This window comes from Camelina sativa, chromosome 15 (assembly GCF_030686135.1).
Source record: "Camelina sativa cultivar CO46 ecotype springtype chromosome 15, ASM3068613v1".
In the NCBI taxonomy this organism is placed as follows: Eukaryota; Viridiplantae; Streptophyta; class Magnoliopsida; order Brassicales; family Brassicaceae; genus Camelina; species Camelina sativa.
The window spans coordinates 30427157-30554698 of record NC_141894.1 but is presented as its reverse complement, the minus strand read 5'-3'; the positions used below and the strand labels follow the sequence as shown (position 1 = coordinate 30554698).

The following is a 127542-nucleotide window of genomic DNA, read 5'->3' as shown; positions in this document are numbered from 1 at the left end:
GATATCCAAAGTCGTCCATCCTGGCGTGTTCGAGCTTTTGACAATGAGCGGCGAACCTGTGCCAAGGTCTTGGAACTCCATGCATTTAAAGCGTTACTACTACTAACAAAAAAAACAAAAAAACACAAGCTTGGCTATGTTCAGCTCGCTCTTTCTAATTCAGACAACTATATAATGTGAACTAAGAGCGGCTTGATCCCTCCTGATCGGAGGGTACGTAGGCAGTCCCGTTTAACGGGACACAACTGCCAGTAAAATAAATTTTCTTTTCTCATAAGATTGAGTCGTCGTTATTCGCAAACTATTTTAGTTATTATCCTGGCCCGGTAATGACTCGACGTTCCGAGGTACTATTTAAAGCCGAGTTGCAACTCGCAAAAGGGATAAGCCGATCATCAAGATTCGCACTTGATTATATGGCATTAGCCGAGTCACAATTCGCACAAAAGGGATAAGCCGACCATCAGGAGTCGCACCTAATTATATGGCATCAGCCGAGTCGCAACTCGCACGACAGGAGTAAGCCAATCAGCCGAGTCGCAACTCGCACGAGCACCTAGAAAAACCGAGTCGCTACTCATAACTTAAATAGATGATGGAATAAAGTAATAAAAGACGAAAATTTATTAGAACAACAACAATAGTCCGATGTGAGAGACGACCCCATTACGACACACCAAAAAAAGAAAAGAGGGGGGAAGAGTAAAAGTAAAAATAAAACTCGACGAACGAACACTACACACAAACCAATCAATCAATTCCTAGATCGGCGTTGGAAGGTTCGTTGAACTCCAACCCGCCGATCGTTGTCTGCCAGTAACAGCACGACTCCTTCAAACCTTCAGCACGTTCATCGGAACGTCATCACCTCTCGCAACCATCTCCTCTAGGTACGTGCAGATCCCTTCAGCACGACTGCTCTCACAGAAGTAATGACTAGTGCTCTCCAGCTGAGTAATATAACGACGCAGAACGTCGATACGAGCTCGACAAACATCAATATCCGCACGTTCTTCAAATGACCTTCGACCAATAACCTCAAGGTCGCCCTGCTCAAGGTTAGGTATCACTACTTCTGCAAACAATAACTCACGACGAGAGCGCTCATCCAGCAATCGGTCCTTCGCAGCCACATCGACCTCGTTGTCACCGGCATCAGAGCAATTTCTCTTTCCTACAAAACACGGGATGAATCGAGAAGTGTGTTCTATGCAAAAGAGATTTAGTGGGGGAGATTATTTATACAAGTGCAAGGCACAATTTTTGAAAAATAAGCGACCGATAAGAAATACCTCGGAACTCACAACCATTAAATGACAAGGCAATTCAATGCAAACACGCGTTGAAAGTTCATAGGGCACCAACCCCCAAAATACAGCAAAAAAAAAAAGGGAAAACAACAAGGGGGAGCCGACCCTCCAAACACGGCTAAAAGATAGAAAGGAAGAGCCGACCTCTGAACACGGCAGTAAGATAAATACGGAGAGCCGACCCCCGAACACGGCAGCAAAGATAATTTCGGGAGATTCTTCAAATCAACCCGTCGACGGGAGAGCCTTCAGTTTGTTCTTGGGCGGAGGTTTGCTGGTCCTGCTGTCCTCCTCGAACGACAATCGGCCTATCTTCATCCTCAGCTCGATCGTCGACCAGCACGTTTTGTTCCCCATCCTGGCCGGTGACACCTTGATCCTGCATCTCCACTTGATCAGTACCGGTGGTTTCTGCCGCTAAGACATTCTCCCCATTGTCCGCATTTTCCTCCTCGCCGCTGGACGCCCCGTCCTCGCACTCATGACGAGTCTCCTCAAAACCCGGCGACTTGACCCATTCCACTTCTGGGAAGGGAGACTCGAAACACGAGGACATATTGAAGTCAGCGTCCGCAATGTCGGGAACGAAAACCTGTTCGACCTCCTCTCTAAGCTGAGCAGCAACACCCTCGGCCCTCTCGAAAACCCCGTCAGTCAAGAGAGAAATCTGACCGTCTGCAATGAGTGTCTCCAGCATACGTACATTCCCGACGGCCTGATTATACTCTAAAAACTTCGGACGGACAGACTCGAAGGCATCAGCGTACCTCTTATGCTTTGACAGAAGCCTCTGAGCACAACCAGCGAGATGACGATAAGCGGTGACTTTCACATAATGACCATAGTCATCTCGACGATCCCGCAACCTTTTCGTCTCGGACTCCAACGCCACCGTTAGCTCATCACGCGCCTCTTCGGCAGTTCTCAGCTTAAAAAGAAGTTCGCCCCTCTCGGTTATCAACCCGCTATACCCACGTTCGAGCTTCTCATTTTGCTCCTTCAGTTTTCTGTTCGAGCCCAAGGCCGCCGCTAGCTAATCTGAGAGCCACTTGACCTTCTCGGCGGATGGATCAGGATGTTCGGCAGCAGCAGCTTCTAACTCGAGAATGTCGCGCTCATAGCGGGAAACCGCCTGATTAATCGTCGCAATCAGCTGCAGAATGAGGGAAGTTAAAACGATTCGCAAGGACGACCAAGACTACAGACAACACCAAAAAAAAAAAAAAAAAAAGAAAGAACGAACCTCAAACGATGTCTTTGCGACATCTGCAACCGAGTCCCTCTCCCTTAGCCGATCGACCGACATAAGGCGCCCAGAACCAAAGTGAGTTTTACGAAACAACTCGGCACAAGACTGAGAGTCGTTCGGAAGAGAGCGAGTTCCCGTCGTATAGCGGAAATCCCATTCATAGTCCGCCACCTTTTTCCTTTTGGACGAGTCAGGACCAGACGATCCCACATCATCCTTCCTCTTTTGCAGGATACTCACCCCAGCACGGCCATCAGCATCTGAACGAGCAGAGGTATCTTTTCCTTTCTCCAAAGAAAGTGCTCCAGCTGAGCCAACCTGACGCTTCGGGGCGAGGCAGGAACGACGGCCTTCTTTTCCGCACGCGCCTCAGCAAGATGAACTTCCTGCGACGAGGCAGTCTTCTTTCCCATCGACGAAGCCGAGTTGACATGTCGGGAATATCCATGTTCAGACGTCCCATTCCTGCCAATTAACGTGAATATTTAAAAAAAAAAAAAAAAAAATAGCTCAGTCACCCGTAACTCGCTTAAGACACTTACTCGTTGACTTAGAACTTTTTGCTTTTGACGGCGAGGTTTTCCTCACTGATGTCTTCTTCCTCGCTCGAGTCGTACCCGGCCAAACGTAAGGACCTGTCGACTTGATCTTGTCAACCTCAGCACCAAAAGCAGCGGGATAAGGAAGTGGATACCTTGGCACAGAAACTACAAAATAGAAGAAAGAGAGTTAGTCCTAATAATTAAAGAAAACAGCACAAGAAGTTACAAAGAAGTTACAAAGCAAGATTCCACCTAGAGTATAAGGGAATTGAAGGATCTTCGAAAATCCCCGGAATCACTCTCATATAGAAGTACGACCCGCTCCAGTTGTAGGTCTTTCCCTTTGTCCCCTCAACAAGTACCGGCCTCCTCGAACCAACGTAGTAGGTCCCAGGAGTTTTGTTTCAATTTATAGAAATAAACCGGGTAAGTTCCTCAAAGTGTTCGACCGAAAGCTTGATCCCCACCGAATCGGCTAAGATAGAGATGCCAACCGCATTTCGAAATTGAGATATCGCCATTTTACGGTTGGCAAAGTACGACATGAGAAAAGCAGGGAGAGGAAACTTGATCGCACACTCGGTAAACAGTTTCTCTGAGAGACAGATATAACCATCCGGAGCATCCCAAGGACGTTGATTCGGAGATGGAATAATAAAAGGAGGAAGAGGAGAAGAAATTCCACCGAGCCTTAATGCATCTTGAGCCAAGTTAAGCTTGAGGTTTGTCTTGGGAATATATGATAAAACGTGTCTCCTAACCCTAGCGACGCGAGGGATAACTGGCAATGACCCACGAACGACGATGCAATCCTCGGGAATGCAAGACTCGTCCAAATCCTCGTCGATTAAGGTGGGGATCTCGCAAGGAAGTTGGGACGGACTCGTCGTCGCCGCGTGAGAGAAAGCCCGGCGTTGAAGCTTGGCAATAAGAGCAGAATCGGACGACGAATCAGAGTGAGGATTCGGCGACGATCCCCGCGTATCGCGACCCGGCCTATCACCACCATCTGAATCCGAAGAGGTCGCTCGGCGAAGGTGACTCTCAGCAGAGTCGGAAGAAACGGATCCGGGAGACGCCATCGAAGCTGAATAAACAAAAAGAGAAAATAGACGACTTAAAAAAAGAGGAGGAGGAATACCTGAAGAATCTAGAGCAGAAGATGACTCGTAGACAGGATAAGGGGAATGAAGAGGAGAAAGCAGTATTTATAGGAGGGGATGGAAGATTCTAGGGGCACAATCATTACAGCACGCGTTTAAGCGACGGTACGACTTCCGGAACTCATGCGCGTCAAGAACCGCATAGCGTGATTCGACCTCAAACATCGAGAACTGAGAAAACTCACGCGTGACCTTTCGCTTCCTCTAGTCTTGTCCTGAGTTTAATAGCTCGGCGATCAAAGCCACGACCCAAGACCACCCGAACAAGTTGAATTATCAAACGACGAGGCCGTTTGAGAAGACGAGCCCTCCAAATACCGTAAGCGGTCCTTCGCCTGAAGACTACGAACTAGGGATAAAGGGGAGGGACTACTGTTGGGGGTAGATCCTCACCCCAACAAGGGGGCCTGGCCCAAGGAAAAGCCCAAAATAAACCTCCTAGGAAGGAGGGGTATTTTGGTCTTTTTGGAGGACGAACCGACACAGTTCCCTATAAGTACAGGCGTACCATCTTTGAGAAACAGGATCGAAAGAGGAAGAAGAACACGGATAGCAAGTACAAAGCTCTCACTCGTCCAGAACTAGAATAGGCGAACCCGTAGCTCGTCCATTGTATTCGTCCATTGTTTATAACTCGTCTAAGTTGTGTTGTAACCCGTCTTTTGTGCCCCGGCACCAATTAATAGAAGAGGACTTGGACCTCCGTTTTACCAAACTAAACATTCTAATTGTGACCGATCTAGATATCAACAAGTATTCTCTACCTAAATCCTATACTACCATTAGGGAGTCATTTAAAATATTAATAGAATGTCAAAAATGAAAAATCAAATTAAAATGAAATACTATGGCATCGAACTCGTGTTAGGGAGGTCAATTAAGAGCTTACAATATTCTTTTTTTACTATTTAAGCAGGTCATCTGACCCCATTTCTCCTCACGTGGGTCTGTCATTGACCCCAAATTGGGGTCCCCAATAGTGCTTCACAAAAAAATTCTCATTGTACCTTTTTAGTTTCTAGGTTGTCTAATCCAAAAGCAAATGCAATTGATTGCGTCCATCAAGATTTTCTTTTGTTTGCGCCCAATGTAATGAAGCAAATGGATATTGATATCACATGCGTTCAGTAGACTAGTTTCAATGGAAAAGCTGAACGATCTTTCCACCAACATGTCTAAAAGGACTATCGTATATATGTTTCGAAGTGCAGGGAATGTGAGGTTTACAAATGTTCCGCTGTATGATTTGAGGAATGGCTCATTTCCATTTCCAACAGCTACAGACCTGAAAACACATCCACAACCACAAGGCAAGCTTTTATAACTAGGTTTTGTCATGCTGTTCTTTTAAGGTTGTTTTTGATGGAATGACATTGCTAAATGAATGGCTAAACCGACTAGTAGTATTACTAGGACAACACAATCGACCACAGAGAGAGGAAAAACAAAAAAAACATTTACCCCATATCGTTTTTTTAATTACATGTACTACAATAGTGTTAGCTAGTATGTTTACTTAGCTCCAGGCTTATTACAGCATTACACATAATGAAAATGAATTTTAATTGCTAAAAAAATTGCTAAACAAGAATCACATGAAATATCATTTACTAAGAAGTAGAAGCTGTCATTTATCGCTAGCTTAATCGAATAATGCCATCCGAGTCTCAAGTTTCCATGTGCACGACGCTCTCAGTTGGATCCATAAAAGCCATGTCAAAATATTTGGTCGGATCAAAGTCAAGATTACTAAACCAGTAATCTGGTATCCTTTGATCTCAACCTTTTTAAAATCATTGATTTGAGGATCATAGCAGAGAAAGTAAAATGGAGAAACCACGGTATGAGGATAATCTTGCCTTTGGTAACTTTTTCCATAAGTTCATTGTCCGTGACTAGATGCATCTGAGAAGGCTGCAAAAACATACTCTTTCTCGACCACTCCTTCTTCCTCCAATCTTCCACAACCCATAGATCCACCGTACCAGTCTCTTTAAGACAGGTGATGTCAAAAACTGCTACTTTTCCACCATACACTCCATTTAAATTCAGTTCGAGTGGTGAAGCAAGATGAGGAGAAAAATCCTTTGCAACCCGTTCCCACGAACCACCAGCTTCTAGTACAAAGACCCAATGCTCTGAGCTAACCTTTCCACCATGTGGTGATGCAGTGATCATGTAGAGTAGTTTGTACTGATCGTTAAAAGGGTCGTGGGCGAGAAAGTACTGGAAGAAATAATGTTGATGTCAGATTCTATGGAGGGTAAGATCACAAGTTTTCTGGTGCTTGGGTTATAAATATGCAACTTGAAGTAACGTCGATATCACATGAAGCCACGAAGAACGTGCAAGAAATAGCCTCCACTCTCGCGAATAGTGAGAGATTTGTCGAATTTTAAACAAGAGGGAGAAGTGGCTGGAGCGGATGATAGGAGCAGAGACTTAGGGGTCCACTAAACACATGTAAAGACGAGGTTGACGATGTTGAGATGAGACCATAAGGAAACTGTTGCAAACATATCTGGAACACAACAGAGATGACCAAAACTTTGACATGCACTTGAATCTCATTACGGATTTGGCAGGCAATCTCCGGTGCGACCTAATCCTGTCTTTTCTTCATTCTCTCATATTTTACATCGGCGGCTGCAAGAAGAAAAGAAACACCCACATAGCCTCAAACAACAACTGTGTCCAATTCACCACTTCCGAAGCGCCCATGTCTTAAGTTTTGGGCAATTCTCTCTGTTTGAGAACTGGTAGTTCCACACACTCTCAACCGATCGATGATAACACGTACCAATTTCTTTTAAGCCGTGCTGTATATAATTCTAACATATCAGGTGATTTTAAAACCCTTACACACACTATATATAGAAATCAAATAGGCCATGGAAAAATCCAGGCTTTCCTTTTTTAGTTGTTATCTCTAGCTAAAAGACACACACCGTTACACAAGAGAAGTCTGTGTTTTGATTTATCAAGGTTCAAGTCTCAGTGAGTGGATGCTTCAAGAAAGCTTACTTGAGACTGTTCGGTAAAAAATTGAGGATCATCTGGTAAGTTTGCAAGCGACGCCCAGTAATATGCAATGCAGCAAATGGATCTTGATACTCGGATACGTTCAGTAGACTAGTTTCAATGGAAGAGCTGAACAATCTTTCGATCAACATGTCTAAAGGGACTACCGGATGTTTTGAAGTGCAGGGAATGTGAGGTTTAAAATTGATTCGTTGTATGATTTGAGGAATGGCCATTCCCAACAGCTACAGACCTGAAACACACATCTACAAGAGATAAGCTTCACTGAGACATATGCATACAATTTCTCTAAGCATGCGTTGCATTTGACAGTGTTCTTACAAGAGTAACATTTTGTGGTATAACACATCCACAAGAGATAAGCTTCACCACTTTGTAAAGATTGCAGCTGCTAATATTAATCTTAGAGAAGCTAGTAATGAATATTGCTTTCAGAAAAAAATAATTTACTATTAGCTTCTCTAAAATTGTCACAGTTCATAACTTACCATGAAGTCCTTTTCATCACTTTTGGACGTCAACAAATGAAATTCTTTACAAAAGAGTTTACATATCATTACTGAGTCTGCAACTAGTTTCAAAAGAAATCATCAAATCTGACTACAATCAGGAGGGGTATTCTCAAGGAAAAATATACTGAAATCACAGATATAACAGAAAAGTCTAAACGAAAAGCTTACGGGATATCTGCGATATGGTTTTGATTCCATTCTAGTAAAGCTGCTTTCCCTTTCCTATCTATAGCTATCATCAACTCTAGCTTCCTCCGTTTCTGCTCCAACAACCTCACTGTTTCTATTTTTTCCAGCTGCTCTCGTTGAGCTTCCAAGGTATCGAATTGTGTTTGCATATTAGAAGAAGGGAAACAAAGTGGGAGAGTTAAATATGATGCTGCATAATGTGATCTGTTATCATCCTCCAGATATCAGACACCATTTGCAACAACCATTTCTTCAAGTAGCATGGATGCATGCTTTTCTGAGTTCACAAATCTCTTCCCCTCAAGCCCCAGAACAAGTGTATGATGGGTACTCTCATTTGGAAGCTTTCCCCTTTGAACAATCAAACCAATCAACTCACATGCTTTCTCAATATCTCCTACACTGCAATATCCATGGATGAGCGTATTATACAAATCCACATCTGGCTTTAGCCCCGCATCAAGCACCTTATTAAACAAAACAATAGCTTTTTCCATTCTTTGCGCTCTGCAATAGCCATGAAGTAATGCACTGCATGTTACAACATCAGGTTGCGCTCTAAGATCAGCCATGTAGAACCACAAAAGAAACGCTTCCTGAAAATCCCCCTTCTTTGAGAACCCATCTGATGTGATCGCAGGACGCGACCTCGGCCAAGAAGACCAAGACACGCTAGACGCGACTGAGACACCTGACCAAGGCGCATCGGACGCGACCAGGACAACCTCTTCAGACACGGCCAAGGCTCCAACAATCCTTCCCGGAGCCACCAGACGTTCCAAGAGCTCAGCAAAGGTGGCCAAGCAGCGGCTCAACCTATTTGTCTGATCATTCGTCCAACGCTAGCCATCCCATGAAGACTCTGAAGGCTCAGTCTGCTTAGTCTTCACTCTTACCCAAGAGTGAAGACGATCAAGTCGTTAAGCAAGGAAGTGTACTCTCCTTACTCCGGGTTTTTCCCAATGGGTTTACCGGAGAAGGTTTTAACGAGGCATGGAGCTAAACGCACAACGCCTTAAGCCAAGTTGCTTCCCGCGCAAGGCCAGGGCGGTTATCTCTTTTATTTCTTGTCTTTGGTTTGAATTTGAACTTTGAGGAATATTCCTCTCTTGATGCTTTTACTTATGAACGTTGGGAGAGTTTGTGGCTAGCGTGTTAGTCAAAAGGTGGCGACGTGTTCTCATTGCAAACAGAACACGTCGAAGGATGATGTGCGGATCAAGATGAATCCGCGTGTCCTTAATCCCCTACCTAAACCTAACTATTTAGACTCCTCTTATGCTTTGTTCCTCCTTTAGACTTGTATGAAAATAAAACCTTTTATTCAAGAGAGATTCTTGAAACTTGTCTCACTCTTCTCTTTCTTCAATCCGGGATTGAACCTTGAGAAAACCCTAACAAGCCTCGAACCGGGTTCGACCGTGTTAGAGACCATATCAAGAGGAGAGCCAAATCTCTTGTGTCATCTCTCGATCCATTCTCATATCCCCCTCGCTTCACTTCCATCTTTCCACCTTCGTAACCTCTAGTTCTCCTTCATAAGTCCTTGAGTCTTCATCGTTCCATCTCGACTTCTTCCCACCATCGCATCAACCACTTTCACCCGATAGTCGCATCCGGCCGCATTTGTACGATACAAAGAGACCTCACGACCGCCATCCTAAACGACTCGTTTCAAACTCTGTTTCCCTCGTTTGTTTCTCTTATAAATCCGAAGCCGAGAATCTTTGCCGAGGAAAGTTTCACCGTTCGTGAGTTGGTCGAGAGCTCAAGACGCGTTCGTACCGCAACCGCGTCTCCGGGTCACATCAGCTTGGTATCATAGCTTCAGAGCTCCTACGAGGTTGTTTCTTTCCAAAACTTTTCCATTTCGTTTAAAGTTTGAATCTTTGGTTATTTGGTAGTAAAGCTTGTATCTTTTAGTTCCATAGGTTTCGTTTGCTCATTTGGTTTAATTTGGTGCATGTTTGCGGTTGTTCATTGCGTTCCTAGGTTGTTAGCTTTCGATTTTGATCATCGTGTTCATATTATTGTTCGTTTGTGTTCTTATGAGTCCACTTTTAGATCGATAAAGCTAGGAGTGTGTTTTTGCTTACGCGTTTTTGATTTTGGTCATAAAGTAGTCTTTGTCGTTTTGCACTTTCACTTTTGCTTTATTTGTTTTAGTCATAGGTTTGAATGTGGCATAGCTGTCTTCAATCATTGTGGTGAAACAAGATTTTGTGTGGTCCTCTTGAACGAGTGAAACTCACGCGTGTTTACTTTTTTGTAATTAATCTTTTGCGAGGTTTAAATTCAAGTCTCACCGCAAACCGCACAACGTCACCAACGGCCAGTCCGTACGATGGCCAAAGAAGTTCCACCAGTGCCACCAGAGATTGGCGTCACCCTCGCCGCATTACGTACCGGTCTAGAGCAGCTTGACGATCGTCTCACAAGGATTGAGCTTATGAACCCTCCCCGCAAGGATCCTTTACCCGCGAGGCGACCACGATGAGAGCCGGCGAGTGATCAGTCCGATGAGGACTTTGAAACGCGGCCTAGATGACGGCACCGATATGATGATCAGTACGACAAAGGTCCAAGACATCACGAGCCGAACCACAAGATGATCGCACCCACATTCACGGGAAAATCAGACTCGAGGCCTATCTTGAATGGGAAAGCCGTATGGAACACTTATACTCGTGTCATGCCTATCCAGAGCTGCGAAAGGTCCAATATGCGGTGGCTCAATTCACCGATCATGCCCTCACCTGGTGGGATCGACTCAAAGCTGAGCAAAGACGCAACCGTGACCGACCTATCACCGTTTGGGAGGTCTTGAAAGTAGAAATGCGAAGGCGCTACGTGCCTCCATACTACCACCGCGAGCTCCAAAAGAAGTTCCGGTGACTTATGCAAGGGGCGCGAACTGTGGAGGAGTATTATGAGGAGTTTGAACACTTGCGCAACCGGTTGCAAGTCGATGACTCCGAAGAGTCTCTTATGGCTCAGTTCTTGGACGGATTGCAAGAACGCATTGCGCGCAAGGTCGAGCGCAAACCCTATCAAACCATTGTAGAGTTGTTGCACCTCTCGGTGCAAATTGAGACTCAAATCAAGAAGAAGAGTGCCTCTGCGCCTCGTGGCCGAACTCAAGGAGTTTCGAATTGGACTCCTAACGCGTTTTAAACCGATTGCCAGAGAAGTCAAAGGCGGCCAGTGCGGACTCGAGTTTTAAACCAAGGGAGCCGGCCTCCAATGAGTGCCAAGATCCGCGACGCAACACCACCGACGTCTGGAGCCGAGACATTATGTGTTTCAAGTGTCAAGGGAGAGGCCACTACGCTCGTGATTGTCCGAACGCACGGACAATGATACTGACCAAGGCTGGCGAGATCGAGTCCTACGATGAGGCCACCGAGGAGAATGTTCGAGGAGAAGCTGAGCTGGAAGAAGCTGTTGCGGAGCCCGAGGTTGGAGAACTGCTAATGATACGCCGCATCTTAAACGCCGGCGTAGCCACTAACGACGCCAACCAACGCGACAACATCTTCCACACGAGGTGCACTGTAAGTGGTCGAGTTTGTGGCTTGATAATAGATGGAGGTTCTTGCCCTAATGTGGCAAGTTCCAGTCTTGTCAAGAAACTTTCTCTCGAAACCAAAAACCACCTCCGTCCTTACCGCTTGAGATGGTTAAATGATAAGACCGTGATCCATGTAAAGGAACAGGTCACGGTCCCATTCAGTGTCGGCCCGTATAAGGATCAAGTCCTATGTGATGTAGTGCCTATGCAAGCTAGCCACCTCTTATTGGGGCGTCCATGGCAGTTTGATAAGCGCACCACACATTGCGGCCACACTAACCAATACTTTTTCGTTCATGACAACAAACATATTTGCTTGAAACCCTTTAGCCCCATGCAAGTTCATGAAATGCAAGACAAGTTGTCCAAAGACTCGAACGATAAAAAGAATTTCTTGATTCAGTATGGCGATGTTAGAAAGTCCCTTAAGGACTCAGCCCAAGTGTTTTTGATGGTGTTTCGAGATGCGTTGCTTTCAGGTCTTGATGGTTCACTAGAAGCCTTACCGGAGGTCATACGCGGCGTCCTTAAGCGTTTTGCCGATGTGTTCCCCGAAGAACTTCCCAAAGGCCTACCACCAATCAGAGGCATTGAGCATCAGATCGATCTCGTACCAGGTGCGCAGCTTCCCAACCGGCCAGCCTACCGTGCCAACCCCGAAGAGGCGAAGGAGCTTGAGCGACAAGTCAAAGAACTTATGGTGCAAGGCTACGTTCGAGAGAGCTTGAGTTCGTGTGCCGTGCCAGTGCTCTTAGTCCCAAAGAAAGATGGATCCTGGAGGATGTGCGTCGATTGTAGGGCCGTCAACAACATCACCATCAAATATCGACACCCGATCCCACGCCTTGATGATATGCTCGACGAACTAAGTGGCGCCAGCGTCTTCTCAAAGATCGACCTGAAGAGTGGCTACCATCAAGTTCGTATGAAGGAGGGCGATGAGTGGAAGATGGCCTTCAAAACAAAACAGGGTTTGTACGAATGGTTGGTAATGCCATTCGGTCTTTCTAACGCCCCCTCTACTTTTATGCGTCTTATGAACCATGTTTTAAGATCGTTTATCAACGAATTCGTAGTGGTTTATTTTGATGATATATTAGTGTATAGTTCTAGCCTGACCGATCATGTTAAACACCTAGAGGCTGTCTTGTTTACTCTCCACGAAGAGCAACTCTACGCAAACATGAAAAAGTGCGTGCTTGCTGCTGATGAATTGGTCTTTTTAGGCTTTGTTGTGAGTTCGCAGGGCCTCAAAGTCGATGGAGAGAAGATACGTGCAATAGAGGAGTGGCCCACGCCAACAAGTATCACTCAAGTCCGGTCGTTCCACGGCCTAGCAAGTTTTTACCGGAGGTTCGTGCGAGAGTTCAGTACGGTCGCCGCGCCTCTCACCTCCGTGATCAAGAAGAACAGCGAGTTTCAATGGGGAGAAGAACAAGACAAGGCGTTTACCGAACTCAAGAAACGCCTCACACAAGCCCCCTTGCTCACATTGCCTGACTTCAACAAAACTTTTGAGGTTCAGTGCGATGCTTCGGGAGTCGGGGTCGGAGCTGTCTTGACTTAAGGAGGCAAATCGGTGGCGTATTTTAGTGAGAAGCTTAGTGGAGCCACGCTTAACTACCCTACGTATGACAAGGAGTTATCGCCCTCGTTCGTGCCATGGAGGTTTGGCAACACTACCTATTGGCGAGAGAGTTTGTGATTATACCGATCATGAAACTTTGAAGCATCTCCGCGGCCAAACTAACCTCAAGAGACCTCATGCGAAGTGGCTGGAGTTCATAGAATATTTTCCCTACGTCATCAAGTATAAGAAGGGCAAAGAAAATGTGGTGGCCGACGCTTTGTCAAGGAGACACGCTCTCATCACTACTATGGACGCGCGAGTGTTGGGTTTTGAAAGCATCAAGGATGCTTATGCTGGAGATGCTAAATTTGGAGATTGCTTTCAGAACCATGGGAAGGGAATCTACACCGAGTTCTACCTTCACGAGGGTTTCCTGTTCAGAGGACGACGGCTGTGCATCCCAAATGGATCAATTCGGGAGTTGCTTGTTCGCGAAGCGCATAGTGGTGGGTTATCAGGTCATTTCGGTATCACCAAGACCTTGGCCGTGCTCAAGGAGCACTTCTACTGGCCAAAGATGCGAAGTATGGTGGAGAAACACGTTGGTCGTTGCATCATTTGTCGCACTTCCAAGTTGACAACTCACCCGCATGGCCTCTACATGCCCTTGCCCGTGTCAACCGCACCATGGATCGATCTCTCCATGGATTTCATCCTAGGCCTACCCCTTTTGGCGCATAAAGATAGTATCATGGTGGTTGTTGATAGGTTCTCGAAGATGGCTCACTTCATCCCGTGCCACAAGAACAACGATACTGTGCAATTGGCAAATTTGTTCTTTAGTCAGGTCATAAGGCTTCATGGTGTCCCGCGCACCATCATATCTGATCGGGATCTCAAGTTTCTTGGCCACTTCTGGCGCACTATTTGGCGAAAGCTCGGGACAAAGCTCCTCTATTCCACCGCGGCTCACCCTCAGACCGACGGCCAAAGGGAGGTTGTCAACAGATCAACAGGCGCCTTACTCCGCATAGCTATCGCAAGCAACAAAGGTTCCTGGCTCGAGTGCATTCCGATCATCGAGTTCGCGTACAACCAAGCGGTGCATTCGTCCACGAAAAAGTCACCGTTCGAGGTCGCATACGGATTCAAGCCATTGACGCCACTGGATCTCCTCCCTATTCCACCAAATGAAGCCGAGAATCAAGACGGAGCCGCAAGAGCAGAAATGGTCAAGGCACTACACGAGGAGGTTCGAGCCAATATAGAACAAAGGAACGAGCAGTACGCACGCTTTCTCAACCGAGGACATAAACCGATGCTGTTCAAGCCTGGCGATTGGGTCTGGTTTCACTTAAGGCCGGAGAGGTTCCAGCAAAAACGCAAGGATAAGCTCAGCCCGCGAGGAGATGGCACATTCTGAGTCATTGAGAAGATCAACGACAACACCTACCGACTCAAGCTTCCAGGTGAGTTTGGTACGTCTACATCTTTCAATGTCACTGACCTCGTTCCGTTTGATGTAGGTGAAGACGAAGATGTTTTGGGGACAAAACCTTTTCAAGGGGGAGGGAATGATGTGATCGCAGGACGCGACCTCGGCCAAGAAGACCAAGACACGCCAGACGCGACCGAGACGCCTGACCAAGACGCATCAGATGCGACCAGGACAACCTCTTCAGACACGGCCAAGGCTCCAACAATCCTTCCCGGAGCCACCACACGTTCCAAGAGCTCAGCAAAGGCGGCTAAGCAGCGGCTCAACCTATTTGTCTGATCATTCGTCCAACGCCAGCCATCCCATGAAGACTCTGAAGGCTCAGTCCGCTTAGTCTTCACTCTTACCCAAGAGTGAAGACGATCAAGTCGTTAAGCAAGGAAGTGTACTCTTTTTCCTTACTCCGGGTTTTTCCCAATGGGTTTACCGGAGAAGGTTTTAATGAGGCATGGAGCTAAACGCACAACGCCTTAAGCCAAGTTGCTTACCGCGCAAGGCCAGGGCGGTTATCTCTTTTATTTCTTGTCTTTGATTTAAATTTGAACTTTGAGGAATATTCCTCTCTTGATGCTTTTACTTATGAACGTTGGGAGAGTTTGTGGCTAGCGTGTTAGTCAAAAGGTGGCGACGTGTTCTCATTGCAAAGAGAACACGTCGAAGGACGATGTGCGGATCAAGATGAATCCGCGTGTCCTTAAGCCCCTACCTAAACCTAACTATTTAAACTCCTCTTATGCTTTGTTCCTCCTTTAGACTTGTATGAAAATATAACCTTTTCTTCAAGAGAGATTCTTGAAACTTGTCTCACTCTTCTCTTCCTTCAATCCGGGATTGAACCTTGAGAAAACCCTAACAAGCCTCGAACCGGGTTCGACCTTGTTAGAGACCGTATCAAGAGGAGAGCCAAACCTCTTGTGTCGTCTCTCGATCCATTCTCATATCCCCCTCGCTTCACTTCCATCTTTCCACCTTCGTAACCTCGAGTTCTCCTTCATAAGTCATCGAGTCTTCATCGTTCCATCTCGACTTCTTCCCACCATCGCATCCACCACTTTCACCCGATAGTCGCATCCGGCCGCATCCGTACGATACAAAGAGACCTCACGACCGCCATTCTAAACGACTCGTTTGAATCGTTTCAAACTCCGTTTCCCTCGTTTGTTTCTCTTATAAATCCGAAGCCGAGGAAAGTTTCACCATTCGTGAGTTGGTCGAGAGCTCAAGAAGCGTCCGTACCGCAACCGCGTCTCCAGGTCACATCAGCATCAATCTCATCAGTGAATGCAAATGCACTAGGAACGAAGCCCCGTCGGATAAGCTCACTGATAATTTCATTTGCTTCATCTACATATCCTCTAATTACCATGCTATGTATCACAATATTGTAGGTTGCAACATCTGGAGAAATACCAGCAGATCTCATTCCATCAATAAGCTCAAAAACTTTATTCAGCTGATGTGTCTTCCCATAACCATACATCAGATTGTTATACGTTACAACATCCGGTTTCAAACCTTCAAGTTTCTCATTCCAAAACACAGACTCTGCATCAACTATGCTTCCAAATTTGCTGCAAGCACCAATAAGTAGTGTATATGTTTTCAAGGATGGCCGGTTCCCACTTTTCAACAGCGCCCCGAAATATTGAAAAGCTTTATCTGTTCTGTCTAGATTTCAATACCCATCAATCATATTTGTATAACAATCACAATCAGGAAGAAGTCCCAACTCGAAAATCTCCTGAAATATGGTAGATGCTCTTTGCATGTCTCCCGTGGAACATATATTTGACAGAAAGCTATACTGTACACACAAATGTTTGGCCTAAGACGAAAACAATGAATGAGCTTAATGGCTTCCTCTGGTTTTCCTACCTTACAGAACCCATCAATAACAGAACTGACGGATACAGAATCCTAAGAGATACCAAAGAGTTTGAGTTTAAACAATACTGCAGTTGCTTCTTTTAGAAAACCTGCCGTACATAATTTATTAACGAAAACTGTAAATGCCACAATATCAGGTCTGATGCCATAGTAGTGTTTCATCCCCATAAGTAATTCCCAACCTTTATTCAAAATAGCCATCAGAGCAATATCTGCTTATGAATAGGCTAAGCACAGCAGCATCAGAGCAATATCTGCTCAACAAATTCCCGAGCTGTCACCAAGCCATGAACTCTTAGAATTCCCTCAAGAACTCTTAGAACACTATATCTTTCAACCCATCCAAAAGCATAAAAACAAATACGAGATCTGATTGATGGTGAAAAAACATGAGAGAATGATTATTATATGATCAAAACTACATGAAATATAAATAAATAAATATGAAATTTACAATTTTGATAAAAGAGAAGTACTTAAGTTATAGAATGAAAATTTAATAACTTTTATATAGTTCTAAAATGCTGAATTTATAAAATATAATTAATTTTAAGTATATATAATATATATATATATATATATATATATATATATATATATTTCTTATTAGAAGTAAACTATTTTATTTTTGAACAAAAATTATGAATTAAAAATCAGATATTTTTCTAAAACTAATCAAAACATATATTTTTTTGTTCTAAAGATATTGTTATAAAAAATTGGTATTCCACTTCCTCTCATGTTAGAGTGCAGACTTCAATGATGTTTCACAATAAAAACAAAAAAAATAAAAGCAAATAATATATCAAATTATCTTAACATAAATGAAAAAGAGATATACAGTCAAACCTCTATAAATTAATACTCGGTAAATTAATACTTTCTCTAAATTAATAAATTTCTCCGGTCCCAAGTTGGGACCAGTGTAATTTTGTAATTCGATAATATAATAAAATAATATTTTTTTGAAAATTCTTTGTAAATATATGGTCCTAACAATAGTATAAATTAATAATTATATAAAATTATCAAAATATATGTATATATATGAACATTAATTTTTGTTAGACCTCATTTCTAATATTTCTACTTTATCAAAAGCTTTTAGTTTTCTCTCCAAAATGAGAATTGTTATTTTCCTTGTAATTGAATATATAAAATATTATCTATAACAATTAAATCTTAGTTTTAAAAACTTTTTTTTTAATTACTAAATATGGAAAATCTCTCTATAAATTATTAATTATTAATTTATCGATAAAATAAAACCTCTATAAATTAATAAATTTTTGCAGTCCCAACATTATTAATTTATAGAGGTTTTACTGTAGTTTTAAGCTCAAACTGAAATTCATATTAAATATGATATGAAATATTCAAATCATGGGACAAAAGAGGTTAGTCAACAATAATTTTACTTGCATAATAATTATGAAATAATACCAATATAATAAGGTAAATATATTTGTGTAATTAATTTTTCTTATAAACAATAATGATTTTACTTTAAATACGTTTTACTGTTTGCAATATATATCAAAACTCCAAAAAAATATATTATTAATAAGACGTGTGTAGTTTGACAAGAACCATTTTATTTTCATTATAATATGCAATCATTTCTAAAATAAACAGTAAAAGGGGGAAAAAATCCTGAAATAATATCAATCATATACATTTTTAACATAGATTTGTCATTAAATCAATAAAATATGAACAATAGTGTATTGTATTTGGTTTGATTTTTCTGAATTTAACTAAAATTAATGAAAATAAATAATTATAAGATTTAGGTTAAAAATTGACACATGTCAAAAAGATAAGTGTCTATGTGTTAACTTCTGAGAGCATGCGAAAAGGAGAAAGACCATGAAATTGCTTTGATCAGACCTAGGTTGATGACATGGTAAAAGTTTCATACACCATAGGTAAGATATCAAATCTAATATGTTCATTTTGATTGGTTATTTATTTTTTAGAAATTTATATGCATTTTCATTTTTATTAGTGATTAAATTGCATAACTAGTATTTGACATTTTACTTTTAATGACTATTACTAATTTGTTTTTTTAACATGTATTGGTAATAGGCTAATAGCATTGAATGTGATTATTAACCCTTATTAAGGTTATATTCAAAATGTATTTCCCTAAGACCATTTACAATGGACATGTTGAATTATTTATTCAACAGTTTAATAGAAGCAATGAGGGTGTTGAAAGTAAAAAAAACATGACGTTGATTAAACATAGTTGAATTTTTTCAACATGTTAAGAAAACAAAATCTGGGACCCCTGATGCCACGTGTCATCGTGCAAATAGAGTAAGCAATGTGTGGGGTGTACTCACGGTAAAACACATTAAATAAAAAATAAACTATCTCATTTATTTAGAATTTTAAAGATTCTTTACCCCTTCTAACTATTTTACATCAACTAAATTATAATAAATTATTTTATTTTTTAGTATAGTTTATATCAAAATTTATCATTTTTTGTGCTTTATAAATAGAGACTTGTTTTATTTAATTTGGACAATAAAAAAAATCCATCTTTTTACTAGAATTCTTCTAATTATCCTTTAATAAACTATTGTTTAATTTTAATCAGTAAATGTTATTAATTAATCAAAAACAAAAACATAAAAGAAGATAAAATATAAAATAAAAAAAGTAGGGTAAGGTGTTGAATTTAGTTAAACAGAACTATTGTAGAAGAAAAAAAATTGAGAGGGTGTTGAATTATTATGTGGAAGAAAGAGAAAATGAGGTGGAAGAAAAAATGATGATGTGGAGTAAAAAGTAAGGTGTTGAATACTTAAACCAATGTACATAGTCTAATAATATATAGCTCATAATTACCTTCCTCTAATACACCAAAAGGTTGAATGTTTGTACAAATGACGAACATGCCGAAGATTCCTTACCAACATTTTTATCATAGTCTTGTAACTTGTGAGGATCTTATATATATAATAAAATTAAAAGGAAATTCTCTTGTTTTTTAAATGAGAAATGACAAAATTAGATGAAGCACTTAGGAAAAATCTTCCAGCGACTTTATGGATATGCCCATGTGAATGATGCTTTTGGTTCTAAACCGGTCAATGTTCTACGAATATTGAATATGTGGTGGGGTGGATATATGATTATGATGTTACAATTTTATTACCTATCATTTTTTTTGTTTTTCTTTACAAAATCTTACAGCCAATGAGGATATTTCACAAGATCTTATAAAAATGGAAAATGTAATAAAATTTAGAATAATTTCTGATCTTTTAAATGTATAATTCTAGTTTTGACATTATCTAACATATAATTCAATTTTTGTAATTTTTCTGGTCCCTAGAAAGAAATATTTTGTTTAGCAATTAGGGCATATCATTGAGTATGCATTAGATTACATGAACTTACCGGAATGCTTTCAGCGATTGAACAATATTGCATTTATATCACAGTTAAAATTGAGTATAACCAAATCTAACTAAATAACACATTCAAAATGAACAATTGGTTAGAAATGACTGTATTATATAAAAAATCTAACTAAATAATACATTGAAAGTAATTTAAATGGAGATTAATAATATCATACTATTATCAATCTTAGTTGAAAAGCATTTGTTTTTTAGAATAAGTATGTTTGTTAAAATGAAATTGATGTTAATCCAATTTTTGCTAAACGAATTTGATAAATGATACATAGTAATGGATGTCTATGGGACAAAAAAAAAAAAATCATCATTCGCTTTGGGTTGCACAACCAAAAAAGTATTCTGAAGGTTAAGAAAAAGATAAAAAAAATACAAAACTTGATGTAAACACTACTTTTTTTGGAATAAATTTTACATTTTATTCAAAAAAGAAAATACAAGACTGTATTAAAAATTATGTCCAAAATCTAACAAAAGAATATGTTCAAATTCAACAATTAGTTAAAATTGATTGTATTTATATTAAAAAAATCTATCTAAACAATACATTTAAAATGAAATTAATCGATATTATAATAGTTATTTTCTTTTAAATATATTTTTTTGTTAAAATGAAAAGTGATTTCAGTCCAATTTTTGCTAAGAAATTTTTTCTATAAAGTACTCAAAACTAAACTAAACAAAACAAAAATATCATACCAAAATGTTACTTCATATAGGTGTCTAAGCCAAAAGCATATGCATTTGATTGCGTCCATCAAGATTTTCCTTTGTTATCTGATTTATTTCGATCCTTTGGTTCTAGCTTTCACTTCTTGGCGTCTGAACGAGGTCTAAGCCTCAGAGAGAAGTGACCATTCAGTTTTAGATCCTTGATGAGAACAGAAGGCTATGGTAAGGATAGATCAAACAACTAACGAGAAAGGTAACAAACCATCTTGATGTACTTGAGTTGCTTAAGAGGATCTCATTTCTCTCAATTTCTTAAAGAAATGAAACACAAGTTGGATTGTGTAAACTTAGATGATTTTTTTGGGAGTATGTAGAAATCTGTTCAAGAATCCAAATCACATGTTCATGAAGAAAGATGATGCAAGACTGTCACTGCTTTTACTAAGTAGTAGACTCTTATGGCTGGCTGCTACCTTTTCAACTTAGGAAGGTTTTTTCTTTTAGGAAAAGAGGACATTTGTAAACAGAGTTTCTGACCTGAGGGACAGCACAGTCAACGTGATGGATCCCAAAAGCCGCAGCAGAAGAGAAGCATTCCCAGTCTCTTGAGTCATTCTTTTTACACCAGTGGTTGAGTTATAGATATGAGACAAGGAAGAATGTATTGGTAAGAAGCCCGGTGAAAAGGCAATAGATAGAAAGGCACATTCAAAACGAGAGCATGAGCCGGTTCCACGCCACTTTCCGCACTTTCCGCAGATATATTCATTAGTATCTTCCTCCCTGCACCGAAGCCAATTGAGTGCAGAACATTGTTTCTTACTATTCTTGGACTTCTTGAGATCCTGCAAATAGAGAAGAATGGCAGCTATCTGAAATCCAGCCAACTCTTTGGCTATGATGACTTAATTTTCAAACAGGATGGGCAAAGCCAGTCATCTATCTCTGCAGCTTCTTTCATTTTCAAACACATTGTTTTATACTTATTCCAGTCATCTACCAGGTTGATCTCCTGATTCTTATTCTAAGCCCACACATCGCCAATGTCATTTAGAAAAACAAGTTAGGATCTAAAATTTCTCAGCGAAGTCGAAGAAAGGGAAATACAGCCTAGAAAACAACCATAGAGGTAGAAGGATTGTTTCGAAGAACGGTAAAGTGTTTGTGAACGGAATACATAAATGACATAACCAGGAAAGGAATTTGTAACTGAACCAAATTTTATAATTGAAAGTGTGACTCTTGTATCTGTATGTAACAAGATAAGTAGGGAACTTACTATTAGCTTCTCTAAAATTTTCACAGTTCATAACTTACCATGAAGTCCTTTTCATCACTTTTGGACGTCAAAAAAATGAAATTATTTACAAAAGAGTTTACATATTCATTACTGAGTCTGCAACTAGTTTCAAAAGAAATCATCAAATCTGACTACAATCAGGAGGGGTATTCTCAAGGAAAAATATACTACTGCATATGATGAAATCACATATATAACAGAAAAGCCTAAACGAAAAGCTTACGGGATATCTGCGATATGGTTTTGATTCCATTCTAGTAAAGCTGCTTTCCCTTTCCTATCTATAGCTATCATCAACTCTAGCTTCCTCCGTTTCTGCTCCAACAACCTCACTGATTCTATTTTCTCCAGCTGCTCTCGTTGAGCTTCCAAGGTATCGAATTGTGTTTGCATATTAAAAGGCGGGAAACGAAGTGCGAGAGTTAGATATGATGCTGCAGAATGTGATCTGTTATCATCCTCCAGATATCAGACACCATTTGCAACAACAATTTCTTCAAGTAGCATGGATGCATGCTTTTCTGAGTTCACAAATCTCTTTCCCTCAAGCCCCACAACAAGTGCATGATGTGTACTCTCATTTGGAAGCATTCCCCTTTGAACCATCAAACCAATCAACTCACATGCTTTCTCAATATCTCCTACACTGCAATATCCATGGATGAGCGTATTATACAAAACCACATCTGGCTTTAGCCCCGCATCAAGCAACTTATTAAACAAAACAATAGCTTTTTCCATTCTCTGTGCTCTGCAATAGCCATGAAGTAATGCACTGCATGTTACAACATCAGGTTGGGCTCTAAGATCAGCCATGTAGAACCACAAAAGAAACGCTTCCTGAAAATCCCCCCTCTTTGAGAACCCATCAATCACATCAGTGAATGCAAATGCACTAGGAACGAAGCCCCTTCGGATAAGCTCACTGATAATTTCATTTGCTTCATCTACATATCCTCTAATTACCATGCTATGTATCACAATATTGTAGGTTGCAACATCTGGAGAGATACCAGCAGATCTCATTCCATCAATAAGCTCAAAAACTTTATTCAGCTGATGTGTCTTCCCATAACCATACATCAGATTGTTATACGTTACAACATCCGGTTTCAAACCCTCAAGTTTCACATTCCGAAACACAGACTCTGCATCAACTATGCTTCCAAATTTGCTGCAAGCACCAATAAGTAGTGTATACGTTTTCAAGGATGGCCGGTTCCCACTTTTCAACAGCGCCCCGAAATATTGAAAAGCTTTATCTGTTCTGCCTAGATTACAATACCCATCAATCATATTTGTATAACAGACACAATCAGGAAGAAGTCCCAACTCGAAAATCTCCTGAAATATGGTAGATGCTCTTAGCATGTCTCCCTTGGTACATATATTTGACAGAAAGCTACTGTACACAAAAATGTTTGGTCTAAGACGAAAATAGTGAATGAGCTTAATGGCTTCCTCTGGTTTTCCTACCTTACAGAACCCATCAATAACAGAACTGACGGATACATAATCCTGAGAGATACCAAAGAGTTTGAGTTTAAACAATACTGCAGTTGCTTCTTTTAGAAAACCTGCCTTACATAATTTATTAACGAAAATTGTAAATGCCACAACATCAGGTCTGATGTCATAGTGTTTCATCCCCATAAGTAATTCCCAACCTTTATCAAAATAGCCATCAGAGCAATATCTGCTTATGAATAGGCTAAGCACAGCAGCATTTAGATGCCTCCCTCGACTAACCATGTGCTCAACAAATTCCCGAGCTAACTCCAAGCCATGAACTCTTAGAATTCCGTCAAGCAACGAAATACAAACCCCTCGTGAAGGAAAGATACCAAAGTGGTCCATTTTGTAAGTTAGTTTCAGGGCCATGTCTACTTGTCTCTCTCTAACGCAACAATCAATCAGTATGCAAAACACAGTCTCCAAAACCCGACGATCAATACGAGTTTCGAATAGATCATTCATAACTAAACACAAGGACCTCTCTTCTCCACTACATTTCTTCACCAGACACAGAAGCATATCTACAGCTCTGTAATTCATATTTCCAGAAACCAAAATATGAACCATTCGGCTGATAGACCTGCTCGAGTGCTCAACGCCAATCCACAACTCTGACCACCTAAAGAAGTATAAAGCAATAGACGCATCCAAAGTCTCCTCAAACAAATCATCCAAAATTCTAACGACACTATACTGATCAAGCTCAGTACTAAACCCAGTCTCATGTTTCTGTATCCAACTGTGTTTCATAAGCACATTTCTAATAGTTTCAACACAGTCGTCACTAGGGACATCAACGTTCCTCAGAATCGTAGCAAAACCTCCACCAAAATAAAAATGCTTACTTGAACTAATTCTTGCATCGGAGATACCTGAATCACTCTGAAACCTTGGGGGGTTATTATCAGCCAATGAAGTAAGAGAAAAGCTCCTAAAACAGATATATCGAAAGGGCTTAGCTCTCGTAAACCAATGAGACTTCAGGTTAAGTATTGAGCTTGAAACCCACATAAACAGAGACTGGTCACAAGTAAAATCTGAACAAGAAACAAAAGCAAAAGTGTTAATTTAGTGGGGAAAACAATAATAAAGAAACTAACTGCGAAAACTTACAATAGGGCTTGTCTTAATTTTGATCGTCCGGCCAAATTTATAACGGCGACGAGGAGGAATAGGCGTAGGCGAGTCAGAGAGGTTGGGGGAGAGGCGAAACGAAGAGAGTGAGTATGATATAAAAATTCCGGTTTTTTCTCTTCCAGAAATCAAACCGGTTTTCTAATCAAATAACCAAAACCGGTTTTCTAATCTAAAGCCCATTTCACAACAGAAGTGTGTGATGTGGCGATTCGTGATTCCGGTTTTCTTTCTTCCAGGAATCGAACCGGTAGAAACCAATTACAATAAGGCCTTGGTTTTGAGAGTAGTTTTTGGATTCAGTTTTTTGATTATCTATTTTGTAACCATTCATGATTTTGGAAAAACAAATTTTCTTAAGAAAAATAGACAATCTAGGCCTCGAATGATTACAAGTTTTTAAGTGGTTTTTGAATTCTATTTTTGGTTTTTAGATTCTAGATTTCTGTTTATGGATTTTAGATTTTGTGTTAATAATTTATGTATAAAAAAAATTCAAGTCAGGATTAAAGATGAAAAACTAGTAAAACAAAGATTTTGGTTTTTTTTTTGAAAATTCACAAAAACCAACAAAATCTGAATTTTTTAATTTTTTAGGAAAACCAGTTTTTGCATAATCTTGATTGGTTTTAAAGTAGATTTTTGAAAAAACTAAAACCAAAAGCAGCTTTAAAATCCACAGCGAGGCCCTAATTTCTAAGTGTCTCATATGCTAATGATATTGGACATAAACGGTAAGAGAAACAAATTGTCGATAGAATGATTTTCGTTTAATACGGATTGATCAATCGAGTTGAAAAGAAAAATCAATGAAATTGAAATCAGATTGACAATTGATAAGTGAAAATTTTCTTTTGAGGAGAATATGAAGCTGTGATTTTGTGTGACCATTGTTCTTCGTGAATCTGGTTTTGAATTTATATCCAAATCCAACCTTAAATGCTCAGACTTTCTTCTTCACAATTAACACTAACTTTTTTTTTCTTTTCAAATCATGTTTGGATACAAAACGGTATAACAATGAATAACACTTGCATTTAATAGAACTGAAAAACTTTTAAGTTGAATAACATAAGAATCTACTTCCATTTTTTCTCCGATGAGAGAGTTTGAGAAAGTGTTGATCGATGAAGAAAACCGAGCTTACCTTTCTGATTGATTTTGATCACATCTTTTTGGATTCGTAGGGTTTCCCTCTTCCTTTTTTTTTTATTGATAAGGCAGCCAACTTCGGATAAAATGAAAGAGATCAGCTACACTAGATACAGTCCATCCACGGGTTTATCTAGAATTCGGAAGATTCTCTTAGACAATATTATTAATATGATAATTCAATATAGGTTAAATTTTCATTTTTACTATTTTAACAACATCAATATAAAATATATCGAATCATACTGGTTTAATTAAAATTTTATTAAACAAAAATTGTTGTATGGTATACCGCGGGATATATATACTAAATCACTATAATTAACAAAATAGTACATTAGCAAAATTAGTATTTATATAGTACATTAACAAAAAAAATTAAATAAATTTTTGTCCCGCTGTATCCTGCAAGTCGTAATCTAGTTTATCATATTTTGAAAGAATATAAATACCTAATTCAATAACACGTGAATTTAAAAGAATGTGTAAAAATGTCAATTTAAATAACAATAGGTTACAAGACTTTTGACCCAAATGTATTACACAATATTGGATTTGTTAATATTTTTCATTAATTATTTCTCAGCAACTGAAAAAAACATAAGCAAAAATCATGTAAACAAAAACAAAAATCATGTAATCGTTGTGTGAGCAGTGAGCTAATACAATTTGGAAACTAATCTACTCGTAAGTCATATTATATAATACTAGGTCGGATCCGCGCTACAGCGCGGGAGAATATTCATCTACATAAATATGATTTGAAGTAGAAATTGGAATATACGTAAAATATTATCAAAGATTGCATTTGTAAAAATACACACTCATAACGTATGTTTTGACGGACCAACCCATAAAAGATTGTATTTGTATAAAAATATACAATTATAGTAATACACATTTACAATGTATATTTAATGAACTAATCCGTAAAAGTGTATTTGTAACAAAAATACACAATCATAATGTACTTGCAACCCGTAAAATATTGCGTTTGTAAAAATATATATATATATATTTGTAATTAAGAAATATACACTCATAGTGTTAAAGGTTTGCATTTATAAAAATATCACTCATAACCTGCTCTACCATATAATTATGAGTTTTGGAAACCAACATTGCATTTTTATAAAAATACTATTTTCTTAAATGTATATATTAGATTTGTTTTTTTAACAAAATATGTTGTTGAGAAGTAAATTTTTAGGATATTATAGATGTTGTAAATCCTTATAATATAGAATTAAATCCAAAAAATATATCGACTTATATTTTTGGATCATTTTTTAATAATGTAGTGTTATTACATATATTTTACATATATTATAGAAAATGTATAATATCGTTGGAATTCATGCTTGCCAAACGTTTTGATACATGTTCCATTTTACGTATTGATTATCTTGTCTTGGTTGTGTATCTTGTATATGATGTTCAGTCGAACAAATCCATGTCATCTGGAGTTCATGCTTGCCAAAAAAATCTACGTAAATTTTCTTTTTATCCAAATTATAAGATTTAGATAAGTAATAAAATGGTGGGCACAAAGTTATAAAATGCGAAACAAAGAAATATTTAATATTCCATTTCTAAGAATATATAAACATGATGATGAATCTCATGCATCTTACCAAGAGAAAATTATATACATTGATAAGAAGACAAAAAGATTCATCTTATATATTTGTTATCATATTAAACTTAACTTAGTTAGAAAAAAGTATGAGAATACTACTAACCATACGAAAAAATTATCAGGCAAAAAATTAAAGCATAATATCTTGAACATGACAATAATTATTGAGGACGATGGCGACTCTAGGGTTTTGACCCTGCGATGAGCGTTACTTTTAGATTGATCAATGTTCCGGGTTGGTTTTTTCTGGATGGTAAGCAAGGGACTCCGGCTAGAAAGATCGTGTTTGGCGGAGACTTTTTAGGGATTGGGTCGCTATTGAAGTTTTGGTATCAAGGGGATTTCAGGGGATTTCGATCTAGGGTTTTGGGTATCTTGGATTTAATTGAGTTGGGATCTGCGGGATGGCCTCTATACGAATCTTGGATTCGAGGAGAAGCTTTCGGGATCTACGATTTGGAGATGATTTTCTTTCCCTTCGTTTTATTGAGCGATGTGGGTTTGGTGTTTTCCCGAGATTCTCTGAGCTATGATTGGGGGATTCTCGTTGGGGCGGTGGTGGTTATTTTGGGCGAAGGTCTGTATGCGGGATACATAGAATCGTTTTGGGATTTTCCTGAGATTTTGCGGGATGCGATGGGAAGATCAATCGAGTTCATTTGTTTGAATGCTTCTTCAGTTTGGAGACTACTATGGAAAGGATTTATTGGATTGCTGTTGGGTGTTCACTCTGTGATACGATGGGATCAGGTCACGGTTTATGGGGATAGTGTGGTTAATAATGTCAGGGTTCTTGTCATCGCAGAGATTTGGTGTTTTCTCCTGGTGATACGATTCGCGTGGATTCTGTTACTTTTAAGGATCAGGTTTCATTGTGCTACTTGGTTGTTATTTGGTTTTAAAGATGGGGGATTCTTCTGTCTGATGGCTATCATGGATTTAGTTTACTCTTTTGCAAAGATCAGGTTTATTCGGGAGATTGAACAGTTGATTCTGTCTTCAATTTTGGATTCTTTTGGTGTCTTTGGTCGGTTCTCTTCTCAGTATATAAAGGAGTGGGGAATTCCCGAGTTGAATCACATTTCATCTTTCTCTGCTTTCTCACTTTTTTCTGCGGTTATTCTACTTTGGTTTCTCTTTCGTTGGAGAGGGCGGGCGATGATGTCACAAGCAGGGCTTATGGGGAAGGGTTTGGCGGGTTCATCAGAAGGTGAGGCCAAGCCAAGGCGCAGAATCAAGATATCTTATTTTGATAATTCTGCTCTAATTGCTGGCTATTCCAAAACGGTGGTGGGGAGGTGTTTTAATCCAAAGTTGCAAGATATGAAGTCTCTGTTGGTGGTGTTGCCTCGCATATGGCAGGTGGAGGGGAGAGTTGCTGGTGCGGACCTTGGATCAGGCAAGTTTCAGTTTGATTTCGACGAAGAGGCAGATATTATTGATGTTTTGTCTAAGGAGCCTTATCACTTTGATTCATGGATGGTGTCTTTGGTGAGGTGGACACCAGTGGTGGATCCCAATTATCCATCATCTCTGAAATTTTGGGTCCGGGTTGCCGATGTTCCCATTCAGTTTTGGGCTGAACCTACCTTCAGGGATATCGGGTCGGATTTGGGGGTGGTCGAGGCTGTTGATGCTGACAGAGGGAGGGTGCAAGTGACAATAGACGGGCTCAAACCTCTCTGTTTTGAGACGGATATAGAGTTCTTTAATGGGCAAGTTACGGTGGTGAAATTGTTTTATGAGAGGTTGCACGGTTGGTGTAAAAAGTGTAATAGTCTGTGCCATGCGGAGGATGTTTGTCCTCTGATGAAGGGGAAGGGTGTGTCTCGCAGTTCTTTCCCGGAGGAGCGGATAGAACCGGATCAGTTTTTGAGTTATAAGGGGGCAGTCCTGGCTGATGCGAGAAGGGGTTCTTCTTCTGGTAATCACTCTAGGAGTCACCATCATGGGGCTCAGTATGGGGGTTCCAAACCCAGGATGGATCCTCCCTCAGGGTCTTCGACACACAGGAAGGGTTCGTCCAAGGGGTCTGCTGGTTTGCAGGAGAATAAAGGAAGGCAAGGTCTTTCTCGGGGACAGTCTCGTCAGCAATTTGTTCCGGTCATGCCACCGGTTCAAGAGGAGGTAGGGGAGGCAGAGGTGAGTCTTTCACAGCGGAATTCAGCTAAGAAGGCTTTATTTCAAGATCCTCCAGTGGAGGATGGGGCTATGAGTGGTACTGGTATGGAGGAGGGTCTCTGCGAAGAAGGTCAGATTGTTGATGCTCCAACTGGGGCAGGGGGGATTGCCATGGTCACGGGCGATGGCAATGTAGTACAGGTGGAGACTGTTGGAGTGCATGAAGGTTTTTTGTCTGGTGGTTCTACTGCAGTTATGGGGGAGGAGGTTGTCTCGGGTGCCCCTGCTGCTGAGGCTTTCTCGAAAAAGGCCCTAGGTGAGGCTATCTCGGCTGTGCAGGTCCCTTCTACTGAAAGTTTGGGGCTGCATGCTTCTGCTGGTCCTGTTTCGGAACCCATGGTGGTGGAAGAGACTGTGGGGGAGTTTTTTGATGTGGAGGAAGACAATTTGCTGGCTGAAGAGGGGGAGGATAAGGAACGGTTGGACTCGGATGTTGCAGATGAGGGGGTGTTTGGTATGTTGGGTAGCGATTCTCAGATTGCACAAGGTGATAAAGGCAAAAAGGGGAAAGGGCACTTGGTTCTTAGGGGGGTCAGCACGAAAAAGCGGAATGCTGCTCTCCTTTTGTCTCCACGACGCCGTCCTCCTCCAGCTGGTTCAAATCTTGGGGACAATGATCATCCTCTTAAGGCTCAGGAAGGGGCTAAGGGAGGTCACGGTGGGTCCAAACCACCAAAACCGATGGTTTTTAAATGAATGTCTTGAGTTGGAACTGTCAAGGTCTCGGGAACAAGGCCACTATCGGAAATCTACGGGACTTATGGAATAAGCATAGGCCGGACTTTTTATTTCTTATGGAAACTAAGCAATGTTTTTCTTTTTTGGATCAATTTGTAGGCCATTTTGGTTATAAAAATTTAAAAACTGTGGAACCAGTTGGTTGTAGTGGAGGGTTGGCCCTCTTTTATAATAAAGAAGTTTTTGATGTGTCAATTTTATATGAGTCCAACCGTTTAATTGATGTCGAGGCTGTCTATAAAGGTCGTGTTATTCGTTTAACTTTTATTTATGGGGATCCGGTTCCAAAAAATAGGGATCTTGTGTGGGAAAGATTATTGAGGATTAGTTCGGCTCGGTCGACTCCTTGGTTCATTGTAGGAGATCTTAACGAGTTAACAGGAAATCATGAGAAGAGAGGAGGGAAGCTCCGTCATGCTTCTTCCTTTCTCTCTTTTAATGGGATGATTCGGGATTGTGGTTTTTTGGAATTCCGTATCTTGGAGATTGTTTATCTGGGAAGGGTTGGCGTGATAAAAAGCCAATTCGTTGCCGGTTGGATAGGACTCTGGGTAAGGAAGACTGGCACGATTTGTTTCCGGATACGGTTACGGAATATTTACCAAGGATCGCCTCGGATCACGCCCTGCTTTTAGTGAGTATAGGTGCCAAACGACCGCGAGGGCGACGTACCTTTATGTTTGATCGTCGTTGGGTCGGTAAGGATGGTCTGATGGAGACTATTTCATAGGGTTGGAATGGGGGACAAGAGGCGGGTCCGACAACTTTTGTGGACAAGATTGTCAATTGCCGACGAGCTATTTCTCATTGGCGTAAAACGCAAGTTCCTTTCGGCCGGGATACTATTGAGGACCTTAAGCGCCAATTGGCTGTGGCTCAAGCGGATGATGCGGTTTCTTCGGAGGTCATTACTGATTTAACCACACGTCTGCGGGATGCCTATAATGATGAGGAAATTTATTGGTATCAGAAAAGTCGTAACCGATGGATGCGGGTGGGAGATAAAAACACAAAGTATTTTCAAGCTCAAACAAAGCAGAGACGGGCTCGGAACCGAATTACTGGCCTTTTTGATAAAAATAATGTTTGGTCCACAGAGGATGACGATATTTGCACGGTGGCAGTATCGTCTTTTGAGGATTTGTTTACTTCTATTAATCCGTCAAATTTTGAGGAGGCCCTCCGTGAGGTACAGATGGTAATAACGGATGAGGTAAATGCGAGTTTAATGGTACCGGCAACGGAGGCGGAGGTCCGTAAAGCTTTAATTCTGATGTCCCCGGATAAGGCCCCTGGGCCGGATTGGATGACTGCTTTGTTTTACCAGAAGGCATGGAGGGTGGTTAAAGAGGATCTGGTGGCTATGGTAAACCAGTTTTTTGTAGAGGGGGTTTTCGATAAAAGTTTGAATAGGACGCATATCTGTTTAATTCCGAAGGTGGCCAAACCAACCAGAATGGCGGAGATGCGGCCTATTAATCTGTGTAATGTGGGGTATAAGCTTATTTCAAAAATAATGTGTCAACGATTAAAAATAGTGTTACCTGAGCTTATTTCGGAAACGCAATCCGCTTTTGTTCCAGGAAGTTTGATTTCGGATAACATCCTGATTGCTCAGGAGATGTTTCATGGTTTGAGGACGAATCCTTCCTGCAAAGGTAAATTTATGGCAATTAAACAGATATGAGTAAGGCGTATGATCGGGTGGAATGGGGTTTTATTGAGGCGCTGTTACGGAAAATGGGTTTTGGGGAGATATGGATTTCCAGAATTATGTTTTGTGTAACTTCTGTTGAATACAAGGTCCTTCTCAATGGGCAACCCAATGGTAGGATTGTCCCAGAGCGGGGTTTAAGGCAGGGTGATCCGTTGTCCCCTTATTTGTTTATTTTGTGCACGGAAGTCTTAGTGGCAAATATCCGGAGGGCAGAGCGGGAAAAACTGATCACAGGGATTAAAGTTGCGAATAAGTGTCCCCCAATTACGCATTTGTTATTTGCGGATGACAGTCTATTTTTCTGCAAGGTTGATAGGGATCAATGTGGGGTCATTTTGGATATTTTAAAACAATATGAGGCAGTCTTAGGCCAGCAAATTAATTTTGCTAAATCTTCAATCCAATTTGGTCATAAGGTGGATGATGCTGTACGGACGGAGATGCAGGGGGTTGTGGGGATTACGAATTTGGGTGGTATGGGATCATATCTAGGGTTACCGGAGAGTCTGGGTGGGTCCAAGACAAAGGTTTTCTCTTTTGTTCGGGATCGCCTTCAGGGTCAAACGACGGGTTGGACAGCGAAACTTCTCTCAAAAGGGGGAAAAGAGGTGATGATCAAGTCGGTAGCTACGGCGGTCCCGACTTTTGTAATGTCGTGCTTCCGTCTACCGAAAACTATAACGTCCAAACTCACGAGTGCGGTGGCAAATTTCTGGTGGAGTTCCTTAGGACAGTCTGGGTGGATGCATTGGTTAGCTTGGGATAAACTCTGTTGTAGTAAGCAATCGGGGGGCTTGGGTTTTAGGAATGTTGACTCTTTTAATTCCGCCTTGTTGGCAAAGCAGTTGTGGCGGCTGATTGACGCCCCGGATACTTTGTTTGCTCAGGTTTTCTAAGGTAGGTACTATCGCAATTCCAATCCTTTGGAACCGATACGATCTTATTCTCCTTCCTATGGGTGGAAAAGTATTATTTCTGCTCGATCTTTGGTTAATAAAGGGCTTATTTTACGGGTTGGTTCGGGGGAGACCATTTCAGTTTGGACGGACCCCTGGGTACCGGCTCAATCCCCAAGACCAGCGACCAACAAGGGTCTTTTTAAGGATCCTTCTCTTAAAATCTCTCATTTAATTGATTGTAACACAAATTCTTGGCGTATGGATATTCTCAAGGAACATTTTGCCCCGGAAGATGTTGATCTGATAGGGGCCATTCCTTTAGGAAGTACCCGGCTACCCGATTCCATGGGTTGGCATTTTACAAAATCTGGTAAGTATACTGTTAAGTCTGGGTATGATACGGAACGGTCTGCAAGTTCACAGGCTACTACGGTCCCTCGTGTGGGTCCAGAGATTACTCCCCTTTTGGCAGGTGTCTGGGGTGTTTTCTGTCCACCGAAAATAAGACACTTTATGTGGCAGGTTTTGACAGGATGTATTGCGGTTTCGTCTAATCTGCGGCGTCGCGGAATAGCGTGTGATTCTAGGTGTGTCCGATGTGGGGCTGAGGAGGAAACGATTAATCATGCTCTTTTCCGGTGCCCACCGGCTAGGCAGGTGTGGGCTCTAGCTCATGTCCCTGTAGGTTCGGTTTCTTTCCCGACGGAGTCTGTATACGCTAATATGGATCATTTTTTGGGTCATGCAAATCTGGGATCACAGACGGTCGCTTTCCCGTGGATTATGTGGTATATTTGGAAAGCAAGAAACGCTTGTGTCTTTGAGAATGTTATGGATAATCCCCTGGAAGTAGTACGTTTGACGGAGGGCGAGGCATCTGTCTGGATGCAGGCTCAGGTGGAAGTTGAGGATGGGGACCAATCTCATACTTCACCAGTTCCTAATTCTCGACAGAGGGGGCCCATACGTTCCCTTCGTCTCTCTTTCACAGGTTATCGGTGTTTTGTTGATGGCTCTTGGAAAGAGTCGGACACTTATGCAGGTGCAGGTTGGGTTTGTTCTACCCCTCACTCGGGGTCAGATATGGGAGCTACCAATTTCCGACGCAGTTTATCTCCATTACATGCTGAAGTAGAAGCTTTTATTTGGGCTATGCGGTGCATGATTGGACACGACTACCGGGACGTGGCTTTCTATACGGACTGTTCTGATCTGGTGAAGATGGTGTCTTCTCCTCTTGACTGGCCGGCTTTTACAACCTACCTCGAAGATATCAAGATAGACCAAGCGGAGTTCTCTTCCTTCTCTCTATCTTTTGTTCCCCGTAGTTCGAACGTCAAAGCGGATTCCATGGCTCGTCAAGCGAGACTCTCTCCGCAGCATATTCTTTTCGTGAACTCGTTTCCCCCAAATTGGCTCATCTGAGCTGATTCTATTTTTGTTGTAAAAAAAAAAAAAACAATAATTATTGATATGTTTGCGTTGTTTAGAATAAGCTACACAATAGATTAGTATACTAACAAACATACGACATAAAATATGAATGTTCTTATAACAAAAAAGTAAACAAAAACGGTTTTGTTTGGTTTGATAATAAGCTGTTTTATACAAAAGTTCTCAGAAGAAACAATGATATGTGATATTTAGTTTGCTAATAAGATGATATATATAGATGTCATACACAATTAGGTTAGTTTTGATTTCGAATCAAAAATATGTTTGTGAGAAAGCCATATTTATAATCATTTGCTATAATTAAGAAACGAATTAAATTAGAATATATGTGTAATATTCTGTATTAATTGTTTAAATTAAGTGTTTTCCATATGTAGTCATTCGAATTTATAAGCATAGTTTTGTTTAGGAAAATTATAAAAATCTGAAATAAATAATGATTTGGTAATATTGATTATCTTTTCCATAAATATATCAAATTATATAACCAAATTAAATATGTTTATATTGTATATGCAATTTCGTATTTAATAGCTCGATTTCTAATTCATTTTTTAAATTAACTATTGTTTTCGATTTTTAGGTTTATATCCATATCCAACAAATAATCCGATTTTCAAGTATCCAAATGTTAATTTCGGGTTTTTTTTTTAATTTTGATCCGAACCATAATCAATTTTGTACGGATTAATCCGTATGGTTTACGGAATTTTTGAACCGTATATTTACCGTGACTTCACACAAATGGGCTTTTATAAAAGGGCCTTAAAGCTTTCCTAAAAAACCCATCTAGACACGAGAAATACCCCAACATATATATCTCGGCGACGGCAAACTCTTTCTCTCTCTATCTCTCCTTCGACAATGGACTCTCTGGTCGCGAGTTACGCTTCGTCGGACGAAGACGAGGAACCTCAACCCCGTAGAGGAGCTTTCACCTCGAATTCTTCAGTACCTTCTTCTTCTTCTTCGTCTCTATTCTCAGTTAGTCCTCAACCTAAAGAAGTCAGATCTTCCGAAGATGGTGATTTCGGTTCATCTTCCTCTCGAGTAAAATCATCTCCGTTCCTCTCCTCTCTCCCACCTCCTAAATCCTCAATTTCACGGCAACAAGGTCCGGCTCCGTCGTCAATCACGAAACGCGTCGTTCAGATCAGGCTTCCGGTAAACCCTAGACCGAGCCATCTCGATGATGAAGACGATGATGAAGAAGAAGAAGAGAAAGCGAGGAAGAAGCGTAAGCAGATGGAAGCTGCATCCTTATCTCACGATTCATCAGTCAGATCGTTCTTATCCGCCATGCCTGCACCTAAAAGCTCGCAAACACTCGGCGCTCTTCCTTCATTGGGATCAGGATCAGGTCGAAGATCGAATCTCGAAACGGAAACACCTGCAATTGCAATCGCTCAAACGGCGGAATCAGGTAGCATTGATCAAAACCAGAGTTATGAATCGGTAAGCCATAGTAATAGCGAAACTGAACAAATCGCTGGAGTAGATAACTATTATGCTGCTGGTGGTTATGAAACGAATCCTAGTGCTAGTGTGGGATATGATGGTAGTAGCTATGGAGGTAATACTTGGAACGGTGGTGGGTATGAGGCGACAACGGGATTGCCCGAAGCGGTTGTAGCTATGGATAGTGGTGCTAGGAGAGGAAGGAGAGGGAGGAATCAGATGCCAGAGATGGTTGAGGTTAAGCAAGATGAGCTTATGAAGAATAGGCCAAGAGTTGATCAGGTTAAATCTACTGGAATCGCTTTTGGACCCGCGTATCAGGTTTGTTTACCTTTCTTACTCTTGCTTTGGATTTGTTTTGGCTGCAAGAACTTGGGAGTTGTCTCTAGGGTCTGTAGTTTCCTCTGGTTCTTTAAATCTGAAGCTTTTTCTCATAGGAGCATATTGAGTGATAGATAAGCCTGAAATTGAATAGGTAAAAAGTAAAGAGTAGGAGTTGTGAATTTAGCTCCTGTATGTGGCTGCCATTGTTAAGTTTGTTCTGTCTTGCTTCAAAATTTCTATGGAACAGCTTGCAAGTTGCCTCTAGGGTCTCTTATTACTCTTGTTGTGTAAATTTAAACCCTTCTCTTGTAGGAGAATCCCATTAGAGAGAGCATATTAGGTATTTTGGAAATGCTCAATATTTAACCCCCAGGAGAAAATAGAATATGATTTTCAGATTGACTCTTGTTTGGGATGCCATCATTGTCAAGTTTTGCTGCAAATTTTTTGTGTGGATATAGGAATTGAGCTACTAGCAAATTTATTGTATGTCTCTCACAGAGAAGACTTGAATTCTTGGTATATTCTTCTAAATGTTGTCTTTGTTCACATTTGTCTTGCAGCCAGCAACATCTTCATCTAAAGGGAAAGTGTCAAAGCTTCACAAGAGGAAGCATCAAATCACTGCATTATTCATGGACATGAAGCACAAAGAGACCGAGTTGACTGAGAGACGTTCTAGAGGATTGCTCACAAAAGCCGAGACACAAGCGAAATACGGATGGTGATTTCCCGCTATTTGTTGCTCCCATTTTGTGATATTGGCTACATACTTTCTGTAACTCACATTGTGTAATATTTTTTTCTTTTACTATCTTCCAAGATGCATGGTTTGAATGTAATACTCATTTTTCTTAATCACAGCAGAATGCTTTTTAACTCGCAAGCTTATTTTGTTGCATTCAAGATAATTCCCACATTAACCAAGAACCTGAACCAAAATACGAACGTTCTATTCACTACCCCTGTTTTGGGAGCTAACAAACAAGATCTGAACCTAATTAATCTTTTATAAAGAAACTTGACATCCTTAAGTTTTGCAAGTGATACAAAACTCAGCGGTGCTTCACAAAAAATATTCTCATTGTACCTTTCTAGTTTCTAGGGTGTCTAATCCAAAAGCATATGCATTTGATTGCATCCATCAAGATTTTCCTTTGTTACGTGATTTATTTCGACTCTTCGGTCCTATCTTTCGCTTTTTGGCATCTGAACGAGGTCTAAGCTGCAGAGGTTAGTGACCATTCAGTATTAGATCCTTGATGAGAACGGAAGACTATAACAAGGATTATTAGATCAAACAAGCAATGAGAAAGATAACAAACCATCTTGATGTACTTGAGTTGTTTAAGGATCTCACTCGTCTCCAGTTCCTGAAGAAATGAAACAAAAGATGCAGTGTAAACTTCGATGATGTTTTGGAGTATGTAGAAATCTGTTCAAGAATCCAAATGACAAGTCGAGAAAAATGAAGCAAGACTGTTCGAGAATTTCTCACTGCTTTCAACAAGTACTAGACTCTTATGGCTGCTAACTTTTCAAACTCGGAAGGATTTTTCTTTGAGGAAAAGAAAATAGTTGTAAAGAGAGTTTCTGACCTGAGGGACGGCACAGTCAGCACGTGATGGATCCCAAAAGACGCAGCAGAAGCATTCCCAGTCTTTGGTTTGTACCTCTGAACGAGGGGCCCTATGCATATCCAGTCAAATTAAGCATATTGAGTAATTCGTTTTACACCAGTGGTTGAATTATAGATATGAGACAAGGAAGAAGGTATTGGTGAGAATCCCGATGAGAAGGCAATAGATAGCAAGATCCATTCAAGACGAGAGCATAAGCCAAAAACTGGAACATACAAAATTGTTTTACCTACCTTCGCCACTTTCCGCAAATATTTCCATTACTATTTTCCTCCCTGCACTGAAGCCAATTTACTGCAGAACATTGTTTCTTACTATTCTTGGCCTTCTTGAGATCCTGCAAAGAAAGAAGAATGGCAGCTATCTGAATCCAGCCAACTCTATGACAACTTATATGTATGCTTATTTGCTATACTGAGAGCTTACATGCATGTATTTTGACTCATCAATCTCCAAGGGTTCACCAACAAAAGAAGTATCACTGCATTGAGATCAAAACGTATTTGAATGACAGTCAAATAAAAACAACACTCATTTACCAGTAGACAGACATCTTTGTTACTACAATAGGACTTAAAAATTCAAAGGACTGTTGATTATCGAAGTGCATACCTCATTGTTGGACCTGACCAGTCTGGAACATCTGCTTGAAACTCTTTTCCTATTCGAATTCCTATTACATATGGTACTGTAACTCTCCATTTCCGTTCCCGTGAAATTCTTCTCTTAATCTTGGTCTTTGATGACTTATTTTTCAAACAGGATGGACAAAGCCAGTCATCTATCTTTGCAACTTCTTTCCTTCGAACACCACAGCAGCGTGTATGATATGCTTCTTCACATTCATCACAAATTAGCATTTTTTCAACAGTTCCTGGCTCATCACAATGTTTACACTGCCTGAAAGGGCTGCTGCTACTGTCGGTATCTGTCTCAGACACCCCAGCATCAGAGGAATAGCAATCATCTTCCCCAGTTTTACTGGAACTTGAATCAAGTTCAGAACTAGATTTCCATGACGAACAGTTGACATTTGTTCCATCAGAAGAACATCTCACTTTGGTAACTTGGGTATCGTCTACAAGTTCTAGCGAGCTGGCAATAGGAAGTTGATTACCATTATTCTTAATTTCGCTTGGGTCAGGTCTAGCAAAAGGTCCTCTGAATTTGAACTTTTTCCGAGTATAAACTAGAAAGCCATTAACCCGGACACCAATAGATTTCTCTCTTCGCTTTCTCCGGCTGTACACAAGCAACACATCAGATGTATCTCCATTTCTCTTGGTTTTCCTAATATGACTTTCAGTCAAAATACCATTAGATTTCACTAACTGCGTGCTCTGGCTGTAAACAGGTTGATGACCACTTTGCTTGATTTCTCCAGGGTTAAGTCCAGTAAACGTAGTATCAGCTTTAGCAATCTGCCCCCTTTGGCTACATGCAGAAGAGTCAGCTTGGTCACATCTTATCTTGGTTCCTCCAGTGACATGTGAGCTAAAACTACAACTATTAAATTTCACTCTACCTTTTTTTCTGCTATACACAAGACAATTATCTGATCGATTGCCTCTTCTCCTGGTTTCTCCACAGCTATGCTCAGAGACAAAAGCATCATCACGCCCATCAGCCCTTATCGTAGTTTCTCCAGTAAAAGTACAACTGGATTTCCCTCTCCTTTTTTTCCGGCTATAGACAAGACAGTTGTTGAAGCGATCTTTCCTTTTTGTGCTTTCTTCAGGGTTATGTAAAGAGACATCAGAGTCATCAAGAGAATCATCCTGTTTCACGTTCTTCCCTAGGTTAGGTTCCGCAGTTCCCCCAGGTTTTAAGCTCCTGTTCCTTCGACGATACACAAGAGAAGTCAGGGCCTTTTCCGATACCTTGTGCCTAACAGATGTCTCTGGACGACTTACTTGATGTTTTGGATGTTTTGATTCATCAAGATTCATTGCATCAGTGACTGGAACAGCTTTAAGAAAGCTTACTTGAGACTGTTCGGGAATTTTGTGGATCATCTGATAAGTTTCAGCAAGCGACGCCCAATCATATGCAGCAAATGGGTCTTGATACTCGGATACGTTCAGTAGACTAGTTTCAACAGAAGAGCTGAACGAACTTTCCACCAACATGTTTTCGTGATAAACACAAAAAGTAGCTGAAGCACATTACTTTTCTAAGTAGCAATGAATCTGTTGGTCAAATTCTTCATGTAGTCCCTCTGGAATGGTAGAGTTCATATGCCTCTGATCTCCTAAAAGTCGTAAACAAAACATGGAGCAGAGTCAATATGAGAAAAAAAGCAAATCCAATGATTACCATAACGAAGAAACGGCAAGTTCTCATTCCAGTGACTTATCAGGCACCCAAAAGGGATGCTCTCCTAATTCTCATATCCAATCTCACTAAGTTGGTCCTTCTATTGACAAATTCAATTCAGAAAAACCTAATAATCCTCAATAAGTTCGTAGTACAGGATATTCATAGATGCTATTAAAATCCAAAATCCACCACCCAAGTTTAGAAAACCACAGAGATTCAGATCTAACGTGACTCAAATCTGGAAACCCGTGTACCCAAATCTAACGTAATTCAAGCTAGACATATCTACAGCATCTTAAATCCAGGTTGCATAGAAACCATTGTGAAGCAAGTAAATTTCTCTTCCTAAGCTAAAATCTAATTCCCAATCTCAACAACCTCTGAAACAAATTTCAATCTTTCAGTCATACGTATCCTGAGAATTTATAACAAAACAGACTCTCGTTCTTCTGAAAACCCTAGAACACAATCAAACCATCGGAGACTAAACACCGAAAATACAATTCCACTAAATCCACAAACGTTTCACATACCTAACAAATCATAGCCAAATCCAGAACACAACAACAAACAATACAATGAGCAGCAGAGATACACACATATACACACAAGTATCGTACAATAAGAAGAACACAATGAACAAATTCGCAATTTACCAGATGACTACGGAGAGAGCAACACCTTCGTTGGGCTTTACTTGTGGCGTTTCTTCTGAGCTTTTAGCCTCACTCCCAACACTAACCCAAGTTTCGCTCTTTCTCTTCTCTCTCTATCGCCCTCTCTCTCTCTTTCTCTCTCTCTGACTCGCTGCTAAAACAACTTTTTTTTGGTTTTCCTGTGGAAATATTCTGTTGAAATATATAAACTTCAAAAATCTAATTTATAATTAAAATGGTCAGATTTTTTTTTTCTTGTGTAAAAAGGGTCTGTTATATTTTTTAGTTTCTTGCATTCTTATTCCTGAATCTGATTTTTAAAACCCAAAATTAAAAGCTATAGGAATGAAGAAACACAAAACATTTATACATTTACATGCATAGGTGTTGAACAGTACAACAAAGTTACATCTGTTCAATGGACTTGTTAGTTGTTACTTCCAATATGATCAATACATATGATTCCCACAAGAAGCTCAAATTGTTCTCTTGGACCTAAAACAAGAAGACTTGCCTAAGAGTTTCCTGGATTTTCTATGTTCTAAGTCTCGATGGCATGATCTTTCAGGTCCAAGCAAAGCTTCGAAGCCAGTTCTCCTCCTCTTGTTTCTTTGTCTTCTAAGCTCATATCGTTGTTCAATCTCGTCAAGGGCCAAAACTCAGACAATGACAAATATGTGACATTTTAGAAGTTGCAGAAAGAATGCGCCTACTAACGGGAGTAACAGCAATGCAATGGTCAGACAGAAGATGAGAGAAGTACTAATTCGTGCTTTCAACAGAAATAGTGACACTTACCTGCTGTGTTCTTTACCTTTGATTCCGAGGTAACATCATATTGATAGTTTCCGGGCCCTTTTAGTTTGAGTGTGAAGCAGTCTCATTTGCAAAATCTTGAAGTTGCTTAATCACAGTCATGTTTTCGTTGATTGTCCTAGCCAGAGAATGCCCAAGTAGAGTGAGGTTCTTGAGAGAAACCTTGTTTAGATATCTTAGACCCCACCTTACCTTCCTACTCCTCAATGTCAGATGTTGATGCACCATTTACTGACCTGACAATGGAATTTAAGGAAATGATTACCGACAACAGAGCTTATGAAGAACTGATATACTTGAATGAGGATGTTATAGCCTAACTCGTTCTAACTTTGGATGCTGCTGGATACCTATAAGGCTATAACAATTAGAAACAAGTACTTTTCTCAAGGTTACCTTCTTTAGTTCAAAATCCAACTTTTATGAAACAATGTCCCTCATGGTCTGCAAACATCTGATGTACTGCTACATAATGCCAGCCGTTAGAAGATTTTAGACCCAGAAATCAGATATTTTATTATAAACTAAATAAGAGATTAGATAATAGGAAGCAGATGTTAGACCTTAGCAACACCACTGGGGAGTCTGAAAATCGAACTTATATCTTCATCTTCTACAGAAAGTCTTTCCTCTCTCCTCTGGCGTTTCTCCATCTGGGTCTCTCTAACTACTTTTGCACATATTTGTATCTGATACTTACACCTCAGTCTTTGTCTTCAAAAATCTGCTCATGTAGAGACAGTCCTTTCTAAATACCTCCTAATACAATCATAAGATGGAACAGTTAGACCAATAGTGTTGCAAAAAGTTTGAATTGGAATCCTTATCTAACGAGAAGGTGGTCTTGTGAGTATGAAAGGGTAAAACAACTTATCATTACCATTGGGAACTACTACTAACTTTGTTAATAAAGAAACAACACTGTCATGCTGTTTTATGCTTAAACTACTACCCTATGGAGAATCTAGAAAGTAGTTTCTTCTACTCTGTCCTTCAAGTAGATCAATAAATTCTTCCTCAACTTTGTTCTTGAAGCAAATCACAATATTCTCTCCCCTAAACAAACAAAGGGATTAAAATCAAAGGTACTCACATATTGTAGTCCATAGCTCTCCATTGTCTTGGCCTGGATATAATTTCTTCATTTTCAGTTTCAACTGAGGGTATTCCAAATGCATGACCTTCAATTTGAAGTTCTAAATCACGGCTTACCGGATCCTATAGAAAGCGTTTACACTCTAAATCACGGCTTACCGGATCCTATAGAAAGCGTTTACACCATTAGAAGAGCCATCTTCATCGCCAGCATTTCCCAAGACACCAATGCTATTTGCGCCTTCTTTCGCTGCAGGATCATAATCACCATTTCCAGAGTCATCCCAAAGCTAATCCACATCGTCATTGAGTAACATTTCACAAGAAGAGAGTAAAAAGACTCAGAAGTAGAAGAGTAAACAGAATTCTGATATATAGAAGAAGGAACATATCTTAACTCATTTAAAGGCACCTGCGTCTTTGCTGTTTCTGTCTCTTCATTTATAGTTCTAAAAACCTCATTACGGTGGTCCTGAAACTGTGTGGCAATATCAACTGCTGCGACGCGATCTTCAAAACTCATAGGAAGGTCTGAAGTCTGAACTACAAATGTTAACATCGTGATGTAAAAAGAGAAATAACTGTGCATTATCGAAAAGAAACAGAAAACATTTTTCATCTTTGATTCTAGTAATACCTTAAATTAATGGCAACACGGTCTAGCCAGTGCTCTCGGACAGCACTTTCTTCAGGGTTAGAATTCGCAATTAGAAGTGGCTTCCATGGGTGCCTAAAGCTGATACCTTCACTTTCAACGATATTAACACCATCCATATCAATACATTGAGAAGCAACTAATTCCATCATCGAAGACACTTAATTCATCAACGTACAACACTACTCTATGGGCTTCAGCCAAAAGACCAGGTTGGATAAGAGTTGTTCCTCTTTTCACAGAATCCTCAACATCAACAGACCCAATGAGCCTTTCCTCTGTGACTCCTAGAGGAATCTGTCTAATACGAATGACAGAAAAACCAAAGTAACACAAAAACTATCTCAGAAAGGTTCTAATAGATCCTAAAACTAAATGTACCTGAATGAAAGGATATTTGACAATCTCAGTCTTAACGCTGTTATCAGCAGTGTACTCTGTTCGCTCAGCTAAGTCGTCTTCCTACCTACATGTATCATAAGAGTACAAACAAGCAGTGTATGAATTGAGAAGCGGATGTAATTCAAAGAAAAAACTTAGTTTGTTTTCAGGTTGTAAGATTCTTACTCCTCTGGAAACGCTGGGTCAGCACTATATAATGAGCCTACAACAACTTCTATAGGAGGGAGGATTTCATGTAGCCAGTAGCCCCCGTGCCATGATTGTTTTAACAGCCCCTCTACGACCTGGAAGAGCAACCCCTCCAAATTCACGATCAACCGCCAAGTTAAAGAGCAGTTCTTATGCCTCCCCACAAGAAAACAACAAACAACATTACTTGAAGCAAGCAACTTATATATTCTGTAAGGCTTTTGCATCTGGTGACAAAAAAAGCTAAGTACAAATCTCTGAAAATAAAATGAAACCAGAGAGTTTTAAGTATGAGATAGCTCAAACAAAAGGAAACACTGATACAAGGCATTGGCCAAAGGTTTACCTATTCTCTCAAGCTCCTTATTTGGTGGTCTGACCTTTTCCAATTGAACCCAAAATGACCAGAAAATATATATACATTTATGTGGAACAAACCTATAGTGGAATGTAGCAAACTGATCACCAGTATGTAACATAAACCTATAGTAGTGAATTGTTTCAGCATTGGAAGATATATTACATCTCTATTCCCGAAGAAGCCATGCATGTATCCTTTGGACTGCAATAGTTATCATGATTCGATAACATAGAAGTTAAATATCCATCTATAGCAGCCAGAAAGAATATCAAAATTCCTCATTTTTAAAAAGTAGTGATACTCTCAGCAAGTCAGGTCAATTCAATTCATGATGAATAGAGCAAAACACAGACTTTATACTATACATATACAAAGTTCATTCACACTGTTCAAAGATCATATAAAACTGTTGTTGTTGAATAATGTCTTTTTATGAAATCGTCGCTTTCTAATCCGAATCGGTAAGAAACTCAAAATTGATACAGAACTGAGATAGCTTACTTGCGCGGATCATGCTTGGTCGGTTCTGTCACTGGCCGCGGCGACCGACGAAGCTGCTCTCAATTAACGGTCAGATTTGGGTTCGTCATCGCGTCGGGTCGCGTCCAACTTTAACTTTTCAATGAAAAGTTTTCATTGCACTCTTTAAGTCTTAACGCATTTACACTTTAATCCCTGTATTTAATAACCTTTTTATATCAAACCTTAATCTATCTTCATGTTCAGTTCACAATAAAATAAAATAAAAATGTTACACTTTGATGCTTTTTTTTTTTTTTTTACACTTTGATGCTAAAATGGGTAAACCCATCCTATTTGGTATATATATATTTTTTTCGGCCAACATTTCTTATATTATTAAGAGTATGCTTACAACAGTTATACAACATTAACAAACCCAAGAATTTTTTTATTCTAGCCTCTTTTGTTAATACATCTGCAGTGCATTGCAATTTCTACCAACATATCTAAATTGATGGAGGCTATTACTCAAAGCAAGTATGTCCTCTAAATATCCTTGTACTTGTGCTATATCTTTCAAGGACAGTCTTGTTTTTGAGCTTTTTCCAAATAGGATATATAACCTTTGAGTCTCCACAAAATATTACTAGTTGGTAGTCAAGACGCTTGATATGGAGGAGAGCTTCCCTAAGTGCAAAAACTTCGGTCTCAAGAGCTGAGCTTGTGGGTGCAATTGATGAAGATCCTTTTAGAATGCGTTTTCCTTGGTCATTATGCAAAGTCCATCCGATTCCAGCTTTACTTTCATTGTTAAGCCATGACCCATCTTTATAACAGTAAAATGACGAGGGTTGGCTTAAGCCAACACAATTAGCTGAAACATGACTCTTTTCTTTCCCCTTGGTTGCATCTACATGAAGCCTTAAACCGTTATTAGCCTCCCTCCATAATTTGTAATCCATAAGGATCATATTTGGTATTTAAGATCCATCTCATACTAATTAATAAACCCAATTATACACATTTTAAATCTGAAATCTATTTAACTTCGTGCATTTATTATGACCAGTTCACACTCATCTAAGTTATACTAGGGGGTGTATTGAAACAATGATTTTGGAGAATTTAATGGGATTTAGAAAATTTGGAGTTTTTCATAGATTTTAGGTAAGTTGATAGGATTTATGGTAAAATTCTTTCAAATCCCACCTAAAACCATGAGATTTGGATTTCTGTATTTTTAACTAAACAAGTCCTCTCAAATCCTCTAGAATCTCTTAGGGTGGTGTATTGAAACAATGATTTTGGAAGATTTTATGAGATTTAGAAAATTTGGAATTTTGACAGATTTTAGGGAAGTTGATATGATTTATGGTAAAATTCTTTCAAATCCCACCTAAAACCATGAGATTTGGATTTCTGTATTTTTCACTAAACAAATCCTCTCAAACCCTCCAGAATTTCTAAAACTTATTAAAATCCAAATCTACAAACTGTTTTGAATAACAGTAGATTTTAAAGTAAATTTTTAAATGATCAGTTCAATAACAGTGAATTTCAGGAGACTTTTTAAAATACATGATTGAATAACATAGGATTTGTAACTTTAATACAAATCACCTAGAATGTCAAGTTGAATACACTCTCCTTAAACTTATTAAAATCCAGATTTTAAAGTAAATTTTTAAATTATCAGTTCAATAACAGTGGATTTCAGGAGACTTTTTAAAATTCATAATTGAATAACATATGATTTGTAACTTTTACACAAATCACTTAAAATGTCAAGTTGTAGATTTCTTAAATAGATTATTAATTATTAAATGGTCCATACTCCATAGAACTAGTTATAGAGTTGTTTTAAAATATTTTTCTTTTATGTTATGATTACTAGTTTACACTCATTTATCCTACTATATTAATTGAGAAGTACAAATATAAAACTAACCTTAAAATGTGTAAAAAATTACATTCAATTGCCATTAGAAAAAAATAATTAAGCTTAATTAACTAATTTAAATAAATATAATTAATTAAAAATAAAAAACACTCACATATCAAATATTAAAAAATTTAAAAAAATCTAAAAAAATATTTTCTCTCTCTAATAAATTATGGACGAAATTACTAATTATTTTTTCAAAAATATGTAAACCAATCATAATTTTAAAAACTAAGATTTTATATCCAAGTATACAATACAATTATTTTTAATAACTAAATTCAAAGATTTTGTTAAGTTTTCAAATTATGATTCTCCTATCACTTTTATTTTATTTTATTTACAAATTGTTTGAAATTTTCAAATAATACTTATAATTTAAAATGCATATTTTTTTCTTCATATGTTGTGATTTGAATTTTTTTAAACGAATATATATTTACTCATTGTATGAAAATGTGTGTTTTAATTTCCACATTGGCAGGTTGGTAAAACTAAATTTATATAAATGATAAATTAATAATTTTTATTTGCTCACAATTATAATATTAAAATTACTATTTTATATTTCACAAAATAATGATGCAAATACAACAAACAAACAATATAAAAGTGTAATAATACGTCAAAAATAAAATACTATAATATTTTAAAATAATTATTATTCAAATAGACTAATAGATTTACATAACAATTAAAAATAAATATTATCTCAAACAAAATAACTGTTTTTAAATAAAATAATAATTTTTATTATTATATTATAATTTTTTTTTTAAAAATGTTGACCCGTGCTTAAAGCACGGGATATATCCTAGTGTTATGTATTTTTTTAAATAAATTATTAGTTGTCCATAAAAATTGTTTTTGTATTATTTTAGAGTATCTTTCTTAATATATATATATATATATATATATATATATATTAATTATTTCTATTAATTATAACTTATCTTTTATTTAAACTAAATGTATTTTCTATTAGAATCCTAAATATTTTGATTTTGTGAAGACTTTGAGATCAAATACACCGGAAGAATTTACTTTACAATAGAAATTTCAAAAAATAATAATTTGGATGATCGAGCTAAACAACTGCTCTAGAATTAGAAGAATGGGAGATATCAAATATAGATAAAAAGGGAAAAAATCATGGAGCAAACCAATCTCATTTAGAAGATTTGAGAAAGCTGACCACTCTTTAGAAGATTGAACCATCACGACTAATTCTATACAATTTGTTTCGAACATCTAACAATATTCAAAATCTATCATGCATCTTCAAAATCAAAATAATCCTCTTATGTTAAATGGATTCCCAGTAGAGCCATATTGCCCTAGTGAGGCTCTGAGAGAATTTTTAGATTTTTGGAGAAACAGGTGGATGCAATGCGTCTGGTGCAGCTGACATCTTTCACGCAAGGGTTTGAAGACTAAATCAATGGAGAAACTATTTGGGAATAAATGCCGTGAATACTCTACCAAGATATAATAATAGAGATACAGGGATATATATGGATTGATATTTATTTAATTTCAATTAAAAAAATCTATGCCTATTAATATCATGAGAAATTTGAAATGCAAGATTGTTTTGGTGAATGAAATAAAAAGGTGAAAAAAAATTGATATCGACGAAATGAAGTCTTGAGTTTATTCACAATTATATTGAAAAAAACTCTAGATATGTTCATGTACAAATTTTTGGGATTACAAATTTATTAATGATTGACAAAGAAAATGTATATATAAATATATAATCATAATATAGTAGCCGATGCACTCTTAAATTTACACATTATGATATACAATTAAGGTGATTGGCAAAAAAAAAAATATACAATTAAGGTAGCTACAATCTCTAGTACTACACTAAAATAATCTAGTATTTATACATCGATTAAATGTATTATATTGAAAAATAAAAAAAAATTAACAAAAGATATTATCTTACTTTGCATAGATATCATTATCTTTATCTTGATTAATTTGGTTCGAACAAGAAATTCTTAAATTACCATTATAATGTCGGAGTCCGGGAAATATATGATTTGGGTTTGAAGGAGCTTCCATGGCTTATGGAGTTAGGTCTTGGTCGTTAGAGAACAAAGGTGGAGCTCAAGAGTGTGGGGTTAAAGTTAAGTCGGTGAATCAGGAGGGCTCATCAGAGAAGTGTTTTTGTGGCTGAACGGAAGAAAATATTCCAGTCAACCTCTCTTGTTATTCAGTCGCTATGGGTGGTTGGTTGTGCGACTCAGTAACTGGATGAGGTGATGTTTGGGATAAGTGTTTAAGTGGCTTGTTCGGGTGGATCACGAAGTGGTGGTCAGTTGGAAGAGGAATTGGAGTCTATGAATATAAGATGCTTGTGGAGCAGAACTACGTTTGTATGATTGCTTCTGTATATAGTGAAAAGAGTTAGTTGGTAGTTGCAGAATATGAGTTAGTTGGATTTAGCTAGTATTTGTGAAAGTTTTTGTAAAGAGCGATTGACACTGGTTGTCTCGCCAGAATTATGGGATTATGGTGGGATTGTTTCCGGTGTGTCCTGTGTGAGTATTAGGAATCTAGATGCGGTCATCTCAACCGTAAACATTACTTCCAGTGGGAGATAGATAAACTTCCTTATCTCATGTTTTATATAAGGGAAAGTATGATCAATGTGATCTCTCTGTATCCAACAACCACTATAGTTATTTATTTAAAAAAGAGATAAGAAAGTAAAAAGTAATTATTTTTTAATAAAGAAAGAATAATTTAATTTTTGTTTTTAAAAATAAATTTCATATGCTAATAAAAATAAATATATTTTAGATAAGACATGGTCATGCTGATCTAGTTAGTTTTGTGAATCAATAAGAAAAATAGTGTTGAGTTTTTTTTTTAATGGCAAATAGTGTTGAATTTGTTGGTCAAGCACTAAAAACATATTGATCTATTTTGGAACAATAACAGTATTCCTAGGCAATTAACATATGGCCAATTTAATTATGTAAAAAAAAAAAAGTCAATTAATTATTAGAGAAAAAGATCTTTTTTTTTTGGTAGGATATTAGAGAAAAAAAATCTGATGATAGGGTAGGGTATTTCAATTAAGTGGTTACTTAATGTTCTATGATAGATGGCAATCTTAAAACCTATTTTTAGGCAGAGCAAGAAAAATTCAATTAATTAAAAAAAATATTAGCATTTAGCTGCTGCTGCTTCTTCTTCTTCTTCTGCTTCTTTTTCTTCAATCATCATCTTCGCGTCTGGTATCTCACGCAACTGACAAATATTAAAATCTCCCTTAAATCTTCATCAGCACAAAGTAGGTGGAATGAGAAAAATGGAGGTTTTGTGATTTAAGTTGTGTGTGATTCAACCAGGAATCGATAGATTAGCAAAAACGGATTTAAGCTATATGGCTTCGTCGGAGATCGAGCCAGCTTTACATGAACAGTCAGGATCATTGGTTTTGAGTAACGCAGACGAGTCAGATCGTCGTTTCGCTAATCTCAGGGGAGTTCGGTGGCGTGTGAATCTCGGAGTTCTTCCTTCTTTGGCTTCTTCAATCGATGAGTTTCGCAAAGCAGCAGCTAATTCTCGACGAAGGTATAGTGATTGATCTGTTCATACACCCTAAAGAATGCATTGTTAATGATTCATGGTTCTCAATGAGTGCTATGTTGTTTGTTTATGTAGATATGCTCTTCTCCGGAGAACACTTTTGATCAATCCACATGTACTCAAAGATGAAAACAGTTCCCTTAATTTTATCACTGACGACCCCTTGTCACAAAATCCAAGTAAGCTTATGTTCCTTTTGCTTATGGCATATACATATTTCATTAAACTGATCTGATATGTTGTTCTTAATCGTTGTTGATCAAGCATGCAGTCCTATAACCAAAAAGTGAAATTATTAGTTTTACATGTCTGTGTGTAAGCTTATTGGTCTAGTTTAAGGCATTTTTGAAACTAATATGTATGTTCAACGTTACTTCCTTAAAGATGGTTTTGGTGTAAATGTGTAATCTTGTCTAGATTATTTCTACGTAGATAGCACATGGGGTCAGTTATTTCGTATCTCTGAGCTGGCAAAAACACTTGACCAAGACTTATCAAGGTTATATCAAGAACATTATTGGTGTTATTTTCAAACGCCTGGATGCCAAGGAATGCTGAGACGAATTCTATTGTTGTGGTGCCTGAAGCATCCCGAGTATGGGTATAGGCAAGGTACACGTTTGGCGCATTTCTTTTGTTGTTGCTGCCTGTAAGCTGCTGAAGAAACTATGCTAATTCTCTTATATAACAAATACTTCCTCCTAATTAAGAGGTTTATAGCTTATGTATCATCTACTTGGTTGCATATCTTTGCAGGAATGCATGAGCTTTTGGCACCACTCCTTTATGTACTTCATGTTGATATCATGCGTCTTTCTGAAGTGCGTAAAGACTATGAAGATTATTTTACCGACAGATTTGATAGTTTATCTTCCGAGGAAAGAGATATCACTTACACTTTTGATTTTAATAAGTTCATGGATTCCATGAACGATGGGATTGGATCCCAGGGGTATTCAAAGAAAATTAAAAGTCTCGATGAGCTTGATCCTGAAGTCCAGTCCATTGTGATGTTGAGTGACTCTTATGGGGCAGAAAGTGAACTTGGCAGTGTCTTGTCTGAAAAATTTATGGAACATGATGCTTACTGTATGTTTGATGCTCTCATGAGTGGGACTGGTGGTTGTGTCGCCATGGCTAGCTTTTTTAGTTACTCTCCACCCAGCGGATCCCACACCGGGTTAACTCCAGTTCTTGAAGCTTGTACATCATTTTATCGTCTTCTGGCTGTTGTTGATTCATCTCTGCACAGCCATCTAGTTGAACTTGGAGTTGAACCTCAGTACTTTGGTCTTCGTTGGTTGAGAGTTTTGTTTGGAAGGGAGTTTTTGCTTCAGGATCTCTTGTTAGTGTGGGACGAGATTTTCTCAGCAGGGAGTAGTGCAGAAACGGACACAACTGATGAAGATAGTAGAAGCCACAGCTTGGGGATCGTTGATTGTCCTCGGGGAACCTTAATCTTGGGAATGGCTGTTTCAATGATATTATATTTAAGATCAACCTTGCTTTCTTCTGAAAATGCAACTTGCTGTCTACAGAGACTATTAAATTTTCCAGAAATTACTGACCTGAATAAGATAATACAGAAGGCTAAGCTGTTACAAGTTTTGGTTTTGAATTCTGATGTACGATCAGCTCTGTCAATAGATGGTGTCTTCGACCAGAGCAGTTATGTACCTGCAAGAACTAAAAGTTGTCCATCCGGCTCCACTTCACCTAGATCTCCTTTGATTCTCGCACCTGAAAGCTATTGGGAGAAGAAATGGAGAGTTCTACACAAAGTCAAAGAAGAAGAAAGGCAAAAAGTTTTGGAGACACAGAGTCCTCCTACACAAAAGAAAAGGATGTGGTTGAAAGTGACAAAACTTTTCCGAGCAGTGACTGATCTAACACATCATAAGACAGGGAATGGGGAAAAGGAAGCAAACTCATCTCCAGTGTCACAAAGTTTGCTTGAAGATTTGTCTCAACAGCTCCTTCCCGAACTAGAGGAAGCTAATAGTATTGATTGTCCTGTGGCTATGAACAAGGAAGATAACTCTCCTCAAGAAACTGAAGAAGACATTATGGATTTTCATTCTGCTACTGAAGAGAGTATTATAAGTGGAAACTCACCCAGTGAGGATAATGCATCCATTTCTTCAGACCCTATCAGTCCTGTCCTAGGTTCAAACTACCTTGAAACTGGTTCAGATAGCAGTACTGGTATTGGTTCACCTGTCTCCTCATATCCAATTAGTGCTGCCATAGATTCAAATCTGTTTCTTGATGAAAACTACGAAGATCCTCAAACAAGTGGAAACTCACCTGTTTCCATATCTCCTTATCAGAATAATGAGTATCTAGTAAATGATCAGTCTGATGAAGACGATCCCACAGATAAATATGTGGGCGTTACTAAGGATCACAAGCTTTTACATGGAATAGTCCAGTGGTTTCGGAAGTTTAAACGCACTTTTTCCAGTGAGGAGAAGATTGATATAAATGCTTCTGATGCCACAAAAACCAACAATGTTGAAATAGAAAAGAACCAAATCAGTTGCTACTCTGAGTTCCACCCCCAAGCTTCATCTTCTGGCCAAAATAGAGACTCAGATCAGAATCTGTTGAAGACTCTAAAGAACCTTGGCCAGTCCATGCTCAAACACATTCAGGTAATTTCTCGGTTCTATATCATCGTGTGTTCCAATGGTTACCAGCATATTCAAAAAAATAAGTACGTACAAAGACAGTAAAATAGGGTATTTTGCGTATGGTTTTTGAAGGTGCCAATAACAAGTCTGGTAGTTTCTTGCCTCCAATAGTATAGGATTATTGTAACAAAGATATTTAGCCAAAATCCATGACAACTCTTTTCAACCTTACAAGCATAAATGTTCTGATGATTTTAGCCTCTTTTATATTCAGGTAATCGAGTTGGTTTTTCAACAACAACCTGGTATGGTTCAGACAGGAACGGTAGGGAACTTAGCTAAAACCAATTTGATCGGAAAGGGACAAGTTACAGCTACAACAGCACTCATGGAGCTTCGGAAAATCAGTAATCTGTTGTCAGATATGTGAGGTCTAGGTTCTCTCATTTCTTTTAGCCGCTCTGTACGTATATTATACATTTTGAAAATGTACAGTATATTGATCTAAGAGTAAATAACAAAGATGAGGGTATCTCGATCTTATTCATCCAAGTATGGTTAGTTCCAAATGGCTAAAGGAGTGTTTTAAGTTTCACCGATCCTGATGTATGTTGGTGCTAAGATGAATGATCAATTTCTTTATATGTATTTTAATGGACTGATCCTGAGTTTTTATACATAATAAACAAATCTTCTTTTCTGAAATTTGATGAAGAATTAATAAAAAAAATGGTTTTGCATCATATGAAAAGATTATTAGTTCAGGCCGGAGATTAAAAACTTATCTCCTTACACGGATAAAGGGCAGGCTCATCACTGTGAGCTATTTAAATCAGAAGGGATTATATATATGTACGTGGGAATATGTAAGCGAGATAAGATTGTCTGACGAAAGACCAGCGACTACATGTCCTGCAAATGTATGAGCAGGAACATGAAATATCTAGATAACAATAAAAGACTCATAATACTTTCTTTATCTAATTAAACAACATAACATTTAAACTCATTTTAATTTGTATCTGGTTGAAAAAAAAAAATCTAATAATAATAATAATCTTATGGTAAGTAAACTAATTGAACTCTATATTTGACTATATATCTTTTCAATTATATTATCATTTAGTAGAAATGAAGATAAGTCAATGTTTTATTGCATCAAATTAAATTCTGTCAACGCAAATTAGATAGTTTACCAAAAAGAGAACATGCTCCAACGGGTATAAGATGGAGGCATATAGACCTAGTAATCTCAGAACAAAACAACCAACACCTCTGTAGCAAATCAGAATCTCTCAAGGCGCTCTTTTATCTTGGTAATGAATCTCTCTAACCACTCTTTACCTCATGTTTGTATAACATGTAATCAGAATCTCTCTAGCCACTTTTTTATCTTGTTAAATTTATTAGCAAATCAGAATTAGGTAACCCAAATTAGTAAAACAGAATCTCTCTCTGGTTTTATTCTTGAGGTTAGTTCTAGATTGAGCCATGATGTAAAATTTTCAAGACATATTTGGATGTGTACTTTGTATAGATTTGGTTACCGTTTAAAGCTTTGTTTTTACAATTCCTGTGTCCCATGGAATCACAGAATGACACATCATTTCACAAGATAATTTTAACCAATCAAATTACGATTTGAGCAATTTTTTTTGTATTTATTTTCCCGCGGTTTCTAACGGTATTACCGGTCAAAGCCTTTATTTTTTATTTTTTAATATGATATGTATATTGTTTTGGAAAAAACTAATTATTTTAGTATTTTGTTGTCTTTACTTATCTATGCATATAGTAAAGAGTTATGACGTCCGGAGCCGCATGGGAACCTGTATACCACCGAGTATTTGTGGACTTGTGCGTCGTACAAAAGATATCGGGGAATCAACCTAGAATGCAGCAAATATTGAAAGTTTTTCAAGAAACGACGGGAACCAGGTTCACCGTAGACGAGCTTATCAATCATTGGGATACAATGGTCAAGCAGTGGAAGATATGGTGTAGACTTGTTCAAAGCAGAGATATGAAATGGGATCCCCTGACAAACACGTTTGGTGCCAGTGATCAAGAATGGGACAACTATTTACAGGTACAAACAAAGTTTTTTTTTTTTTTTTTTTTTTTTTGTGTGTGTGTTTCTATCACAACTAAATGTAAGAAAACTTGATTGGATTTGTCACAGGTGAATCCTGAGGCTGCACAGTATCGGTGTAATCCCCCATTGTTCCTCAAGAAACTAGATGTTATCTTTGAAGGTACTAACTTAGATGGTGAAGGTAACAGCAACAGGAGCCAAGGATGCGAGCATCTTGATAAAGTAAATGATGCCGCCGGAGTAGAAGCTATCCTAACCGCTTCTAATATCTTGAATCGTCCTCGTCATCGTCGCACTAAGTGGACATCATCCGCACATGCGATTTTTGTCAACTTGTGTTACCAAGAGTGTTTAAAAGGAAGAAGACCAGTAAAATATGCCGGAGTTTATCCAAAGGAAACTTGGAACATGATGGTTGAGACGATGAATCGGAGCGCTAAAGGAGTAGGCTACACAGTTGTCCAGGTCAAGAGGCATTGGGACGTTACCAGAAGAACTTGGAAGCAATGGTGTGAAATTATTGACTCTCCCATCATGAAGTGGGATGCCAATACACGTACGTTTGGTGCAACGGCCGAGGACTGGGATACCTACTTGAAGGTAAAATAAAACGTTACTTTAGATTTTTATTTCTTTATATATATATATATATATCAATTGGTAACTAAATTTGCATGCAGCTTGGGAATATCAATTATATTGGTTATTTTTTTTTCTTTTCTTGTCGACTTATAGGGAACTAAAAATGATATAGCTAGAGCGTTCAAACGGAAGAATATTTCTCACGCTGATAAACTGGCAACCATCTTCAAAGGAGATGTTGAACCGAGGAAAGTAAAATCACATCGGAGAGTGATCGATCATCAGTCAGAATCATCACAGATACATCAAGAGCCAGTTCCATCATCAACAGTAGTCGTCTACACAAACGAGCCAGTCATCACAGGAAGTGAAGATAGAGCTGAGGGTGATGATGACAATGCTGACAATGATGAGCCTACTGAACGGTTGTATAGGTCAGACTCAGAGGATGAGGATGTTGAATCTGTGAATCCGGGAAGTCAGAGTTTTAATACCGAGCCGATGGAGGAGGAGAGTCCGGTGACTGCATCGGCCAAGAAGAAGGAGTATACCATGGAAGAGTGCATGGAGTGTTTGGATGCAATGGAAGAGGTTGAGAAAGGCGGTGATCTGTACATGTCGGCGTTAAATTTGTTTCTGACGGAAGAGAACAGACAGATCTTCTTGCTGTTGGGCAATCCAAGTTTGAGAAGGTCTTGGCTGCTTCGACGTTAAATTGGTGCCTAAAGATCCTCCTATTTTCCCAAACTTCTGATTATGCATATGCTTATATCTACCTTTATTTATCTTTTTCTTTTTCAGAAAACTTGTTTATTTCATGTTTTGTCGTTTTCGTTTCAAGTTTGTTTCATGTAATGCAATGCAAATCAGTTTCTTTCTTTTCTTAACTATTTATGCAAAACTCTCTATCTTATTATATATAAAGTTCGATGACAAAATTACTAATTAACGAGATCGTGACACGTGTCAAATATATTGATAAGATGTTGACACGTGTCAAAAATTAATATGTCAATAAATATGTCAATTATTTAATTTATACTATTTTACTATTCTACGTGATTTAGGTATGTTTTTATTTGTTGTAGTTGAATTATTTAGACTAATATTATTCTACGTGATATTGGCCACGTTTCGAGAAACAAAATATGTCAATTATTTGATTTTACTATTCTACGTGATATTGGCCACGCTTTCTAGAAACAAAAAAAGTTTAGAGAATTTGTTAAAAATGCCCCTTTTGATATATCCCTTTTCAAAAATACCCTCTTTTTTGGCCATTTTTATTTATGCACTCTTTTAATTTTTAATGACCATTTTACCCTTAGATGAAAATTATTTTATTCAATAAAAAGAAAAACAAAATTTTCCCGCCAAAAAATTCCCGACATATTTTCCCGCCAAAAATTTTTCAAAAAAATTTTCCCGCCAAAAATTTTTTTGTCAAAAAACTTTTGATAAAAAATTTCGAAAAAAAAATTTTCCCGCCAAAATTTTTCCCGCCAAAAAAAATTTACAAGGTTTTTAAAAGGTTTTATAAGGTTTCTACCTTATAAAAGCCTTATAAACACCTTGTAAAGGCTTTTACAAGATTTTTTAAAGAGTTTTAAAAGGTTTTTTAAACAACTTGTAAACGCTTTTACAAGATTTTTAAAAGGTTTTTAAAAGGTTTTAAAAGGTTTTTAAAAGGTTTTTAAAAGGTTTTCAAATGGTTTTTAAAAGGATTTTTAAAAGGTTTTTAAACACCTTCTAAACCCTTTTTTGGCGGGAAAAAATAATTTTTTCGGGAAAAATTTTCGATTTTGGCGGGAAAAAAAATTTTGGCGGGAAATTTTTTTGGCGGGAAAATATTTTCGATTTTGATGACTGTACATTCTTGCTGTCACTCAAAAAGGGTAATTTGGTCATTTTGTATATAAAGAGGGGTAGTTTTAAAAATGGTCAATATGAAGGGGTATTTTTAAAAAGAGATATGGAAAAAGGGGCATTTTTGAGAATGCCCCAAAAGTTTACTAGGTGGTCTCCCATATTACATACTTTTATCTTATATATTACAATAGTAGTCTTTTTGAATAAATTATTTGATTGGTGAAAAAAATATTTACTAAAACATTAAAAAGAATAAAAAATTAAAAAGCAAAAGTAAAAGAAACTTCTATTAAATAAATAATAAAAAAGAACAAAAAATTAACCGAGGAAATCTACTAACACATGTGTCAATTCTAAATTTACTAAAACATTGAAAAGAACAAAAAATTAAAAAGTAAAAGTTCTTTATTGTAAATAGGAAATCTACTAACTATTAATATTTGTTCATTCTTTATTTTTAAATATTTTAATTTAGTTGTGTTGTAGTATTTTTAGATTTTAGTTATACTATTTAGTTAAATTTGATTTATTATTGGATATTCGTGATGATTATAAAATATCTTTTTATATTTTTTAATTTTTTTTTCTTTAGTTAAGGATATGTAAGATCAATATTTATTTTTTTTTCTTAATTTTTTTCATGTTGTAGTATTTTAAAATTGTTTTTTAGTTTATAGTTTTATATCTTTATATTATCAAAGACTCATATATCATCGTGCTGATAATTTCAATCTTATTTTTATTATGTCAAATTGACTATCTTTCAATTTCTTAAATTTTATTGGGTTGGTCATAAATTCATTGCAATCGTGTAGATATTTTTTTCTTTTTATCCACAATATTGTTTGAGTAAACAATTTTAAGGAAATATTTTAATAGTTATACAAACTGTCACAAACAAATTTTAGTGGTGAAAATGAACTACTTCAAATTGAAATCAAATGAACAAAAATTGGTTTAATTTGTTCACAAAGTCATTTTATAGGTGGTGATAAAGATCAAACTTTAACAATAAAATATTTTTGGATGTAAGAACACATTTTTAGTGGTAAAACATATAGTAAAATTGAACGTGGATTTTAATAAGATGACGTTTGACGGATTAACTCCATGTAAAACACGAATAATTTACGGAACGTTTTTGAAATTTGACAGTATTGGTCATTGGTTGACTAGCTACTACTCTGCTTGGTCATGGGTTTCATCTCCCATAATAATATTCATAATGATTAATGTTTGAAATTTTTTTGATGGTTTATAATGTAGCTTTAGATTATTGTAATAATTATAATAATAATTTTAAATATAAAAATATAAATTAGTGTATTAAAAACTTATCTCTAACTAAAAATATTTATATAATTATTTCTGGAAAATATATTTCATTTTAAAAAATCTTAATATATTTTTTTTAAAGTTTTATTTTAATAGACATTTTAAAACCCGCGCATCGAGCGGGTCCTAACCAATCTAGTGTTATTATATAAAGTTTGATGTCAAAATTACTAATTAACAAGATCGTGACATTTGTCAATTGCATCATTTAGACGTTGACACGTGTTAATTCTAAATTTATTAAAAATTTAAAAAATAAAAATGTAAAAATTCAATATTTACCATAAAAAGATTTTATATAAAAGTAAAATAGAGAAAAGAAAACCTAATAAATAGAAATTCGAAATTATAATCGTCTTATTTTTTTCACCAATCAAATAATTTATTCAAAAAGACTGTTATTGTATGAGTATGTAAGATTAACATATGTGTTTTTGTAACTATAAAAATATTAAACTAAAGAGATATATAATAGGTTATTTAATGTGTTCATAAATAAAATTTGTTGGTTGTAGTAGAGACTAAAGCGTATATTTTACAAGTAAAATATTTTTGTGTGTACAAATACATTTTTAGTGGTAATGTAGATAGTATATTTGTAAATGGATATACATTAGTGTATTATAGCAAAAAAAAAACAACTATTTTTCTATAACTAAAAGTTTATCTCTTTACTCTTATACATTGTTTTTACTTACGAAAAGAATTAAATATATATTCTTTGTTAAATTTCATTTTATTTTAATAACTTTGAACTCATCTACAACTATTTTCTTTAACTAAGAGTGTATCTATTTACTTTTTTTTTCAACCAAACAATAAATTAAAGGAAATTCCTCAGTTAGTTGCCCAAGCCGGACGGAAGGGATTTATTAAAGAAACTTCAGAGATAAGAGAACGCGAAACACATGCAAGATACTCCACCTTCGTATTTGCTGCACGCGGGATCCAAGAGATGAAGAATAGTAGGAAGTACTCTAGCGAGTTAAACTCATCGAACATGTTGGAGAAAGACATGCAATCTTGGACTGCACCATAGTGAATAACTCAGCACAATCAGTCTCAAAATGTTGACAAGTGATTCCTACAGCAAGTATCCGTTCCATGGCCCACAACAACTCTTCTAACTCCAAATGCAAGGGGAGAGGCTCCGTCTTAGACACGAGGTGAAAAACATGGACATGCGAAGATGGAGATGGAGCTGACATGACCATCGTAAAAGAGAGTGCCTCTTCCCAGGCTAACTTATTGCCCAAAGCCTTAGCAATTATATCATTTGCCTCAATCTCTAAACCTTGAAAAACTTTTTTGTTTATGACTTTCCAGATTGCCCATAAAGTTCATGGTAATTGAAGAACTTGATCAGGATCACCCTTTTGAGAGGTACCCTTCCAGAAAAAAAAAATCCAAATTCGATTACACCGACTTATATGTAAAACCCTCTGACAAGACCAGAGTCGGAGATAAATTCCAAATTTCACATGAGCGAGGACATTCAAAGAAAACGTGATTAATAGTCTCAACCGCAGAGTCGCAACTTTTACACCAAATGTTACATTAAATACCTCGGTGTATCTATTTACTTTAATAGATAGATTACTAAAATATTTACTTTATATTCTTTTAAATTTTATTTTATTTTTAAAAATCTAAACCCGCACATCGGGCGGGTCCTAATCTAGTTATATATGTTTATGGGTGTAAAATTACTTAATATATTGGAGAGTAACCTAGAACTCAACAGTGTGCGGTATTAAATTAGTAATCATATATTGTTTTCAGTTTATTAGCTTACTAGATTCAGACCCGCACGCACGTGCGGAGATTGATTTTAAAAACTAAGTTTACTAACACATTTATAGTTTATTACGTACATGCAAGTTATGTTTGTAAACGTATTTTTTAGAAATGTTATTAACATTCATAATCCGAAATCGTACCAATATAGTATTTGATTTGTTTTTAATTTGGTTTAGACAAAAAGAATGATCAAGTTTGTTTTTGTTATTAGTAAAGACGATTATATTAAAAAATAGTAAATGAAAGATGATATGTCTAATTTAGGACAGAAAATCCATCATGTCTCATATATGTCATGTTTTCCATCTCATAACTATGGTTTTAATAATAGTTTTCCCATTTAAGATTGTATATTTTAGTCCAACAAATAAGATATATGTAATAACTACGATTTTAATTATAAAAATATTTATTTGGTATAGCATTTATAACATAATCTTTTATTGGTTTTCTTTCATCAAGTTTGTTAATATCAAAAATGATAATCGTTTCACCATAAATATTGGATCGACACGATAACGGACCCGGATCAAGTGTGATCCGGATTAGTGATCATCTATATTTCTATTAAACTCATAAACTATCAAACTGAATAAAATCACTAAAAAATAGTTAAACTTCGTGAACGGAATGACCATTATATAGTTGTCAAAGGGGTCAAACCCGTCCGTTGTACCTACTCCGCAATGGATAAAAGCACTATGACCAGCAGAAAATATGTTCCACGTATTCCACATGAGTAAATATTATGTCTGAACGGCATATACCTTGCTTGAATTCGCATTATCCATAATTTCCGTCATGTATTTTATCAGGAATAATTTAGCTAATATTTTTATTTTCTGGATTACATGTTCTTTCCCGTACCCATTCTTTCACGTCTACATATTTGAAAACAAATAGGAAAATTGAAACTAAATTTAGATATTTTAATTTTATGTTCATGTACTTGTTATTTGATATTTGAAAGTATGTTATGAATTTCACAATCTAAATCGTCCAGAAATTAACCCTTACTTAAATTAGTGCGATTTTGAGAATTAAATATAAGTATCAATTTTTAAATATAATAATTTAAATGGTTATAAAACCTGCTTAAAACTTGTTAGAGACAAATGAAAATATTTAGGAATGAGCGTAATTCATGTTTTGTTGTTTTCAGTGAATATTTTTCTGGTCAATGCCGGTCAATACTGGTCAACGTCGGTCAACTCTGGTCAACGCCGGATTCCGGCAGACCTCAAATGTTTATGGTGTTGCACACATAACCTATGTTTGTTTATGAATGTCTTTATGTGATGACACTAGTTCACGTAGTTAACAAGATATTTATATTATTTGTATGTGTGGCTATGTGTTGGCGCATACTTCAAGTAGCTGGCAATCATTTTTCCTTTTATCTACCCGTTCGTAGTTGTCCGTTGCAGTATGGTACATATTCGATATGGGGTAGTTTTATATTCTTGAAATAGAAATGGGACAGAAATAAAACATAAATTCTTGAACTTCTGTTTGGGACAAACACAAATATAATTCATAATATATTTATATATCATATCATATGATAAAAAATATTAGAAAATAGTTGACCTATTTATTCTTATTATTTGATATATGGTCCATTTATATTGGATTACATTTCTTTGTTTTAGTTTTTTCTTAAATATATAGGACATAGTTTAATGTTTTTTCTTTTTCTTTTGAACATTTTTATGTTAGATAAATTGAAAATATGTTACATAATATATTGGAAGTATTAATTTATTTTAATTCTAACATGATCCTAGATTTTTTTTTTTAATTATATTCGCGTCCTGTTTGTCTCCTTCCATCTCGTTTCAGTCTCATTATTCTTTTCTCATTTCCTCAAAAATCATATTTCCAAAATATAGCATACAATCGCGTAATAGTTTGATTCAAAACAACATAATGTATTTGATGAGAAAAAAAATTTATTTGAAACATTCAGTTAATAGAATCACATATACATGTCGTGTCAGTTAACATTATTTATCTCTTATTTGGTACATGCAGCATGGTTATGCTAGATAAGCAGAAGAAAAACAACATATTAAAAATAAAGTTTTATTTTATAAGTTGTAATATTCTTTTGGACCAACACATTTATGCTTTGAGTTTATTTGTGAGATATTTAGAATCACAAATTTTATCTGAGTTTTAAGTGTGGCATAAACTAATTAAATACAATGTGAGAAATATATATTTGAAAGATTGCAATCTTCCCAATTATTTTAAAAATATATTTGAAAGATAGTTATGATAATAATGTCAATATTTTAAAAATACACCAACAAAAAAAACTAAAAACAAACTCAAAGAATAAAATAAGTATAAGAGGGGTCTGAAATTCTATAACATTGAAGTCTGAAAGGTCAATTTAGTTATCCAAATTTTATGATCACTAATATAATAATTTTCACTTTAAGACCGAAACTAATTGACAATAGAATTGTTGGATATATTAGTGTGTTAAATTAAATTTGGAAGTATAAAAAATTACAAAAACTATAATTGGATATTTGAAGATTTAGTTGAATGACTCGCCAAAGAAAAAAGCTTGATCGGGGAGGGGGAAGTCATATTCAACATTGTGGACATCATCGAGACATGCAATTTCATGTTACCTCTGAAAGATATATTTGTTTCTCCTCTTTTCCAGTTCACTGCAAAATTCATTATGATTTGAGAAAATATAAAAAAGAAATGAATCACACTAATGATTTAATACCAATAGGCTATGTGTAACAATATAATCATAGATTGTTAAAAAAAAAAAAAAATCATGCATCAAAAGTACACTATATATTATAATTAATGTATATATAAGTATTAACATAAAAAAACTGTAACTATTCAAAAGAATAGTAAGAGAAAATCAATTATAACTACTTAATTGTTTCACAACATTCATATTTTAGAAGTTATACAGTCTTGACTTTTATGTTTCACATGTTCTTGTAGAGTTTCAAATCTGAAACACTATAAGAATATGAAAAATAAAAGTCAAAAAATTTAAAACTCAAAATATGGATGCTGGAAAAAAAAATTTTGAACGAACGAAACTAAAGACTTCGACACGTCTTATATAGAGAGATGAAGATTAATATATTTTAGGATACTAACAAAAAGATTTTGGTAGTTATTTTAGATTTCCTCATTTAGTTTTGGAATATAAGTTTTAGAAAAAGGAAAATCATAAATATTGTTTATGCAGATTTCTCACAAAAATATAATCAAATTAATTTTTTATACATATATACAATTTTGAATTTAATTGCACGATTTTAATAGAGACAGATTTAAATTATTTCTATAAACAAATTTAGATGATTTTGTGTCTTAGGTAACATCAAAATCAGAAATTATTGTTTCAAGATATATCTCCAAATATATCATCAAATGAAATATCTTTACATATATACAGTTTCAAATTTATTGCCCAAATTAAATATGTACATAAATATCGGAATTATGGTTTCCTTATATTGTTTAAATGAAAATACTTACTCTGTTTTTTAATTTATTTCGATTCTGTTTGGATACAGGAGTATGAAAAACAACTCCAAACAATTAATACATGACCCGAACACAATCAATCCGGGTAACAACAGGATCCACGCGTTTTTACATAATTAGTAAAGGCTTACATAATTAGTAATTAGTAAAGACTTAATTTGCGTGAGTATAAAGACATAAATATATATATTTTTTCCTTTATTATTGTTATTCGTTTTTTAATGGTATACAATATCTTAGTAATTTTTCAACATTAGTGATATACGAAATTTTGGTAATCTTTGATTTTACATAATTAGTAAAAGCTTAGTTTGCGTGAGTATGAAGACATAAATATATATTTGTTTTCCTTTATTATTGGTGTTCGTTTTTTTTATGGTATACAATATCTTAGTAATTAATTATAGTAGTAGTTGATATTTCTTATGTAGTAGTCGATTATTGGACCACTGTATTTATTACGGAACTTGGTAATGAGTTATTGGATATTACACGTTTGGGCCACTCGTTGTACCACTAAAATTCAAATGCCGAGACTTTGTTGAGTGAAAAAGATCCGAGATTTTTACACCCGTGTCAGAGAAGGATCCGAGATTTTTACATTCCAAATTTACTTCAATGTCCTTCTTGTATGCTTTTTTATTTATTCAGGGTCATTTTATATCATATATTCTAATGTTTCATTTTTGCCTTGAAAAAGTGCTTCCCTTGTAATAGTATAGATGACTTTAAGAGAGATCAATGGCTATACTTCTTGTTCTAAGAACATGATCAAAGCTCTGTTCAACCACCATATTAACGTCACGTTAGTACGTTACCATGCTCAGCTGTTGTCTAATAAAGTTTCGTCACGTCACCATGCTCGTGGCAGCATATTAAACTGGGTTAGTAATTTTGTGTTATTTCTAAATAAACCCTTCCTCTTTTAAAATGTCTCAGTCACGGACCTAAATTTAATTTATATCAATTTGTTTTTTTTTTAATCCAATTTCAACTCGTAGAAAACCCCAAATATAGAGCTCGTGAATAACTTCGCAAAATCGATTCCGTTACATATAAATTTCTGATTAGATTATTGTTTGGAAACTGAGTCTCCTTCTCAATCAATGAACTGCTATTTCGATAATTGGGGTTTGTACGACAATGTCGATTTCAAGATTGTGTATGATCAGCAGCAGCAGCTCCAGGAACACGACGAAGATAGTCGTCGTGAAGATCTTGTGGCGACCATTACAAATGTGGGTAACTGTAATTTTTGATGCTTGTCTTGCAAGTCTTTGTTACAGAACTGCTATTGTTTTCGACTGATTCATGTTGAGAGACTGATTTTAACTTTGTTTATTTCATTTGCAGTTTCTTTGTGTTGTTATCTACAAAACTTATTAGTTTGACACTTTCATTGTCAACTAATCATGAGTACTCTCATTCTTTGGTTATTAAACAATTAGCCCACTTGAAGATGACAAAAGACCACTAGAAGTCGTCCTTGTGTACGAACCACAAGGGAGCTCTTGGAATATCCCAACTTGCCCTGTTGACTTGAGATTTGTTTTATAGTTACTTTGATTTCAAAAGATAGTGCTTCACCATCAGCCAACATGGCTATAGTATAATCTTTTTACTATTAAAGTATAGTGGAGCAAGAAGTACAAGCTAGCTTTGCAAAAAGAGGCTTTGTATTGAATTTTCTATGAGAAACGGATGATCAAGAGCTTTTGTCACTAATGGCGTATTACAACCTTCTTCCGCTGATTTCATTCGCAACCTTCTTCTCTGTTTTTGTTCTTCTTGTTGTTCGTGCTCAAGACCAATCAGGTACACAAAGTGATTTTGCAATTGTATATTATATTGTGGCTGTGTGTGTTTAAGGCTTTTTAATCACTATGTGTGTGTGTGTGTTTATGTTACAGGTTTTGTCAGTATAGATTGCGGTATACCTGAGGATTCAAGTTATAATGATGAAACAACAGATATAAAGTATGTTTCAGATGCTGCATTTGTCGAGTCCGGGACAATTCATAGCATAGATTCTAAGTTTCAGTCGACTTCTCTTGAAAAGCAGTTCCAAAACGTTAGGAGCTTTCCTGAAGGCAAAAGAAACTGTTACGATGTGCAGCCTCCGCGTGGAAAAGGCTTCAAGTACATGATCAGGACTCGTTTCATGTACGGTAACTACGATGATCTAGGGAAAGCACCCGAGTTCGATCTTTATCTTGGAGTTAATCACTGGGATTCTGTTACGATAGATAATGCAACTATGATAGTAACCAAAGAGATCATCTACACTCTTCGGTCAGACCATGTTCATGTGTGTCTTGTTGATAAAGAAAAAGGAACTCCATTCTTGTCTGTGTTAGAACTCAGGCTCTTGAAGACCGACACTTATGTAACTCCTTATGACTCTCTTATGCTTTATCGAAGATGGGATCTCGGCGCACTCGGAGATCTTCCTATCAGGTTATAATGACCACTCTTGTTATATTCATTTCATATAATATACCATCTCTTGGTTTGCTTGCTTGTGTTAAAGATTATGTTTTCTCAGGTACAAGGATGATGTGTATGACCGTATATGGATGCCTCTAAGGTTCTCAAATCATAGAGTTTTCAGTACAAACCTCACAATAGATTCGAATATTAACAACGGATTCCAGCCTGCTCGTGTCGTCATGAACTCTGCTACCACACATTTGAACGCAAGCATAGACATCATTCTCATATGGGAACCGCCTGTCCCAGAGTGGAAGTTCTATGCGTACATGCATTTTTCTGAAGTTCAAGAGATCCCAAGCAACGAGACCAGAGAATTTGCGCTGTTCTATAATGACAAAACTAAACTGTATGATAACTTTAGTCCTCGCTTCTTGTATACAGACACACTTTACACTGAGAATCCTGTCACCGGACCTAGACACGAGTTTCTTTTCCAAAGAACTGCTAAATCTACTCTCCCACCTATCATTAACGCCATTGAGACGTATCGTGTCAACGAGTTTCTTCAGTCACCTACTGATCAACAAGATGGTATGTATGGTTACATTTTCACAAACAGAATTTTTTAGGAGGTTGAACTTATCCATGTTTTGTTTGAATTCTAGTTGATGCAATTATGATAATCAAGTCCAAGTATGGAGTGAAGAAGAGCTGGCTTGGAGACCCTTGTGCTCCAGTAAGCTACCCTTGGAAGGATATTAACTGCAGTCATGTCGTTAATGAGTCTCCGAGAATCATTTCTGTGTAAGCTCTTCTTCAAATGCTTGTATATTTTAATGCTCTCTCTGTCCTGTTCTCACAAGAGTTGTTTGATCTTTAGGAACTTATCCTCAAGTGGCTTGACTGGAGAGATTGATCCAGCGTTCTCCAATCTTACATTGTTACATACACTGTCTGTATTCTAGATTTGATCTGAATCTTTAGTACACAGAGCTGCAGAATTCTTGACTAATGCAACCAAAATATTCATTACAGGGACTTATCAAACAACAGTTTAACAGGAAAAATACCTGATTTCCTCGGTAATCTTCATAATTTGACAGAGTTGTAAGTCTTACTAATTGGAATATTAGATTACATAGATCAATAACTTGAAGAATATATATATATATATTGATTTCACATACATGTCTGCAGAAACTTGGAAGGAAACAAGTTATCAGGTGCTATTCCGGTTAAACTACTGGAGAGATCAAACAATAAATTGCTTACCCTGAGGTAGGTTCAGATTTTTTGCAGATGCTCTTTATCTGTTTGAACCAATTCTATAAGTTTAGGCCCTATAGAGTTCGGTTTTTCATAATGTCTTCTGCATTTTGATCGTAAGACTTGGTGGGAATCCAGACCTCTGCGTATCTGCCTCATGTCAAATTCAAAATGGAAAGACAATAAAGAGTGTATACATCATTTCATTAGCAGCATCTGTCGTGGGAGTGCTTGGTCTTGTGATAGCTATAGCTTTATTCTTGCTGTACAAGAAGAGACATCGAAGTGGTAAAAACATCAAGAAACTATCATAATTTTCAATTTTCTAATAAGTCTATTTTGTAAGAAAACTTCTCATGTGATCTTTACAGGTGGTTCTGGTGGTGTTAGGACTGGGCCATTAGACACAACAAAGCGATACTACAAATACTCAGAAGTTGTGAGAGTTACAAACAACTTTGAGAGAGTTCTTGGCCAAGGAGGTTTTGGAAAAGTATACCATGGTGTCTTAAATGATGACCAAGTCGCTGTCAAGATTTTGTCTGAATCATCGGCTCAAGGATACAAAGAGTTCAGAGCAGAGGTCAGTTTCTTACATACTTTTTAAAGGTTTAGTGTTTATAAAATGAGTTCTGGAGTAATTGGAAATTATGCATCCACTTTTTTATCATCAGGTCGAACTTCTCTTGAGAGTTCATCACAAGAACCTAACCGCTCTTATCGGATACTGCCACGAAGGCAAGAGGATGGCACTAATCTATGAGTTTATGGCTAATGGAACCTTGGGAGATTACTTGTCAGGTCAGTATCTCTTCTTCTTAGTTTTGTTCACTAATCTTTTGCTTTTTTACGTGGCTAGAGGAAACTAAACTTACCTTTTGGTTTGTTTCTTAATCAAGGGAAAAAATCTTATGTCTTGAGCTGGGAGGAGAGGTTACAAATATCTCTAGACGCAGCACAAGGTTTGCATCAAAAACACATACCATACTAAACTAAAGAGATAAAGTAAAATCTAGTGAAGTTATTCATAATGTTTGTCTAAAAATCAGGGCTTGAGTATCTCCACAATGGCTGCAAGCCTCCCATTGTGCAAAGAGATGTGAAGCCAGCTAACATTCTAATTAACGAGAAGCTCCAGGCTAAGATTGCTGACTTTGGGTTATCTAGAAGTGTCGCACTGGACGGTAATAACCAGGATACAACCGCTGTTGCTGGAACTATCGGTTATCTTGATCCCGAGTAAGTAAAAAGCTTCTTCCATGCATTGTCTTTTAATATTAGTCGTTATGGTTTCTGAGGAATTACTTTACAAAATGAAGGTACCATTCGACACAGAAATTAAGCGAGAAGAGTGATGTTTACAGCTTCGGGGTGGTTCTTTTAGAGGTTGTCACTGGCCAACCAGTGATTGCACGTTCAAAAGCAACATCAGAGAACGTACATATAACTGACCGGGTGGAGTTGCTGCTGTCGACAGGAGATATCAGAGGCATTATGGATCCAAAGCTAGGAGAGAGGTTTGATGCTGGTTCGGCATGGAAGATCACTGAAGTAGCAATGGCTTGTGCATCTTCTAGTTCCAAGAATAGACCAACTATGAGTCAAGTAGTGGCTGAGCTGAAGGAGAGTGTAAGCAGAGCAAGAACAGGTGATGGTTCCGCTGCTAGTAGTGTTACAGAGCCGGCGATGATGAGTTTTGATTCGGGAATGTTTCCTCGAGCAAGGTAAATGATTGTTGAATGAAAATTTTATCTGTTTTAACTTATTTCCAGAAACTTGGAAGTTCTGTGTGGTGTGGCGTGTAATGATGAAGAATTAAGAAGAACAAAGTTGTGACTTGTATTTGCCGTGTAAGATAATTTAAGACCTTACAAGAAGTTAAATGTTTCAAGGCATATTTTTTCGTTCTCTGTTTAATCAAGAATCAAAATATTGATTAAAGCCCATATAATTTTGGTATGCTTTATTGAGGTTTTCCACCAATCTTGAATGGTAACTCACTGAGATATTACAACTAAAATCTGGACCTTATACATGCCTACATTAATGTTCTGACATTGTTTACCAACAAAAAATGTATCACTCTATTTGATACCAATCAAAGGTACTTTCACTTTCTAGCTCCTTGTCTGGTCTGACCTTTTCCCAGTGAAAATACAAAAGTTAGCTAGACAAACATTGATCATTCATAACCAGAAAAGTTACATGGGATATGGATCCATAACCATAGGTCAAGCGAATGAAGCATCAGCTTGCGGCCGTATATTTTATATACAAAATTCGGCCCTATTTTCTTAAAAGTTTCTTTGGTATAGTGGCTTTAGAAGTGATGGTAAAGGCTCATACAACGCGAGTTCAAACCGCCTGTAGCTCATATTCAGCTTTTTTTTTATTGATTGTGGCCCTTGAAAAGTTAGCGACGGCTATGGTATCTTTACCACAAACAAAGAACGAAAAGAACAACAAAGCTTTTAAATGAAACTAAAGTTGACAGGTCAAACAAAATATTGTCAATTAAACGGCACCGTAGGACACAATTTTTTTCCTTTTGTCCCAGACAAAAAAAAAAAAAAAAAAGAATCGAAGAGAGCTTTTTTCTTTCCAGTGTCATCATCTTACTAGGTCAAAAAGAAGAAGAAAAAAGGAACTAAGCAGGAGCAAACCCTAACAATCCAAAAAATATGATGAGAGTTTGGGGATCAAAATCAATTGGGAAGGTAAGAAACCAGTAAACTCAACCTCTCTCTCTGAGTAAATTTAGTAATATTGAAGATTGCTGGTTGATTAGGTATCGGAAAAATCATATATATATAAAAGTAAAGTTTTGGTTTCTTCTTATTGGTTGATTTGCATTAATTGCTTTTTTTCTTTTTTTATTCATATATAATAATTACAAATCCATAACAACAAATTTATATATAACTAGATGAGGATCCACCCGATGTACGGGTTTAAATTTTATAAATTAAATTAAATTTAACAAAAATCTATTAAAATTTGTTGTACGTATTTAAATTTTCTTTTTTGGTTATAATACACTGATTTACATCCATTTACAAATCTTTTATGTATGTTACTGTTAAAAGTATTGATTTTTTACATCAAAATATACTTTATATTACAAATATATTCTTTATCACCACCTAGAAAAAGTCTATATGAACACATTAAGCCAACTATTTTACTTTCACTTCTTACTAAAATTGTTGGCTCAAAAAACATTTTGAATAAAAAACATATTACATAATATACTAATCAATGATGTATCATCGCAATAATGTATGACCACCATGGAGAAAACCTCGACTCCGTCCTCATCCCTTATGGAAAGAATCTGAGAGAACCTTGGCTCCGCATTCCTCCCTTGGGGAGATAAATTTGTGTCCAACCTCCTCCACCTTCTTTCCTTGGAGAGATAACCTTGTGTCCAACCTTCTCCACCATAGAGAGAACCTCAGCTCTGCCCTCCTCCTGTGTGGAGAGAACATGTTCACGTCTTTTTGCTATCTCAAAATGGCTTGCTCTAACAACCTATGAAAGTAAAACATTTTTCTAACGTCACAAAAAATAAGGGTATTTTGGTGAAATATGTGACCAAATCAATTCTTTTAAACTTTTCCGCAAACCAGGATGTCACAATCTTTGAGCTCCTATGGATCTATCAACAACACTTTATGTTTTTCTAATCTATCTATCTATGTTTGTTGTAAGCTTGTGATTGATTAGCCTATTTTATCTATCCATTAGGTTGATGAGCTTCTACCCGTTATCTCCCTCTAGGATTGAATGAATAATGGTAACAATTATGTTTGCAAAAAAAGAAGAATTTATGACCAACCAATCAAGGTTGAGAAATTAGAAGTAAATTAATTTGACATAATTAAAAAAACAATAGAAAATTATAAGCATTGTAATATATGAATCCCAAATAATTTAAAAATGAAAATATAAGTTAAATAAAACAATCTAAAAATACTACAATAAATTTTAAAATATAGTATTAGGAAAAGAAGACACATATATTAATTTTTTTTGGATCAATATATTAATTTTACTTACCTATTCCCAACTGAAAAAGGAGAAAATAGGAGAAAATTTTGGTTTAAAAAAATAAGAAAAATTTACCTTCCTATTAAAAAAAAATTTCCCAATTAAACAAAGTTGAAAGCAGTATTTTTGAATAAATTATTTAAATATGAGACGATCTATGTTTATATAGAAGTGAGTATTTACAAAAAAAAAAAACACAATAGAAAATTATAAGCATTGTAATATATGAATTCCAAATAATTCAAAGATGAAAATATAAATTAATAAAACAATCTAAAAATACTACAATAAATTTTAAAATATAGTATTAGGAAAAGAAGACACATATATTAATTCTTTTTGGGTCAATATATTAATCTTACTTACCTAATTTGTCTTTCAAGATAAAATGTCTTTGGCTAAATTTTCATATTTGATTTTATTTTTGTTAGCTATATTTATAGTTATATATATATATATATATATATATCTTCTATTTATATTTCTTTAAACTTTGAAATGAGGAATATTTATACATGATATTTTAATACATAGTTACTGAACTTTTTGATAATTTTGTTTGATACAATTTTACTATGATACAAACTTAAGAAAAAATCTATTATTTGATTATGTTATTGTTAACAGAAAAAGGAACAAAATATTGTTTTTATAAATATTCATAAATATAATAATTAAAAACCATTATGCATGCAACTAGGGGTGGGCATTTCGGTTTACGTTTGAATTCGGTTCGGTTCGGTTCATTCGGTTTTGGTAAAACTCTAACTAAACTCAACCGAAATTAATTTAGTTTGGTTTGGTTTGTGTTCAGATCGGTTTATATTTGGTTTGGTTTGGTTTGATAAAACCATTATGCATGCAACCAGGCATTGCGTGGACTAATACCTAGTGAATACTAAAAAAAGAGTAGTATTTATTATAGATCGATTGAGAATGTAAATGTGTGGGGATATACATTTGACCCACAAAATCTGAATGTATTTGATTTATTGATTGTTGAGTATAAGATAGTTATCATATCTTTGTTGTGGGTTGGTGGGCTGATATAATTATATAAGTTATGTGTGTGAATGCAAATATGCTTTGGCCATAGAATATATTTTCTTTAGAAAAGGAAAATTTTGGATAATTTTATTGAGACGGTGAAATTTTTGTTTTTGTGCGTTTTCTATCTCAGGGCAAATTACCACCGCCTCTATCTCGCCGTCCAACGAAAACTCCTTCAACTACGGTGGCCAGAACTCCAAAACAAAAAAAAATTTGAGAGACTTGCAAGATCATTGAAGCCAAACAGGGAGAGTGTTGCAAATCATCTACTTGAAGCTATAAGGAAGCATTTGGTTGCTATTTCTTCTACTCAAAGCACTGTTCTACTTCTCTTCAAGATCAAAGCTTTGTGGCAATGGATTCACAACTGCTGCATCTTCATCACAGAGAGCCAAAACAACAGTGAGGAAGAAATTGCTATTCAAAAGGCATTGTGGCTTCTCTTACATCAAACACCTTGATGACAAGGATGCCATGATCTCAATTTCCAACAATACTGGTTCTGTATTGGTTGGAGGGTTGTACTATTGTTTGGGGATCTGGTTCCTTAATGATAAAATGTGAATATATATTGGTATTTATGTTAATTGATTATATTATAGTAATTAGGTATATTCAAATTCTATATAAATGTATCCACCTTGTCACAAACTCACATCAACATCTAATATGGAAGCATAACATGTATGATCTCAAGTTTTAATTTGATCTAATGATCAAACTCCTCTTCCCAATTTTTTTTTTTTGTCTAAAAACAAAGTATTGGTAAAGATATAAGAAAATCTAAAAAATAACAGACAACAAACTACTGTAAATGATAGATGTGAACAAAATAAATGATATGAAGCCAAAAATATGAAAATAGAGCAAGAATAACTAACATTCTTCAAAGAGAATAAACAATTTTTGTACAGATATTTGTGAAATTTTTATTTCATTTTTTTAGTTCATGTGACCACAATTTCTGATTTTCGTTTATGTTGAAATTTGCTAAATCTCAGATTTGTTAGATTGCCATGTGAACCACACAAGATTAAGATCAATCCTTTCATCAGCTCTTTAGGAAAAAATCCAAAAAGTTGAATGAAGTAATCAGTAATTTGGACGGAAGGAAGCAATGATATGTTGTTCTTGTTTATGAATTTGTATCGTCACTTGGATTAAAAATCTTAATTAAGTATATCATCTTAATTAAATATTAGGTTTGAACCCGCGGTACACCGCGGGACGATTTTAATTTATTGAATTTAAAATATATATTAATCTTTCAGTTTATTCAATGTTAAAATTTATAATAAACTTAATTTGTATAATCAATTTGAATCTTTTTTTTGTAAATCAATTAATTTGGTTCATATTAATATAGTCAAAATTTAAAAACTTTTTAAGTGGTTGTATTAGCAGAGTAAATGTGTCAATTTATACTGATGTAGTAAATTTGTAGGTGTAGTAATTTAGGAGCAAGCAATAATACATGTTATCTATATTAGACACATTTGAAGGTAGAGTAAATATTTTGATTCTATTTTTCATGCCTAAGGATCTAATATCAAATATTTAAAGGGCATTTTTAAAAATACCTATTTCTCTTTGCATTTTTCAAAAATACATTTCATGTTTAAAAAATAAATCTTTTTAATATACAAAATAACTAAATTCTAAAACCTAAACCCCAAAACTAAACTCTACCCTTTAAAACTACACCCTAAATGTAAAATAGAGAACCCAAACTTTAAAAAAAGTCTAAAAATTAATTTAACATATTGTAGTTGTGTATAAGAGGGCAAATATTAAATTGTTTCAAATAGGTATTTTTGAACAAAAAAAGGTATCTCAAAAGGGGAATATCTAACAAATTCTCAATATTTAATACATGTCTGTTACTTAATCTGTTACCTCTGAACTATTACTCAACTATAATACCTGCTTTATTAATATAATAGAACATATACCTATTTTATGTAGTCTATCCAATTTACAAATGTCTATATATTATTTACAAACATAATTTAATAGATATAATTGTGATCACTATTTATAGTTTTACGGAGTAAATACATAATATATTGTAAAAAATAAAGCATTTAAGTGAATAATGTGTTACATCTAGTATGTGAAATAGTTTACTTTGTGAATAAAGGATTAAGTAACATAATGTAGTGTGCTTTATGTATATAAATTCATACAGATTTAATTTTGGTTGCAAATATGTATTTTCTTAGTTTGGAATAGATCTATATTTGGTTTTGGTAGAAAAAGTTGTGTAACATTTATGTATATATATATATATATATATATCATAACATATTTTAAGAATGAAGTAAAATATAATTATGTATTTTGGAAGTAATATTTTTATGGAATTCCAAGTTAATTATATGGCACTATAATGAATATTCCAAAAAATGAAAGCTAACAATAACTTGAGCCAAATGGGCCAAATGTATTAAATCTATCACCACACATTGGGTTTGATTTTATACTCCATTGTAAAATAAGGTCTAGATAATTTAAATGTAATAAAGTAATACTTTTTTGTGGATATATTTTTTTAAAAACTAAAACCCTAAAAGAAAGAACTGTAGACGACATCTTCTTAGTTATGATTGAAGAAGCCATCTCTTATCGGCAGCAATATATGTAATTGGAATTTCTTTTCGATTCTCAAAACCATTAAAAATCAAATGAAGAACCGCACATGACTCATCTTCATGGGAAGATCCGTGAAACAGTCATCCCAAATTCACTAAACTCTCTTATGAATTCGATAATGAGGTAAGCCTATTCTGCATATTTTAGTTCTATTTAAGAAGCATAGATAAGGCTAAATCTAGAGCTTACCATTAGGCTTGCTAAGAGATTAGAGATCTTGTTTGGTTTGAGATGTATTGCTTAATGCCTGCTTGTGTAGATTCTTTTCATTGTGAGAGCAAGTCTAGGATTGCATGAGTTTGATTGTCTCTTGACCATGAGAGTGGGAGAGACTTGTCTTAGATTAATATGTCTAGAGGTTAGCTCATAGCATTGCTTGAGATTTGTTGATCAAGTTAGATTACCACAATGATTAGTTTATCCCATGAATCCATCCTCAGGAACCTACTTTGTTTATTGATTTTAAAGTCTCAATCTTGTTATTTGCTTGCTGTTTGATCTGTGTTTGCTTTACTCTGTTTTTATTGCATTGCTCTGTTTTCCCGGATTTGTCTAGCTCGATCACTCACTCGACCTACACTCGGTCGAGTGCTGCTCGAGTTCATCCCCAGAACTCTTGTTTATGATTTGTGATTGTCTTGTTTCATTCCTGTTTAATTTCCATTGCATTTACTTAGCATCTAGTTCATTACTTGTCTTGCATTAGTTCATATCTAGAGTTTACAGTTTCTGTTTCTATTCTTAGTTCATAATCATTCTGTTTTATTTGCATCTAGTTCTTAGTTCTTGTAGTTTATTTTCTGCATTTTATCATTATCCCCATAGGATTGTTAGTGACAAACAATCATTACATTTGTCTTAACTTAGATTCATATGCATATCTTGATTGTTCACAAACACTCAGACTGGATTGATACCTCTTGTACTGCAATAGCATAAGGGGAATTGAAACACCCATTCCATTCATATATCATCATTCCATACATTCCACCATCATTCACCTTTCATCCCACAAAATAACATGTTTCAACTTTTATTTATTTTTTGATCTTGTACTTCCTTAAGAGAAAAACTCTAGATTCTTCAATATTGTTGGTTTCATAACTTTCTTAATATTGAGAATTCGAGTTTCATTTCTTCTTCAATATTGTAGATCTCTGTTTTATCTTTCTAATAATGCAAGTTTCAGTATTTTCTGGGTTTATGACTTTGATGTTCATCATGTGTTCTTGTGAGTAGTTGCTTAGGATCTTGAGGATGGGTTAGGTTGGGCTGTGTTTGAGGTTTGTTTGCTTTGGTCAAGCTTGATTGTGGTAGAATCTCTTCTAAGGTAGATGTTCTTAATGCTAATCCTGAACTGAGAAGTTAGGGTTTGATTTTAAGCATCTTAGCATCACACCAATGTTTAAGGAGCATAGATAAGGCTAGATCTAGAGCTTACCATTAGGCTTGCTAAGAGATTAGAGGTCTTGTTTGGTATGAGATGTATTGCTTAATGCCTGCTTGTGTAAACTCTTTACTATGTGAGAACAAGTCTAGAGATGCATAGGTTTGATTGTTTCTTGCCATGAGAGTGGATTAAACATGTCTTAGATTTATATGTCTAGAGATTAGCTCAAAGCTTTGCTTGAGATTTGTTGACCAAGTTAGATAACCTCATTCACTAGTCCAGCCCATGAATCCCTCCTCAAGACCTTCCTTGTTTATTGATTTTTAAGTCTTAATCCTGCTGTTTGATTGTTGTTTGATTCGTTCTTGTGTTGCTCTGTTTTTCTTGCATTGCTCTGTTTCACGGATTTATCCAGCTCGACCCTGCACTCGATCTACACTCGATCGAGTGCTTGCTCGAGTTCATCCCCAGAACTCTGGTTTATGATTAGTAGTTGTCCTGTCTAATCTCTAGTCTCATTCTATTTGCATTCCTGTTGCATTTGCTTATTTTCCTGTTCATTATTGTCTTGCATTAGTTCATTAGCATAGTTTCTATTTCTGTTCTAGCTTCATTGTAGTGATAATCATTCTGTTCCATTCACATTCAGCATCTAGTTCTAGTAGTTTTACTTTCTGCTCATTACATTTCATTAATAGGATTGTTAGTGACAAACATCCTTTGCATATTTGGCTTAACTTAGGCTCATATACACATCCTGATTGTTCACAACCCTCAGATTGGATTGACACCTCCTGTACTACAATTGCATAAGGGGAATTGAAACACCCTGCCATTCATTCATTTCATATCTCACCATTGCATACATCCATCAATCCATTCCACTAACAAAGTGTGTTTCAATTTGGCGCCGTTGCCCATTTGAGAGTGTTTTTGTGACAATTAGGATCAATAGAAGTCTAAGATTAAGTTCATTTATCCACTTGTTCGCTACTGGTATCGTTTCTTCTCCTGCTTGTCTGTGATTGAGTTTCAGGTACCAGCTCGACCATCAACTCGACCACCACTCGACCGAGTGAGTGATCGAGCACTTGATCGAGTCAGAAGCCGAATACAAATAGACATCAGTTCCCAGTCGACTCGAGCCTGTGCTCGACCGAGTGTCTGTTCGAGTCAGTCACCATGTTTCAAAGCAGTCAGTTCCATTATGCACCCATGCACCAGCAACAAGGTTTCCAGACTCAATGGTGTCACCCTCCAGGGTTTCAGACCTACCAAGCCCAAGAACCTGACTTAAGAGATATGATGCAACAGCTGTTGCTTGGGCAAGCTAATAAGCAGATTGAGGAAGCAAGGCAGTTTGGAGAGCTGAACCAGAAGTTGAATTCTTATTCTAATGACCTAAGTAACAAGCTTGAAAGTCTGACCTCTACATTCCAGTAAATGGAGAGCTCCATTGCTTCTACTTCAACTCCTAAGCCCCACCAATTTCCTGAACAAGCTAGTCAAAACCAAAGGGAGTTCACTGTTAACGCCATCCATCTCCATGAGGAAAATGTCACTGAGGACAGTGAGGTTCAAGGTGGGGAGGAATCGTCACCAATTGAAGCCCAGAGTGAAGGTTTTACTGAGCAGACTGAAGCAGAGGAACAACTTGACCAGGTGCTCGACCACACACACGACCGAGTACCTGATCGAGTGGCTGATCTAGTTGAAGACACAGAGGCTGTGAAGCCTGCTAGATACATTCCTCCTGCTTACAAACCACCTCTACCATTCCCAGGACGTTTCAAGGCACAAAAGCTGAAAGAACTAAGGGAAATTATTGAGAAAAGAGAAATGATGGTTTCTCAACAAGAGGAAGTGAAAGTCTTGAAGGAAGTAATGGCTATACAAGAGATTACCATTGCTTACAAGGAAGAGGAGAGAGGGCCTGACTTGAACAAATTTGTTCAAAATCCTTCCTACAAGGACATACTGCTTGAATTATCCAAGATGAAAGCTCAGGAACAAGACATGAAGGATCTAAAAGAGATTGGGGAAGCTGTTATACCAACAAAACTTGAAGACCCAGGATCATTTAATCTACCTTGCTTCATTAGTTACATGCACTTCAACAAATTTTTGTGTGATCTGGGAGCTTCAGTGAGCTTAATGCCATACTCAGTGGCTGAAAAGTTGGGGTATGAATACTTTAAGCCTTGCAATCTCTATATTGCCATGGCAGATGGATCCAAGAGGGATGTGCTTGGGATAATTGAAAACTTTCCAGTCAAGATAGGAAAGGCAAGAATCCCAATTGATTTTGTGATCATGAACATGGACCAAGAGCCAGAAGATCCTCTCATCTTGGGGAGACCATTCTTAGCCACAGTTGGAGCTGCAATAGATGTTAAGATGGGAACCATCAAACTTCACCTTGCTAAAGACTTCACTATGAAGTTTGACATCAAGAATACTACTCATCAGCCTACTATTGAAGGTCAGCACTTTATGATAGGGAAAAAGGCTAGCTGTGAAGTTTTTGAGGAAGGAGGGACTCCTGGGATTAAAAGTTCAGCCCAAAACAGGACTATCCAAAAGCTCAAGGGTTCAGTTCAAAGGTTGGCTTGTCTAGTGATGAATTTTCAAGAGAAATTCAACAAGAAGTCTTGGAAGAAGGCAAGACCAAGACTCAAGTTTAGGAAGAAACATGGTTCAAGTGCTAAGGAAGTAGTGATCAAGAAGGAACACAAGGGTTATCAAGTAGAACCAGGGGGGATTTCATCACCTCCTTGGTCTCCAATTCAAGCTTGAAAAGCTAGAAGAAGTCAAGCTTAGTGAGGTATTTTGACTTTTGTTTTGGTATCTCTGTATATATTGCTTAGGATTTTGGTATTTTGACTTTTGTTTTGGTATTTGCATGGTCAGGGAAGCAAGGGAGTCTAAACAGAAGAAGAGAGGGACACACGCAGTCCAGCTCGACCCCCCCACTCGAGCACGCACTCGACCAAGTCACGGTCGATCGCCATCGTCGAGCTGCCCCAATCCCCATCTCCAAGTCACCAACAAGACCCCAACTACTCCTTTGACAGCATGCAAATGGATGTGGACTACTCCTTGAGGTACCACTATCACCTTCACTTGTAAATATCAATGCATTTGAAATTGTGTTTTGTTTTTAGTCTTGAATCCTCTTACAAATTTCTTTCACACAAGGGACTGTGTGATTTAAGTTTGGGGGAGGGTTTAAAATAGCATTTGACATTGTGTTTTGTGTTCTTATTTCAAATTTTTAGCATCTTCATATTAGTATTTGCATAAGCATCTAAGGCATAGAAAAACCCTAAAAATTTGAAATTTTTTTGCAAAATCTTTATAAAAAAAAGAGTGTTCATGTAGTTTGTGTTGCATATTAGGATCTTGCTTAGCATGTTTCATTTAGGATTGTATAATATTTGCATTAGGGATCTATGATGAGTATTTCCTTGTTAGCTTGCTTATTCACTAGACTAGGATCAATGCCCAAGTTAATAGTACTTTGATGCTAGTTGACTAGTTAGAAGCATAAGATTGAACCAAGCCTTGAATTCCTGCATTGCATTTGGTCTAAATTGAAGCATGTTGTGATTTGACATCATTTCCTATTTATAAGAACCTAATATTGAATTTCAATTATCAATAATGTGTGCATTGCTTTAAACTCATGAATACCATATACATATTTGGATCATCTTTCCCCTTTTCACCACTCTTGTTGATCCAAGTAGCTGATTAAACCTTTAAAATCAGTTCCCTTACCCCTTAACCAACCCTTTCTTTCAAGCCATGTTTATTCTTGTGTGTGTGAGGCCTATTTTTGGGATTGAGCTTGGTAGAATGTGTTAGGTTTGAACTGACAAGAGTAAGACCTTGTGTAGTTCTAGTTTGCATTTTCCAAACTAGATAGGACTAGGTGGTTTACTTGTTGGGTTTGAGACTTGGTTGGTTTGAAAAAGAAAAGAAAAGAGGAAAAAGAGAAAGAAAAAGGGGTAGAGTCTTTAAGAGGAGAATGTGTTTAAGCAAAGTCTAGTGAAAGGATGGGAAGTAAAAATTTTATTAAAGATGGTTCTAGTTGAAGAAAAGAAAAGAAAGAAAAGAAAAGTCTAGCAAAAAGCTTGTATGTCTTAAGAATAAGAAGATAAGAGAACCATAGCAAATAAGTAAGAATCCCCCATCCCACTAGAAAGATCAAATAAGAAACCTCTCCTAAGACTTGAAAACTAAAAGAGAAAAGGGTTAAAGAGAAAAGAAGAAGCAAAGGGTAGCACTAGGATCATAAGGGTTTAGATTGCTAGGATAAACACTTTGGGTACCTTTGGGTAGACAAGGTTTTATTCTTGTATGAGTTTAGGTGTTCTTACCTTTAGCATTCTTCTAAAGCTCAATCCATTTTCATGAGAGAACCTTGATATTGATAAGCCCCACTCTAAACAGAGACCATCATTGTCTCAAAACCCTTTATTACCAAGCCAAATGAGTTTAAGCATTGCATAGAGTTGATTCATGTTCTTGTTTAATGAATGTTAAAGGAAATGGTTGATTTGAATGCATGTGGATGTCTTAGGCTCAAATCAGTAAAGGTTGTGATATGCTTGTCTAAAGTCTTTAAATTCCAGCTCATTCAACTTGCATCATAGTATTAGTAACTTGGACATTGATTCTAGATGGTCTATTTGCAAGCTTTAGGAGCTGAGATCCCATTTTCAAACCTCATCTACCTTCTTATGTCTTGTTTATTTGCTTGAGGGCAAGCAAAGACTAAGTTTGGGGGTGTTGATGTTCATATATTTTACCATGTTTTCCCTTAGTTTATTCACATCTTTTGCATCTTTTTCTATCCATTTTCACCATTATTGTGTAGCTTTAGGACTAATCATGCATTAGAGTGTAGTTGCATTGCATTTGCATCTTTTCATGCATAAACAGGTGATGTTGGAGCTTAAGGAGCATGGAAGCAATGGAGAAGAGATGTGAAACAATCATGAGGAGGAAACAAGGGAGTTAAGGCTGAAGAACCAAGATCCGGAGTCTAGCTCGACCAAGTACTCGACCGAGTGGGAGAAGGACTCGACCGAGTGGAGTTACACAGAAGAAGCCAGCTCGACCTGTCACTCGACCGAGCACTGGTCGAGTTGACCAATTCGTGGACCACTTTGACTTTTCCCATTTTTAGGGCTTCCACTCCCCTTCCTATATAAGGCCTTGTACCTGCAGCCACCAAACTATCTAGATTTTTTAGTCCAGCTTTTCAGATATAACCTAGTTTTTACCTTTTAAGGAATATTATTCCTTTTGCCTTTTTTATTTTCTTTTTGGATTTTGCACTTAGAAAAGAAGAATTTCCTCATACTTGTTGGTTGAATAACTTTCTAAATATTGAGAATCTGAGTTTGATTTCTTCTTTAAAGTTGTAGATCTTTATCTTATCTATCTAATCATGCAAGTTTCAATATTTTCTGGGTTTTTGACTTTGTTCTTCATGTCTTGTTGTGAGTAGTCTTCTTAGGATCTTGAGGATGGGTTAGGATAGATTGATCTTGTGGTATATCTGATTTGATCAAGCTTGATTGTTGTAGATCTCTTCTAGGCTAGATGTTCTTAATGCTGATCCTATATCTGAGAGGGTAGGATCTGATCTCAAGCTTTTTAGCATCACACCAATGTTTAAGAAGCATAGATAAGGCTAAATCTAGAGCTTACCATTAGGCTTGCTAAGAGATTAGAGGTCTTGTTTGGTTTGAGATGTATTGCTTAATGCCTGCTTGTGTAGATTCTTTTCATTGTGAGAGCAAGTCTAGGATTGCATGGGTTTGATTGTCTCTTGACCATGAGAGTGGGAGAGACTTGTCTTAGATTAATATGTCTAGAGGTTAGCTCATAGCATTGCTTGAGATTTGTTGATCAAGTTAGATTACCACAATGATTAGTTTATCCCATGAATCCATCCTCAGGAACCTACTTTGTTTATTGATTTTAAAGTCTCAATCTTGTTATTTGCTTGCTGTTTGATCTGTGTTTGCTTTACTCTGTTTTTATTGCATTGCTCGGTTTTCCCGGATTTGTCTAGCTCGACCACTCACTCGACCTACACTCGGTCGAGTGCTGCTCGAGTTCATCCCCAAAACTCTTGTTTATGATTTGTGATTGTCTTGTTTCATTCCTGTTTAATTTCCATTGTATTTACTTAGCATCTAATTCATTACTTGTCTTGCATTAGTTCATATCTAGAGTTTACAGTTTCTGTTTCTATTCTTAGTTCATAATCATTCTGTTTTATTTGCATCTAGTTCTTAGTTCTTGTAGTTTATTTTCTGCATTTTATCATTATCCCCATAGGATTGTTAGTGACAAACAATCATTACATTTGTCTTAACTTAGATTCATATGCATATCTTGATTGTTCACAAACACTCAGACTGGATTGATACCTCTTGTACTGCAATAGCATAAGGGGAATTGAAACACCCATTCCATTCATATATCATCATTCCATACATTCCACCATCATTCACCTTTCATCCCACAAAATAACATGTTTCAATTTGGAGCCGTTGCCTGTTTGAGTTAGTTTTTGTGACATTTGGGATCCATATTAGTCTAAGATTAAGTTCTTTTATACATTTGTGAAGTTTCTGCACCTGAATCTTGTGTTTGGGGTTGAAGTTCCATTTCAGGTACCAGCTCGACCATCAGCTCAACCCCAGCTCGACCGAGTCGTGGTCGAGCACTTGCTCGAGCCAGACGCCGGATCTCTATAACCCTCAGTTTCCAGTCGCCTTGACCTCCTACTTGAGCCTGTGCTCAGTCGTTTGCCAGGCAAAAATCGTTTGTGTTTTCTGTTTGAGTCAGTAACCATGTTTCATGGCAGTCAGTTCCATTATGGACCTATGCACCAACAACAAAGTTTCCAGCCTCAATGGTGTCACCCTCCAGCATTTCAGACATACCAAGCCCAAGAACCTGACTTAAGAGCTATGATGCAACAATTATTGCTTGGGCAAGCCAATCAGCAGATTGAGGCAGCAAGGCAGTTTGGAGAGCTGAACCAAACATTGGATTCTTATTCTCATGACCTGAGTAACCAGCTTGAGAGTCTGACCCCTTCATTTCAGTGCATGGAGAGCTCCATTTCTTCTACTTCAGCTCCTAATCCACACCAACTTCCTGAACAAGCTATTCCATACCCAAGGGAGATCACTGTTAAAGCTATCCATCTCCATGAGGAATATGTCACTGAGGACAGTGAGGTTCAAGGTGGGGAGGGTTGGTCATTAATTGAAGCCCAGAGTGAAGGTTTTACGGAGCAGACTGAAGCAGAAAAACCACTCGACCAGGTGCTCGACCACACACACGATCGAGTACCTGATCGAGTGGCTGATCGAGTTGTAGACACAGAAGCTGTTAAGCCTGCTAGATACATTCCTCCTGCTTACAAACCTCCTCTACCATTCCCAGGACGTTTCAAGGCTCAAAAGATAAGGGAATTGAGGGAGATCATTGAGAAAAAGGAGAAGATAGCTTTGCAACAAGAGAAGGAGAAAGCCTTGAAAGAAGAGGTTGTCATTAAGGAAGTGATGGCTTTGAAGGAAGAAGTAGTCATTGAAAAAAAGGATGGAATGGCCATACAACAGGAGGTTGTCATTGAGAAGAAGGAGGAAGTGATGGCTTTGCAACAAGAGGAAGTGAAAGTCTTGAAGGAAGTAATGGCTATACAAGAGACTATCATTGCTTACCAAGAAGAAGAGAGAGGACCTGCTTTGGAACAGTATGCTCCATACCCTCTCTATCAGGATTTTTTACTTAAGATGTCAAAGAAGAGGGCTCATGACCAAGATATGAAGGATTTAAAAGAGATTGGGAAAGCTATTGTCCCAACAAAGTTTGAAGATCCAGGCTCATTCAACTTACCCTGTTCCATCAGCTACATGCACTTCAATAAGTGCCTTTGTGATTTAGGAGCTTCAGTGAGCTTGATGCCATACTCAGTGGCTGAGAAGTTGGGGTATGAGGACTTCAAGGACAGCAACTACTATGTCAGTCTAGCAGATGGATCCAAGAGGGATGTGGTTGGAGTGATTAAAAATCTCCCTATCAAAATAGGAGAAGCAAGGATCCCAACTGATTTTGCAATCATGAGTATGGAAAAAGAGCCTAAAGACCCTCTTATCTTGGGAAGGCCATTCTTAGCTACAGTTGGGGCGGTTATTGATGTGAAGATGGGGACTATCAAGCTCCACCTGACTGAAGACTTCACTATGAAGTTTGACATTAAAAATCCCACTAATCTGCCTTCAAAATATGATCCACCTTACACTATCAAAAGAAAGGAGGATCATGAGGTCTCAAGTGGGGAAACTGCTTCAAGGGGTAAGCTAACCTTTCAAGAAGATTCAGTGGAGAAGCTTAAGAATTATGTTCAAGAACTGACTGCTTTAGTCAAGGATCTCCAAGTCAAGCTGAACAAAAGGACTTTGAAGAGAGCAAGGCCAAAGCTCAAGGTTAAAAAGAAACATGGTTCAAGTGCTAAGGAGGTAGTGATCAAGAAGGAACACCAGGGTTACCAAATAGAACCAGGGGGATTTCATCACCTCCTTGGTCTCTAACTCAAGCCTGAAAAGGCATCAAAGTCAAGCTTAGTGACTTTAAACAAGCTCACTAGGGAGGAAGTCCCTAAGGTATCCCTGTATATATTGCTTTGGAATTTTGGCATTTTGATTTTTGCTTTAGTTATTTCATGGTCAGGGAGGCTAGGGAGTCTGAATAGAAGAGGAAGGGACAGCCATTTGAGACTCGCAGTCTAGCTCGACCACCCCACTCGGACACGTACTCGGCCGAGTCACGGTCGATTGGCATTGTCGAGCTGCCCCAGAGTCCTTCTCCAAGCCACCAGTCTGACCCCAACTACTCCTATGATAGCATGCAGATGGATGTGGACAACTTCTTCCACAATCCCTAAGGTACCACTATCACCTTACCATTGTTTATACCATTGCATTTCATATTGTGTTTTGTGTTGTGTTTAAATCTTGAATCCTCTCACAACTTTTTCACACAAGGGACTGTGTGATTTAAGTTTAGGGGAGGGTTTGAGATAGCATTTGATGTTGTGTTTTGTGTTCTTATTTCAAATTTTTATCATCATCATGTTAGCACTTGCATTAGCATCTAAGGCATAGAAAAACCATAAAAATTTGAAAAATTTTGAAAAAATCTTCATAAAAAAAAAAAAAAGAGTGTTCATGTAGTTTGCATTGCATATTAGGATCTTGTTTAGCATGTTTCATGTAGAATTGTATAATATTTGCATTAGGGATCTATGATGAGTATTTCCTTGTTAGCTTGCTTCATTCACTAGACTATGATCAATGCCCAAGTTGTTAGTACTTTGATGCTAGTTGAGTAGTAGGAAGCATAAGATTGAACCAAGCTTGAATTCTTGCATTGCATTTGATCTAAATTGAAGCATGTTGTGATTTGAAACCATTTCCTATTTTATAAGAACCTAATATTGACTTTTAATTATCAATATGTGCATTGCTTTAAACTCATGGATACCATATACATACTTGGATCATCTTTCTCCTTTTTACCACTCTTGTTGATCCAAGTAGCTGATTAAATCATTAAGATCAGTTCTCCTACCCCTAAACCAAACCTTCCTTCAAGCCTTGTTTGTTCTTGAGTGTGTGAGGCCTATTTTTGGGATTGAGCTTGGTAGAAAGTGTTAGGTTTGAACTGACAAGAGTAAGACCTTGTGTAGTTCTAGTTTGCATTTTTCAAACTAGATAGGACTAGGTGGTTCACTTGTTGGGTTTGGGACTTGGTTGTTTTGAAAAGAAAAGAAAGAAAAGAGAAAGAAAAAAAGGGTAGAGTCTTTAAGAGGAGATTGTGTTTAAGTAAAGTCTAGTGAAAGGATGGGAAGTAAAGTGTTGATTAAGATGGTTCTAGTTAAGAAAAAGAAAAGAAAGAAAAGAAAAGTCTAGCAAAATGCTTTTATGTCTTAAGAATAAGAAGAAAAGAGAACATAGCAATAAGAAAGAATCCCCCATTCCACTAGAAAGATCAAATAAAAAACATCTCCTAAGACTTGAAAACCAAAAGAGAAAAGGGTTAAAGAGAAAAGAAGAAGCAAAGGGTAGCACTAGGATCATAAAGGTTTAGATTGCTAGGATAAACACTTTGGGTACCTTTGGGTAGACAAGGTTTTATTCTTGTATGAGTTTAGGTGTTCTTACCTTTAGCATTCTTCTAAAGCTCAATCCATTTTCATGAGAGAACCTTGATATTGATAAGCCCCACTCTAAACAGAGACCATCATTGTCTCAAAACCCTTTATTACCAAGCCAAATGAGTTTAAGCATTGCATAGAGTTGATTCATGTTCTTGTTTAATGAATGTTAAAGGAAATGGTTGATTTGAATGCATGTGGATGTCTTAGGCTCAAATCAGTAAAGGTTGTGATATGCTTGTCTAAAGTCTTTAAATTCCAGCTCATTCAACTTGCATCATAGTATTAGTAACTTGGACATTGATTCTAGATGGTCTATTTGCAAGCTTTAGGAGCTGAGATCCCATTTTCAAACCTCATCTACCTTCTTATGTCTTGTTTATTTGCTTGAGGGCAAGCAAAGACTAAGTTTGGGGGTGTTGATGTTCATATATTTTACCATGTTTTCCCTTAGTTTATTCACATCTTTTGCATCTTTTTCTATCCATTTTCACCATTATTGTGTAGCTTTAGGACTAATCATGCATTAGAGTGTAGTTGCATTGCATTTGCATCTTTTCATGCATAAACAGGTGATTTTGGAGCTTAAGGAGCATGGAAGCAATGGAGAAGAGATGTGAAGCAATCATGAGGAGGAAACAAGGGAGTTAAGGCTGAAGAACCAAGATCCGGAGTCCAGCTCGACCAAGTACTCGACCGAGTGGGAGAAGGACTCGACCGAGTGGAGTTACACAGAAGAAGCCAGCTCGACCTGTCACTCGACCGAGCACTGGTCGAGTTGACCGATTCGTGGACCACTTTGACTTTTCCCATTTTTAGGGCTTCCACTCCCCTTCCTATATAAGGCCTTGTACCTGCAGCCACCAAACTATCTAGATTTTTTAGTCCAGCTTTTCAGATATTCTAAACCTAGTTTTTACCTTTTAAGGAATATTATTCCTTTTGCCTTTTTTATTTTCTTTTTGGATTTTGCACTTAGAAATGAAGAATTTCCTCATACTTGTTGGTTGAATAACTTTCTAAGTATTGAGAATCTGAGTTTGATTTCTTCTTTAAAGTTGTAGATCTTTATCTTATCTATCTAATCATGCAAGTTTCAATATTTTCTGGGTTTTTGACTTTGTTCTTCATGTCTTGTTGTGAGTAGTCTTCTTAGGATCTTGAGGATGGGTTAGGATAGATTGATCTTGTGGTATATCTGATTTGATCAAGCTTGATTGTTGTAGATCTCTTCTAGGCTAGATGTTCTTAATGCTGATCCTATATCTGAGAGGGTAGGATCTGATCTCAAGCTTTTTAGCATCACACCAATGTTTAAGAAGCATAGATAAGGCTAAATCTAGAGCTTACCATTTGGCTTGCTAAGAGATTAGAGGTCTTGTTTGGTTTGAGATGTATTGCTTAATGCCTGCTTGTGTAGATTCTTTTCATTGTGAGAGCAAGTCTAGGATTGCATGGGTTTGATTGTCTCTTGACCATGAGAGTGGGAGAGACTTGTCTTAGATTAATATGTCTAGAGGTTAGCTCATAGCATTGCTTGAGATTTGTTGATCAAGTTAGATTACCACAATGATTAGTTTATCCCATGAATCCATCCTCAGGAACCTACTTTGTTTATTGATTTTAAAGTCTCAATCTTGTTATTTGCTTGCTGTTTGATCTGTGTTTGCTTTCCTCTGTTTTTATTGCATTGCTCTGTTTTCCCGGATTTGTCTAGCTCGATCACTCACTCGACCTACACTCGGTCGAGTGCTGCTCGAGTTCATCCCCAGAACTCTTGTTTATGATTTGTGATTGTCTTGTTTCATTCCTGTTTAATTTCCATTGCATTTACTTAGCATCTAGTTCATTACTTGTCTTGCATTAGTTCATATCTAGAGTTTACAGTTTCTGTTTCTATTCTTAGTTCATAATCATTCTGTTTTATTTGCATCTAGTTCTTAGTTCTTGTAGTTTATTTTCTGCATTTTATCATTATCCCCATAGGATTGTTAGTGACAAACAATCATTACATTTGTCTTAACTTAGATTCATATGCATATCTTGATTGTTCACAAACACTCAGACTGGATTGATACCTCTTGTACTGCAATAGCATAAGGGGAATTGAAACACCCATTCCATTCATATATCATCATTCCATACATTCCACCATCATTCACCTTTCATCCCACAAAATAACATGTTTCAACTTTTATTTATTTTTTGATCTTGTACTTCCTTAAGAGAAAAACTCTAGATTCTTCAATATTGTTGGTTTCATAACTTTCTTAATATTGAGAATTCGAGTTTCATTTCTTCTTCAATATTGTAGATCTCTGTTTTATCTTTCTAATAATGCAAGTTTCAGTATTTTCTGGGTTTATGACTTTGATGTTCATCATGTGTTCTTGTGAGTAGTTGCTTAGGATCTTGAGGATGGGTTAGGCTGGGCTGTGTTTGAGGTTTGTTTGCTTTGGTCAAGCTTGATTGTGGTAGAATCTCTTCTAAGGTAGATGTTCTTAATGCTACTCCTGAACTGAGAAGTTAGGGTTTGATTTTAAGCATCTTAGCATCACACCAATGTTTAAGGAGCATAGATAAGGCTAGATCTAGAGCTTACCATTAGGCTTGCTAAGAGATTAGAGGTCTTGTTTGGTATGAGATGTATTGCTTAATGCCTGCTTGTGTAAACTCTTTACTATGTGAGAACAAGTCTAGAGATGCATAGGTTTGATTGTTTCTTGCCATGAGAGTGGATTAAACATGTCTTAGATTTATATGTCTAGAGATTAGCTCAAAGCTTTGCTTGAGATTTGTTGACCAAGTTAGATAACCTCATTCACTAGTCCAGCCCATGAATCCCTCCTCAAGACCTTCCTTGTTTATTGATTTTTAAGTCTTAATCCTGCTGTTTGATTGTTGTTTGATTCGTTCTTGTGTTGCTCTGTTTTTCTTGCATTGCTCTGTTTCACGGATTTATCCAGCTCGACCCTGCACTCGATCTACACTCGATCGAGTGCTTGCTCGAGTTCATCCCCAGAACTCTGGTTTATGATTAGTAGTTGTCCTGTCTAATCTCTAGTCTCATTCTATTTGCATTCCTGTTGCATTTGCTTATTTTCCTGTTCATTATTGTCTTGCATTAGTTCATTAGCATAGTTTCTATTTCTGTTCTAGCTTCATTGTAGTGATAATCATTCTGTTCCATTCACATTCAGCATCTAGTTCTAGTAGTTTTACTTTCTGCTCATTACATTTCATTAATAGGATTGTTAGTGACAAACATCCTTTGCATATTTGGCTTAACTTAGGCTCATATACACATCCTGATTGTTCACAACCCTCAGATTGGATTGACACCTCCTGTACTACAATTGCATAAGGGGAATTGAAACACCCTGCCATTCATTCATTTCATATCTCACCATTGCATACATCCATCAATCCATTCCACTAACAAAGTGTGTTTCAATTTGGCGCCGTTGCCCATTTGAGAGTGTTTTTGTGACAATTAGGATCAATAGAAGTCTAAGATTAAGTTCATTTATCCACTTGTTCGCTACTGGTATCGTTTCTTCTCCTGCTTGTCTGTGATTGAGTTTCAGGTACCAGCTCGACCATCAACTCGACCACCACTCGACCGAGTGAGTGATCGAGCACTTGATCGAGTCAGAAGCCGAATACAAATAGACATCAGTTCCCAGTCGACTCGAGCCTGTGCTCGACCGAGTGTCTGTTCGAGTCAGTCACCATGTTTCAAAGCAGTCAGTTCCATTATGCACCCATGCACCAGCAACAAGGTTTCCAGACTCAATGGTGTCACCCTCCAGGGTTTCAGACCTACCAAGCCCAAGAACCTGACTTAAGAGATATGATGCAACAGCTGTTGCTTGGGCAAGCTAATAAGCAGATTGAGGAAGCAAGGCAGTTTGGAGAGCTGAACCAGAAGTTGAATTCTTATTCTAATGACCTAAGTAACAAGCTTGAAAGTCTGACCTCTACATTCCAGTAAATGGAGAGCTCCATTGCTTCTACTTCAACTCCTAAGCCCCACCAATTTCCTGAACAAGCTAGTCAAAACCAAAGGGAGTTCACTGTTAACGCCATCCATCTCCATGAGGAAAATGTCACTGAGGACAGTGAGGTTCAAGGTGGGGAGGAATCGTCACCAATTGAAGCCCAGAGTGAAGGTTTTACTGAGCAGACTGAAGCAGAGGAACAACTTGACCAGGTGCTCGACCACACACACGACCGAGTACCTGATCGAGTGGCTGATCTAGTTGAAGACACAGAGGCTGTGAAGCCTGCTAGATACATTCCTCCTGCTTACAAACCACCTCTACCATTCCCAGGACGTTTCAAGGCACAAAAGCTGAAAGAACTAAGGGAAATTATTGAGAAAAGAGAAATGATGGTTTCTCAACAAGAGGAAGTGAAAGTCTTGAAGGAAGTAATGGCTATACAAGAGATTACCATTGCTTACAAGGAAGAGGAGAGAGGGCCTGACTTGAACAAATTTGTTCAAAATCCTTCCTACAAGGACATACTGCTTGAATTATCCAAGATGAAAGCTCAGGAACAAGACATGAAGGATCTAAAAGAGATTGGGGAAGCTGTTATACCAACAAAACTTGAAGACCCAGGATCATTTAATCTACCTTGCTTCATTAGTTACATGCACTTCAACAAATTTTTGTGTGATCTGGGAGCTTCAGTGAGCTTAATGCCATACTCAGTGGCTGAAAAGTTGGGGTATGAATACTTTAAGCCTTGCAATCTCTATATTGCCATGGCAGATGGATCCAAGAGGGATGTGCTTGGGATAATTGAAAACTTTCCAGTCAAGATAGGAAAGGCAAGAATCCCAATTGATTTTGTGATCATGAACATGGACCAAGAGCCAGAAGATCCTCTCATCTTGGGGAGACCATTCTTAGCCACAGTTGGAGCTGCAATAGATGTTAAGATGGGAACCATCAAACTTCACCTTGCTAAAGACTTCACTATGAAGTTTGACATCAAGAATACTACTCATCAGCCTACTATTGAAGGTCAGCACTTTATGATAGGGAAAAAGGCTAGCTGTGAAGTTTTTGAGGAAGGAGGGACTCCTGGGATTAAAAGTTCAGCCCAAAACAGGACTATCCAAAAGCTCAAGGGTTCAGTTCAAAGGTTGGCTTGTCTAGTGATGAATTTTCAAGAGAAATTCAACAAGAAGTCTTGGAAGAAGGCAAGACCAAGACTCAAGTTTAGGAAGAAACATGGTTCAAGTGCTAAGGAAGTAGTGATCAAGAAGGAACACAAGGGTTATCAAGTAGAACCAGGGGGGATTTCATCACCTCCTTGGTCTCCAATTCAAGCTTGAAAAGCTAGAAGAAGTCAAGCTTAGTGAGGTATTTTGACTTTTGTTTTGGTATCTCTGTATATATTGCTTAGGATTTTGGTATTTTGACTTTTGTTTTGGTATTTGCATGGTCAGGGAAGCAAGGGAGTCTAAACAGAAGAAGAGAGGGACACACGCAGTCCAGCTCGACCCCCCCACTCGAGCACGCACTCGACCAAGTCACGGTCGATCGCCATCGTCGAGCTGCCCCAATCCCTATCTCCAAGTCACCAACAAGACCCCAACTACTCCTTTGACAGCATGCAAATGGATGTGGACAACTTCTTCCACAACCCTTGAGGTACCACTATCACCTTCACTTGTAAATATCATTGCATTTGAAATTGTGTTTTGTTTTTAGTCTTGAATCCTCTTACAAATTTCTTTCACACAAGGGACTGTGTGATTTAAGTTTGGGGGAGGGTTTAAAATAGCATTTGACATTGTGTTTTGTGTTCTTATTTCAAATTTTTAGCATCTTCATATTAGTATTTGCATAAGCATCTAAGGCATAGAAAAACCCTAAAAATTTGAAATTTTTTTGCAAAATCTTTATAAAAAAAAGAATGTTCATGTAGTTTGCGTTGCATATTGCATTCTCGCAGCTGTCGATCTCCACCGTCCGTAACGCAGTGGGGCTTACGATAATTGGTAACCATATGGACATCAAGATGAGCGCAGAATTCTTCGAGCTGCTCACTCGATTTACGCGTGACAGTTCGGGCTATGCTGTGCTTGCTGTCCGGCCGGTCTCACGATCATTCGTGGCCAGAGGAGTCATATCCATGATTGGCGGAGGCAGTTTTTCTTCGTAGAGATAAACGAAACCTCGATCGAAGATCCCAACACGACCTGTCCTCCTGCTTGGAACTTCACCCCTGGTAGCCGTTGCTGGGTTGGGTTCGTATCATTTTGGTTTTCTTAACTCTGCTTTCTGATCGGATGTTTTCTTATCGCAGGAAAGCCGCCACCTTCAGCTGCATGTGGCTTGGGAACTGTTGACAAAGCTGCTACTTTTCTCTCGTGTAAGACTTTGCGGTGGCCGGACGTTATTTGGCGCCCACCGTAGGGCTAAACGGAATCCTTTCATTTTGACGAAAAGAATTTGAAGACAAGGTGTTTTCGGAAAACTGGAAGCATGTCTCACACCGATCTCTCCAGCAACGAAGGCGTCGATTCTTCCACAGCCCGCGACGTGTCTCCAAGGCGCACTGTGTGGGGGAGCACTTGTGCGATGACGAACCAGCTCCAAGGCGTCCACAGGACCGAAGCAGTTACGGGCGAGGACGCAACACTCACTGACCGTGCAGCCGTAGGCGCTCCGCGCATCGCTCCAACCAATGGCGTAGCCGTAGGCGCTACGTCCCCTGTTTGTGAAACCACTGGTGTCAACCCAACGGACTGCAAAGCCGTAGGCGCTACACGCGTCGCTCCGACGAATGGCTTAACCAATGGTGTTATCCTTCCTGATCGTGTAGCTGCTGGCGACGCTCCAAACAACCACGAAGCTATGGGCACTACGCGCGACATTCACCCCCGTCGAACATCCAGACACGTGACCATCAAACAAGCCGCGCTCGACGAAGCTGTACAAAGAACCCTGGATCGGATGAGCGGTCAAGCGGTGCTGATAGAATCTCAAGGGCAAAGTGACCACGCAAGGCATCATAGGCGATAATCTGAGCCTCGACACGAACAAAATGAAGACACACTGGTGTCACGCACTCCGCGAGGTGACCACAGCGCTCCGCAAGCTGACCACAACGCTCCGAGAGCTCACCATAACGCCTTTAACATACCGCAAGTTGAGCACAACGCTAATGGAAGGCCCCGTCTCTCGTCGATTGTCGTTGGACCTAATGGCGAGCAACCAAGGGTACATTTCCAAACCAACCAGATGCTCGCGGATCAACATGCTGGGCCAAGTCATTCCATGAATGCTGAAAATCGCACACTACGGTAAGAACTTCAGCAGATTCAAGCTCAGCTAAAGACGATTACGACTCAGATGCACCTAGCAACAAGTGCAGCACCAGAGCTAGAAACCATGCTGGCGGAAGCAAGACGCTCACCATTCACTGCAAGGGTCTCAGGAGTTAGAGTCAGGCACAATCTCGACAACAACAAGAACAGACCAATTCCATACGATGGAAAAGGCGACCCCACCGTCTTCCTAAAGTCAATGACGATCCACATCAATCGATCGTATTTCTCACCTGAGGAAGCAGACGCGAGAAGCTGCTAGTTGTTCATCGAGAGTCTTTCTAGCGAAGCACTCAATTGGTTCTCAAGACTTGAGGCCAACTCGATCGATGGAGACGAAGCATTAACAAACGCATTCGTTCAGCATCACCCGTGCTTCATGCGCACACCTGCGTCAAATGCCGATCTGTGGAGAATATATCAGAAGCCTAACGAGTCATTACGGGCTTTCATGGAAAGGTTTAAAGGAGTCGTGTCCCAACTTTCTATAAGTGACGAGTCTGCCATCGGTGCGTTGATATTCAAGGATGTATTGATCCAAATGGAAATTGATCTACGCAACACGACACATGAAACGCAGCCTCTGACGGGATTCGATGGAGATACTATAATGACTGTCCGAACCATCACACTGCCAATCTACGTCGGTGGCACAATGCAGTGCTTCAATTTTGCAATTGTAGACAAACCCATCGTCTACAACGTCATTCTGGGAACACCGTGGCTTCACAAGATGCGCGCCCTTGCTTCAACTTACCACCAGTGCAAGTTTCCAAACGCATACGGTATCTACACCCTGCACGGAGATCCTCTGATGGCAAGGACTTGTTTCATCATAGAGAAAAAGATGCGGAATGCAAGGGCATTCGTAATTGCTGAATCATCTCCATCGCGAGACCCACACACACCTCCTCCAAAAGAATCTGTAATCCAAGTAAACATCGATTTGTTCGATCCCAAGCGCTGCGTCAGAATAGGCGCTGAGCTACCAATGGCTTTAAGGGACGAGCTCGTTCAGTTTTTTCGTAAAAATGCAACCACATTAGCTTGGACGATAGATCATATGACCGGAATCGATCTCAGTATTACTAGCCACGAGCTCAACGTAGATCCAACTTACAAGCCCGTCAAGCAAAAGCGTCGAAAGCTCGGTGCAGAACACACAACCGCGGTAAATGACGAGGTATGAAAATTATTTGATGCGGGTTCAATCACTGAAGTTCGCTATCCAGATTGGTTGAGCAACCCAGTCGTAGTTAAGAAGAAGAATGGTACGTGGAGAGTGTGCGTCAACTTCACAGACCTCAACAAAGCATGTCCGAAAGAAAGTTTTCCTCTTCCGCGCATTGATCAGCTCGTCGAGGCCACAACTGGAAACGTTCTGCTATCTTTCAAGGATGCGTACTCGGGCTACAATCAAATAATGATGCACAAAGATGACCGTGAGAAGACCGCATTCATTACCGAACAAGGCACTTTCTGTTACAGAGCCATGCCATTTTGATTGAAAAACGCTGGAGCAACATATCAGCGACTGGTGAATCGGATGTTCGCAAGTCAACTTGAAAGAACAATGAAAGTGTATATTGATGATACGGTTGTCAAATCAGCTCAGGCCACAGATCATGTCGCACACCTGAAGCAATGTTTCGAGATACTTAACAAGTACAACATGAAACTGAACCCGGCAAAATGCACATTTGGCGTTACTTCCGGCGAATTCTTGGGATACCTCGTTACGAAACACGGTATAGAAACAAATCCGAAGCAGATCTCGGCAATCATCAACCTCCCATCTCCAAGAAACACACGCGAAGTACAACGACTTACTGGGCGCATTCCCGCACTGAATCGCTTCATCTCTCGCTCAACGGACAAGTGCTTGCCATTTTATAAGCTCCTTCGCGGAAATAAACGTTTTGAGTGGGATGAGAAGTGCGAACTGCATTCAAGCAACTCGAAGACTACCTATCATCTCCGCCAGTCCTAGCTAAACCTGAGCAAGGAGAAACTTTGTATCTCTACATCGCCATCTCTTGTTCAGCTGTAAGTGGCGTACACGTCAGAGAAGATTGAGGAGAGCAACATCCCATCTTCTACGGGAGCAAGACTCTCGATAGGGTCGAACTCCGATATCCGACTCTTGAGAAGCTCGCATACGCAGTCGTAGTCTCGATTTTTCTCTTTCTCTTTTCTTCTCACACTTCTTTCTCTATCCTCTATTTCTCCTTTCTCTTCAATCTTTTTGATCACTTTTCTCTTCTCTCTCTTTTTCTTATCGCTTCTCTTTCCTCTTCACTTCCTCTTTATCTTCTTCCTTCTCTTCTTTCTCCTTCTTCTCTCTTTTCTGTCTTCTTTTCTTCTCGTTCTTCAACTTCTTTCTCACACACTTTCTTTCTCTCTTTTCTTCTTTTTCTCTTTCTCTCTCTTTCATTCTCTCATTCTCTTCTCTCACTCTCTTCTCTTCTCTTATTCCATTTCTCTCTTTCTCTTTTTCTATTTTCTCTCTTCATTTTCTCTTTCTCTTCTCTCTACTCTTTTTTCTCTTCTCATTTTCTTCTTTTTTTTCCTCTTCACTCAAATTCTCTTTCCTTCTATCTTCTTTTCTCATTCATTCTCTCTCACATTCCACTCTTTTCCTTTCTCTTATTATCACTCATTCTTTCTTCTTTTATTCTCCTCATCTATATGCTTTTCACTATCTTCTTATTCTCTTTCTTTCCATTTTCCTTACTCCTCTCTTCATCATCTCATCTTTCACATCATTCCTTACTTACTCACTTTTCTTCCTTTCACACTACACTTTATCACAATTTTTCTTCTACTTATCTTTTCTCTTTTCCACACTTTAACATTCTTTCTCTTCTTATCTCCATTTATCTTTCTCTTCTTTCACACTATTACATCTCTCTCTCTTTTTCTTTTCTCTTCTTCTCTTCTTTTTTCTTGTTCTCTTTTTTCTCTCTTCTCACTCTCAATCTATTCTTCTCTCTTTCATCTCTTTCTTCTTTTCTCTACTCTTTTCTCTTCTTCTCTATCTCTTCTCTTTTCTTTTTCTTATCCACTTCACTTAACTTACTCTTCCTCTATTTCTCACCTTTTTTCTTCCTTTACTTTTTTTCCAACGTTTTTCCAATTTTATTTTTCTTCTTTCACCTACCTTTCTTTTCTTCTTCTACTCTCTACTCTTATCCTTTTATCTTCTTCTTCCTTCATTTCCTTTTTTCTCACTTCCTCTTCTCTATTTTCTCCCCTTTTTTCTCTCTCCTTCTTTCTTACTACTCTTTTTACTCTTTACTTCTTTCATTTTTCATCTCATCTCCCTACTCTATCTACACGCCTCTTCTTCTTTCTCCCTTTTCTTTCATCTTTTTTCTTCTTGTGCTCTTTCTCTTCTCACTTTCTTTTCTTTGCTCTTCTCTTCTTCTTTGTTCTCTTTCTTCTCTTTTCTTTCTTGTCTTCTCTTCTCTCTATCTCGCTCTTTATTTCTCCTCCTCCTTTCACCTCGCTTTTCTACTTCACTCTCTCTATCACCTTTTTCTTTCTCCTCACTACTCATATCCTTTCCTTATTTTTCTTTTCAATCATCTTTTCTTTTCTTAACACTCTCTCTTTTTTGCTCTCTTTTCTTTACTTTTCTTTTTTTTCTTTTCTTCTTCATCTCCCCTTCTCCTATCTCCTTTTTTTTTTTTCTTATCTTCTATTTCTTCTCATTCTTTATCATCTTCTGCTCACCTTCTTCTCACACTCATCTTCTCATACTCAATTCTCCATCATCTCTTTTCTATTATATCACATCCCTTCTTTACTTTTCCTCTTCTTCTCCTCTTATCTCTTCTTCTTTTTCGTCTTCTCTCTCTTTCTCCACCTTTTATTCCATTTCTCCCACACATTCTCTCTCCTTTTTCTTCCATCGTCTCTTCTCTTTTTCATCTCTCTCTTCATTTCATCTTCTTTTTCTCATCTCTCTTTTTCTTTTATCTCTCTCTTTTTTCTCTTTTATTTTCTCTATATTTTTTCTCTTATTCTCTGATTTTAGTTTTTTCTTTTTCTCTCCTTCTCTCTCTTATTTATCTCATCCCTCGACTTTCTTATTCATTTCTTTACTTTTCTCCCTCTCTCTCACTTCTCTCACTATACTTTTTCATCTCTTCTCTCTTTTTTTTCAACTCATAATCTCTTTTTCTTTCTCTACTTTTCTCTGTCTTCTTCTTTTTCTCTATTTTCTTTCTCTTTCTTCATTTTTCCTCTTCATCTTTCTCCTCTCTTTTATCTAACTTTCTCCTCACACTCTCTTTCTCTATATCTCTCTTCTCACTTTCTTCATCTCTCTTCCTTTTTATCTTATTCTTTATTCAGTGCTTCATACTCAGCGTCGTTGTTAGAAGCAGAGAAAGCAAGGCGGTATGACTGCTCCAAGATTTCACCTGTTAGCGAGGTTAGGCATACGCCTGCTCCTGAGCCCATCTTTGATGAAGCGCCGTCTACGTTAAGTGACCATATTTTGGGTGGAGGGGTGTCAGCTTCGAGTTCGGGAGAGAGTTCGACGAGAAAATTTGTGAGAACTTATGACTTTGCGCAGGTGCGGTTTTTGTACTCGATGTCGTACTCGCTCAATTCTACTGCCCACTTCGCCAGGCGACCTGATTGACTTGGGCTGTGAAGGATTGTGCGCAGTGGCTGATTCGTCAAGACTTCAACCGTGTGTGACTGGAAGTATGGGCGGAGCTTGCGAGCTGCATAAGATGCTACGATGCAATGCTTCAACTTCGCAATTGTAGACAAACCCATCGTCTACAATGTCATTCTGGGAACACCGTGGCTTCACAAGATGCGCGCCGTTGCTTTAACTTACCACCAGTGTGTCAAGTTTCCAAACGCATACGGTATCTACACGCTGCACGGAGATCCTCTGATGGAAAGGACTTGTTTCATCATAGAGAAAAAGATGCGGAATGCAAGGGCATTCGTAATTGCTGAATCATCTCCATCGTGAGACCCACACACACCTCCTCCAAAAGAATCTGTAGTCCAAGTAAACATCGATTTGTTTGATCCCAAGCGCTGCGTCAGAATAGGCGCTGAGCTACCAATGGCTTTGAGAGACGAGCTCGTTCAGTTTTTTCGTAAAAATGCAACCACATTCGCTTGGACGATAGATCATATGACCGGAATCAATCTCAGTATTACTAGCCATGAGCTCAACGTAGATCCAACTTACAAGCCCGTCAAGCAAATGCGTCGAAAGCTCGGTGCAGAACGCACAACCGCAGTAAATGACGAGGTACGAAAATTATTTGATGCGGGTTCAATCACTGAAGTTCGCTATCCAGATTGGCTGAGCAACTCGGTCGTAGTTAAGAAGAAGAATGGTACGTGGAGAGTGTGTGTCGACTTCACAGACCTCAACAAAGCATGTCCGAAAGACAGTTTTCCTCTTCCACGCATTGATCAGCTCGTCGAGGCTACAACTGGAAACGAACTGCTATCTTTCATGGATGCGTTCTCGGGCTACAATCAAATAATGATGCACAATGATGACCGTGAGAAGACCGCATTCATTACCGAACAAGGCACTTTCTGTTACAGAGTCATGCCGTTTGGATTGAAAAACGCTGGAGCAACATATCAGCGACTGGTGAACCGGATGTTCGCAAGTCAACTTGAAAGAACAATGAAAGTGTACATTGATGATATGCTTGTCAAATCAGCTCAGGCCGCAGATCATTTCGCACACCTAAAGCAATGTTTTGAGATACTTAACAAGTACAACATGAAACTGAATCCGGCGAAATGCACATTTGGTGTTACTTCCGGCGAATTCTTGGGTTACCTCGTTACGAAACGCAGTATAGAAACAAATCTGAACCAGATCTCGACAATCATCAACCTCCAATCTCCAAGAAACACATGCGAAGTACAGTGACTTACTGGGCGCATTACCGCACTGAATCGCTTCATCTCTCGCTCAACGGACAAGTGCTTGCCATTTTATTAGCTCCTTCGCGGAAATAAACGTTTTCAGTGGGATGAGAAGTGCGAACTGGCATTCAAGCAACTCGAAGACTACCTATCATCTCCGCCAGTCCTAGCCAAACCTGAGCAAGGAGAAACTTTGTATCTCTACATCGCGATCTCTTGTTCAGCTGTAAGTGGCGTACACGCCAGTGAAGATCGAGGAGAGCAACATCCCATCTTCTACGTGAGCAAGACTCTTGATGGGGTCAAACTCCGATATCCGACTCTTGAGAAGCTCGCATAAGCAGTCGTAGTCTCGATTTTTCTCTTTCTCTTTTCTTCTCACACTTCTTTCTCTATCCTCTATTTCTCCTCTCTCTTCAATCTTTTTGATCACTTCTCTCTTCTCTCTCTTTTTCTTATCGCTTCTCTTTCATCTTCACTTCCTCTTTATCTTCTTCCTTCTCTTCTTTCTCCTTCTTCTCTTTTTTCTGTCTTCTTTTCTTCTCGTTCTTCAACTTCTTTTTCACACACTTTCTTTCTCTCTTTTCTTCTTTTTCTCTTTCTCTCTCTTTCATTCTCTTCTCTCACTCTCTTCTCTTCTCTTATTCCATTTCTCTCTTTCTCTTTTTCTATTTTCTCTCTTCATTTTCTCTTTTTCTTCTCTCTACTCTTTTTTCTCTTCTCATTTTCTTCATTTATCCTTCTTCTTTTTTTTCCTCTTCACTCAAATTCTCTTTCCTTCTATCTTCTTTTCTCATTCATTCTCTCTCACATTCCACTCTTTTCCTTTCTCTTATTATCACTCATTCTTTCTTCTTTTATTCTCCTCATCAATATGCTTTTCACTATCTTCTTATTCTCTTTCTTTCCATTTTCCTTACTCCTATCTTCATCATCTCATCTTTCACATCATTCCTTACTTACTCACTTTTCTGCCTTTCACACTACACTTTATCACAATTTTTCTTCTACTTATCTTTTCTCTTTTCCACACTTTAACATTCTTTCTCTTCTTATCTCCATTTATCTTTCTCTTCTTTCACACTATTACATCTCTCTCTCTTTTTCTTTTCTCTTCTTCTCTTCTTTTTTATTGTTCTCTTTTTTCTCTCTTCTCACTCTCAATATATTCTTCTCTCTCTCATCTCTTTCTTCTTTTCTCTACTCTTTTCTCTTCTTCTCTATCTCTTCTCTTTTCTTTTTCTTATCCACTCCACCTTACATCTCACCCTCACTCGCTCTCTACCTTTCCTCCTCTTCATCTCTCTTTCTATATCTCTTTCTCTTCATTCTCTTCATCTTCTTTTCTACTTACTTTAATATTCTTCACTTAACTTACTCTTCCTCTATTTCTCACCTTTCTTCTTCCTTTACTTTTTTTCCAACGTTTTTCCAATTTTATTTTTCTTCTTTCACCTACCTTTCTTTTCTTCTTCTACTCTCTACTCTTAGCCTTTTATCTTCTTCTTCCTTCCTTTCCTTTTTTCTCACTTTCTCTTCTCTATTTTCTCCCCTTTTTTTCTCTCTCCTTCTTTCTTACTACTCTTTTTACTCTTTACTTCTTTCATTTTTCATCTCATCTCTCTACTCTATCTACACGCCTCTTCTTCTTTCTCCCTTTTCTTTCATCTTTTTTCTTCTTGTGCTCTTTCTCTTCTCACTTTCTTTTCTTTTCTCTTCTCTTCTTCTTTGTTCTCTTTCTTCTCTTTTCTTTCTTGTCTTCTCTTCTCTCTATCTCACTCTTTATTTCTCTTCCTCCTTTAACCTCGCTTTTCTACTTCACTCTCTCTATCACCTTTTTCTTTCTCCTCACTACTCATATCCTTTTCTTATTATTCTTTTCAATCATCTTTTCTTTTCTTAACACTCTCACTTTTTTGCTCTCTTTTATTTACTTTTCTTTTTTTCTTTTCTTCTTCATCTCCCCTTCTCCTATCTCCTTTTTTTTTTCTTATCTTCTATTTCTTCTCATTCTTTATCATCTTCTGCTCACCTTCTTCTCACACTCATCTTCTCATACTCAATTCTCCATCATCTCTTTTCTATTATATCACATCCCTTCTTTACTCTTCCTCTTCTTCTCCTCTTATCTCTTCTTCTTTTTCGTCTTCTCTCTCTTTCTCCACCTTTTATTCCATTTCTCCCACACATTCTCTCTCCTTTTTCTTCCATCTTCTCTTCTCTTTTTCATCTCTCATTTCATCTTCTTTTTCTCATCTCTCTTTTTTTTTATCTCTCTCTTTTTCTCTTTTATTTTCTCTATATTTCTTCTCTTATTCTCTGATTTTAGTTTCTACTTTTTCTCTCCCTCTCTCTCTTCTTTATCTCACCCCTCGACTTTCTTATTCATTTCTTTACTTTTCTCCCTCTCTCTCACTTCTCTCACTATACTTTTTCATCTCTTCTCTCTTTTTTTTCAACTCATAATCTCTTTTTCTTTCTCTACTTTTCTCTGTCTTCTTCTTTCTCTCTATTTTCTTTCTCTTTCTTCATTTTTCCTCTTCATCTTTCTCCTCTAACTTTCTCCTCACACTCTCTTTCTCTATATCTCTCTTCTCTCTTTCTTCAACTCTCTTCCTTTTTATCTTATTCTTTTCTTCAGTGCTTCATACTCAGCGTCGTTGTTAGAAGCAGAGAAAGCAAGGTGGAATGACTGCTCCAAGATTTCACCTGTTAGCGAGGTTAGGCATACGCCTGCTCCTGAGCCCATCTTTGATGAAGCGCCGTCTACGTTAAGTGACCATATTTTGGGAAATAAACGTTTTCAGTGGGATGAGAAGTGCGAACTGGCATTCAAGCAACTCGAAGACTACCTATCATCTCCGCCAGTCCTAGCTAAACCTGAGCAAGGAGAAACTTTGTATCTCTACATCGCCATCTCTTGTTCAGCTGTAAGTGGCGTACACGTCAGAGAAGATCGAGGAGAGCAACATCCCATCTTCTACGGGAGCAAGACTCTCGATAGGGTCGAACTCCGATATCCGACTCTTGAGAAGCTCGCATACGCAGTCGTAGTCTCGATTTTTCTCTTTCTCTTTTCTTCTCACACTTCTTTCTCTATCCTCTATTTCTCCTTTCTCTTCAATCTTTTTGATCACTTTTCTCTTCTCTCTCTTTTTCTTATCGCTTCTCTTTCCTCTTCACTTCCTCTTTATCTTCTTCCTTCTCTTCTTTCTCCTTCTTCTCTCTTTTCTGTCTTCTTTTCTTCTCGTTCTTCAACTTCTTTCTCACACACTTTCTTTCTCTCTTTTCTTCTTTTTCTCTTTCTCTCTCTTTCATTCTCTCATTCTCTTCTCTCACTCTCTTCTCTTCTCTTATTCCATTTCTCTCTTTCTCTTTTTCTATTTTCTCTCTTCATTTTCTCTTTCTCTTCTCTCTACTCTTTTTTCTCTTCTCATTTTGGGTGGAGGGGTGTCAGCTTCGAGTTCGGGAGAGAGTTCGACGAGAAAATTTGTGAGAACTTTTGACTTTGCGCAGGTGCGGTTTTTGTACTCAATGTCGTACTCGCTCAATTCTACTGCCCACTTCGCCAGGCGACCTTATTGACTTGGGCTGTGAAGGATTGTGCGCAGAGGCTGATTCGTCAAGACTTCAACAGTGTGTGACTGGAAGTATGGGCGGAGCTTGCGAGCTGCATAAGCTGCTACGATGCAATGCTTCAACTTTGCAATTGTAGACAAACCCATCGTCTACAATGTCATTCTGGGAACACCGTGGCTTCACAAGATGCGCGCCGTTGCTTCAACTTACCACCAGTGTGTCAAGTTTCCAAACACATACGGTATCTACACGCTGCGCGGAGATCCTCTGATGGCAAGGACTTGTTTTATCATAGAGAAAAAGATGTGGAATGCAAGGGCATTCATAATTGTTGAATCATCTCCATCGCGAGACCCACACACACCTCCTCCAAAAGAATCTGTAATCCAAGTAAACATCGATTTGTCTGATCCCAAGCGCTGCGTCAGAATAGGCGCTGAGCTACCAATGGCTTTGAGAGACGAGCTGATTCAGTTTTTTTGTAAAAATGCAACCACATTCGCTTGGACGATAGATTATATGACCAGAATCGATCTCAGTATTACTAGCCACAAGCTCAAAGTAGATCCAACTTACAAGCCCGTCAAGCAAAAGCGTCGAAAGCTCGGTGCAGAACGCACAACCGCGGTAAATGACAAGGTACGAAAATTATTTGATGCGGGTTCAATCACTGAAGTTCGCTATCCAGATTGGTTGAGCAACCCAGTCGTAGTTAAGAAGAAGAATGGTACGTGGAGAGTGTGCGTCAACTTCACAGACCTCAACAAAGCATGTCCGAAAGAAAGTTTTCCTCTTCCGCGCATTGATCAGCTCGTCGAGGCCACAACTGGAAACGTTCTGCTATCTTTCAAGGATGCGTACTCGGGCTACAATCAAATAATGATGCACAAAGATGACCGTGAGAAGACCGCATTCATTACCGAACAAGGCACTTTCTGTTACAGAGTCATGCCATTTTGATTGAAAAACGCTGGAGCAACATATCAGCGACTGGTGAATCGGATGTTCGCAAGTCAACTTGAAAGAACAATGAAAGTGTATATTGATGATACGGTTGTCAAATCAGCTCAGGCCACAGATCATGTCGCACACCTGAAGCAATGTTTCGAGATACTTAACAAGTACAACATGAAACTGAACCCGGCAAAATGCACATTTGGCGTTACTTCCGGCGAATTCTTGGGATACCTCGTTACGAAACACGGTATAGAAACAAATCCGAAGCAGATCTCGGCAATCATCAACCTCCCATCTCCAAGAAACACACGCGAAGTACAACGACTTACTGGGCGCATTCCCGCACTGAATCGCTTCATCTCTCGCTCAACGGACAAGTGCTTGCCATTTTATAAGCTCCTTCGCGGAAATAAACGTTTTGAGTGGGATGAGAAGTGCGAACTGCATTCAAGCAACTCGAAGACTACCTATCATCTCCGCCAGTCCTAGCTAAACCTGAGCAAGGAGAAACTTTGTATCTCTACATCGCCATCTCTTGTTCAGCTGTAAGTGGCGTACACGTCAGAGAAGATTGAGGAGAGCAACATCCCATCTTCTACGGGAGCAAGACTCTCGATAGGGTCGAACTCCGATATCCGACTCTTGAGAAGCTCGCATACGCAGTCGTAGTCTCGATTTTTCTCTTTCTCTTTTCTTCTCACACTTCTTTCTCTATCCTCTATTTCTCCTTTCTCTTCAATCTTTTTGATCACTTTTCTCTTCTCTCTCTTTTTCTTATCGCTTCTCTTTCCTCTTCACTTCCTCTTTATCTTCTTCCTTCTCTTCTTTCTCCTTCTTCTCTCTTTTCTGTCTTCTTTTCTTCTCGTTCTTCAACTTCTTTCTCACACACTTTCTTTCTCTCTTTTCTTCTTTTTCTCTTTCTCTCTCTTTCATTCTCTCATTCTCTTCTCTCACTCTCTTCTCTTCTCTTATTCCATTTCTCTCTTTCTCTTTTTCTATTTTCTCTCTTCATTTTCTCTTTCTCTTCTCTCTACTCTTTTTTCTCTTCTCATTTTCTTCTTTTTTTTCCTCTTCACTCAAATTCTCTTTCCTTCTATCTTCTTTTCTCATTCATTCTCTCTCACATTCCACTCTTTTCCTTTCTCTTATTATCACTCATTCTTTCTTCTTTTATTCTCCTCATCTATATGCTTTTCACTATCTTCTTATTCTCTTTCTTTCCATTTTCCTTACTCCTCTCTTCATCATCTCATCTTTCACATCATTCCTTACTTACTCACTTTTCTTCCTTTCACACTACACTTTATCACAATTTTTCTTCTACTTATCTTTTCTCTTTTCCACACTTTAACATTCTTTCTCTTCTTATCTCCATTTATCTTTCTCTTCTTTCACACTATTACATCTCTCTCTCTTTTTCTTTTCTCTTCTTCTCTTCTTTTTTCTTGTTCTCTTTTTTCTCTCTTCTCACTCTCAATCTATTCTTCTCTCTTTCATCTCTTTCTTCTTTTCTCTACTCTTTTCTCTTCTTCTCTATCTCTTCTCTTTTCTTTTTCTTATCCACTTCACTTAACTTACTCTTCCTCTATTTCTCACCTTTTTTCTTCCTTTACTTTTTTTCCAACGTTTTTCCAATTTTATTTTTCTTCTTTCACCTACCTTTCTTTTCTTCTTCTACTCTCTACTCTTATCCTTTTATCTTCTTCTTCCTTCATTTCCTTTTTTCTCACTTCCTCTTCTCTATTTTCTCCCCTTTTTTCTCTCTCCTTCTTTCTTACTACTCTTTTTACTCTTTACTTCTTTCATTTTTCATCTCATCTCCCTACTCTATCTACACGCCTCTTCTTCTTTCTCCCTTTTCTTTCATCTTTTTTCTTCTTGTGCTCTTTCTCTTCTCACTTTCTTTTCTTTGCTCTTCTCTTCTTCTTTGTTCTCTTTCTTCTCTTTTCTTTCTTGTCTTCTCTTCTCTCTATCTCGCTCTTTATTTCTCCTCCTCCTTTCACCTCGCTTTTCTACTTCACTCTCTCTATCACCTTTTTCTTTCTCCTCACTACTCATATCCTTTCCTTATTTTTCTTTTCAATCATCTTTTCTTTTCTTAACACTCTCTCTTTTTTGCTCTCTTTTCTTTACTTTTCTTTTTTTTCTTTTCTTCTTCATCTCCCCTTCTCCTATCTCCTTTTTTTTTTTTCTTATCTTCTATTTCTTCTCATTCTTTATCATCTTCTGCTCACCTTCTTCTCACACTCATCTTCTCATACTCAATTCTCCATCATCTCTTTTCTATTATATCACATCCCTTCTTTACTTTTCCTCTTCTTCTCCTCTTATCTCTTCTTCTTTTTCGTCTTCTCTCTCTTTCTCCACCTTTTATTCCATTTCTCCCACACATTCTCTCTCCTTTTTCTTCCATCGTCTCTTCTCTTTTTCATCTCTCTCTTCATTTCATCTTCTTTTTCTCATCTCTCTTTTTCTTTTATCTCTCTCTTTTTTCTCTTTTATTTTCTCTATATTTTTTCTCTTATTCTCTGATTTTAGTTTTTTCTTTTTCTCTCCTTCTCTCTCTTATTTATCTCATCCCTCGACTTTCTTATTCATTTCTTTACTTTTCTCCCTCTCTCTCACTTCTCTCACTATACTTTTTCATCTCTTCTCTCTTTTTTTTCAACTCATAATCTCTTTTTCTTTCTCTACTTTTCTCTGTCTTCTTCTTTTTCTCTATTTTCTTTCTCTTTCTTCATTTTTCCTCTTCATCTTTCTCCTCTCTTTTATCTAACTTTCTCCTCACACTCTCTTTCTCTATATCTCTCTTCTCTCTTTCTTCATCTCTCTTCCTTTTTATCTTATTCTTTATTCAGTGCTTCATACTCAGCGTCGTTGTTAGAAGCAGAGAAAGCAAGGCGGTATGACTGCTCCAAGATTTCACCTGTTAGCGAGGTTAGGCATACGCCTGCTCCTGAGCCCATCTTTGATGAAGCGCCGTCTACGTTAAGTGACCATATTTTGGGTGGAGGGGTGTCAGCTTCGAGTTCGGGAGAGAGTTCGACGAGAAAATTTGTGAGAACTTATGACTTTGCGCAGGTGCGGTTTTTGTACTCGATGTCGTACTCGCTCAATTCTACTGCCCACTTCGCCAGGCGACCTGATTGACTTGGGCTGTGAAGGATTGTGCGCAGTGGCTGATTCGTCAAGACTTCAACCGTGTGTGACTGGAAGTATGGGCGGAGCTTGCGAGCTGCATAAGATGCTACGATGCAATGCTTCAACTTCGCAATTGTAGACAAACCCATCGTCTACAATGTCATTCTGGGAACACCGTGGCTTCACAAGATGCGCGCCGTTGCTTTAACTTACCACCAGTGTGTCAAGTTTCCAAACGCATACGGTATCTACACGCTGCACGGAGATCCTCTGATGGAAAGGACTTGTTTCATCATAGAGAAAAAGATGCGGAATGCAAGGGCATTCGTAATTGCTGAATCATCTCCATCGTGAGACCCACACACACCTCCTCCACGAGCTCAACGTAGATCCAACTTACAAGCCCGTCAAGCAAAAGCGTCGAAAGCTCGGTGCAGAACGCACAACCGCGGTAAATGACAAGGTACGAAAATTATTTGATGCGGGTTCAATCACTGAAGTTCGCTATCCAGATTGGCTGAGCAACCCGGTCATAGTTAAGAAGAAGAATGGTACGTGGAGAGTGTGCATCGACTTCACAGACCTCAACAAAGCATGTCCAAAAGACAGTCTTCCTCTTTCGTGCATTGATCAGCTCGTCGAGGCCAGAACTGGAAACGAACTGCTATCTTTCATGGATGCGTTTTCGGGCTACAATCAAATAATGATGCACAAAGATGACCGTGAGAAGACCGCATTCATTACCGAACAAGGCACTTTCTGTTTCAGTGTCATGCCGTTTGGATTGAAAAATGTTGGAGCAACATATCAGCGACTGGTGAACCGGATGTTCGCAAGTCAACTTGAAAGAACAATGAAAGTGTACATTGATGATATGCTTGTCAAAACAGCTCAGGCCGCAGATCATTTCTCACACCTAAAGCAATGTTTCGAGATACTCAACAAGTACAACATGAAACTGAACCTGGCGAAATGCACATTTGGCGTTACTTCCGGCAAATTCTTGGGATACCTTGTTACGAAACGCGGTATAGAAACAAATCCGAAGCAAATCTCAGCAATCATCAACCTCCCATCTCCAAGAAACACACGAGAAGTACAGCGACTTACTGGGCGCATTGCCTCACTGAATCGCTTCATCTCTCGCTCAACGGACAAGTGCTTGCCATTTTACCAGCTCCTTCGCGGAAATAAACGTTTTGAGTGGGATGAGAAGTGCGAACTGGCATTCAAGCAACTCGAAGACTACCTATCATCTCCGCCAGTCCTAGCCAAACCTGAGCAAGGAGAAACTTTGTATCTCTACATCGCCATCTCTTATTCAGCTGTAAGTGGCGTACACGTCAGAGAAGATCGAGGAGAGAAACATCCCATCTTCTACGTGAGCAAGACTCTCGATGGGGTCGAACTCCGATATCTGACTCTTGAGAAGCTCGCATACGCAGTCGTAGTCTCGATTTTTCTCTTTCTCTTTTCTTCTCACACTTCTTTCTCTATCCTCTATTTCTCCTCTCTCTTCAATCTTTTTGATCACTTTTCTCTTCTCTCTCTTTTTCTTATCGCTTCTCTTTCCTCTTCACTTCCTCTTTATCTTCTTCCTTCTCTTCTTTCTCCTTCTTCTCTCTTTTCTGTCTTATTTTCTTCTCGTTCTTCAACTTCTTTCTCACACACTTTCTTTCTCTCTTTTCTTCTTTTTCTCTTTCTCTCTCTTTCATTCTCTCATTCTCTTCTCTCACTCTCTTCTCTTCTCTTATTCCATTTCTCTCTTTCTCTTTTTCTATTTTCTCTCTTCATTTTCTCTTTCTCTTCTCTCTACTCTTTTTTCTCTTCTCATTCTCTTCATTTATCCTTCTTCTTTTTTTTCCTCTTCACTCAAATTCTCTTTCCTTCTATCTTCTTTTCTCATTCATTCTCTCTCACATTCCACTCTTTTCCTTTCTCTTATTATCACTCATTCTTTCTTCTCTTATTCTCCTCATCTATATGCTTATCACTATCTTCTTATTCTCTTTCTTTCCATTTTTCTTACTCCTCTCTTCATCATCTCATCTTTCACATCATTCCTTACTTACTCACTTTTCTTCCTTTCACACTACACTTTATCATAATTATTCTTCTACTTATCTTTTCTCTTTTCCACACTTTAACATTATTTCTCTTATTATCTCCATTTATCTTTCTCTTCTTTCACACTATTACATCTCTCTCTCTTTTTCTTTTCTCTTCTTCTCTTCTTTTTTCTTGTTCTCTTTTTGCTCTCTTCTCACTCTCAATCTATTCTTCTCTCTCTCATCTCTTTCTTCTTTTATCGACTCTTTTCTCTTCTTCTCTATCTCTTCTCTTTTCTTTTTCTTATCCACTCCACCTTACATCACTACAACAAATATGCACATTGATAGCAGACGGATATAGCTCATTTTCCGTCACTGCTATGAAAGATGAGATTTTTTTTCGGTTACTTTTTAATAGCATCTTGTTAACGCTATGATAGGAAAATTATGTAGCGGGAAACAAAAGTGACTTTTGTCCGCCAATACTTAGTGAAATTGTTCACTTAATCGCCAAATAAAAAAAAAAACCAAAAACTCGACACACTCTCTCTCTCTCTTGTTACAACCTAAGCTCGCTACACTCGATTTCTTCTTCTAAATTCTCTGTGTGTGCTCAATTTCTTATTTTAAATCTCTATCAAATCTTCAATTTTATCGCCGTTTGTGAAAAGCCCCAATTTCGCCGTTTTTGAGAAGCCCTAAATCTCCATATCCATCGCAATTGAGAGCTCGAATCCGTTTTTGAGGCATGTCTTTCTTCTTCCTTCTAATTTCGTTATTTGTGATTTCAAACAGCTTATGTGTGATTTCGATAAGTTTAGGTCAGATTTATCTAGTTTAGTTATCTGTTTTGTTAGGGTTCGATTTATCTAGATGATTTCGTTATCTGTTTTGTTAGGGTTCGATTATTTACAGATTTTGAGAATGTGGAGTTTCGAATCTATCTGTTTTGTTAGGGTTCGATTATTTACAGATTTGACTCAAACTTAGCTTTTGGATTTGAGTATTTTCGCCTTCATAAACTTTTTGTATCCTTCATAAACTGAACGATTATTTTTTTTTCCCAAGTGTTGGTGATTGAAATGTTGGGGAACTGAAGCTTCTCATTTCTCTGTACTCACACAACAGGTTAGTATCACTCAACCAAAATAAGGTGGATCACCTAAGCTGAAAGGTGATCCACATTTCATATGTGGTCCTTGCAACAAAGGCAAGCAAGTCAAGACGTCTCATGGGCCTGTGACAGATGTTCGCACTAGTCACGCACTCCAGTAGGTACATATGGATCTGATGGGTCCAATTCAAGTTCAGAGCATTTCTAGGCGACGGTTCATCTTTGTCATGGTGGACGATTTCACTCGCTACACCTGGGTGCGATTTCTTCGTGAAAAAGCTGATGCTCTTGAATGCTTTCGCATTATTGCCCTGCAGATTAAAAGTGAAAAATGTTCCATTCAAGCTATTAGGAGTGATCATGGAGGAGAATTTCAGAATGACAAGTTTGATCAATTCTGCGGAAATCAGGGCATTGTTCATCAGTACTCTGCTCCGAGAACCCCAGAGCAGAATGGTGTTGTTGAACAAAAGAACAGAACACTGCAAGAGATGGCGATAGCTATGCTGCATGGGAATCAAGTGCCACATCGGTTTTGGGATGAAGCCGTCAACACTGCTTGCTACATTATCAATCGTGTGTATGTCCGACCAGGGACCAGCAAGACTCCCTATGAGTTATGGAAAGGAAAGTCCCCAACTGTAAGCTACTTTCATGTGTTTGGCTGTCTATGCTACATTCTGAATGACAAGGATCAGTTGGGTAAATTTGACTCAAAGAGTGATGAAGGGATCTTTCTTGGTTACTCCGGACACAGCACTACCTTTCGTGTCTACAACAAACGCACAAGATCAGTTCAGGAAACGGTAAATGTTGTTTTTGATGATACTTTGTTTCAACAAGTTGATATGGTGCCTGTTCTCTCTGACAAGGATCTGGTAACTGATGATGAGAAGTCTGAGCAAGCCTCTGGGAGTCTTAGTGATCATGCCAGCGCTGGACTGTCAACAGACGAGCTTCCTCCATCTTCTCAGGTTCATCGGAATCACTCCTCAGGCAATGTTATCGGTGCGATTCAGGGGGGTAGAGTTACCAGGGGCAAACAGATTGACTTTGCTCAACTGGCTGGAAGGAAACAGAATACTGTAGTTCCAGACACTGTCTCTCAGGACTCTGAGATCGTTCAATTTGCCTGTTTTGTTTCCACTATGGAACCAAAGAATCACAAAGAGGCTCTTCGAGATGAGTTCTGGGTTGCTGCAATGCAAGATGGGCTGGAACAATTTGAGCGCAGGAATGTGTGGGAACTCACTAAATGGCCAGCTAATGTCAATATAGTGGGAACGAAGTGGATCTTCAAGAATAAGAGTGATGCCAGTGGATGCATTGTGAGAAATAAAGCAAGATTTGTGGCTCAAGGTTACTCTCAAGTCGAAGGAGTTGACTTTGATGAAACCTTTGCTCCGGTGGCAAGGCTAGAATCCATCAGGTTCATGTTTGGTATGTCATGTGCTCTCAAGTTTACATTACATCAGATGGATGTTAAAAGTGCATTTCTGAATGGGATTTTACAAGAAGAAGTTTTGTAGAACAACCAAAAGGTTTTGAGAATCCACAACATCCTGAGCATGTGTACCGTCTGAAGAAAGCACTATATGGTCTCAAGCAGGCTCCAAGAGCATGGTATGAGAGGTTAACTACGTTTCTTCTGGATCAAGGATATGTTCGTAGAAGTGTAGACAAGACACTGTTTGTTCTCAACAGCAACAATGCCTTGATGTTTGTTTAGATTCTGAGCAGATACTGCGATGCTGATTGGGCAGGTTCTGTGGATGATCGCCGAAGTACAAGTGGAGGATGCTTCTTTATGGGCAACAACCTAATTTCATGGCATAGCAAGAAGCAGAACAGTGTCTCACTGTCAACCGCTGAGGCAGAATACATTGCCTTGGGCAGCTGTTGTACACAGCTCCTGTGGATGCGTCACATGTCCTCTGACTATGGTATGGATTCTGACATTTTGCTAATTCATTGTGATAATTTGAGTGCTATAAACATCTCTAAGAATCCTGTCCAGCATTCTAGAACAAAACACATAGATATTAGACACCACTTTGTTCGTGAACTTGTTGAGGCGAAACTGATTGAGATAGACCATGTGAGCACTGATTTTCAACTGGCTGATTTGTTTACTAAGCCTCTGGACTTCAACAGATTCATAAATCTGAGGAAGTCCATTGGTGTCTGTGAATTCTAACTATTTCTCTGAGTTGTGTTGGTCTAAGGCAGGAACTGAAGCTAGAACAGATCATAGAAATCCTGGAATATATAGAAGATCAACATCTGAAAGAGTGTGGGAAATAGCTGACTGTCATGCCGGTCTGTCCGTCCTGTTAAACGTTGTCATGATTAAGGAGGTCAAAGAGCTGTGAAGAGACATGCACAGTCATTCGAAGGTTTAATAACCTAAGAATTGATGAGTTTCGAATCAGTGGCTGACACAATCAAATGATGTCACTGAAGCTCAAGATGCTGAAGCAGTCATCATAAGGCTGTTTGGAGAAATAAAAAAAAGAAAGAAAAAAAAAACAAAAAAATATTTTGTGCTCTTCAAAGAGATGAACTCCAGCTGCCTTAACATGTTTGGATGGACTGGAGACTAAAGGCATGCTAGTGTGAAAGACTACCCACATGCAACAGTCCTCTGATCTTCGACAATTCAAGAGGTTGTGATAGTTTCTAGTGAAGGTTCTGAACAAGTGGCTGATACGACAAAGGTCTGGTTAGTGTTCTGTCTTCTGCACTATTTAATTTTTATCAAAAACAAAAAAAAATTATTTAATGCTCATGTGTGTTTAATTCTCGTTCAGGGTCCCTTAGAATCTGTCATTAGTGGCTGTGTGTATCTGTGTGTTTGATTCATGAATCTGTTAATTTGGATTGAAAAAGAGGAAGAATGAGATTTATTAATTGTGATTGACTGAATTAATGATTGAATGCGGTCAAATGAGGAAATAGATGCAGTGTACACTGATGTTTAATTAAGTGGTTTCAGGAAATCTTTAATGTTTTGGGCCGAGTTTGTGCAGTCCATTGAGACTCACGGAGGTGTATAAAAAGGAGCAGCTAGGGTTTTGGCGTTTTCCTCATCACCTTTGCGAATTCAATCCTGTCTCGATTAATCTTCTGCTCAAATCTCTCTCTTCTCCGTTCGATCAACGCTTTATCAACCATGAAGTCCATCTTTAGTGGTTTCCACTATGACTCCAGCTCAGATGAGGAGCTTCACACTCCACCGTCTTCGTTGCCTCCGCCCACTCCACATGCTCCGATCGATCCCACGACTGCCATGGTGGTTTACCAGCCTCGGGAGGAGTCTGTCACTACATCACCGACTCGGGTGGATCAAGTTCCCTCGCCTTCTCACGGGAACCAAGAGACCTGCGACTCCTCGTCTTCTCCGCCGAGAGAGGTGACTTCTCGATTTCCGGTGGTAGATCTTACCGGTGATGCGCCTGTACCTGTCCTGCCGTCTCAAGGAGTCTCATCCCGTTTACGCAAAAGACAACCGCCTGCTGATCTAGACAGTCGTGACTCCAAGCGCCCATCTCTTCACAAAGATAAGGGCACATCCACCACATCCCGAGGAGCCTCGTCAAAGGATTTCGATGCCAAACGGTTCATCTCCTCATAAGCTGTTCGACGATATGGGTTCTTTGCCTCTCGAACGCTTGCTCCAGAGGTCTGTTATCCACTCGATGCTGCAGACAAGACTAGAGAGTTCATAGACAACGCTGGACTGCTTAAAACCGTTACTCAGATTGGCTCGTACGACTCGGAGGTGGTCTATGAATTCTGGGCGAATCTTCCAACGGTCAAGATTGAGGGGGAGTCTGTCGATGTGCTCGTCCGAGACTGGGTCTATGAGTTCTCTCCAAGCCGTATCAATGCCCTGTTTGGTCTGAAGTCTGTGGATGTGCGCGAACAGAGATTGCAGACGGCTGCAATTCTGGAGGAGGATCTGGCTCTGTTTCTCTCTGATGGAAGAGTCAAATCCTGCAAGCAGCTGGTGTCCACTGCAATTAAGAACCCGGTGATCAAGGATCTGCATCGGATCTGCTGTAGCAACTGGTCTCCCACGGTGAACACGGGGTACATCTCGACGAATAGGGCTTTGGTGATCTACATGATCATGCATGGGATTTCGTTTGATTTTGGAAGGATGATCTACGACCAGATCATTCAACTAGGGTTGCAAGCTCAGTCTGGCTTCCGGTTGCCGTTTCCCAGCCTCATCTATCAGTTGCTGACTGCTCAGAGACCTGTCCCGAGTTTGTCGTCAAAAGATGCAAAGAAGGCAAAGGGGAAGAAGACAGCATCTGTACCTGTTGACCTTGTTTCTCCAAAAGGGTCATCGGCAGAGCGCAAAGCCATCCGGTTGGCAATGAAGATCCTGCAAGATGCTTTGGACGTTGGTAAGTAGTTTCTCACTTTGCGATTCGTTTCAATTTCTGGTTTAGTTTCTTGGTATTTTTGACTAAATTGTGCCAAACAAGCAGGGGGAGATGAGTCTGTTTCAGAGGCTTGAGGGGGAGATTAAGCTATGGGGAGCAGTTGTTGTTGTTGCTCACTGTTTTTGTTGCTTTTATGTGTTTCCCCCCTGTTTAAAACTTGAGACTTGTTTTATTTTGTTTCTGTTTTGGCTATTTTGTTTCTGTTTTGGCTTTGAACAATTTATTTTTACAAGTCTTTATGGGTTAACCGTCTTGAGTTGATTGCTGGAATATTTTGCTAGTACGGTTGTGTTTTTGTCTTGGCTGTGTTGCCTGTGTATTTTCAGGGTTAATGCTGCCGTTGCTTGTGTGGCAAGATTCAGTCAAAAAGGGGGAGATTGAAAGTGCATCAGAGCTCTGAAGGTGACAGGAGCTTGTGAAGTGTCTCAGAGTGCTGATATGCTGACGTGGCAGGTGGGCTGACGTGGAAGAAGATTATGGAAGTCATGATAAGAAGCTTGAGAAGGAAGGAAGAAGAAGATCAAGATATACGCGAAGATATTGAGGGTATATTTGATCGAGAGAGTTAAGGGAGGATATTTCTTAGGATAAGGAATATTTCCTTTTAGTTATGGATTCACTAAGATCTAGGTTAGAGATCGTGTGTGAAGGGTTTAAAGAGACGAGGGCTAGCCGCAAAAAGAGTCAGCACTCATGGATAAAAGTTGTGAGATTTTGTAGACCTTCAAACAATTAGAAAAGCTTTGAAGGTGAGTGTGTTCATTTTACTCTTTTAGATCTACACAGTGTGTTGTGATAGATAGGCAAGAGAGTAGGCTTAGATTCATAACTTGTAAAAGGGAGTTTTTATAAGTTTGAATAAAAGCGTTTGTTTGGCGCGTTTCCAAGCAGTTTGAGTGATTTGTTGTCCTCTATACCTTAACAGATCCCTATCACAACCTAAATTACGAATTCCATATACAATTTCAATTTCAGGGAAAATGAAATTGAAGCTACAAAGATTCAAAGAAGAAGAAAAAATTTCTATTTGTGTGAAGTATTTTTGGGAATGAAAGATATATCTTCCTTGACGAGCCATGTCTTTCAAGATTCAATAATCGTCAAGGATAACATCTGTCACATACTCATTTGTAACAGCCAGAGGTAAGAAATATCCAACCACACCTGACTTAGTTCTTACAAAGACTAATAGTCTAAGTAATATAGAAGTCAAGAGAAATAAGCTTTAAAAGAAACATTCTAAGCCACATAAACAAGGACTAGTAGTCAAGTAAGTTTGCAGAACCTAACAACTTTGCAGAATCTGGATTTTTGACCTAACAAATGAAAGTAGAGTTGACGGACAGGGACCATCAGTCACGATTCCAGGCTCATGGTGAAGCACCTTTGCATAAATTAAATACTAAATTTGCTGTAACTTGTAATTAAGACCTCTGTAACATTTCATTAAACTAGTAATGTTTAAAAAGATTAGATAGGCAAATACTTAATCATTGGCAAACAAAGTCTCAAGATAACATAAGACAAGTGAAGCTAGTAACATTTAAAGTGGCATCAGATCACAGAAGCCAAGCTCGAACCCCATTCTTAGGAAGAGAAACAAGCGTGGATTCTCATGAAAAGTTTTCTGTACTCGATCGGATCCAAGTGGAGGTGAGACTCTTTATCCTTTTTTCAAAGGGTGATACAGCTGAAGAACTTAAATGAATTGGGGACTGTAAGCACATCATTTGACCGTTCAATCTCCCCCCAAATTTGTAATCCAGAAAAGCCAATGCGCTTCTCCAACCTTATCACCACACAGCTAATACGCTTTGTTTGGTTGGAAACCCCACGCTTTGTTTTGCGGCGAAAAGTACGCCTTCTTCTACAGCACTTCGCCGTCCTCTCCAATGAAACGTACCGGTACCGTGGCGATGGGCGGTAGCATAGAATTATGAGTTTCCCACCATAGTTAGCTAACCGAATGGTAGGATAGCCAAAACGATGATCTTCCAAACCCTTAACAATGGACCATTCTCTACGCTCTGAGTCATACCAATCGACCTTACCGTCACGATGTACACCAAACATTATATCTTCTATAACGCAACAAGGTCCAAACGTATATTCTCGACTTAAACCCAAATTTACAAGCTCCTTCCATCTCCCATCTTTTGAATCATATACATACTTATTATGCTCACTTCTAGCATATAATTTTCCTCTACGAATGACAACGTTACAAGCGTAATCATTAGTAGGGTTAGGCAAAGGCTTCCAAGTCTGAGTACTTAGGTCAAAAACCTCAGCCCAAGTCATGGATGATGATGACTCAACTGTTCCTCCAGTGACATATATCTTGCCGTCCATAAAAGCAGAGTTGGCGCGTTTCCTTGCCACCGTCATGTTAAGAGCATCACGCCACGTATGAGTACGACAGTCAAACACGTGAACGGCCGAGGACAGCTGGTTGTTGATGGTTCCGCCGATTTGGTAGATTTCGTAACCAACGACTACAGTGGTTGACATGGATGGAGCAGAAGAAGAGGGTGTTATCGGTGATAAGCTTCGCTCATCCCTAAAATTGCCATCAGTAACTAGGTTCTGATCAAGATGGAACCAGCGATCAGAAGGATGTGAGTGTTGGCATAGGTAGAGGAAAGGCTCTGTGTTTCCGATCAAGGAGCGAGACTGGTAGAGCTCTGGTGAGTAGATGAGAGAGCGGATGCTCTTGGAGACTAAAGAGAGGGAACGGTAGTGACATCTGGAGATGCGAGCCAAACAGTTCAAAACAATATCATGTGGAAGTGATGAAAACGACGGAGGAGGAATTGTTGTATGATTCTTCTTCTTCCTTTTCTTCTGCGGTGGCTGCTCTACTCTGGCGTCCATACCAAGCAACGACGGTGGTTACTAGGCTTTTAGGTTTTGGATGTTATGGGTTTTAGGGTTTTAGGTTATGGATGTTATATTTATATTGAGGCACAAAATAAATTTAAATACATACAGTATAAACAAAAAGGAAAATAATTTGCAAACTTTTATACGAAAATATCTTAGAAGACCTTTACTAATCATATCTATCACCTCTTTAAAATCTCATTATATATAAGCAACATTATTTAAGTTGGTGTGTACTATTTGTTTCATTTTATTGATTCGGATTTTGAACGAAGTGTACTTTTGTTTTAGTGTTGGCTCATATTTTAAATGAGGGTGTCGAATTGTAATGCATAAAGATGAATTTGTTATGTTATGATTGGATTTATATTTATTGATGTGTCCTACTCTGAAGAGTTTAAATGTGGCCGACAAACAGCCAATCTCGGATGCTTTTCTGTTCTGTGTTTCCTACTCAGCTTAGCTCATTCTTCTACAGATTTAATTTCTGAGTCGTTTTTTGTAAACACTTTTCCTCCAGTTTGGATAACCAATCGAGGAGTTTTATTTTAATTATTTAATGTTTGGTTGACAAAAAAAAAAAAATCAAAGAAGTGTGCTAATGTAACTACCAATGATGCATCTCCATCTTAAAAAGCCAAAACCGCAGTGACGAAGACTTTGTTGTTTAATAGTATAATTGAATGATATCTCACGTTCAATTCAGATTCATAATCCGATAAAATTTTGATATTTTTCTTTTGTGTATATTATTGTTTGATCTCCTCACTCAACCTATCTTTATTACGCATTTGATTGAGTAATGTTTTGTTTTTTATGTTGAGATTTCAGATAAAGTAAATAATCTTTCAAGTTAACTAAATTAATTAAATTAATAACCAAATACATAATCTCTCTTCCAAATCCTCATATTACTATACTCTGATTAAAGTTTTCAAAATAGTTTGAGAATTTTTGAGAAAGGTATCTTTTCAAAATTGCTCAATTTAGCATTCACGTGTCATCGATAAACAATTTATGCCGATTCACTGCTTAATTGAGCCATGTTGTTTTAAATCTAAACAACTTTTTATGTCACTTAAGTGCACATTATATTATCACCCCAAAAAGAGATCCAATCCATGGATTTCTAAGAAGGCAAAGTGTTTTGAAATGTAAAAGGGGATATTTAAACAATATTTGGAAGTGTGTATATATATAAGTATTTAGAATTTGATATATAAGACTGATATTTAATATAATATAACTCTAATATATATACATGTATATATATTTAACATCTTAGCTAAAATAAAATTTCATAACGTTCAAATTTTTAAAAATCTTATTTTATATAAAAAAGAAAAAGAATTCAATGCAAAGCATGATGGAAAAAAATGGAATTAAAATACTTTTAAAATTAGAAGTCAGGATATGACACGGTACGAATGATCCTCCCAAGAACCTTCCAGGCTTTTGGATCCGGTCCAGAGATTACTTCTCTCTTTGTAGGGGTTTGGCAAATTCCTTGTCCACCAAAACTTAAGCATTTTATGTGACAAGTTTTGTCCGGTTGCATTTTGATTTTGGCCAATTTACGAAGACGGGTAAATTTGTGATGTCGGGTGTGCGAGATGTGGGGCTAATGAAGAGACTACTAATCATACTATTTTTGTGTGTCCTCCGATGCGTCAAGTATGGGCGTTAGCACAGGTTCTGATGGGTCCAAATTATTTTCCAACGGAGTCAGTGTTTGCTAATATGGATCATTTTCTGGGCCCAAAGAATCTTGGATCTCAGGTACGGGCTTTCCCTTGGCTTATGTGGTATATTTGGAAAGCAAGGAACGCTCGGATTTTCAAAAATCTGGATGAACGACATGATGAGGTTGTTCGGGTGGCGGTTGGGGAGGCGACGACCTGGCAGCAGACTCAGAGGGAGGTTGAGGCCGAGGAGCAGAGCTCTGGCCTTTCTGGTTCGCCTACTAGGGTCCAAGGGAGTATTTCTTCCCACCCAGCGGTTTATTCTGTCTATCGGTGTTTTGTTGATGGATCTTGGAAAGAAACTGATACTTTTTGCAGGTGCAGGATGGTATTGTATTTCTTCTCAGGGATCAACGCCTTCTCAGGGAGCCTCTAATTTCTGTCGTAGTCTTTCTTCGTTACATGCTGAAGTTGAAGCACTCATCTAGGCTATGTGGTGCATGATTTCCGGGACGTGGTTTTTTTGTTCAGACTTGGTGAAGATGGTGTCTTCCCCTCTTGACTGTCCAGCCTTCTCGACATACTTAAACGACATCAATATTGACAGGGAGGAGTTTTCTTCTTTCTCTTTGATTCTAGTTCCTCGTACTGCTAATGTTTAGGCGGATTCTCTCGCACGCAAAGGGCGTACGTCTTCACATCATGTTTTGTTTGTAGATAATTTTCTACTACATTGGCTCACATGAGCTGATCTTTTGTTGTTAAAAAAAAAGTGAGATGATCGTCACGCGCTATTATTATATAAAACTAGATAAGGATCCGCCTGATGTGCGGGTTTTAAACTTTTGTAAATAAGATTAAATTTAACAAAAATTTATTAAAAATTTTTGTACGTTATTTATAAAAAAATATTTTTTGTTATAATACACTGATTTATATCCATTTACAAATGTTTGATTTCTGTTACCATTAAAAAGTATATTTCTTTACACCTAAGTATATTGTATGTTACAAATATATTCTTCATCACTACCTAGAAAAATATCTATATAAACACATTACGTCAACTATTATATGTCTCTTTATTTTAGCTTTTGCATAGTTTCTTAATAACTAAAATTATTGGTTCAAGAAACTTTTCGAATAAAGAATATATTACATAGTATACTAATCAATGATGTATCATCACAATAGTGTATGACCAACCATGGAGAGAACCTTGGGTCCGCCCTCCTCGCTTATGGAGAGAATCATGTGTCCAACCTCTTCCACCATGAAGATAACCTTGGCTCTGCCTTCCTCTTTTGGGAAGATAGCCTTACATGCGTCCGATCTCCTCCACCATCGAGATAATTTTGGCTTTTCCCTCCTCATGTGTGGAGAGAACATGTTTACGTCTTTTAGCTATCTCAATGTGGCATGCTCCGACAACTAATGAAACTAAAAGCCTTTTTCCAATTTCACAAAATCTTTTGATTGTAACTAATGTTAAATTTCCTAATGTATTCATGGAAGTGTCTTTGACACATCATGATGTACGTAGCCTCTGTCTCCGAGCTCCTATGGATCTATCAAAAATAGTTTATAGTTTTCCAATCTATCTATCTATGTTTGTTGTAAGCTTGTGTATGATTAGTCTATTTTATCCAACCATTAGGTGTATTTTTTTACATCTAAATATATTTTATGTTACAAATATATTCTTTACCACCACATAGGAAAATATCTATATAAACACATTAAGTCAACTATTATACGTCTATTTATTTTCACTTTTGCATAGTTTGTTTAATCACTAAAATTATCAGTTCAAGAAACTTCTCAAATAAAAAGTATATTACATAGTATACTAATCAATGATGTATCACACAATAGTGTATGACCAACCATAGAGAGAACCTCGGCTCCGCCCTCCTCCCTTATGGAGAGAACCTTGTGTCCAACCTCTTCCACCATGAAGGGAACCGTGGCTCCACCTACCTCCCTTGGGGAGATAACCTTGCAGGCGTCCAACCTCTTCCACCATGAAGAGAACCTTGGCTCTGCCTTACTTATGTGTGGAGAGAACATGTTTACGTCTTTTAGCTATCTCAAAGTGGCATGCTCCGGTAACCAATAAAACTAAAAGCCCTTTTCCAACGTCACAAAATCTTTTGATAGTAACTAATGTTATATTTCTTAATGTATTTGTGGAAGTGTTGTATTTGTGGAAGTGTCTTTGACACATTATGATGTAGCCTCTATCTTCGAGCTCCTATGGATCTATCAAAAACAGTTGATTTTTTCCTATCTATCAATCTATGTTTGTTGTAAGCTTGTGTTTGATTAGCCTATTTTATCCAACCATTAGGTTGATGGGGTTCTACTCTTTATCTTCCTTTGGGATTGAATGAATGGTAACAATTATGTTTGCATAAAAAAAGGTCTATGACCAACCAATCAAGGTTGAAAAATTAGAAGAAAATTAATTTGACATAATTAAAGAAATAATAGAAAATTATAAGCAAGGTAATATATGAATCTCAAATCAGAGATGAAAATATAAATTAAATAAAACAATCTAAATACACTACAATAAAATTTAAAATACAGTATTAGAAAAAGAAGACACATATATTAATCTTACATTTTTGTTTGGGTCAACATATTAATCTCTTACCTATTCCAAACTGGAAAAAAAGGAAAATTACCTAGAATATTACATAAAAGTAGGTTTATTACTAGAATAACACGTTTAGATTTTCGACTTACTCAAACAATACAGAAAAGTTTGATTATTACTTCTAAACCAGGGTTGTGTGTTTTATTACGGTTTATGCCATTTATAATTAAATTTGGTGGGAAAGAAAAACTTGAGATCTTATGCTCTTGCTCTTGTATCCCTGTTTTTGTTTTTAAGAATCGATGTTTGTTTGATTTTTGTCAAATCCTCTTTTACTCTGATTCTGCAAGAAAAGAATGGACTGTTGGATTTGTTAGGGCTTCCTCTCTCTCTCTCTTTTCTTTGGGAGATTTCAATCGGAGGAGAGATATCAAAAAGATAATAGATTTTAGTCGAGTCCAGAAAGAGCTTCAAGATTGCAGGATCTGGTGGTGGCTCTTTGATCTCTAAATCTGAGCTTGTTAGCTTTGGTATTACCGATGATTTGAGAGCGTTTGTTAAAGGTTTGACTGTAACGCCCCCAAACCGTCCTAGGACCACGAAGGCCATCGGATAGCCACGGGACGCCACTTGCGGAATTGCGCCGAGGTGGTCCGGCCGAGGGACGGAAGCTGCAGACTTCCCGACCAGTCCTCCCTAGCACAATCCCACTCGCAGCCGAGGTTACTTAGGCTTTTCAACCCTCGCGGCCTGGCGCGTTGTGTTAGCCCGGACAAAGCCGAGTATCGTTTGCAACTTGCCATGCTTTCCTGAAAACCGAATATATTACTTTAACAAAATATTTCATCGAAAATAAATCATCAAAGTAATATATATAAATAGTCGGAAAACTTTACACTTATTCGTTTAAGAAAATATAGGGTTTTACAAGAAACACAAGAAAATCCTATCCGGTACCCTAACATTTGCTCCGGGTCTAGACTCACTTATGCTTCCCTGCAAGACCAAAACAAAGAGTCATGAGTAATCTAGGATTACTCAGTGAGTCTGGGTACCCCTTCTATCCTAAACAGGATACTACTCTCCCCAAGCCGACTACCCCGGCAACCAAAGAAAGCTAGCAAATACATCAAAGCAACGCAACAAAAGCCGTAGCGGAAGCATTCAGCCTACAATTAGATCACCACGATCTATCTCGTACGATTCCAACTCGCCACCATAAGAGAAAAACGACCTAAGGGAACAAGTAACCACTTGAGCCTTAGACTCTTATCTCCCACACACAACTTACTAAGACGTCTAGCACAAGACTCTTAGACATCACACAACAACATGCAAAGACGACTAGACATAAACAAGGGACACTTGAATACTCTAGACTCTTTACACCTAAGGCCCTTTCAATAGTCTGTTCCGTTCCAACTCCTTCTCCATGCCGAGACTACAAAGGTCACCAGCACGAGCCCACACTTAAGCCACATGGTCATGTAGCGGTCACGCTGGTAGCTAGCCAGCCGTGACAGTGTTCCTGCGTGAGTGGTCGTCGGGAACTCACGCGTGACATTCACAATTGGAACAGAAAATCGACACTACTCTTAGCTAAGACTCGAGAAACACATTCAAGAGGCTAAGCTACAACACAACACATAACCACCATTCAAGCAATGATAATTCAAGCACCTTAGCATGATATCACGCGAGAAAAATAACATGCAATAATCAACAAGAAGCAGGAATATAAACCATGCAACTTAAGATTATTCTTCATGCATGCAACCAATATAATCAACTTAAGCAAATCAATGCAACAAGTTCTATATGCATGCAACCGTTTATACTCAAACCACTCAAATCCTTACGTCCATTTTACGCATGTAGGTCTAGTTGCTTTAACCACTTAAATCCCTTAAGTCCAATTCATGCATGTAAGCTAACCACTTAATCATTTAAGTCTCTTAAGACCAAATTATGCATGCAAGTCCAACCACTTTAACCACTCAAATCCCTTAAGTTCAAATTATGCATGCGACCAACTTCAACCAATATTATGCCTTAAAATGCATAATACTTCACTCGCTAAGTCAGGCATGAACCCGATTTTTAAGCAAGACTTATCACTTTCAAAACCCTCTAGGTTCAATCATGCATGCAACTCTTAAACCAAATTTTAAGAGTTTTACTTCATACTTCACCCACTTTCTTCTTTAACCACATATCAAGTGAATCCCCCTTATTCACCATGCAAATTAACTCATTCTCGCATGCATGCAACAAACTTTAACCACAACCACATGCAACGACTCTACATGCTTACCACAGACTCACCTTTACGCGTCGATGATGATTACCCGGATTTCACTGCACCACTCGATCAGACTGTCTTCGCGTCGATCAGCTTCCCGCTTCTTCGACCGCTTCGATCCGCAACCAAACTCCTTAACAACCGCGTCTTGATTCACTTTTCTTCGACCGTTAACCGTTTATTTCTCGGCAACTTCGATTGTGAACAGCTTGAAACTCAACTCCTTTCAGTCGCGACAATTCCTTTTATCGGACGCTTTGATCACCGCAACACCGCTCCTTGATACAAGCGTTTCTCCTCCGATCTCTCTCTCGATCGTTCTTGATCTCCCTCTCGATCAAACTCGACAACTCTCTTGATTTCTCTCTCGAAAATCTCTCTTTTCTCTCTCTCGACTTTGAGAGAAAAGTTAAAGTGTTTTTGAGTGTTTTGAGCTAAACACCAAAAATGAAATCAAAACCTTGTATTTATATGCTTCAATTTTCTCTTCTTCTCCTTAGTGCTCTTTGACAAGTGGTGACCTCTTTGGCTGCATGTGAGGCGTGACTCTCACCCCCCAATAGCTGCTTGCCATCAATCTTTCTATTAGTGCATGTAAAACTCTCTTATTAGTGCATGTTGATTAACACTTAATTGTGTTAATCTTTGGCCAATAGAATTTCGCCATCTTCCCTTAATCACCTTTGATTAAGCTAATACTCCACTATCTCCCTTAATCTCCTTGAATTTTTAATTCTTCCACTAACTCCTTCCTTGATTAATTTAATCTCCCACTTTTCTCAATTTTCATTGGTCGAAATTTTGAGAAAAGAATAATTTTTCCCAAGATACTCGATCCTTCGGCTGGCACCTTCAACATTCCCTCTGGCAATTTCTCGTCTCATTCAGATCATTCTTTTGATCGTTCGGACGTTCTGCTCGGCAACACTCGGCAGACTCTGAGGTAACTCGGCCGGTATGCCTCGGACGGCTTGGACAACACGTCTCGGGCGTCTCGGCAATACGTCTCCGCAACTTTGGGTCATCGCGTCTCGGACGCCTCGACAATTCCTCGGGCTCTCGACAATTTCCTCGGGTACTCGACAATTTTCTCGAGTACTCGGCAACTTCCTCGAGCCTCGACAATTCTCTCGGGTACTTGGCAACTTCCTCGAGCCTCGACAATTTTCTCGAGTACTCGGCAACTTCCTCGAGCCTCGACAATTTTCTCGAGTACTCGGCAACTTCCACGAGCCTCGATAATTCTCTCGGGTCTTCTCGACAGATTCCCTCAACGAGTTTTCTCGACCTTCTCGACAAATTTCTTCGACCAATTTTCTCGACACTCTCGACGAATTTTAGGGCCTCGACCGTGCATCCGGTACTCCTGCCTTGGTTTGGTTATCCTCCGACTCACAAATATTTCCTCAGACTTCCTTGGGTCATTCTTCTTTATTTTCCTTCCTCCTCTTCCTTAGGTCTTTTCCGGTTCATTTCCTCGATCTTTTATTTTGAGATTTCTACTCTTGGTGAGGGTCATTACATTGACGTCTGCTACGTTCCACTTGGTAAATGTCTACCATGTGGAAGATCTTCTCTGCACTTGTTTTGGATTTCGTTATGGTTAGTGAGAAGATAAGAGGTTCAACGCACTCTATAACGTAATCTCAACTGTTTCATCTCCCATCTTCAAAAGCTGTAAATCACAAATCACAAAATTAGGGTTTTTACTCAATTGATCGATTTAGTTATTGGGTTTTGGTCTACCTAAACATCACAGCAGATCTCGAATTAATTTTTGTACAAATCGGGTGGATAAATATATATATATTCCGATCTAATTTTAGCCAGATCGAAATTATTGGAGGAAACAAAGAAGCTTTTGATTGATTTTAGAGAAAGAGAGAGTAAAGAGTGGATATATTAAATATTTGTTCATTAAACAACAAAAGATACGGTATCCGAGTTGTTACAGAGAAGAAAATTTTCATGATAGATGTTACTTGTTCGAGCCTAGCATGTTACATTATTTTTGATTTTTAGTCGAACGAACGATTAAAACAACGTCGTTTGATGTACACGTGGATTCCACATCAGATTGGTCTAACGGTGATATTGGAGTTGTCCAGATATGTAAAAGCCGTTTTTCCGCCCTTTCCTTCCTTATGATATATATATAATTGTGGTTTCAATTGTGACAACCTACTGTGGCGGTGAAGGCAACTGCTTATGCAGCGTTTGCACTTTCTTGTGGATATGGTGGATTCAAAACTGGTATGTGGTGGAG

The 127542-nt window shown here is 37.9% G+C and overlaps 9 protein-coding genes and 4 pseudogenes across 17 annotated transcripts; 7 read left to right on the top strand and 6 right to left on the bottom strand.

Moving 5' to 3' along the window:
* Positions 1–1530: 1530 nt before the first annotated feature.
* Positions 1531–4183, bottom strand: LOC147927360 (uncharacterized). Its single transcript, XM_087487423.1, has 6 exons — positions 3525–4183; positions 3102–3253; positions 2878–3024; positions 2554–2819; positions 2365–2463; positions 1531–2238 (listed from the first exon to the last, which is right to left on the bottom strand). The coding sequence occupies exons 1-6, from the start codon at positions 4181–4183 to the stop codon at positions 1531–1533; spliced, it is 2031 nt and encodes a 676-aa protein (XP_087343549.1).
* Positions 4184–5931: 1748 nt separating this feature from the next.
* On the bottom strand, positions 5932–7437 carry LOC147927359 (F-box only protein 8 pseudogene; annotated as a pseudogene).
* A 780-nt stretch (positions 7438–8217) lies between these two features.
* Positions 8218–22335, bottom strand: LOC109129179 (uncharacterized; annotated as a pseudogene).
* LOC104747864 (pentatricopeptide repeat-containing protein At2g19280 pseudogene) lies at positions 21980–25880 on the bottom strand (annotated as a pseudogene). Its single transcript, XR_015581333.1, has 2 exons — positions 24571–25880; positions 21980–24494 (listed from the first exon to the last, which is right to left on the bottom strand). The product of XR_015581333.1 is annotated as a pentatricopeptide repeat-containing protein At2g19280 pseudogene (transcript).
* Positions 25881–33175: 7295 nt separating this feature from the next.
* On the top strand, positions 33176–34342 carry LOC104748926 (uncharacterized). Its single transcript, XM_010470503.2, has one exon. The coding sequence runs from the start codon at positions 33176–33178 to the stop codon at positions 34340–34342; it is 1167 nt and encodes a 388-aa protein (XP_010468805.2).
* An 822-nt stretch (positions 34343–35164) lies between these two features.
* LOC104747863 (uncharacterized) lies at positions 35165–37033 on the top strand. The gene is made up of 2 exons (XM_010469573.3): positions 35165–36151; positions 36718–37033. The coding sequence occupies exons 1-2, from the start codon at positions 35237–35239 to the stop codon at positions 36880–36882; spliced, it is 1080 nt and encodes a 359-aa protein (XP_010467875.1). The 5' UTR covers positions 35165–35236; the 3' UTR covers positions 36883–37033.
* On the bottom strand, positions 37024–44950 carry LOC104748925 (uncharacterized). 7 transcript variants are annotated; one of them, XM_087488872.1, is made up of 21 exons: positions 44789–44941; positions 44450–44488; positions 44273–44364; positions 43903–44082; positions 43717–43801; positions 43514–43632; positions 43318–43428; positions 43093–43218; positions 42840–42970; positions 42679–42766; positions 42149–42344; positions 41982–42047; positions 41778–41821; positions 41284–41703; positions 40770–40948; positions 38407–40045; positions 38221–38275; positions 38028–38131; positions 37753–37843; positions 37480–37527; positions 37024–37379 (listed from the first exon to the last, which is right to left on the bottom strand). In XM_087488872.1, the coding sequence occupies exons 16-21, from the start codon at positions 39921–39923 to the stop codon at positions 37299–37301; spliced, it is 1896 nt and encodes a 631-aa protein (XP_087344998.1). In that variant the 5' UTR covers positions 39924–40045; positions 40770–40948; positions 41284–41703; positions 41778–41821; positions 41982–42047; positions 42149–42344; positions 42679–42766; positions 42840–42970; positions 43093–43218; positions 43318–43428; positions 43514–43632; positions 43717–43801; positions 43903–44082; positions 44273–44364; positions 44450–44488; positions 44789–44941; the 3' UTR covers positions 37024–37298. The 7 variants fall into 7 exon arrangements, with proteins under 7 accessions (XP_087344998.1, XP_087344997.1, XP_087344996.1 ...); XM_087488871.1 differs by having other exon boundaries at positions 40770–40961; positions 43093–43223; positions 43514–43801; XM_087488870.1 differs by having other exon boundaries at positions 42679–42742; positions 43318–43801; positions 44789–44950.
* Positions 44951–49767: 4817 nt separating this feature from the next.
* LOC104747861 (uncharacterized) lies at positions 49768–53638 on the top strand. The gene is made up of 5 exons (XM_010469570.3): positions 49768–50285; positions 50376–50479; positions 50733–50912; positions 51057–52954; positions 53208–53638. Exons 1-5 carry the CDS (start codon positions 50095–50097, stop codon positions 53361–53363), a joined length of 2529 nt encoding a protein of 842 aa, XP_010467872.1. The 5' UTR covers positions 49768–50094; the 3' UTR covers positions 53364–53638.
* Positions 53639–54165: 527 nt separating this feature from the next.
* On the top strand, positions 54166–56497 carry LOC104748923 (L10-interacting MYB domain-containing protein-like). Its single transcript, XM_087489619.1, has 4 exons — positions 54166–54249; positions 54729–55022; positions 55116–55628; positions 55764–56497. The coding sequence occupies exons 2-4, from the start codon at positions 54738–54740 to the stop codon at positions 56322–56324; spliced, it is 1359 nt and encodes a 452-aa protein (XP_087345745.1). The 5' UTR covers positions 54166–54249; positions 54729–54737; the 3' UTR covers positions 56325–56497.
* An 8640-nt stretch (positions 56498–65137) lies between these two features.
* LOC104747860 (putative leucine-rich repeat receptor-like protein kinase At2g19210) lies at positions 65138–69756 on the top strand. 2 transcript variants are annotated; one of them, XM_010469569.3, is made up of 14 exons: positions 65138–65389; positions 65505–65966; positions 66062–66608; positions 66697–67175; positions 67250–67388; positions 67465–67536; positions 67620–67691; positions 67782–67862; positions 67972–68138; positions 68222–68433; positions 68525–68651; positions 68750–68812; positions 68900–69089; positions 69170–69756. In XM_010469569.3, the coding sequence occupies exons 2-14, from the start codon at positions 65876–65878 to the stop codon at positions 69576–69578; spliced, it is 2649 nt and encodes an 882-aa protein (XP_010467871.2). In that variant the 5' UTR covers positions 65138–65389; positions 65505–65875; the 3' UTR covers positions 69579–69756. The 2 variants fall into 2 exon arrangements, 1 of the variants encoding a protein (XP_010467871.2); XR_015582644.1 differs by having other exon boundaries at positions 65165–65389; positions 67989–68138.
* Positions 69757–94968: 25212 nt separating this feature from the next.
* Positions 94969–96093, top strand: LOC147927358 (uncharacterized). Its single transcript, XM_087487422.1, has 2 exons — positions 94969–95772; positions 95944–96093. The coding sequence occupies exons 1-2, from the start codon at positions 94969–94971 to the stop codon at positions 96091–96093; spliced, it is 954 nt and encodes a 317-aa protein (XP_087343548.1).
* An 18432-nt stretch (positions 96094–114525) lies between these two features.
* Positions 114526–115851, top strand: LOC147927357 (uncharacterized). The gene is made up of 2 exons (XM_087487421.1): positions 114526–114883; positions 114989–115851. Exons 1-2 carry the CDS (start codon positions 114526–114528, stop codon positions 115774–115776), a joined length of 1146 nt encoding a protein of 381 aa, XP_087343547.1. The 3' UTR covers positions 115777–115851.
* Positions 115852–117355: 1504 nt separating this feature from the next.
* Positions 117356–118695, bottom strand: LOC104748922 (putative F-box/kelch-repeat protein At4g35120 pseudogene; annotated as a pseudogene).
* Positions 118696–127542: the final 8847 nt, after the last annotated feature.

Coding starts and splice junctions, on each gene's coding strand:
- LOC147927360 (XM_087487423.1), bottom strand. CDS start 4,183: ATGGCGTCTCCCGGATCCGTTTCTTCCGACTCTGCTGAGAGTCACCTT. Junction 3,025..3,101: donor AAAAAGTTCTAAGTCAACGA/GTAAGTGTCTTA, acceptor GTTAATTGGCAG/GAATGGGACGTCTGAACATG. Junction 2,464..2,553: donor TCGCAAAGACATCGTTTGAG/GTTCGTTCTTTC, acceptor CTCATTCTGCAG/CTGATTGCGACGATTAATCA.
- LOC147927358 (XM_087487422.1), top strand. CDS start 94,969: ATGCGCACACCTGCGTCAAATGCCGATCTGTGGAGAATATATCAGAAG. Junction 95,773..95,943: donor CAACCGCGGTAAATGACGAG/GTATGAAAATTA, acceptor CGCATTGATCAG/CTCGTCGAGGCCACAACTGG.
- LOC104747863 (XM_010469573.3), top strand. CDS start 35,237: ATGGACTCTCTGGTCGCGAGTTACGCTTCGTCGGACGAAGACGAGGAA. Junction 36,152..36,717: donor CTTTTGGACCCGCGTATCAG/GTTTGTTTACCT, acceptor TTTGTCTTGCAG/CCAGCAACATCTTCATCTAA.
- LOC104747861 (XM_010469570.3), top strand. CDS start 50,095: ATGGCTTCGTCGGAGATCGAGCCAGCTTTACATGAACAGTCAGGATCA. Junction 50,913..51,056: donor CGAGTATGGGTATAGGCAAG/GTACACGTTTGG, acceptor ATATCTTTGCAG/GAATGCATGAGCTTTTGGCA. Junction 52,955..53,207: donor CCATGCTCAAACACATTCAG/GTAATTTCTCGG, acceptor TTTTATATTCAG/GTAATCGAGTTGGTTTTTCA.
- LOC147927357 (XM_087487421.1), top strand. CDS start 114,526: ATGAAGTCCATCTTTAGTGGTTTCCACTATGACTCCAGCTCAGATGAG. Junction 114,884..114,988: donor GCCTGCTGATCTAGACAGTC/GTGACTCCAAGC, acceptor TCTCCTCATAAG/CTGTTCGACGATATGGGTTC.
- LOC104748923 (XM_087489619.1), top strand. CDS start 54,738: ATGACGTCCGGAGCCGCATGGGAACCTGTATACCACCGAGTATTTGTG. Junction 55,023..55,115: donor AATGGGACAACTATTTACAG/GTACAAACAAAG, acceptor GATTTGTCACAG/GTGAATCCTGAGGCTGCACA. Junction 55,629..55,763: donor ACTGGGATACCTACTTGAAG/GTAAAATAAAAC, acceptor GTCGACTTATAG/GGAACTAAAAATGATATAGC.
- LOC104748926 (XM_010470503.2), top strand. CDS start 33,176: ATGGATATTCTCAAGGAACATTTTGCCCCGGAAGATGTTGATCTGATA.
- LOC104747860 (XM_010469569.3), top strand. CDS start 65,876: ATGGCGTATTACAACCTTCTTCCGCTGATTTCATTCGCAACCTTCTTC. Junction 67,692..67,781: donor CTTCATAATTTGACAGAGTT/GTAAGTCTTACT, acceptor ACATGTCTGCAG/AAACTTGGAAGGAAACAAGT. Junction 68,434..68,524: donor ACAAAGAGTTCAGAGCAGAG/GTCAGTTTCTTA, acceptor TTTTATCATCAG/GTCGAACTTCTCTTGAGAGT.
- LOC104748925 (XM_087488870.1), bottom strand. CDS start 39,923: ATGTTGGTGGAAAGTTCGTTCAGCTCTTCTGTTGAAACTAGTCTACTG. Junction 38,276..38,406: donor TGGTCAGGTCCAACAATGAG/GTATGCACTTCG, acceptor ATCTCAATGCAG/TGATACTTCTTTTGTTGGTG. Junction 37,844..38,027: donor ATTTGCGGAAAGTGGCGAAG/GTAGGTAAAACA, acceptor GGATATGCATAG/GGCCCCTCGTTCAGAGGTAC.